Source organism: Neoarius graeffei, chromosome 2 (genome assembly GCF_027579695.1).
Source record: "Neoarius graeffei isolate fNeoGra1 chromosome 2, fNeoGra1.pri, whole genome shotgun sequence".
In the NCBI taxonomy this organism is placed as follows: Eukaryota; Metazoa; Chordata; class Actinopteri; order Siluriformes; family Ariidae; genus Neoarius; species Neoarius graeffei.
In genome coordinates, this window is record NC_083570.1 from 210,001 (window position 1) to 325,000 (window position 115,000).

General features: G+C 45.0%; 3 protein-coding genes across 3 annotated transcripts in view; 2 read left to right on the forward strand and 1 right to left on the reverse strand.

Annotated features, from left to right (window-relative positions):
- Positions 1-28,314: 28,314 nt before the first annotated feature.
- On the reverse strand, positions 28,315-96,724 carry nt5dc1 (5'-nucleotidase domain containing 1). The gene is made up of 12 exons (XM_060913492.1): positions 96,416-96,724; positions 92,953-93,044; positions 92,636-92,707; positions 90,979-91,088; positions 90,648-90,727; positions 90,477-90,558; positions 49,224-49,398; positions 48,777-48,874; positions 48,524-48,645; positions 29,264-29,458; positions 28,982-29,144; positions 28,315-28,837 (listed from the first exon to the last, which is right to left on the reverse strand). The coding sequence occupies exons 1-12, from the start codon at positions 96,506-96,508 to the stop codon at positions 28,731-28,733; spliced, it is 1,389 nt and encodes a 462-aa protein (XP_060769475.1). The 5' UTR covers positions 96,509-96,724; the 3' UTR covers positions 28,315-28,730.
- On the forward strand, positions 84,501-90,320 carry col10a1b (collagen, type X, alpha 1b). The gene is made up of 3 exons (XM_060913485.1): positions 84,501-84,585; positions 85,177-85,301; positions 88,043-90,320. The coding sequence occupies exons 2-3, from the start codon at positions 85,193-85,195 to the stop codon at positions 89,896-89,898; spliced, it is 1,965 nt and encodes a 654-aa protein (XP_060769468.1). The 5' UTR covers positions 84,501-84,585; positions 85,177-85,192; the 3' UTR covers positions 89,899-90,320.
- A 1,724-nt stretch (positions 96,725-98,448) lies between the features above and the next one.
- frk (fyn-related Src family tyrosine kinase) overlaps positions 98,449-115,000 on the forward strand; it is a 17,617-nt gene continuing 1,065 nt past the window's right edge. Inside the window, exons 1-7 of the mRNA XM_060913490.1 lie at positions 98,449-99,033; positions 107,626-107,747; positions 109,264-109,427; positions 109,654-109,822; positions 109,972-110,130; positions 110,220-110,401; positions 114,947-115,000. The exon at positions 114,947-115,000 is cut by the window's right edge and continues 145 nt beyond it. Coding sequence (XP_060769473.1) covers positions 98,654-99,033; positions 107,626-107,747; positions 109,264-109,427; positions 109,654-109,822; positions 109,972-110,130; positions 110,220-110,401; positions 114,947-115,000 — 1,230 coding nt within the window. The 5' untranslated portion in view covers positions 98,449-98,653. The remainder of the gene's footprint in view (positions 99,034-107,625; positions 107,748-109,263; positions 109,428-109,653; positions 109,823-109,971; positions 110,131-110,219; positions 110,402-114,946) is intronic.

A 115,000-nucleotide genomic window follows, 5' to 3' on the forward strand; every position in this document is an offset into this window, starting at 1 on the left:
AACTAAGAAAAGAAAAAAGGGGGAAAGCTCCTCTCCATAGAAGAAAATAAAATGGGTAAAGCACTGAGGGTGTCTTTTCTCCTACTAGTGTGTTTTTCTGTGGTTCTTTCTTTCTCTTCACCTCTCCTCATGGGAAGTTTAAGGATTAGCTCCTTAAATATAAATGGAGGTAGAGATAAGAATAAGAGAGCTATGATCACTGAGCTTAGCAGGACAAAAAACATCAATGTTCTGTTTCTGCAGGAAACACCGCTCTAGTGATGATGAGGTGGACTGGGGGATGAGCTGGAGGGGGCAGGTTTTCTTTAGCCATGTGTGGCAATGGGGGCGTGGCCGAGCGGCAGTCTGTGAATGGAGGGCGGAGTCGGGGAAGGTGAGTGGTCATATCACTACACCTGTTGTCAGTTAACGTGTGTTTGTGTGTCCCTTACAGTGACAGCGCCCTATAAAAGGAGTGAGAGGAATAGAGGAGGAGAGATTGGGGACCAGAACACGATAGTACTCAGAGTGTGTATGAATGTGTCCCCAACGAACAGAGTTGTGCTGAAAAACAAAATAAAGCAAACTCACAAACAAATAACAGCTTGCCGTACTTCTGTGCTCCACCCACATCCAGGCCATTTCTACAGTGGTGCCAAAATCCGGGAGTGCAGAAGGGAACAGCCCCATGGAGTCCTCGCCGTTTAAAGATCTCATCCATGCCCTTGCCACAGCACAGCAGAACCAGCATCAAGCGCTGATCACCCTCCGGAAGGAGCAAGAACAACAGTTCGAAGCCTTGATGCTGGCCCAACAAGAAGACCGCCAGGCGTTCCGGCACCTGCTGGCGTCGGCGAGGTCCACAACCGCCAACAGAGCAGACCCTCCCCACCTCACCCTAACAAAGATGGGTCCGCACGACGATTCAGAAGCCTTCCTTGCGCTCTTTGAGCAAGCAGCGGAGGCGTGGGGTTGGCCAGTCAAACAGCGCGCAGTGCACCTCCTTCCCTTGCTGATGGGTGAGGCGCAGCTTGCCGCACTGCAGCTCCCCACCGACAGCCGGCTCATGTATGCGGACCTCCGAAGAGCCATCCTCCAGCTTGTTGGCCGCTCCCCAGAGCAACAGCAGCAGCGCTTCCGCTCGCTGCGCTTGGAGGAGGTCGGCCAACCTTTCGTGTTCAGGCAACAACTCCGGGACGCCTGCTGGCGGTGACTGAGGGCAGACGACCATGACGCCGAGGGAATTATTGACCTGGTGACACTGGAACAGTTCATCACACGACTTCTGGAAGGAACGGCAGAATGGGTCCAGTGTCATTGCCCGGCATTGCTGGATCAAGCTATCGAGCTGGCAGAGGACCATATGGCGGCAGTTCCTATGGCAGGAAGACGTGCTTCTCCTTCTCCTCTTTCCTCTCTCCCTCTCCCTCTGCTTTCCGTCCTCACCCCATTCCCCCACCGCGGAGGTGGGGGCCGACTCCCCCCCCAGCCAACCTGGCGGACCCGTAGTGTCCTCCCATTTTCCCCTTCCTTGTCTGTGTCTTCTCCCCCCCAGGTGAGTGATGTCCGTAACACTGGTGCAGAGGGAGAGCCTGGGCTGGTGTGCTGGTGCTGCGGGGAGCCGGGACATCTCCAAAATCAGTGCGCCGCGATAGAGATTGTTGTGGACTTCAGGAGAGCACACACCCAGCATGCTCCACTAACTATCAATGGTGCTGCAGTGGAGAGGGTGAGCAGCACCAAGTTTCTGGGTGTACACAACTCTGAAGACCTGTCCTGGAGCAACAACATTGCATCACTGGCCAAAAAAGCCCAACAGCGTCTGTACTTCCTCCGCAAACTGAGGAGAGCAAGAGCCCTGGCCCCCATCATGCACACATTCTACAGAGGCACCATTGAGAACATCCTGACAAGCTGCATCACCATGTGGTACGGCGCCTGCACCGTGTCCTGCTGCAAGACTCTGCAGCGCATCGTGAGAGCAGCTGAGAGGATCACTGGTGTCTCTCTCCCTTCTCTTATGGAAATCTATAACTCCCGCCTCACTTGCAAAGCCATCAGGATTGCAGGTGACCCCACCCACCCATCTCACAGCCTCTTCAGCCCGCTGCCATCGGGGAGGAGACTGCAGAGTCTCCGGGCCAAAACCAGCAGGCTCAAGAACAGTTTCTTTCACCAAGCAGTCAGGAAGCTCCACTCCCTCCCTGTTCTGCCCCTCCTCCCCCCTCTGCCCCCTGCCACAGATTCTGCCTGCACACCCCCCTGCCCCCCCTTCAGCATCTGACATCATGTCACCCTCACAGTCCCCCCCCAACACACACACACACACACACACACACACACACACACACACACACACACACACACACACACACACTCAACATTCATTCGCACACTGAACTCAGGGACTGCACATTTCACTTTACCTCACTCATTTGCACTATTCCGCACTACCTCACCTTAACAGCTATTAGTTTATTGTTAATACTGGTTATTTCATGTTTACCTGCTATACCTCAAGTGCCCTTGACTGTTTATTTTATGTCCTTTTGCTCCAATTTATATATGTGTGTGTGTGTGTGTGTGTGTGTATATATGAGTGTTTAGTCTATGTCTATTTCTTATCTAGAGTGTTTATACTGTTTATATTGTTTATTTCAATTATTCTATTTTTTATTTATTGCATTGCCTGTTTGCACCGTGGGTCAGAGAGGACTGAAATTTCATCTGTGCTATATGTCGAGCATGTATAGCATATTTGACAAAAAAGTTGACTTGACTAGAGGTGGGCGCGGTGGTCTGGGTCCCCGACGCTCCAGAAACCGCCCTCCGGGCCGGAGCGTATCGTATACCAGTAAGTGTCCAAGGGGATACGTACGTACCAGGCTTTGGTGGATTCCGGCTGTAACCAGACCTCAAGCCACCAAAGCCTGGTGTAAGGTGAGGCACTGGGGAGAGCACGAGTGGTGAAGATGTTGTGTGTGCATGGGCATGTTCACAACTACCCTTTAGTGTCCATCCACATTCTATTTTGGGGAGAAAAGCATAGTCTAAAGGCGGCGGTTAACCCTCATCTCACCCACTCACTGATTTTTTTTTTTATAATTTATATTTCCCACTCACTGATTTTGGGGACTGATTGGCTGGGTTTTAAGGAGTTAATGACACACATAGTAAGGAGTGGGTCCTGCAGTAATCCGTCTGGGGAAGACCCTGGACTAGCATTGGCGGGAGAAGCTGTCACAGAGCCATCTACGTCAGCACCGCGTCAGGGCGATACGCAGAGTGAGGTGCACCCCGCCCCTCCTCCCTCTTTCGGGGATTCCCTTGGAGATTTCCCGTTAGAGCAGTCATGAGACGGGACTCTGTGGCATGCATTTGACCAAGTGAGAGTAATTGATGGTCAAATTCTCTAGCCAAATGCAACGCCGGCCTTCCCCTGCTTTTCTATTATTAAGGATAGGTTATACCGAGTGACGCAGGACACTCAAACTGGCGAAAAGATAACACAGTTATTAATCCCAAAGAGCCGTCGGGAACTCATATTCCAGGCGGCTCATTTTAATCCCATGGCCAGACACTTAGGGCAGGATAAAACACTAGCCCGAATAATGGCTCGGTTCTATTGGCCAGGGATTCGCGGGGATATCCATCGGTGGTGTGTGGTGTGCCGCAAATGCCAATTAGTAAATCCCGCGGGCACTCCAAAAGCCCCTTTGCACCCTCTCCCTTTAATCGAGACCCCTTTTGAAAGAATTGGGATGGCTCTCATGAGGCCATTAGATCGGTCAGCACGGGGATATCGCTTTATTTTAGTTCTGGTGGACTATGCAACGTGATATCCGGAAGCAGTGCCTCTCCGCAATATCTCAGCATGCAGTATTGCGGAAGCGCTCTTCCGCTTTATCTCCCGGGTCGGGATTCCAAAAGAAATCCTGACAGACCAAGGCACTACATTTATGTCACACACACTGCGCGAACCGTATGGGTTACTGGGGATTAAGCCTATCCACACCAGTGTCTATAACCCACAAACTGATGGCTTAGTAGAACGTTTTAATCGAACTCTCAAAAACATAATTCGGAAGTTCGTAAGCGAAGATGCACGTAATTGGGATAAGTGGCTTGAGCCCCTGTTTTTTGCAGTATGAGAGGTCCCGCCAGCCTCCACAGGTTTTTCACCATTTGAATTATTATATGGGCATAAGCTGTGCACTCTATCTCGGCACTCTATCGTATGCCTTCTCCAGGTCTACAAACACACAATATCCGGTCCCTTGTGGAGACCACCTCTCCCCGGCCCAACTCACGGAGGTAGCCCAGTTGCAGAAGGAATTTTCCGACATGTTTTCGCCCCTGCCCGGCCGCACCCACCTCACATCTTACCTTTCACTTTTGCTGGGACTTTCCTATCACAAATGACTCCCCAAATCCTTCTCCAACTGCTTCACCCTGTCTGCACTCTCTTTCTCACCTCAGCATCACAGCCCCCATTTTCCTGCACAGTTGACCCCAGGTACTTGAATTCACCAACTTTCTTTATGTCTACTCCTTGCATCTTCACTACACTCTCATTCCCATTCTCATTGATGCACATGTATTCTGTTTTGCTACTGCTCACCTTCATTCCTCTTTGTTCCAATGCATACCTCCATCTCTCCAAACCCAACTCAACCTCCTTTCTACTTTCACCACATATCACAATATCATCCGCAAACATTGTTCCATGGTGACTCTTGCCTCACTTCGTCCGTCAAGCTATCCATCACTATGGCAAACAAGAAAGGACTCAAAGCAGATCCTTGATGGAGTCCCACCTTCACCTTGAACCATTCAGTCGTTCCAACTGCACACCTCACTGCTGTTTCACTGTTCTCATACATGTCTTGCACCACTCTAATATACTTCTCATTCATTCCACTCTTTCTCATACAATACCATAACTCATCTCTCGGCACTCTATCATATGCCTTCTCCAGGTCTACAAACACACAATGTAGCTTTCTCTGGCCTTCTCTGTACTTCTCCATTAACATTCTTAAAGCAAAAATTGCATCTGACGTGCTCTTCCTTGGCATAAACCCGTACTGCTGTTCACAGATTGCTACCTCTCTTCTCAATCTCACCTCCAATACCCTTTCCCATAGCTTCATGGTGTGGCTCATCAGTTTTATCCCTCTGTAATTACTGCAGCTCTGTACATCTCCCTTATTCTTGTATATTGGGACGAGCACACTCTTTCTCCATTCATTTGGCATTTTCTCATTCTCTAGGATCTTATTAAACAATCTCATTAGGAACTCCACAACCGTCTCACCCAAACATCTCCAAGCCTCAATCGGGATACCATCTGGTCCGACTGCTTTCCCAGTCTTCATTCTTTTCATGGCTACCCTCACCTCATCCTTACTAACCAACTCTGCTTCCTGATTTGCTGTCTCCAATGAATCTGACCTTTTCTCTCTTGGATTCTCCTCATTTAATAAATCCTCAAAGTACTCTTTCCACCTTCTTAATACACTCTCTTTGTTTGTCAGCACATTTCCATCTTTCATCACTCTTACCTGCTGTACATCCCTCGCTTCCTTGTTTCTCTGCCTAGCTAGTCTGTACAGGTCTTTCTCTCCTTCTTTGGTCTCCAGTCTTTCGTACAACTCCTGGTATGCATCTGCTTTCACCTTCGCTACCGCTCTTTTTGCCTTCTGTCTCGTCTCTCTGTATAACCGCCCGCTTTCCTCGTCTCTCTGATTGTCCCAATTCTTCTTTGCTAGCCTCTTCTCTTTTATAATTTCCTGCAGTTCTTTGTTCCACCACCATGTCTCCTTGTCTTCCTTCCTCCTTCCTGATGACCACTCTAGCACCTTCCTTGCTGCCCCTCTTACTAGTACAGCAGTAGTATTCCAATCTTCTGGCAGACTTCCATGACCACTCAATGCTCATCTCATTTCTTCCCTAAACTCCTTCTGATGTTCAACCTCTTTTAGTTTCTACCACTTAATCTTTGGCTCCACTATTTCATGCTTCCTCTTTTTCACTTTCAAGCTCATCCTGCACACGACCACTTGATGTTGTCTAGCTACAATCTCCCCTGCCATCACTTTACAGTCTCCAATCTCCTTCAGGTTACCCCTTCTGCAGAGTATGTAGTCCACCTGTGTAGATCTTCCTCCACTCTTAAATGTCACCCTGTGCTGCTCTTTCTTCTCGAAGTATGTATTGACTATTGCCAAATTCACCCTCTTTGAAAAATCAACTACCATTTGCCCTTCCCCATTTCTCTCTCTTACACCATATCTGCCCATCACGTCCTCATCTCCTCTGTTTCCCTCACCAACATGTCCGTTGAAATCTGCTCCTATCAGCACGTGCTCCTCCCTCGGTATACTTTCTACCACTTCATCCATCTTTTCCCAGAAAGACTCTTTCTCTTCATTCTCACATCCAACCTGTGGGGCTTATGCACACACAACATTGATTACCACTCCTTGAATCTCCAACTTCATGCCTATCACTCTATCTGACACCCTCTTCACATCAATCACACTGTTGACCAACTCTCCCCTCCAAACAATACTGTAACACTTTCAACTAAGGGTGGAGCACAGAGGACGGCAGGACAGAGATCAGGTTTGTCAATTACGGCTTTTATTGCCACACTTTTCAGTCTAACAACACATTCACACAGATGCACACACACAACCGGCATCTGGTTTCAGGATCAGCCCCTCTGCTCTCGCTCTCCCTCCTTAAATAGGGCGCGGTCACTGGGAAGACACACACAAACACAGGTTAATTGCAGTCAGGTGTAGCGATTCTGCCACTTACCTTCCCTGACTCCGTCCTCCTGTCACAGACTGGCGCTTGACCACGCCCCCGCTGCCACATACTCCCACCGCCCGACTCAGGCCGGGCGGCCATCCGGCCCGCAGCCGACTCCCCCCCCCCCTTGACAGGAGAGGAATTCCGCCACGACCATCTGCGCCCCCAGCCTGTGGACCACCTTAAAATTGAAGGGTTGGAGCACCAGATACCAACGGGTGATCCGCGCGTTGGCATCTTTCATGCGGTGGAGCCACTGGAGGGGCATGTGGTCCGAACAGAGGGTGAAAGGGCACCCCAGCAGGTAGTAATGGAGGGCGAGGACCGCCCACTTGATCGCCAGACACTCCTTTTCAATGGTGCTGTAGTGCCCCTCACGCACTGACAGCTTCCTACTGATGTAGAGGACGGGGCGGTCCTCCCCCTCCACCTCCTGGGACAAAACTGCCCCCAGCCCTCTGTCCGATGCATCGGTCTGCAACACAAAGGGGAGAGAAAAGTCAGGGGAGTGTAGAAGTGGCCCCCCACACAGTGCAGCCTTTACCTCTGAAAAAGCCCGCTGGCATTGCTCTGTCCACTGGACCGGATCTGGGGCCCCCTTTTTAGTGAGATCAGTCAGCGGGCTGGTGACATCCGAATAATTAGGTATAAACCTACGGTAATAGCCAGCCAGCCCCAGGAACTGTCTCACCCCCTTTTTGGTCTTGGGCCTCGGGCAGGCCGCAATCGCTGCCGTCTTATTAATTTGGGGACGCACCTGCCCGTTGCCCAAGTGGAAGCCCAGATACCGTACTTCCACCCGCCCAATCGCACACTTCTTTGGGTTGGCTGTGAGCCCCACTCGCCTCAGCGACCTAAGGACGGCCCTCAGATGTTCAAGGTGCCTCGGCCAGTCATTACTATAGATGACGATATCATCTAGATACGCGGCCGCATAAGTGGCGTGGGGGCGGAGGACCCTATCCATCAGCCGCTGAAACATAGCGGGCGCCCCAAACAGCCCAAACGGAAGGGTGACGAATTGGTGTAAACCAAACGGTATGGAAAAGGCCGTTTTTTCTCGGGATAGGGGAGTCAAGGGGATCTGCCAATATCCCTTCGTCAAATCCAGTGTCGAATAAAAGCGAGCAGTACCGAGTCGATCGAGCAACTCATCAATGCAAGGCATTGGGTACGCATCGAATTTAGACACCACATTGACTTTTCTGTAGTCCACACAGAACTGGACCGACCCGTCGGCCTTGGGTACCAAGACCACCGGGCTGCTCCAGTCACTGTGGGACTCCTCGACGATGCTCATTTCGAGCATGGTCTCAAGTTCTTCCCAAACCACCTTTTTTTTTGTGTTCGGGTAGTCTGTAAGGGCGGCTACGCACTACTACCCCCGGGGGTGTCTCTATGTGGTGCTCTATGAGGTTAGTGCAACCAGGCAGGGGTGAGAACACATCCGAAAACTCGGTCTGCAACTGGGCGACCTCCATGAGCTGGGTCGGGGAGAGGTGGTCTCCACAGGGGACCGGAGGGGTACGTGATGTCAATGCCCCTTTTTGAACCTCCGGCCCCAGCTCCGCCTTCTCCGGAACCACCGACACCAACACCACGGGGACCTCCTCCTTCCAGAGTTTAAGCAGATTGAGGTGGTAAATTTGTAGCGCCCCACCCCTGTCCGTTCGCCTCACCTCGTAGTCGATGTTCCCGACTCGCCGTGTGACCTCAAAGGGACCTTGCCACTTGGCGATCAATTTGGAACTCGAAGTGGGCAACAGTACGAGTACTTTAACTCCCTGGGTGAACTCCCTAAGGCGCATACCCTTGTTGTACAGGTGGGCTTGCCGTTCCTGGGCCTGCCGCAAATTCTCCTGGGTTAGGTGGGTGAGCGTGTGGAGTTTTGCGCGCAGGTCCATAACGTATTGAATTTCGTTCTTGCTTTGTGAAGGTCCCCTTGGATACTCACTGGTATGCGATACGCTTCGGCCCGATTGAGGGCGGCCTCTGGCGCGTCGGGGATCCAAACCACCACTTCCATCACCATGCACTGCTGTTGAAAGTGGCCCGGTTCCCCGCAGCGCCAGCAAACCGGCTCCGGGCTTTCCCTCTGCACCGGTGTTCTGGGGCTCACTCACCTGAGGTGGGGGAGAGACAGACACAGAAGGGAGAAACAGGAGGGCACCGCGGGGGCAGCGGGCCGGCTGGGGTGGTGCCGGCCCCCGCCTCCGCGGTGGGGGAATGGGACGAGGACGGGACACAGGAGGAGGGAGAGAGAGAGAAGAGAAGATGCCATCTGCTGTCCTGCCACCGGGACAGCCGCCAAATGGTTGTCCGTCAGCTCGACTGCCTGACCCAGCGACGCCGGGCGGTGGCACTGGATCCACTCTGCGGTTCCTGCTGGCAAGCGAGCGATGAACTGTTCCAGCATCACCTGGTCGATGATTCCCTCGGCGTCGCGGTTGTCGGCCCTCAACCACCGCCAGCAGGCGTCCCGGAGCTGCTGGCCAAACGCGAACGGCCGTCCGACTTCCTCCAAGCGCAACGTGCGGAAGCGCTGGCGCTGCTGTTCTGGGGTGCGCCCCATGCGCTGGAGGACGGCCCGGCAGAGGTCCGCGTAGGCCAGCCGGCGGTCGGCGGGGAGCTGTAGCGCGGCCAGCTGTGCCTCTCCCGTTAACAGGGGGAGGAGGCGCGCCGCGCGCTGCTCCATCGGCCACCCTGAGGCTTCGGCGATTTGCTCGAAGAGCGTGATGAACGCCTCGGGGTCATCCTGCGGGCCCATCTTGGTGACAGTGAGGGGAGACGGGCCCGCGGTAGGGGCGCTGGTGGACCCCGCTGACGCGAGGAGGTGCCGGAACGCCTCTCGGTCTTCTTGTTGGGCCAGCACCAGGGCCTCGAAGCGTCGCTCCTGTTCCTTCCGGAGGGTGACGAGCGCCTGGTGCTGGCTTTGCTGGGCCGTGGCGAGGGCGTGGACCAGGTCGGCAAACGGGGAGGACTCCATGGGGCTGCTCGGCTGGTGCTCCACTTTCCCGGGTTTCGGCACCACTGTAACACTTTCAACTAAGGGTGGAGCACAGAGGATGGCAGGACAGAGATCAGGTTTGTCAATTACGGCTTTTATTGCCACACTTTTCAGTCTAACAACACATTCACACAGATGCACACACACAACCGGCATCTGGTTTCGGGATCAGCCCCTCTGCTCTCGCTCTCCCTCCTTAAATAGGGCGCGGTCACTGGGAAGACACACACAAACAGGTTAATTGCAGTCAGGTGTAGCGATTCTGCCACTTACTTTCTCTGACTCCGCCCTCCTGTCACAGACCAGCGCTTGACCACGCCCCCGCTGCCACAAATACCAACACCATTTCTCTTTCCATCGACTCCATAATAAAACAACTTGCATCCACCTCCAATGTTCTTGGCCTTGCTTCCTTTCCACCTCGTCTCCTGCACACACAAAATGTCCAACTTCCTTCTTTCCATCATACCTACTAACTCTCTCGCTCTGCCAGTCAATGTTCTCACATTCAGTGTTCCTACCTTCAATTCTAAGCTCCTTCCCTTCCATCTTTCACGCTCTCTCCTAACACGCCTCCCCCCTCTCTCCTTTTCGGCGCAACAGTAGCACACTTTCCACCGGCACCCTGTTGACCAACAGTACCAGAGGTGGTCGTTGTTAACCCAGGCCCCGACCGATCCGGTATGGTATTTCTCTTTTCATTCCACATGTTAGATTTGGCACAGTTTTACGCCGGATGCCCTTCCTGACTCAACCCTCTCCAATTTATCCGGGCTTGGGACCGGCACCAAGAGTACGCTTATGCACCCCCAGTGGCTGGATTGGACTATAGAAAAGTCAACGTGGTGTCTAAATTTGACACATACCCAATGCCTCGCATTGACAAGCTGCTCGATCGATTAGGCACTGCTCATTTTTATTCAACACTGGATTTAACGAAGGGATATTGGCAGATCCCCTTGACTCCTCTATCCCGAGAGATAATAATAATAATAATAATACATTTTATTTATAAGTGCCTTTCAAGGTACCCAAGGACACTGAACAGTAAAAAACAAACAATAAAAAGCAAAACAATAGGATAAGAACAACAATAATAAGATCATGAGAAATCAATAATAATAATAACGTTATTAAAAATCAGAGAGAAAAGGCCAAGCTAAAGAGATGTGTTTTTAGCTGTTTTTTGAAAGTGGACAGTGTTGAGCATTGGCGCAACGCTAGTGGCAGGGCATTCCACAGCTTAGGGCCATTAACACTGAACGCCCTGTCACCCATAGAGCAGAGCCGAGAGTAAGGGACTGTTAATAGGTGGACATCTGTGGAGCGAAGATTTAGAGGTAGCTGATATGGAGTTAGGAGATTTGATAAATAGGGAGGGGCCAGGTTATTTAGGGATTTGTAGACAAGCAGGATAATTTTGTACTGGATGCGGCCTTTTCCACACCATTTGGCTTACACCAATTCATCACACTTCCTTTTGGGTTATTTGGGGCTCCAGCGACGTTCCAGCGGCTCATGGACAGGATTCTCTGCCCCCACACCACCTACGCAGTTGCGTATCTCGATGATATTATCATCTATAGCAATGACTGGCCGCGGCACCTCTAACACCTTAGGGCCATCCTAAAGTCGCTGAGGCATGTGGGTCTCACAGTTTACCCAAAGAAGTGTGCAATTGGGCAGGTGGAAGTACGGTATCTGGGTTTCCACTTGGGCCATGGGTAGGTGCGTCCCCAAATCAATAAGACTGCAGTGATTGCAGCCTGTCCAAGGCCCAAGACCAAAAAGGGGGTGAGACAGTTCCTGGGTCTGGCTGGCTACTATTGTAGGTTCATACCTAATTATTCAGACTTCACCAGCCCGCTGACTGATCTCACTAAAAAGGGAGCACCAGATCTGGTCCAGTGGACGGAGCAATGCCAACAGGCTTTCTCTAGGGTAAAGGCTGCACTGTGTGGGGGGCCACTGTTACACTCCCCTGACTTTTCTCTCCCCTTTATTTTACAGATGGACGCATCAGACAGAGGGCTGGGGGCCATTCTGTCCCAGAAGATGGAGGGGAAGGAACATCCTGTGCTGTACATTAGCCGGAAGCTGTCAATGCGGGAAGGCAGATACAGCACGATAGAGAAAGAGTGTGGGCGCCATCAAGTGGGTGGTCCTCGCCCTCCGATACTACCTACTGGGATGCTCTTTCACCCTCTGTTCAGACCACGTGCCCCTCCAGTGGCTCCACCACATGAAGGATGCCAACGCACGGATCACCCTTTGGTATCTTGCCCTCCAGCCATTCAAATTCGAGGTGGTCCACAGGCCGGGGGTGCAGATAGTGGTGGCGGACTTCCTGTCCTGTTGGGGGGGGGGGGGGGTCCGCTGCAGGCCGGACGGCTCCCTGGCCTGAGTCGGGCGGTGGGAGTATGTGGCAGCGGGGGCATGGCTGAGCGGCAGTCTGTGAATGGAAAACGGAATTGGGGAAGGTGAGTGGTCATATCGCTACACCTGTTGTCAATTAAAACGTGTGTTTGTGTGTCCCTTACAGTGACGGCGCCCTATAAAAGGAATGAGAGGAATAGAGGAGGAGAGATCGGGGACCAGAACACGATAGTACTCAGAGTGTGTATGAGTGTGTGTGTATGAGTGTGTCCCCAATGAACAGAGTTGTGCTGAAAAGCAAAATAAAGCAAACTCACAAGCAAATAACAGCCTGACGTACTTCTGTGCTCCACCCACATCCGGACCGTTTCTAAACCATGGTACTAACACAAGTGCAGGAGTAGCAATACTCTTCTCACAGAGCGTGAGTCCTTCACACATTTCCTTCAGTGAAGTAAAGCAGGGTCGAGCTGTTATAGTGCAGGCCACAATTAAAAATACACCTTTTATATTCATAAATGTTTATGCTTTCAATGTTGGCTCAGATCGGGTCAAACTATTCCAAAAAATTAGTAATACTCTCAAACAGTATAATAACAACTCCGTGATGGTGCTCGGAGGGGACTGGAACTGCACAACACACTTTACAATAGACAGGAACGGAGAGGAACCACATTTACAATCAGCTTTGTTATTATCTGGTTTATTGAAGGAACACGGATTGACAGATACATGGAGGGAATTTCACCCAACAGGACGGCAATACACACGGGTCAAAGTGACAGAAGGTCAAATAAGTGCAACCAGACTAGACAGGATTTATCTTAGTAAACACTGTAGGAATCAAACAAAAACAGCAACAATATCATCTGTTGGCTTCTCAGATCATCACATGATAACAGCAGATCTATCATTATCTGGTTGTTCAACACAAAGCTCATACTGGCAGTTCAATATCAGGCTAATCCAGGACAATTCTTTCTGTAAACATTTTTCAGCTTTTTGGGAGCAATGGAGATTAAAAAAGAATTAATTTGATGATTTAATCTCATGGTGGGAGGTGGGGAAAGTCCAAATCAGGATCTACTGTCAACAATATTTAGCGCACACATCAGCTGCAGAGAGGAACACGATAAAACAATTAGAAGAAGAAATCAAACTGGTTGAGGGGAAATAGTTAATAGAAATAATCATAACATTACAAAGCTAGCAGATAAGAGGAGAGCTTTAGGCTCTTTTCTGCAGGAGAAAGCAAAAGGAGCCCTGGTAAAAGCACGGATCTCTACACTCAAAGACATGGACGCCCCTACGTCATTCTTTTTCAAACTAGAAAAGAAAGTGAGAGAACAAAATCTCATGCTCCACCTCAAGTGGCCCAATGGGGAAATCACAGAAGACCCTGTGGAAATGAGAAAACTGGCCATGGATTTTTACAAGGACCTCTTTAGCGCTGGAACTTGTGACCCTTCCTCAGTAGAAGAGCTGCACAAAGGACTACCAACGCTGAGGCCAGACCAAGCAGCTGCTCTCGAAACTCACATTACAATGGAGGAAATGTCAAAGGCAGTGCAGGACGCCATATGGACGCTCCTCCGGTATCGACGGCCTCCCGTCAGAATTCTACAGACATTTTTGGAGATTACTTGGAAAAGATTTACAAGAAGTCTTTATGGACTGCTTCAACTCAGGGAGGTTACCTACAAGCTGTACACGAGCAGTTCGCTCACTGCTACCAAAAAAGGGAGACCTTGGACAAAAGAAATTGGAGACCTGTTTCATTACTGTGTACTGATTATAAAATACTATCTAAATGCCTCTCAAATAGATTAAAAAATCACATCAACACTATAGTACACACAAATCAATCATATTGCATTCCTGGACGTACAATAATGGACAATCTATTCTTAATATGTGATATCATTGACTTATCAACTACTCAAGAACTTAATCTTGGTTTTTTATCCCTAGATCAGGAAAAAGCCTTTGATAGGTTGATCACAAATACTTGTTTAAAACGTTGAGAGTTTTTGGTTTCGGAAACATTTTTATCTCTTGGGTTAAACTTCTATACGCCAAGGCTTCTGTTATCTTAAAGGTCGGTGGTGGACTTAGTCGTTCAGTTAAAGTTTTTAGAGGGATCAGACAAGGATGTCCTTTATCAGGACAGTTGTACTCATTAGCAATAGAACCCTTACTACATAAACTTAGACAGGATCTAATGGGGCTTCCATTACAGGAAGTGGATGAACAAGATAAAGTAGCTCTGTCCGCTTATGCAGATTATGTGACTGTCTTTATAAGAGGACAGGAAGATATAGGTAGTGTTATGTGCAATTTAGCCCTATATGAAAGAGCATCGTCAGCCAAAATAAACTTGGGAAAATGTACAGCATACATAATGGGTCAGTGGCAAAGGAAAGGGTTGCCAACTCTGCCAGCAGGACTGGAGTGGCGCAGGGAGGGAATGAAATGTCTAGGTGTCTTCCGTGGTAGTGCAGGTTTTAAAAAGAAAAACTGGGAAGGTATTATAGAGAAGGTAGGTGCCAGGTTGTCTAGATGGACTTGGGTCCTGTCCCAGTTGTCATACCAGGGGAGAGCTCTGGTTGTGAACAACCTGATTGCTTCGATGCTGTGGCATCATTTCACTGTCCTAGATCCACCGGAAACACTCATTAAGGAGATCCAGAAGAAGCTGGTAAACTTTTTCTGGTGGCATTATCATTGGACCAGACCTGCTGTGCTGTTTTTACCCCTGAATGAAGGAGGTCAAGGACTAATTGATCTGCAGAGTTGCATCACAGCCTTCTGTTTACAGTCAGCACAGCATCTTCTATACAGGGGAGAGCTGGCATGGACAAAAACAGCCTGTCTACTCTTACGTAAAGCTGGGAATCTGGGCTATGACAAACATCTCTTTTTGATGAGGCTGGAAGGGATGGACTTATCCGGGGCTACAGATTTTTATCAAACCATGCTAAAGGCCTGGAACAAGGTCATAAAGGCTCAGAGACTTACCACACAGTTTTACAGTGATGTAGGACAGGAACCAATGTTTCATAATGACTTCATACAGAGCAGGACATTGAACTCTGCAGGTGTGAAGAGAGCATTCGTAAGGGCTGGACTGGTGAAGTTGGCTAACCTAAAGAGCGGAAGGACATGGAAAACTGCTGAGAGACTGAGCAAGGAGTCAGGAATAAAATCAATCCGCCTGCTACAAAGACTGTTGGATGAAGTCTTGTCCTCACTCCCCGGTAACTTCAGAAGGGCACTTGGAACAGAACCTGTCCCGGAGGTTCACGGAGGGGAACTGCTCTTCCCATCTCTGGCTATTGCTGCTAAGGTAGAAAACCAGGATGAGGAGGAACAGACACTCCTATCCTTTAAAACACCCCAACTATCAGACTTTTCAGCAACATCAAAAAAGGCCTTATACTATCTGAGTGTCAAGGTCATATAGAAGACAATATTGGACGGACTCCAGGCTCATCCCCCAGAGGATGCTGGAGGTCCCTGTACAAAACTCCTAAAGAGAAACGCACTGCGGATCTCCAGTGGAGAATAGTACATGGGGCCATGGCCACAAAGAGACATATAGCACATATAGATTCCAGGGTAGACAGGAGGTGTCCTTTTTGCCAGGAAGAGGAAACACGACAACGTTTATGGCTAAAGTGCAGAAGGTTAAGAAGCTTATTTGGTTTATTGACGGAATGGTTCAGGAAACTTGAAGAGGAGCTGAGTGAGGTCATTTTCATCTGCAGTCTACAATGCATCAAAACGAAGGAAAATTAGTCTTCTTAATATTCTGATAGGTCAGGCTAAAATGAGCATTTGGCTCACAAGGAGAAATAAAATGCTGGGATCAGGGTCGGTCGACCTGTTTTTCATGACTAAGGGCCTAGTGGCAGCTCGGCTGAAAATAGAATTTGCTTATTATAAAATGAAGAGTTTGTTGAAATGTGAGGCGAGGAGACGTGTTATGTTGTGTGTCTGATGAATCTTTGCTTCTGTCTTTTTAAATGATGATACAAGAATATTAGTATGTGTAAATACATATACTGTTAACTTAGTTTTACCACATTGTGATTCAATTGTTCTTTTTAGTTGTTTTTATTTGTTTTGTTTATTGTTTTGTTTATATATTTGTCAGATGAATCAAAATTGTATCAACTAAAATTGTTGTTAATAAAGACTAATGGAAGGTCTCTCTCTCTCTCTCTCTCTCTCTCTCTCTCTCTCTCTCTCACACACACACACACACACACACTCATCATCATCATCACTCTCTCTCTCTCACACACACACACACACACACACACACACACACACACACACCATTATCATCATCATCACTCTCTCTCTCACACAAAGACACACACACACACCATCCTCTCTCTCTCTCTCTCTCTCTCTCTCTCTCACACACACACACACACACACACACACACACACACACACACACACACACACACACACACACACCATCCTCTCTCACACACACACACACACACACACACACACACACACACACACACCATCCTCTCTCTCTCTCTCTCTCTCTCTCTCTCACACACACACACACACACACACACACACACACACACACACACCATCCTCTCTCTCACACACACACACACACACACACACACACACCATTATCATCATCATCACTCTCTCACACACAGACACACACACACACACACACCATCCTCTCTCTCTCTCTCTCTCTCTCTCTCTCTCTCACACACACACACACACACACACACACACACACACACACACACCATCCTCTCTCTCTCTCTCTCTCACACACACACACACACACACACACACACACACACACACACACACACACACACACACACCTCTCTCTCTCTCTCTCTCTCTCTCTCACACACACACACACACACACACACACACACACACACCTCTGTCTCTCTCACACACACACACACACACACACACACACACACACACACACACACACACACACACCTCTCTCTCTCTCTCTCTCTCTCTCTGCACTGCATGCTGGGAGTTTGCTGGTGGAGGGTGTGGTGAGCATTAGCTGAGAGCTTGTGATTTTTCCTAACTAAACTTTTCTCTTGTTTTTTCTTCTCGTCTTCATCCGCTTATCCGGGGCCGGGTCGCAGAGGCAGCAGTCTGAACATGGAAGCCCAAACTTCCCTTTCCCCAGACACCTTGGCCAGCTCCTCGGGAAGAACACTGAGGTGTTCCCAGGCCAGCCGAGAGACATAGTCCCTCCAGTGTGTCCTGGGTCTTCCCCGGGGCCTCCTCCCAGGGGGACATGCCTGGAACACCCCCCCAGGGAGGCGTCCAGGAGGCATCCGAAAGAGATGCCCGAACCACCTCAGCTGATTCCTCTCGATGTGGAGGAGCAGCGGCTCTACTCCGAGCTCCTCCCGAGTGACTGTGCTTCTCACCCTATCTCTAAGGGAGCACCCAGCCACCCTGTGAAGGAAACTCATTTCGGCCGCTTGTATCTGCGATCTTGTTCTTTTGGTCATTACCCAAAGCTCATGACCATAGGTGAGAGTCGGAACGTAGATCGACCGATAAATCGAGAGCTTTGCCTTTTGGCTCAGCTCCTTCTTCACCATGATGGGCCAGTAAAGTGACCGCATCACTGCGGAGGCTGCACCAATCCGCCTGTCGATCTCACGCTCTATCCTTCCCTCACTCGTGAACAAGATCACGAGATACTTAAACTCCTCCACTTGAGGCAGGACTTCTCCACCAACCTGGAGAGGGCAAGCCACCCTTTTCTGGTCGAGAACCATGGCCTCGGACTTGGAGGTGCTGATTCTCATCCCAGCTGCTTCACGCTTGACTGCAAACCACCCCAGTGCATGCTGAAGGTCCTGGTTTGAAGAAGCCAACAGGACAACATCATCCGCAAAAAGCAGAGATGAAATCCTGTGGTTCCCAAACAGGACTCCCTCCGGCCCCTGGCTGCACCTAGAAATTTTGTCCATAAAAATTATGAACAGAACTGGTGACAAAGGGCAGCCCTGCCGGAGTCCAACATGCACTGGGAACAGGTCTGACTTACTGCCGGCAATGCGAACCAGACTCCTGCTCCGTTCGTACAGGGACCAGACAGCCCTTAGCAAAGAGCCCTGAACCCCATACTCCCGAAGCACCCCCCACAGAATACCACAAGGGACACGGTCGAATGCCTTCGCCAGATCCACAAAGCACATGTGGACTGGTTGGGCAAACTCCCATGAACCCTCGAGCACCCTATGAAGGGTATAGAGCTGGTCCAGTGCTCCATGACCAGGACGAAAACCGCATTGTTCCTCCTGGATCCGAGGTTCGACTATTGGCCGAATTCTCCTCTCCAGTACCCTGAAGTAAACCTTCCCTGGGAGGCTGAGAAGTGTGATTCCCCTATAATTGGAGCACACTCTCCGGGCTCCTTTCTTAAAAAGAGGGACCACCACCCCAGTCTGCCACTCCAGAGGCACTGTCCCCAACTGTCACGCGATGTTGCAGAGGCATGTCAGCCAAGACAGCCCCACAAGATCCAGAGACTTGAGATACTCAGGGCGGATCTCATCCACCCCCGGTGCCTTGCCACCAAGGAGCTTGCAAACCACCTCAGTGACTTCGGCTTGGGTAATGGACGAGTCCACCTCTGAGTCATCAGCCTCTGCTTCCTCAATGGAAGACGTGACGGTGGGATTGAGGAGATCCTCGAAGTATTCCTTCCATCGCCCGACAATATCCCCAGTGGAGGTCAACAGCTCCCCACCCGCAATGTAAGCAGTGTTGGCAGAGTACTGCTTCCCCCTCCTGAGGTGCCGGACAGTTTGCCAGAATTTCTTCGAGGCCGATCGATAGTCCTCCTCCATGGCCTCACCAAACTCCTCCCAGTTCCAAGTTTTTGCCTCCGCAACTGCCCAAGCTGCAGCACGCCTGGCCTGCCAATACCCATCAGCTGCCTCAGGAGTCCCGAAGGCCAACATGGCACGATAGGACTCCTTCTTCAGCTCGATGGCATCCCTTACTTCCGGTGTCCACCACCGGGTTTGGGGATTGCCGCCATGACAGACACCAGAGACCTTGCGGCCACAGCTCTGAACAGCCGTGTCTACAATGGAGGTAGAGAACATGGTCCACTCAGACTCAATGTCCCCCGCCTCCCTCGGAAGCTGGGAGAAGCTCTCCCGGAGGTGGGAGTTAAAGACCTCCCTGACAGAGTGCTCGGCCAGACGTTCCCAGCAGACCCTCACCATATGTTTGGGCCTGCCAGGTCTGTCCGGCTTCCTCCTCCGCTAGTGGATCCAACTCACCACCAGGTGGTGATCAGTTGACAGCTCAGCCCCTCTCTTCACCCGAGTGTCCAAGACATAGGGCCGGAGATCAGATGAAATGACAACAAAGTTGATCATCGACCTCCGACTTAAGGTGTCCTGGTGCCATGTGCACTTTTGGACACCCCTATGCTCGAACATGGTGTTTGTTATGGACAAATCATGACTAGCACAGAAGTCCAATAACAAAACACCACTCGGGTTCAGATCGGGGAGGCCGTTCCTCCTAATCACACCCCTCCAGGTGTCACTGTCATTGCCCACGTGAGCGTTGAAGTCCCCCAGTAGAACAATAGAGTCCCCAGTCTGAGCACCTCTCAGTACCTCTCCCAGGGACTCCAAGAAGGCCGGATACTCTATACTGCTATTTGGCCCATAGGCACAAACAACAGCAAGAGCCCTCTCCCCGACCCGAAGGCGCAGAGAGGCGACCCTCTTGTCCACTGGGGTAAACTCCAACACATGACGGCTGAGCTGGGGAGCTATAAGCAAGCCCACACCAGCCCGCCACTGTTCACCATCGGTGACTCCAGAGAAGTGGAGAGTCCAGCCCCTCTCGAGGAGCTGGGTTCCAGAGCCCAAGCTGTGCGTGGAGGTGAGCCTGACTATCTCTAGCCGGTACCTCTCAACCTCCCGCACAAGCTCAGTCTCTTTCCCCCCCAGTGAAGTGACATTCCATGTCCCAACAGCTAGCTGCTGTGTTTGGGGATCAGGTTGTCGAGGCCCCTGCCTTCAACTGCCGCCCAATCCACACTGCACCGGCCCCCTATGGCTACCTCTGTGGGTGGTGAACCCACAGGAGGTCGGGCCCACGTCACCGCTTCGGGCTGAGCCTGGCTGGGCCCCATGGGCAAAGGCCCAGCCACCAAGCGCTCGCATACAAGCCCCAACCCCAGGCCTGGCTCCAGGGTGGGGCCCCGGCTACACCATACCGGGCAACATCACGGTCCTTGATCTTTTATTATCCATAAGGGTTTTGGTGAACCCTTGTTGTTTTTTCTTGTGTTATTTAATTTCTAAGTATTTTGTAGTTGTTGGTAGTGTGGTTTAGTGTTTTGTGTGTGTTTGTTTGTTGGCTGTTTGGCGGGGATGGTGTCCTCCAGGATGCCACCCCTGTCCTTGTAGCATGGAGTAAGGGTGGTGCCACAACCTATGGTTCTGGTAGAGCAGGTGTTGCTAGTGGTTGGAGTGCAGGTGGGTTATGGAAACATCGTGTGCATCTCCCACATGAATAAAGCGGTGGTGGTGTTTTTGAAGCATCAGGAACTTGTCAGTCAGCTCATAGAGAGTAATATATACATCAACAATGAGTTTGTACAAGTTTCCCTGCTGGCGCTGCCCTCTGTCCGGGTCACCATGTCCAGAGTCCCTCTGTTTATTCCCAATGAAGCGTTAGAGCGAGAACTGAAGTGCTTCGGGAAATTTGCGAGCGGATTCTGAACAGTAAATTTGGGCTGTCAGAGCAATAAATTAAAACACATTCAGTCTCTACAGAGACAAGTGTTCATGTTTCTGGACTCCCCGACTCAAACACTGGAAGTTTCCTTCCGTGTTAAACACGAGGAAGGGTTTTACATGGTTTATGCGAGTTCGGGGAGCATGAAATGTTTTGAGTGCGGGGATGTGGGTCACAAGCAGATCACTTGTCCTCACAGACAGCATGTAGCAGAGCCAGCTGCTGTCGCTGGGACTGTCAGTGAGGAAAGGGGAAGGAACATGACTGATAGCGGTGTGACTGCGGAGACTGACAGTGGGGAGGGGGGCAGCGGGGTGGTTGATGTGACTGACAGTGGGGAGGGGGCAGCGGGGTGGTTGGTGTGACTGACAGTGGGGAGGGGGGGCAGTGGGGTGGTTGATGTGACTGACGGTGGGGAGGGGGGCAGTAGAGTGACTGATGTGACTGACAGCGGGGAGGTGAACAGTGGTTGGCCAATGTCATCTGAATCTGCTCCACCCACTCAGGTTGAGTCCGGAAGCTCCATGCCTGGAGCTACAGATACCAGAAGTAGTATTTCAGCAGAGTTGATGGAGACTGAACAGAGCAGGGTGGAGCCGGGAGAGATCAGTGTAGGGGGGTCTGAGCAGGACGCGGAGTCTCTGGTTTTACAGGAAGCTGTCAGACCCGACAGTGAGACAGAAGAGGTGATGAAGACGGACCGCTGTTATGGTGACATTGTGACTGACATGGAACGTGACTCGGATTCTGACTCTGTTTCTATAACAGACAGCATTTCCCAAAGCGAGGACCTTTATTCACTCGAGGAAATAAATAATTTTTTGGATGAAACTTTTGGGAAAAAAGTGAATGTTAAAGATTATGTTCCCAACGTTGAAAAGTTTATCAGATCAGTTACCACACTTCAAAGAGTTGTTGGAATGGATTTACTAGATGGAAAGAAACATTATTGGTTAAAAAAACGTTACTGGTCTGAGGAAAGGGTTAAAAGAGTCTAAAAGTAGAATGATTAAGAAAATGAAACTTTAAAAATAAAAGTTTTTAATGACTGCACAGCACTGGATGTTTTATCTCTACTGGTTCTTTCCATCTGTCTCTTTACATTTCTAAGGCAGGAACTTAACTCACTTCTGCAGGACAGAGCTAAAGGAGCACTAGTCCAAGCACGTTTTACTAGACTCCAAGACATGGATGCACCAACTTCTTTCTTTTTTAATTTGGAGAAATCTGCTGTTCAGAGGAAACAAATGGTCTGTCTTCGTCATTCTGATGGAAACATCACTACAGACCCAGCCGAGATGAGGAAGCTCGCAGTGGAGTTTTATACAGATCTGTTCAGCGCCGGCAGCTGTGACATGGACTGTGCTGCAGAGCTTCTGCAGGGACTTCCTCAACTGAGCTTAGAAGACCAGGACACTCTGAACGCAGAAATCGTTTTAGATGAGCTGACTGCTGCGGTGTCCCAGATGGCACCAGGCAAGGCTCCGGGACTAGATGGTCTTCCTTCTGACTTTTTTAAACACTTCTGGAAGATACTGGGACGGGACCTTTTGGCCATTTTTAAAGAGTGTTTTAAAAAAGGGAGCCTTCCGGCTTCCTGTAGGCGAGCAGTTCTCTCACTGCTGCCCAAGAAGGGAGACCTAGCTCTTCTAAAGAACTGGAGACCTGTAGCTCTTTTATGTACGGACTATAAGATCCTCTCCAAGGTTTTATCAAATAGATTAAAACATTTTATTGAATTATTTATTGGTGCAGATCAGTCTTATTGTATTCCAGACAGGTCGACGTATGATAATTTATTTTTAATAAGAGAAATATTTGATGTTTGTAAATTGTATAATATTAATGTTGGTATTTTATCCATTGATCAAGAAAAGGTGTTTGATCGTGTGGATCATGGTTTTTTCTTTTCCACCCTGCAGGCTTTTGGAATTGGGGGTAGCTTTTTATCCTGGGTCAAACTATTCTACAATGAAGCCTGCTGTTTAGTAAAGGTGGGGGGAGGGTTGAGCTGCCCTGTGGCAGTTAAAAGAGGAATCAGACAGGGCTGCCCCATCTCAGGCCAGCTCTACAGTATTATCATTGAACCTCTCCTGTGTAGGCTGAGGAGCAGGTTACAGGGCCTGGGTCTCCCTGAGCTGACTCAGAACCCCTCTGTGGCCGTCTCAGCTTATGCAGATGATGTTAATGTTTTTATACAAGATCAGAGAGATATACAAGAACTTAAAGAAAGCCTGACTGTGTATGAAAAGGCCTCCTCCACTAAAGTTAACTGGGACAAATGTGAAGCTTGTCTAATAGGTCAGTGGAGTTTAGGAGATGTCCCTGAGCTACCTGGGAAACTTAAGTGGGAAAAAAGAGACATCAAAGTTCTGGGAGTGTACTTGGGGTGCGAGGACTTCCAAAAACAGAACTGGGAGGGAGTGCTGGAGAAGGTGAGCACTAAGTTGTCTAAATGGAAATGGTTGCTTCCCCAGCTGTCCTACAGGGGTAGAGTTCTGATAGCCAATAACCTGGTCACCTCTTCTCTTTGGCATAGACTGATCGTCTTAGTGCCACCACCAGGCCTCGTGAGGGACATACAGGGGCTCCTGGTGAACTTCTTCTGGTCAGGTCAGCATTGGCTGAGGGCACCAGTTCTTTATCTCCCTGTGGCTGAGGGAGGACATGGCCTCATGGACATTTCATTGAGAATTGCTGCCTTCAGACTGCAGACGGCGCAGAGGCTACTCTATGGCTGCGGTTATTGCTGGCTGGCGTCTGCTCAGCTGCTCCTGAGGAAGTCTGGCCGGGTGAGACTGGATAAACAGCTGTTTCTTCTAAGGACCTCTGAATTTGGCCTGGCTGGAATAACACCTTTCTACAACTCAGTGCTTGATGCATGGAGGACTTTCAAGACCACACGGACTGAGGACCTCAGACCTGGTTTATGGATCTTTGAGGAGCCGCTATTATACAATGACTTCTTTACATCTAGCATACTTTCCTCCACATCACTTCACACCAAGTTTGTTGAGGCTGGCATTATCAAACTGGGCCACCTCATAAGAACATCTCTGGAGAGGCTTGGTGGAGTCATCGGAGTCAGGTCTTCCAGGGTGCTGAAGAAGATAGTGGATGAGGTCTGGCAGTCCCTGTCTGTACCACTCAGGGTGTACGCCCAGGACCGTACCCTGGTTGACCTATGGCACGAGGACCATGAGTACATCTTTCCTGTACTAAGCGTCAGACCTGCGACTGCAGAGTGGTGAGAAGAAAGAGGGCTGCTTCTGTCCCTGAAAACACCAGTGTTAGGTAACTTCAGCTCATGTGGGAAGAAGCGGCTCTATTACAGATGTGTAAAGGTACTGAACTTCCGCTGTTTGGTCGAAGTCAGGGAGTTGAGGTGGACCCAGGCTTTTGCTCCAGAATGCACCCCTAAAGGCTGCTGGAGGACTCTGTACAAGCCGCCCATCGAGAAACGGACGGCTGACCTCCAGTGGAGGATCACACATGGAGCGATAGCCACAAACAGACACAGGGCTCACCTGGATCCCAGAACTGGGGAGGACTGTCCGTTCTGTTGCCAACAGGAAACCCTTGAACACTCGGTGTCTCTTTGTCCTTGGCTAGTGGGCCTATTTAAGACACTGCAAGAGTGGGTGGAACATCTAGGGGAGAAGTTTTCCGTCCCTTTGTTTGTCTTTGGGCCAAAATACACAGTCAGGAAAAGACAGACTCAGGTTTTAATTAATTTTTTAATTGGAACTGCAAAACTAGCAATCTGGAAGACCAGAAAGAATCCGATGCTGGGCCTGGGATGGACTGATGCGGTTCAGAGCCTGAAAGGTTTGGTTGCATCTCGTCTTCAGGTACAGCATGCTTTTTACAGACTAACCAATAACCTGGACACTTTTATAGATCTGTGGGGTTTTAGACAGGTTTTATGTTCACTTGAAGAGGATGGTGCACTAACTCTCAACTTTTAATGTACAACCCCGATTCCAAAAATGTTGGGACAAAGTACAAATTGTAAATAAAAACGGAATGCAATAATGTGGAAGTTTCAAAATTCCATATTTTATTCAGAATAGAACATAGATGACATATCAAATGTTTAAACTGAGAAAATGTATCATTTAAAGAGAAAAATTAAGTGATTTTAAATTTCATGACAACAACACATCTCAAAAAAGTTGGGACAAGGCCATGTTTCCCACTGTGAGACATCCCCTTTTCTCTTTACAACAGTCTGTAAGCGTCTGGGGACTGAGGAGACAAGTTGCTCAAGTTTAGGGATAGGAATGTTAACCCATTCTTGTCTAATGTAGGATTCTAGTTGCTCAACTGTCTTAGGTCTTTTTTGTCGTATCTTCCATTTTATGATGCGCCAAATGTTTTCTATGGGTGAAAGATCTGGACTGCAGGCTGGCCAGTTCAGTACCCGGACCCTTCTTCTATGCAGCCATGATGCTGTAATTGATGCAGTATGTGGTTTGGCATTGTCATGTTGGAAAATGCAAGGTCTTCCCTGAAAGAGACGTCGTCTGGATGGGAGCATATGTTGCTCTAGAACCTGGATATACCTTTCAGCATTGATGGTGTCTTTCCAGATGTGTAAACTGCTCATGCCACACAACTCTTTGCAATTTTACACTGTGGAACTCCTTTCTGATATTGCTCCACTATTTGTCAGCGCAGAATTAGGGGGATTGGTGATCCTCTTCCCATCTTTACTTCTGAGAGCCGCTGCCACTCCAAGATGCTCTTTTTATACCCAGTCATGTTAATGACCTATTGCCAATTGACCTAATGAGTTGCAATTTGGTCCTCCAGCTGTTCCTTTTTTGTACCTTTAACTTTTCCAGCCTCTTATTGTCCCTGTCCCAACTTTTCTGAGATGTGTTGCTGTCATGAAATTTCAAATGAGCCAATATTTGGCATGAAATTTCAAAATGTCTCACTTTCGACATTTGATATGTTGTCTATGTTCCATTGTGAATACAATATCAGTTTTTGAGATTTCTAAATTATTGCATTCCGTTTTTATTTACAATTTGTACTTTGTCCCAACTTTTTTGGAATCGGGGTTGTACAATTGTGTGTGTGTGTGTGTGTGTATGTGTGTGTGTGTGTGAGAGAGAGAGAGAGAGAGAGAGAGACAGAGATTAATAGAGAAGGGGTTTTATGGACTGAATTTGATGATTTTCTAGCAATGACTTTTTATGTACCTTTTATTTTCTCAATTATTTATTGCTTTATTTCTTGTGAAAGAAAACATACACATGGAACAATGGTGTAATTAAAGGCATTTTAAAAAGTAAAAAAAAAAGTCTCTCTCTCTCTCTCTCTCTCTCTCTCTCTCACACACACACACACCATCTCTCTCTCTCTCTCACACACACAGGATTTTTGTGATGTCTTTAATTATGTGTCAGTCCATCCATATGATCCAATAAATATATCAATAATTGAATACATCAATAAATATTTCAATTTTTTTTATTACAAAACTTATTTAAATTTATGCTTCATGATTTGTTAATGTATGTGCAGTTGTTTTGTAATGCAGATTATACTAAAACTCAATAAAAAGAAGTTTAAAAAATACTTTATGATTTATTGACACATTTAATGAAGGATATACTGAAAGACTGACTGAAGGACAGAGTGAAGAGTTGAAGGATTCTAATATGCAAATTATGGCTGTTCTGATTGGTCTGTAAAAGCGCAGTGGCGTGGCCAAACCTGCGATCACAGACAAAATGGTGAAGAGCAGCTGAAATGCTCCATGAAGCAGCAGATAGACTTGAAAGAGCAGCACAAACCGGATACTAAGTGAATTAACATTAGATGTGTTAAACAACTTAGGAAATGCACCTTTTGTTTAAACCCACTCATTTTTCAAGTGATCATAAATATTAGAACATGTAACTGAGAGGTGTTTCTAGTTGTCCAGATGTGCCCTGTTAGATTGATTGTTTAAACTATCAATAGCTCTGAATTTCTGTTTGGTTTGAGCCCTGGGGTTTGCCTGTGAAGACGGCATTTGCTGTTAAAAAGATAAACCAACATGAAGAACAGAGAGCTGTCTTGAGGAGAAAAGTAATTTTAAAGCTGAGAAAAGATGGAAAATGCATCAGTGCCACTGCACAATCTTTGAGCATAGCCAATAAAACAATTTGAAATGTCCTGAAAAAGAAAGCGACCACTGGGCTACTAACAACCAGATGTGGAACAGGACAGCCAAGGAAGCAACAGCAGGTGGTGAAAGAAACATTGTGAAAGCTGTGAAGAAAACCCCAAAAACAATTCAGTGACATCACCAACCTGTAATTTTGTAAATCTGTTACATCCTAAATCTGTAACACTGTAAATCTGTAACAGAGTGATGGGTTTTGATCTGTCTGTACTGAAGGAGGTCGAATTGACAAAGTATAATCGAGGAATGTAGACTTCTGCCACCTAGGAGAGTCTACCTCATGGATCGATCTGGGAGCAGTCAGTCAGTCACTGTTGCAGACAGCTGTTCACAGATGTTTCTCAGTTTATTGTCAGACAAACATGAGTATATATATATATATATATATATATATATATATATATATATATATATATATATTCACATTCAAGAGTGTGTTGTAGCTCTGTGACTGGAAGGTAGGATTTACGTAGCCAAGTTATCAGTGTATGACAGGGTAACGACACTGGGTGATGAAGCATTACATCATTGATCAGGATAACCTTCTCAAAACAGAGATGTGCGGATGTGTGAGTGAAGATAACTTTCAAGGATTTAATTCAGACTCACCAAAACAAGAAGCAATCAAACAAGCCCGTACCAGTTGCAAGCATGCCAAATCAGATATATCGATCACAAAGTAAATCTGTAGCGCTGTCAATCTGTAACACACAGTTCAGTCATGGTATCTTCTGTCTACTTTTTTTTTAAACCTACTTTTCCTCACAGAAAATGTGTGCGCGCATACGCGCACGCTTACACCACATTTATCTCCTCTGACTGAGTCAGTAAATTGTTCTTGGTCATTAATCTTGAATCACTGAAACTGAATCAGATTTAGAAAATCCGATGTAAATTTTTAAAATACTGACTTGTCCAGGGTGTAACCCCGCCTCTCGCCCAGAGTCAGCTGGGATAGGCTCCAGCTCACCTGGGACCCTGTACAGGATAAGCGGTTATGGATAATGGATGAATGGATGGATATTGTGATTCAGACTGCCCAGAGGAGGGATGCGTTAACAGAAAAGTACAGAAGTTAAATGTTTTGAATCATTTAACCCTTCATGTTCAGATCAATAGTGAATCTTTATTGAGTAAAAAAAAACCACAATAAATGCACACAAATGAACACAAGGACAAGTGTGTTTGAGAAAACCTTTTTTCACCTGCATTTCTGTACAAACTGCTGACCAAACTAACACACACCACTGAAGACCACAACACTGCACAACACACACACACACACACACACACACACACACACACACACACACACACACACACACAGAGCTTCATTTAGAAAATAAACACCAACAATTTAAAACACTTTTGACAATAGAACACCTAATGATTTTAATGAAAAACACACTTTTCACAGAATAACAGAATAAATCTCTCTCACAGACACACAGTGTGTCTACAGTATAGTGGTTTACTGGTGCTGTGAATGAAACATGACAATTATACTGTATTGTTACACTCAACGTTTACATTATGTATACACACAGACACATGTCATTGGACAGCTCAGGACTCCGCCCTCTTCAGTAAGGAGTGGGGGGGTGATGGGTAATAACCAGTCGTGTAGGACTGAGACTCGGAGAAACGCTTAAACTGGAAATTCAGAGGAAGAGCTGAGGACACACACACACACACCAACGTGTTTATATTTAATACACAATGTTAGCGTGAATTTACCAAAAGGTATATTAATATCGACCCTGACATCACAAACTCTCATTCCTAACGTGTGTGTGTTTGTGTGTGTGTACCCATACCTGCTATACTCTCCACACTGGGTATAGCCACAGTGCTGTATTTGTGAATGGAGCTGCAGCACCATGTCAGTGTGTGATGTTCCTGTCCAGCTTCATTCGTCTGTATGTCCACAAAATACGACCCCCACTGCTGAGACACAGCTGAAGGGGCCTTCATACACTCCTGTACACACACACACACACAAAATAGTGAATACTACAGGAGGCGTATTATTTTTACACACAATAGTGTCATAGAATAGTGATTTGGTGTGCAGCCAATGACTAGCTAAGGTGACTTACCGGTACTTCAAACTTTCCCTTCTTCTCTGCAGGACCCTGACTGTAGGTGGAGCTCTGATTGGAAGTGGAGCTCTGGTGGTTCTCTGTGCCCATACCCTCCCCCTCCATCTCCTCAAGTATCATAACAGTCTCCCACTTTGCAAAAGTGAATGCTGGAAACATGTCAGAGCGCATACTGTCTCCGAAGTACACCACCTACACACACACACACACAATGATTAGACTGATACAGGGAAGAATTTGTGTGTGTGTGTAGGTAAGCACCCTGTGTCCTCAATGGGAACCCTGTAACGGTGCTACTGGACTCGGGGAGCATCATCACCCTGGTCCAGCCCTCTATCCTCCCCAAGACCCTCCAGCCCTACAGTAACTTAGTGGTGACCTTTGTACATGTAGACGTCCCAAGATGTTCCTGCAGGATAGTGCTACCAATGCCAAGGTGGCGCGCCTAGAGCGTAATTCTAGTTCTCTGTTCTGTCTCAGTAGGTTGCCAGGGAAGAGAACTTCTAGAGGGAGCAGAAGGCTGATGACCACCTCAAACACTGCTGGAGGCAGGTGCTAAAGGTCTACAGAGTTAAGCAACAACCAAAGCGTGTGCATCCAGCAGCCTACTTCCTGGTGAAGAAAGGGCTGCTGTTATTACTGCTGCATCAGGTGGGGAAAGACCCTCAACCTCCTAATTCTTCCCCAGTCAAAGGCTGATGCCGTCATGCACCTGGCCCACACCCACTTGCTCAGGGGCCAGCTGGGGACCTGCAACTACCTTGGAAAAGCTGTAAGACCACTTCCACTGGCTGGGCATGGTACCAGAGGTGACAAACTGCATCCAGCAGTGACCACAATGCCAGAGGACATCCCTACAAAAGCCAGCCCTGGCCCCCCTCATCTCTCTATCCATCATAGATGTTCCATTTGAGTGTGTGGGCATGGACCTGTTTGGGCCACTACCCAAGTCTGCCCAAGGTCACAAATATGTGCTGGTGCTCATGGACTATGTGACAAGGTACCCCAAGGCTGTCTCCCTTCAGAAACCCACCTCTTGGAATATCACACGAGAACTGGTCCTCCTCTTCAGTCATGTGGGCATCCCTAAGGACCTGCTCAGCGATGAGGGAACACCATTCATCTCCAAATCAATGGCTGACCTGTGCCAGGTGCTGCAGATCAAACATCTGCAGACATCAGTCTACCACCCACAGACAGACAGCCTGGTTGAATGCTTTAACCAGTCCATGAAGAGGATACTACATAGGGTGGTAAAGAGGGGTGAGACTGAAAACTACTCTTACCCTGCGTCCTGTTCACTGTTTGGGACTCTTCTCCACTTCATGTGTCGAACAGGTTTGCCCTCCTCAGTGATGCACTCACTGAGAAACCTGAAAGAGCTCTGGTTATAGGGGACTCCATTATACGGCACATGAAATTAGCCAGGCCTTTAGGGGCACCAGCAGCTTTAGTCAGGTGTATACCGGGAGCCAGGGTGCCGGACATAGCAGGTAATCTTAGGGTCCTAGGCAAGCACAGGTTCTCAAAGATAGTTATCCATGTAGGAACTAATGATATACGCCTTCGTCAGTCTGAGGTTACTAAGAGTAACTTTGTAGAGGTGTTTAAATTAGCAAAGGCGATGTCCAATGCAGTAGTATGCTCTGGCCCCATCCCAACGCGGTGTGGTGATGTAGCTTACAGCAGGTTATGGTCACTGAACTGCTGGTTGTCCAGGTGGTGCTCTGAAAACAGTGTGGGCTTTATAGATAATTGGGCTAATTTTGAGGGCACTGCTGGCCTCTTAGGGCGGGATGGTATCCATCCCACTCGGAAAGGTGTTGCTGTCATTTCTTGCAGCATAACTGATAATCTCAGAACAAGTCTAGTTAAATTCTGACAATCCAGAGCCAAGGCCAGGGAGCAGACGAACAGGCTAAACCGACTGTCTGCTAGCTGCACAGAGTCGTCACTCAGGGTCCACTACATCGAGACTGTGTAGGCCTAGAAATTCATATATTTTTTCACCAGCCAGCCGGACGAGTTCCCTTCCAAAGTAACTCGCCAAACAGAAAATCAACTAGCCAAAATTTGTTCATGTATGAATTTTACTTCTGCCAAAAATAACACAAAAGAGAGTCGTTACCATTGTTCATGACTAATGTGCATTTATTTCAAGACCCGAGTATTTTGATACTGTTGTTAAATACATAAATGAGAACAACACAGAGCACCATAATATAATATCAACAAATAATAATATATTGGAAAACTTGGCAACTTGGTGTATGAGTATTGAAAACAAATATATTTACTATCATGACTATAGCACCCAAAATATGTCCAACATGCTTTCTGTATTTCACCATTTATGAGAGAGAAAGCATTCGGAGCTTCATATTGACTAGGAATCAACTTGAAAAAAATTAATTATTCCATAAAAATCGTATCGCAGCCAAGGCCTACCCTGCTCCCACGTTTGCTTATAAGTCCTTTGTCGTTTCTCCTTCTCGTACGCTTTATCGGCGGCCTTTTTCTCCTCTTCAGACCGAGGTCGCTTTGTCCCCGTCTCTGGTGGTTTCTGTACACCTTTCAGAAAATTCCACATCGCAACGTAGCTTTGGCAGATGTAGATGTAAACAACAAAAAAACACGCATGTTTAAATGGGCGATAATGTGGCCACATCTACTGAATTTGATAAAGTGATGTGGCAGCGGGGGCGTGGCCAAGCGTCGGTCTGTGAATGGAGGGCGGAGTTAGGGAAGGTAAGTGGTGGAATCATTGCACCTGATAGGGATTAACCTGTGTTTGTGTGTCTTCTCCAGTGACCGCGCCCTTTAAAAGGAGAGGAGAGCAGAGAAAGGGAGCTCTCTCTCCCCAACCAGAACACGTGTGTGTGCGCACGCGTGCGGCTGGGAAGCGATAAAAGGCTGAAAAGCTAGCAATAAATAGTTCATTGAGAACTCAGTTCTGGCCTGCCGTGCTTCTGTGCTCCACCCACCTGGTCCAATGCTACACATGATTACTGCGATATTCAACGAGATGTGTTATATGCATGCGCAGTAGTGAAAAAACCGACAGCCTGACTCGTACACGATATGATTCAGAATTCTTCGGTATTTTCCATCCTGACGATAAACACATCGATTAACACAGACACGGCACACACTTAATATGTGGCGGCTTTAGTTGACGGTGTGTCTGAATCTTCGCTTCATGTATATTTATTTTCAACTAGCCAGCCGGGCTGGCTAGTGACAGGAATTACCCGCCAAATGACAAATTAAGTCGCCTCGGGGGACCGGACCACCGCGAATTTCGAGCCCTGCTGTGTCTGTTCCCCGAGCTCAACAAAAAAGTAGAACTACTCAGAGTTTGTTCCAGTAACCTAATCAATATAAAATTAGATCATATTGACTGTACAGCCGCCGCCAGCACCTTTGATCTAAAAGTGGGGCTATTAAATATTAGATCTCTTACATCTAAAGCACTAATTGTTAATGAACTCATTACTGATTGGGAGTTTAATGTACTGTGTTTAATTGAAGCATGGATTAAGCCAAATGAATATATAGCATTAAATGAAGCGAGTCCTCCTGGATACAGTTATATACACCAGCCTCGTCTAACTGGCAGAGGAGGAGGCGTCGCGGTTATTTATAACGATTATCTAGGTGTAACACACAAACCTGGATATAAATTTAATACATTTGAAGTTCTTCATACTCATATAATGTATGTAGCTTCAAAAAATAAGTCTACCCAGTTAATTCCGTTACTTATTATTTACAGGCCCCCGGGGCCATATTCTGAGTTTCTTTCTGAATTTGCAGATTTTATCTCAGATCTGGTTATTTCCTTAGACAAAGCTTTAGTTGTCAGAGATTTTAATATTCACTTCGATAACCCAGAAGACCCTTTGAAAACAGCGTTTGTGTCCATTTTAGATTCAGTAGGGATTAATCAGAATGTCATAGGACCGACCCATAATGGTGGTCACACTCTCAATCTAATACTAACATTCAGGTTAAACGGAGACAATATAGTCACACTTCCACAGTCTGAAGTTATCTCAGATCATTGTCTCATCTCATTCAAACTATGTCTGAGTAATAATATATGCACCTCACCACGCTACTGTATTAAACGTACATTCATGTCAACTACTGCACAGAGCTTTATAAATGATCTCCCAGAGTTATCAACTTTGATTGGGTCACTGTCAGCCCCTGCAGAACTTGATCAGGCAACTGAATGCTTAGAGTCAACATTCTGCCACGCCTTAGATAATGTAGCTCCTCTAAAAAGGAAAATGATCAGAAAGAAAAAATTAGCACCCTGGTATAATGATGACACTCGCACTTTAAAACAGATCACTCGAAAACTGGAATGTAAATGGCGTCAAACAAAATTGGTAGTGTTCAAATTAGCGTGGAAGGAGAGCTTCCTGAAGTATAGAAAAGCTCTTAGTGCTGCGAGATCAACATATCTCTCCTCCCTAATAGAAGATAACAAAAATAATCCTAGATTCCTATTTAATACTGTAGCAAAATTAACCAGGAATAAGTCCACTATAGACACATGCACACCTGCAGTATGGAGTAGCAACGACTTCATGAATTTTTTAATGACAAAATTGAAAATATCCGACAAAAAATTCAAACTACTAATTTAAGGTCAAACAATGTAAGTGACCCTGTAGTTAACAATATAACTGTATCAGATCATCAATTAGAATGTTTTACTCCCCTTAGAGAAACTGAATTACTTTCATTAATCTCGGCATCAAAAGCCTCAACTTGCGTACTAGATCCCTTACCTACACGTCTATTCAAACAGATAATACCTGAAGTAATTGAACCGCTTCTAAAAATTATAAATTCTTCTCTTACGATTGGCTATGTACCCAAATCCTTTAAACTAGCAGTTATCAAACCCCTGATTAAAAAACCTGACCTTGATCCCTGTCAGCTGTCCAATTATCGGCTGATATCAAACCTCCCCTTTATCTCCAAGATCCTTGAAAAAGCTGTGGCACAGCAGTTATGCTCATATTTACATAGGAATAACATCCATGAAATGTATCAGTCAGGATTTAGACCTCATCATAGCACAGAGACAGCACTGGTTAAAGTAGTAAACGACCTACTGTTGGCGTCTGATCAGGGCTGTGTCTCGCTACTTGTGTTGCTTGACCTTAGTGCAGCATTTGATACCATTGATCATTCCATTCTTCTGGATAGACTAGAAAATGTTGTGGGAGTTAAGGGAACGGCCCTCTCCTGGCTCAGCTCTTATTTAACTGATCGCTATCAGTATGTTGATATAAATGGTGATATTTCTAGACATACTGAGGTAAAGTTTGGTGTTCCACAAGGTTCTGTCTTGGGTCCACTGCTTTTTTCTTTATATATGTTCCCTCTGGGTGATATTATTCGTAAACATTGTATTAGTTTCCACTGTTATGCTGATGACACACAGTTGTATGTTTCTGCAAAACCTGATGAGAGACACCAGCTTAATAGAATTGAGGAATGTGTGAAGGACATTAGACACTGAATGATTATTAACTTCCTTCTGCTTAACTCTGACAAGACTGAAGTACTTGTACTCGGACCACATGCAGCTAGAAGTAAGTTTTCTGATTCCACAGTAACTCTGGATGGCCTTTCTGTTTCTTCACGTGCAGCAGTAAAAGACCTCGGAGTGATTATTGACCCCAGTCTTTCATTTGAAACTCACATCGATAACATTACCTGGATAGCTTTCTTTCATCTCAGAAATATTGCTAAGATAAGAAATTTAATGTCACTACACAATGCAGAAAAACTAGTTCATGCTTTCGTTCCCTCCAGGTTGGATTATTGTAATGCCTTACTGTCTGGATGTTCCAATAAGTGCATAAACAAGCTCCAGTTAGTTCAAAATGCCGCAGCAAGAGTCCTTACTAGAACTAGAAAATATGACCCCATCACCCCTGTCTTATCCACACTGCATTGGCTCCCAATCACATTTCGTATTGATTATAAAATACTACTATTGACATTTAAAGCACTGAATGGTCTCGCATCACAGTATCTGAGCAAACTTCTGCTCCTCTATGACCCGCCATGCCTACTTAGATCAAAAGGTGCAGGCTATCTGCTGGTACCTCGTATAGTGAAGGCTACATCAGGGGGCAGAGCCTTTTCTTACAAAGCCCCACAGTTATGGAACAGCCTTCCAAGTAATGTTCGGGAATCAGACACAGTCTCAGTGTTTAAGTCTCGGCTGAAAACAGATCTGTTTAGTCAAGCCTTTTGTTAATAGTATTTATGAGGTAAAGGAGTAGATCTGGAGGATCCTCAGACAGAGTGTTTTGGTAAACTGGGATGTATGGATGCTGTCAGTCTGGTAAACTGGGATGTATGGATGCTGTCAGTCCCCACTCGCTTGCTCACTCAAGTTTGTTAATGGTGTAATGGCTGCTGCTTTATGTCCCGGGGCTTCCTCATGCCTGTTTTACCTTCTGGCTCTCCCCTTTTAGTTATGCTGTCATAGTTAGTTTTGCTAGAGTCCCTGCTTGCGCTCAGCACAAAATGTATACTGTTCTTACTCATCAGGTGACACTGGGCATACCTAACAACCTGTGTTTTCTCTCTCTTTCTCTCCTCCCCTGTCTGTCCCTCTGAGTTACAGGTCAATCCTAAGATCAAGATGCTGAACCTCTTCTTCTCCTCAGACCTGCCTGATCCATCCTGATGCCCTACGTCTGGTTGGAGTCTCATCACATCACTCCTGTGGAGGACGGCCCCATGAGGACAGTTGAAAGTCGCACTTGGAAGACACTCTAGACACTTACAGCAATACTTTTATGGCTGAGGACTACAGTTGACTTGCTAACTTTAGGACTGCAGTTGTCATGAACAGTTTTTCACTCAAGTTTCCATCAATGAAGAGTTATAATGTCAACAAAACTGACTTCATGTTAAAACTGTTAAAAATGTTATAATCACATTGTATGTTATCACCCAAATGAGGATGGGTTCCCTTTTGAGTCTGGTTCCTCTTGAGGTTTCTTTCTCATGTCACCTGAGGGAGTTTTTCCTTGCCACCGTCGCCACAGGCTTCATCATTGGGGATAGATTAGGGATAAAATTAGCTCATGTTTAAAGTCATTAAAATTCTGTAAAGCTGCTTTGCGACAATATTGTTAAAAGCGCTATGAAAATAAACTTGACTTGATAGTCTGTAACTCTAGCTGCTCTTGGTAATGATCTGGCTGAGGGGGTTCAGTCCTATGCAGAACAGCAGCAGGGACAGGGAATCTCCTTGGTATATACCGCACTTGATGGTGATCTGTGTTATTGGCTTGAAGTTGGCCTCTCGGGTTGTTTTCCATAGCCTCATTGAGTTCTTGATGAAGGTTCTGAGAGTCCTGTTGATGTTGTACAGTTTCAAGAATTCCAGGATCCATGTGCGTGGCATTGAGTCATAGGCTTTCTTGTAGCCAATCCAGGTGGTGCACAGATTGGTATGTCTACTGCCGCAGTCTCGAGCTACTGCACTATCTACCAGTAGCTGAGGTTTTGCTCCTCTGGTGTTCCTAGCAATTCCTTTCTAGGCTTCACTTATGTATTGAGTCATGTGGCTACTCATCTTATCCGCTACGATGCCCGACAGGAGCTTCCATGTTATGCAGAGGCAGGTTATCGGCCAGTAGTTGGATGGGACTGCACCCTTCTGTGGGTCCTTCAGGATCAGGACTGTCCCGACTTTCAGTCAGCCATTCCGGGTGAGTCCCCTCCATTAGCAGCTGGTTCATCTGTGCTGCCAAGTACTCATGTAGCGGTTAGCTTCTTTAGCCAGTAGGCGTGAACCATATCCGGGCCTGGTGCTGTCCAGTTCTTCATTTTTGAGACTCTTACTTGGATGTCTGCCACAGTGATGATTATTGGGTCTTGCTCAGGGAGATTGCTGTATTTGGCTCTCAGGTCTATTAGCCACTGAGCACTGTCATTATGTGATTTTTCCTTTTCCCATACCCCTTTCCAGTGTTGTTCAGTCTCCAGCCTTGGTGGATCTGGAACCATGTTGTTATTACCCTGCCACTGGGTGTACACCTTTGATGGTTGAGTGGAGAACATCCTATTTATTCTCCTAACTTCAGCTTTGCTTGTGTACCTCCTTAGGCAAGGCAAGGCAAGGCAAGTTTATTTATATAGCACATTTCATACACAATGGCAGTTCAATGTGCTTTACAGAAGTAAAAACAAAAACAGTAAACAATAGAGAAATAAAATTACATAAAATAATTTTATCTTTATTCTAAAATAATTAATTAAAAGAATTAAAAGAAAATAATAAGAATTAAACAATAGTAGAAATAAAATATTAAAATGTCAAAAAGAAAAAAGAGAAAGGAAAAAAAAAAACCTAGCAGAATAAAATAGAATAAAGTTAAAATAAATTTAAAACATGCAGAGAAAAAGATTATAAAAAATGTAAAATATTAATTATTTAACAGAAAGCATCTGAAAACAGCTTGGTCTTTAACCTAGATTTGAAGCTGCCAACAGCAGGAGCATTTTTAATGTCCTCTGGCAGTTGGTTCCATAGCTGCACTGCATAGTAGCTAAAAGCTGCTTCACCATACTTTGTTTTAACAACTGGTTTTAAAAGTAAATTTTTCTGCTGCGATCTGGTAGATCTGATTGGGTTAGGCCGCTGCAACATATCAGAGAGGTAATTGGGCCCTGGACCATTTAGAGATTTGTACACCAGCAGCAATGCTTTAAAGTCAATTCTGTAGCTTACTGGAAGCCAGTGAAGGGACCTTAGAATTGGAGTAATGTGCTCTGTTCTTTTTGTTCGTGTGAGAACCCTCGCCGCTGCATTTTGAACCAGCTGAAGTCGTTTAATGGTCTTTTTTGGCAGGCCTGTGAAAAGGCCATTGCAGTAATCAACCCTACTAGAGATGAAGGCATGTATTAGTTTTTCCAGATCATTTTTTGAGATAAGTCCTCTTAGTTTGGAAATGTTTTTTAGGTGATAAAATGCCGTTTTAGTGATTGCTTTCATGTGACTGTCAAAGTTTAGCTCGCTGTCAATGAAAACACCAAGATTTTTAACCATTTCTTTAGTTTTAATCCATTTTGTGTCAAGAATAGTGGTAATCCTGAGTCTTTCATCTTTTTTTCCAAATAGAATTACTTCTGTTTTATCTGTGTTCAGCTGAAGAAAATTTTGTGACATCCAGCTATTGATTTGATCGATACACTGGTAGAGACATTCAAGGGGGGCATAATCATTTGGTGATAGAGCAAAATAAATTTGGGTATCATCTGCATAGCAGTGATACAAAATTGAATTTTTATTGATAATTTGCCCAAGTGGGAGCATATAAAGGTTGAAAAGTAATGGTCCAAGAATCGACCCCTGGGGGACACCACAGGTCAAGGGCATTGACGTTGAGGAACAATTTCCCAGGGTAACAAAGAAGCTTCTATCTTTTAAGTATGATTTTAACCAATTGATAACTTTACCAGTCAATCCAACCCAGTGTTCAAGTCGATATAGCAGTATGTTGTGATCAACAGTATCAAAAGCTGCACTGAGGTCCAGTAATACCAGGACCGATGTTTTGCCTGCATCAGTATTAAGACGTATGTCATTTATAACTTTAATCAGCGCTGTTTCAGTGCTATGATTGGCACGAAATCCTGACTGAAAATTATCAAAATGGCTGTTTGATATCAAGAAGGCAGTTAATTGATTGAAGACAATTTTTTCCAGGATTTTCCCGATAAATGGTAGATTTGATATTGGCCTGTAGTTATTTAACACTGAAGGATCCAGATTTTTTTTTTTTTTTTTTTAGATGGGTAGCCAGGGCTGAGTGTATTTGTTTGGCAGTCTACAGGGCCTCAAGTACGGATAGCTTGCTGTATTTCTTAGGTAGCCCTTTCCTTTAACTTCTCTCCAGGTCTGAGCTTAGCTTCTAACATTCTCTTCCATGGTGGATATTGCACCTTATGGTTAGTGTCCATCTTATAACCAAGAATTTCCAGGATCACTATCGATGTGATGTATATCAGCTTGTTGGTCTCAGTAATGGTCATAGTAGAGATCGTTCATAGTGCTGCATTCACATCTTCTAGGAGATTTTCAGGAGGTATTTCACACAGTTGTGGTAGTCGGGCATGGTGGTTCACGGTGTTCAGCTTTGTTACTATCTTCAATTTCAGGTCAGCTGCTCATGCATTAAGCTCTTGCTTGCAAGGGTGTGTTGCTGGGGGGTTCCCAGTCTCAATCTCCAAGTGTGGGGATAGTGATAAACCCCCCATGACCTGGCATCCTGACTCCTCCTTGCCATAGCATTTGTGATGTATCTCATCAATCTCTAGTTGTGACAGCAGTTGCTGTTTGTGGATATTGGAACATTGAGTTACTAGTTGTTTTGGTGTTACTGTAGATGTTGGGTATCGAAGCATCCATTGGTCTCACATCCTTTGCATGTAACCCCTCTCTCTAAGATTACTCGCATAGTAGTATTCCAACAGTCGAATGTTCTCAGCTCTTGTCTATGAATGTATTGCTCTTGTTCCAGTAGCCGATTTCTCATCAGTTTGCCCTGGTTCCTCAACATCTGATGCGGACCTTGTTAGAGTGGGTGACATCCGAGCCAATATGACTCTGGTTTTTCTGTCTCTCATTTATTAGGTAGGCAGGTATCATTAAGGGCCTTGCCAACAAGTCCTCACCATTGCCTCAACCAGGGCACGAACCCATGTCAGTGATGTTATCAACTGAGCCACTATATATATATATATATATATATATATATATATATATATATATATATATATATAAATAAATAAGGCAATTCTTCAGCAGAGAGGCCAAAATTATGAAATTGTTAAGACTGCGTTAAACTGTCAGCTCAGTGATGCTGCTAAAGTATAGAATCCAAGTCAAAATATGCTGAAAACCACATTTAAAAATTATCACCCCAATTATAGCAATGTCGCTTCAGAGAAATGTTGGTTTGAATTTTAAGAAATGAAAGTTCAGGGTTTTTTTTTGACATAATTATCCACTGTGCTGCTGCAACCAGGAAATTTTCCCATTGTGGGATAATAAAGGTCTTCCTATCTTATCTTATCTTATCTTATCTTATCTTATCTTATCTTATCTTATCTTATCTTCGTTACTGCCTTTTTACTAAGTCAAGTTTATTTGTATAGCGCTTTTAACAATAGACATTGTCGCAAAGCAGCTTTACAGAATTTGAACGACTTAAAACATGAGCTAATTTTATCCCTAATCTATCCCCAATGATGAAGCCTGTGGCGACGGTGGCAAGGAAAAACTCCCTCAGATAGCACGAGGAAGAAACCTCGAGAGGAACCAGACTCAAAAGGGAACCCATCCTCATTTGGGCAACAACAGACAACATGACTATAACATTAACAGCCTTAACATGAAGTCAGTTTCGTTGATGTTATAAACTCTTCACTGATGGAAACTTGAGTGCAAAACTGTTCATGACAACTGCAGTCCTAAAGTTAGCAAGTCAACTGTAGTCCTCAGCCATAAAAGCATTACTGTAAGAATCCAGAGCGTCCTCCAGGTGTGACTTTCAACTGTCCATATGGGACCGTCCTCCACAGGAGCGATGTGATGAGACTCCAACCAGACACAGGGCACCAGGATGGATCAGGCAGGTCCGAGGAGCAGAAGAGGTCAGCATCTCGATCCCAGGACCGACTAAAAAGATAATTTATTTTCAGAGTTAAACATAGCCAGAGCGGGTAATCGGGAGATTCGGGAGGATTCCCGATGGGCCGGCTCATGTCAATCTCAAATTTGGGCCGGTTGGATGGAAAAAATAATTTTGACACTTATCTAACCTTCTTCTTGCATTCATTCTCCATTCAACTATGCATTCATTCTCTATTCATCTGACAGCGCAGCCCCTACAGCACAGTAGATTAGATGGGTTCTACCATCTGATGAATTCTTCCCTCCCAAATGTTTAAGTTGGTTAGGCCCATGAGTCGTCTTTTTTGGAGCGGTAAAATTAAATATAGCAACAGAATAGCGCGAAGCGTCAGTCAGTGGTGATGGAGGGCAGGAAGAGGCCAGGTGGAGCCGAAAAGGCCAGGACAAAAAGAAGAAAGGCGCTGGAAGAAGATGCTGCCAAATGTGTGAAATTAACAGACCTGTTTTCCAGAGGACAGACCTCAGTTGCAGCCGGTAAAGAGAGATATGGAAATAATTTTGTAGCCTCCTGTCAGTGTAAGGCTATTGTGCAACGTATGCAATGTCAATTTAGCATAGTTTATTTTGTAGAGCCCAATACACACCATTAATCACAAATATCCAGTTTCAAGCTGACAATAATAAACATAACTTAGAGGTATAATTTAGTGTGTACTTCACCTCACTGTGTGTTCACTGTGTGCATTTCACTAATTCACGATTGGAATAAATGCAGAGACCAAATTTCCCATTAAATAGCATCTCATTAATGGAATGTTTTTGTAGCATCGGAGCAGCAAATGGTGATGATCTGATGATCCTGAGGAGGCCATGACTACTGAAGGGACAGGTAGAGGATGGTCTAACAGTTATTTATTTAAACTAAGATAGTTATTTGTAATGTAAAAGATAACAGAGATATATGATAAATATATGTTAAAAAAGAAAAAAAAAGAAAGAAACCTTTATTTGTCACATGCACACTTCAAGCACAGTGAAATTCATCCTCTGCATTTAACCCATCTGAAGCAGTGAACACACACACACACACACACACACACACACACACACACACACACACACACACTCTCAGAGCAGTGGGCAGCCACACCAGAGCGCCCGGGGAGCAGTCAGGGGTTTGGTACCTCGCTCAAGGGCACCTCAGCCCAAGGCCGCCCCACGCCCCAGTTGTTCAGACTTTCAGAAAGATGTCAGCATGATAGCCTAATTTATTTTAACAAATGGAGACAAATAGCCTAAATCATTATCAATTTTACACAATCACAATATAGGCTAAATTGTGTGTGTGTGGGGGGGGGGGGGGGGGGGAACTTCAAGCATGTTACGTTATTCAGCAAAATAGGCTAACCCTTAGTGAAATGTTTTTGTAGCCTCAGAGCAGCAGATAAACCAGTCTGATCCTGCTGGTGAACCAAGTAGGCACGGAGAGGCCAGGACTACAGAGGCAACAGGTAGAGAGAATAAAAATCAACTAAAAAAAAACTATTTTACGTAAGAAAATGCACACAGAACAGATGTGATAGATAGATTCTAAATGGTACCCAGATATTCAGAATGCTGAAAATGCTTTAGGGCGTATTCACACCTACGTTGTTTGGTCCGGACCAAACGACCAAATGAACCAAATTTCCCTTGGTCCGGACCTTTTGGGTTGGTCTGAATACAAACCACCGAACTCTGGTCCGGACCAAACAAGCGGACCGAGACCGAGCTGCAAGGTCGGACTCGGTCCGGACCAAAGGAACCCTGGTGCGGATCTTTTGGAGGTGTGAAAGCAGACCGGACCTAATCCGACAGTTTTGCTTTTTTGTACCTCGGGAGCTTCCGTCGTTTGTCGAGCATTATGGGAAACAGTCTTGACACTCCACCGCAAAGTGCAAACACTGTTTCGGTTGTCAAGGGTCGTTCAGTCACCAGTGGTAGGCGAGTGCAAAAAATGAGTAGGGGGCAAACGTGGGCCGAGGAAGAAACGTGTACCCTTGTGGATATCTGGGCAGATGTCCACATATCTGAGCTTTTGGACAGAACACACAAAAATGCTGACGTGTTTGCTGTATTCAGTGAGAAAATGAAGGAGAAGGGGTTCACGCGCTCCCCAGAACAATGTCGGCTAAAAGTGAAGAAACTCCGTCAGACCTACATTAAAATCAGGGACATTGTTGTCCTCCGTAGCCACCTTGCCCTTTGTCGTCGTCGTCGATAAATTACTTGTACAACAGCATAGTAATCGCACAATTGTGAAAACAGTAAAAACTGGAAAAAACATATAGCTTTGATGACATTAAAAAGAATAACAGCACGGAAAGCCTCCATGACTACTTTTGAACTTAACGCTTTGTGCGTGTGTCGTCTCTGACCAATAGCTGAACGACCTCAGGGCGCGTGGCTTTGTTGACAGATTTTGGTCCGCTTACTAAAATGTACAGTGTGAAAGCGAACCGCACCAAAATGAAAAAATAAAAAAAACATTTGGTTCGGACCAAAGCAAGTGAACTATCGAACTATCCTGGTCTGAATACACCCTTAAAATCAGCCCAATTGAAATAGGTAAACATTGTTTAATCAATAATTATCTCTGTCCATGATCACAGTGTATATGCCCTATATGCTATATAATACAGGTGAGTCAGATGCCAAGAGGGAAGAGTCCAGTGAGACAGCAGCAGTGCAGCAGGAGGTCCCACAGGTTCAGGCAGCTGCTAGTGTAGCTGAGGAGACTGATTTTGATTATTTTGCTCATCCTCAAAGACAGGATCTACAAATGTTTTTCAGTTACCATCCACAGCAGCCCACAAAACTCCCTACAGTGGCTAAAGTGTTTTATAACAAGCAAGGTACCAACCGCAAATGGTTGACGTATAGTGAAAAAACACAATCACTGTATTGTTCTGTCTGTTTGGCATTTGCACCCGCTGCAACTGATAATCCATTCATAAAGGGTGGTATGAAAGCATGGAAACTTATTCATCAGCGCATTGGAGAGCATGAGAAAAGTAAGATCCACAGGGATAGTGCTGATGCTTACTTTCTGATGGCTAAAGGGGCGGATGTAAAAAGCCTTCTGGCAGGCAAACAAATGTCTTTACATCATGAGCAGGTGAAAAAGAGGCGTCAGGTAATGGAACGCATAGTAGATGTGGCTAAAGTCGTAGGAAAATATGGCCTCAGTTCCAGAGGGGATAAAGCAGAGAGTGCTTATACTCTAGAAAACACTGCAGTAAATCATGGCAACTTTTTAGAGTTGTTAATTCTTTTGAGCCGGTATGATACGTGCCTTCAGCAGCACATTAGCAGTTGTATTGAGCAAAGCAAGACACATCATGACAGTGGGGCTGGGGCAAAAGGTAGGGGTTCTCTTGTGACTCTTATATCGAAGGACATAGTCAACAAAGTTGTGGATGTTCTCAAAAAGTTGATAAAGAGCACGATTGCAGACGAGGTTAGAGAGGCAGGCATGTTTTCGGTTCAAATTGATACTACTCAAGGTGTTTCTTCAACAGACCAGTGTGCTATCATCTTAAGATATGTTTCAGATGTCATTCATGAGAGGCTGGTTGCTGTGGTGGACTGTGAAAAGTCCACAGGAAAGTACTTCACAGAGGCACTGGAACAGACCTTAGATGAGTTCAGCGTTGATATTGGCACATGTGTCGGCAATTCCACTGATGGCGCTGCCAATATGCAGGGACAGTATCAGGAGTTCTCTGCATTTCTCTCTGAGCAGTCTCCTACACAGGTCCATGTCTGGTGTTATGGCCATATTTTAAATCTAGTCCTGGCAGACACAACAAGCAGTGTGGTCGAAAGTGCATCACTTTTTTCAATACTTAACAATGTGGCAGTGTTTCTGAGGGAGTCGTGGAAACGCATGCAGAAGTGGGAGGAGATGAGTGATGATATAAGACACAGAAAACTGGCTCCAATAGGGGCAACCAGGTGGTGGGCTAAGGATCAGGCCCTAACAAAAGTGTTTGGGTGCTTTGGTGATCCTAGGGATGCCCTCTATGTTGACCTCCTGTTGACCCTAGTCACAATCGAAGGGGATGACACTATGAAGTCAGCGGTTAGGGCAAAAGTGAAGGGACACATGGAAACCCTTTTGAAATATGAGGTTATCCTCACTGGTCAGACTTTCCTCTGCATTTTCAAACACACCTCCCCTCTATCCAAGTATCTACAGACGCATGGGATGGATATTTTGTCAGCTCAGTGTTTGGTTGAGGGGACAGAGGATAGCCTCAATAAATATGTCAGGGACTTTGAGGGAGTTAAAGGAGCAGCTGATGTGTTTGTGAGTTGAGCCAATGACAAACTGGAGGAGGTAGACAGTGAGCTTGTTGTGGAGACTGCACTTCCACAAAAACGTGTTCGAAAAAAGAAAAGAATGCCAGGAGAGCTCCTGGAAGATGATCCAGTAGCCTCACCTGATACTGCATTTGAGGTCAAGGTCCATTCTGGACACTGTTGTTGGCAGCATAGATAGGCAGTTTTCAGCCAGTGCAAAGCTTGCCTCAGATTTTGCTTGCCTTGACCCTAAAAATTTTCCAGACATAAGGGCAAATGGACTCCCCAATACAGCACTCCAAGAGATTAGCAATTGTCTATTGAGGTTTGATGACAGAGCAACTGTTAGTACATTGCATGGAGAGCTGTATAGCCTGGCATCCCAGTGGGAGAGATTGAAAAAGTCTCCTCTGGAGGATTACATTGTCAGGACAGGAAGAGAGGTGACACAGACAATTGAGGAGGACAGTGGGCTGTCATATGTGGAGCCAGTGTTTGAACTCGAGAGTAGGACCTGCTCTTCTTGCAAAAACTGTGCCATCTGCGTTTATCCGATCCTCTCACAGTAGAACCTCCTTACAGATGCTTACCATGTAATTGGGCTGGCATATAAGTTTCTGTTGACCCTTCAAGCACTCAGGTTGCATGCGAGCAGAGCTTCTCTGCATTAAAATGCGTGAAAAATAGGCTACGAAGCTCACTGTCTCAGGAATTCTTGGAGGCCTTCATGATAACGTACACAGAGAAGGAAATTCTCATGTCTATAGACAATGACACCGTTATTAATAAAGTTGCAGAAACCAGTGCACTGCTTAGGAGGCTTTTGATGCTGTAGGTAGCCTACTAAACATGCATGTAGTCAAGCTACTTAAGAGTTTAGTGTAAATCTAAACAATAACAATAGAGCATTGGGGAGAAAAATGCAATTTTAACTTCAAATTATTTTAATTACAAATTATTGCTCCTGTACAAAGGTAAATACGTTTTCATCTTTATCACATTTTTTACCTTTTAAATATTTATCTGATTTAAATTTGAATTAAACATATTGTTTAAGTGAAGTGCTTTCTATTAACTTACCAATGTATGCCTGAACTATAATCAATAAAAAGGCATTGTTCTTACAGCAGCTAGCTGCTGTTTCATTTATTCAGAGTCCTCCTCCAAGGAAAAAGTGGGCCGGGTTTGGGCATGAAACTCCCGGGCTGAAAAAGGGGCCCACTTCGGCCCTGAACATAGCCAATTTTTCTATGCTTTTTTAGGGTCAAAAGATACCCCATACAGTGTGAAATTATTATTTAATACCATTATCTTGAGTACTGCAACTAAAAAAGTTACCACACTTTGCTATGAATGTAATTCTGTTACCAAAGAACTACCCCCCCCACACACACACGCATATCAAATTAAAATCCTTCCCATGCCATGTGGCGCCGCTGATCTCCATTTCCGTAGCCCTCGGCCTCTCGCCTATTACATAGCTAGGGTTACAGTGGGGGGCTAGTCCTCTGGTAACCGCGAGAGTTTGACTCCCCACTCGCATCTGTATTGTAGTGTGCCTTGCCAGATGGCAGTAGGTACCTTTTTTTATTTTACACACACACACACACACACACACACACATTTTATATATATATATATATATATATATATATATATATATATATATATATATATATACACACACACACACACACACACACACACACACACTAGTGCATCTCAAAAAATTAGAATACCATGAAAAAGTTCCATTTTTCATAATTTAATTCAAAAAGGTAAACTTTCATATATTCTATATTCATTACATGCAAAGTGAAATATTTAAAGCCTTTTTTGTTTTAATTTTGATGATTATAGCTCATGAAAATCAGAAATCCAGTATCTCAAATTATTAGAATATTCCCTAAGATCAATCAAAAAAAGGATTTACAATACAGAAATGTCCAACTTCTGAAAAGTATATTCATTTATACACTCAATACTTGGTTGGGGCTCCTTTACCATGAATTACTGTATCAATGCGGTGTGGCATGGAGGTGATCAGTCTGTGGCACTGCTGAGGTGTTATTGAAGCCCAGGTTGCTTTGATAGTGGCCTTCAGCGTATCTGTATTTTTGGGTCGGGTGTTTCTCATCTTCCTCTTGACAGATTCTCTATGGGGTTCAGGTCAGGCAAGTTGGCTGGCCAATCAAACACAGTACTATCATGGTCAGCAAACCATTTGGTAGTAGTTTTGGCACTGTGGGTAGGTGCTAAGTCCTGCTGGAAAAGGAAATCAGCATCTCCAAAAAGCTCGTCAGCAGATGGAAGCATGAAGTGCTCTAAAATCTGGTAGATGGCTGTGTTGACTTTGGACTTGATAAAATACAGTGGACCAACACCAGCAGATGACATGGCAACCCAAATCATCACAGACTGTGGAAACTTCACACTGGGCTTCAAACACCTTGGATTCTGTGCCTCTCCACTCTTCCTCCAGACTCTAGAACCGTGATTTCCAAATTAAATGCAAAATGTACTTTCATCTGAAAAGAGGACTTTGGACCACTGAGCAACAGTCCATTTCTTTCTCTCCTTAGCCCACTTCTGACATTGTCTCTGGCTCAGGAGTAGCTTGATATTAGGAATGCGAAAGTTGTATCCCCTTTCTGGAAGATGTCTGTTCGTGATGGGTCTTGATACACTGATACCAGCCTCAGTCCAATCCTTGTGAAGCTCTCCCAAGTTCTTGCATCAACTTTTCTTCACAATCCTCTCAAGACTGCGGCCATCCCTGTTGCTTGTGCACCTTTTCCAGCCACCCTTTTCAGCAATGACCTTTTGTGGCTTACCCTCCTTGTGGAGGACATCAGAATCATCTTCTGGACAACAGTCAAGTCAGCAGTGATTGTGGTTGTGTGTACTGAACTAGACCGAGAGATACACTGTGTTCATACTGTTTTACTCAAACTCGAAATGAAATATTCTAATATTTTGAGATGTTTTTTTATGTTTTTGTACTGTATGCCATACTGATTAAAATTAAAATAGAAAAATGCTTGAAACATTTTAGTTTATGTGTAATGAGTCTATAATATATAACATTTTCACTTTCTTAAATAACTGATGGAAAATATTGAACTTTTTCTCAATATTCTAATTTTTTGAGATGCACTAGTGTGTATATATATATATATATATATATATATATATATATATATATATATATATATAAAAACACACACCTTGGGCTGCTGTTTGCCGGTCAGGGATCTGAGCAGGTAATGTAGGTGTGGCCAGTTTCCCTGAGAGAACCAACCACGCTTCTCCAAACACGACAGCCCTGTCCCACTCTCCACATCACTCACTATACAAAAAGAGAGAGAGAGAGAGAGAGAGAGAGAGAGACAGAGTGAGAGAGAGACAGTATAAATATATACTGTGTGTGTGTGTGTGTGTGTGTGTGTGTGTGTGTGTGTGTATGCACACGCGCATCACCGAGGGTCCTGAAAGGTCTCTGGTGTGGTATGAGAGAGAAGAAGCCTGGCTTCAGTGCATTGGTGATGATCACATCAAAAAGATCCTCAAAATCCTTCCTGCACACACACACACACACACACACACACACACACACACACACACACACACTTAAACACTAAGAAACTTCCTTTTTTCAGAATTTTTGCTTCCTGAAAAAAAAAAAAAAAAGAGAGATGATAGCCAATGCCAAGCTGAACACATAAATAATATCAGGTTTGTGGTATCAAATTTGGAGAAACATTTGGATAAATTGTGTGTGTGTGTGTAAAAAAATCTGATGTGTTCTTGAATTTGTTTATTTGTTCTAAAATATTTTCACATTTTATATTCAGTTATTTCACGTTATGTTATACAACTGATACTGGTAGTGAAAGATTAAAGTGTGTGTGAAAATGACAGACTCACCCTAGGATGTGTTCACAAACCAGTCTGCAGTAGTCAGAGTGTGAGCTGGTGATGAGCAGCAGGACTTTCCCACTCTCTTTCAGGTTCCTCAGCCACTGACACACTGATTCAGGACATGAACGTAGATATCGCTCAGGATCACGCTTCACACTTGGGAAGTACCATCCAGAGTCCTCTACACACACACACACACACACACACTTGAGTGATATTTGTTAATCCAGAATGCAGCAGTGAGAGTCCTTACTAGAACTAGAAGATACAGTGTCTTGCAAAAGTATTCATCCCCTTTGGTGTTCATCCAGTTTTGTTGCATTACAAGCTGGAATTAAAATGGATTTGGCGGGGGGGTTTGCACCATTTGATTTAAACAACATGTCTACAACTTTAAAGGTGAAAATTGTTGTTTTATTGTGACGCAAACAATAATTAAGATGAAAAAAACAGAAATCTGGAGTGTGCATAGGTATTCACCCCTATGATGGGTTGTGTTGGTGTACAGCAATCTTCAAGTTATGCCACGGATTCTCAATTGGATTGAGGTCTGGGCTTTGACTCGGCCATTCCAAGATATTTAAATGCTTCCCTTTAAACCATTCCAGTGTAGCTTTAGCAGTATGTTTAGGATCATTGTCCTCTGGCTGACTCAAACAGGTTTTCCTCCAGAATTGCCCTGTATTTAGTGCCATCCATCTTTCCTTCAGTCCTGACCAGCTTTCCTGTCCCTGCAGATGAAAAACATCCCCACAGCATGATGCTGCCACCACCATGCTTCACTGTAGGAATGGTGTTTCAGGGTGTTGGGTTTGAGCCACACATGACGTTTCCCATGATGGCCAAAAGGATCAATTTAGTCTCATTTGACCAGAGAATCTTCTTCCATGTGTTTGGGGAGTCTGCCGCATGCTGTTGGGCAAACTCCAAACGTGTTTTCTTAAGCAATGGCTTTTTTTTTGTCCACTCTTCCATAAAGCCCTGCCCAGTCTGTGGAGTGTACGGCTTAAAGTGGTCCTATGGACAGATACTCCCATCTCTGCTGTGGATCTTTGCAGCTCCTTCAGTGTTATCTTTGGTGTCTTTGTTGCATCTCTGATTGATGCCCTCCTTGCCCGGTCTGTGAGTTTTGGTGGGCGGGGCCTTCTCTTGTCAGGTTTGTAGTGGTGCCATATTCGTTCCATTTTGCTATAATGGATTTAATGGAGCTCCGTGGGATATTCAAAGTTTGGGATATTTTTTATAACCCAACCCTGATCTATACTTCTCCACAACTTTGTCTCTGACCTGTTTGGAGGCTCCTCGGTTTTCATGTTGCTTGCTTAGTTGGGTAGCAGAGTCAGGGTCCTTCCAGAACAGGTTGATTTTTACATACATGACCAATCATGTGACACTTTGATTGCACACAGATGGATCTTAATCAACTAATTATGTGACTTATGAAGTGAATTGGTTGGAGCAGCTCTTATTCATATGAAAGGGGGTGAATACTTATGCACAAATCCAGATTTCTGTTTTTTCATCTTAAGTATTGTTTGTGTCACAATAAGACAACAACTTGCACCTTTAAAGTGGTCGGCATGTTGTGTAAATCAAATGGTGCTAACCCTCCAAAAATCCATTTTAATTCCGGCTTGTAATGCAACAAAACAGGACAAACACCAAGGGGGTGAATACTTTTGCAAGACACTTTATGACCACATCACCCCTGTCTTATTCACACTGCACTGGCTCCCAATCAAATTTCACTTTGATTACAAAATACTACTATTGACCTTTAAAGCATGGTCTCGTGCCACAGTACCTGAGTGAACTTCTGAGGTTTTTTTTTTTAAATGACCTGCCACACCTACACAGACCAAAAGGCGCAGGCTCTTTGTTGGCACCTCAAATAGTGAAGGCTACAGCAGGGGGTGGAGCCTTTTCTTACAAAGCCCCACAGTTAAGGCCCAAGTATACTTCTGTGGACATGGCTTGGCACAACATGGATACAGACGTGCAAATGGGTGTCTCTAAAAAGTGTATTCGATTTTCTGCTGAACACATATGAATATCTGAACATATGCACACTACGCCTTTGTGCAGGTCCACAGAGTGGCAAAGAGCATGGTCTGCAACAACCCCCCAAACAAGGAAAAAGACGAACACAAAAGGCATGCATGGCAGTTTGCAACTCAAGAGGAGAAGAGTTCTTTAATGTTTAATGTTGGAAGAAGAAGAATGAGACAAGTGGAAGAAAAACATCTTAAAATCATTTGAAAAAGTTCTTTATTTTGCACTTAAACTACTCTAACCTATTGGGCAGCATATACGTGCTCAGTTTCGCACACAATCCACATGGACACAAAATCTGGGTGGTGTGGACTGTCCGTGCAGACTCTCTACATGATGAAATTTTCATCATGCACACCGTGAACGCACAGTGTGCAGATTGCATCCACTGAAATATACTTGGCCCCCACAGTTATGGAACAGCCTTCCAAGTAGTGTTCGGGAATCAGACACAGCCTCAGTGTTTAAGTCTCAGCTGAAAACAGATCTGTTTAGTTAAGCCTTGTGTTAATGGTGTTTATGAGGTAAAGGAGTAGATCTGGAGGATCCTCAGACAGAGTGTTTGGTAAACTGGGATGTATGGATGCTGTCAGTCCCCACTCGCTTGCTCACTCGAGTTTGTTGACGGTGTAGTGGCTGCTGCTTTATGTCCCGGGGCCCCTCATGCCTGTGTTACCTTCTGGCTCTCCCCTTTTAATTATGCCACCATAGCTGCTTGCTGAAACCATTACAGCACAGGAGCACACCTAATAATCTGTGTTCTCTCCCCGTCTCTCTCTCTCTCTCTCTCTCTCTCTCTGTTGAGCTACACATGTAACTTCTGCTGCCTGATGAGCTGCCAATGACCCTGACTCTATCTGCCCTCTGGTTCTGGAGCTTTTTTCACCTGAGAATCACTCACTGCTGTTGTGGATGGTAACACATGAATATCTGAAGGATGGCTGTGGATATTCTTACATGGATAATGAGTGCACTTACTGAAAGTCACATCCACCACATTAGATATGCAAGACATGAAGTGGTGGTCAGCCAAGTTTACTGTTCACAAAGCATTACTATCACTGGGACTCCTTACCAGTCATTAAAATGCCCTACATTTGCGTTGTTTTGGGCTGTTTGAATCGAACAAACTGTGAAACTGAAAAGTTTCTTCCGGGTTCCCCGTGAAGTGATAAAAGGATGAAAGAGTAAAGGATTTTACCAAAAGACAACAAGAAAGGTGGCTTTTGAACCTTTTGCTGCGATGGAAGGGGGCAAAGTCGAAGAACGCTTGAGTTTGCAGTGATCATTTTGTGAAAGGTTTGTGAATTCCTTCGATTTATTTCATTTGGATACGCAAAGGACTTTTCTTGCCATTTTCTGTTATTTTGTGATGTTTTGAAGTTCAGGAGACACTTCAGTCCTCAGATGCACTTTTGTTTATCGTTTGATTGTGGTCACCAGAGTGGGAAGAATGAGCAAAATTGTGAGAAGAAAAGTGCAAATGTTCTGAGGGTACTGAGGCCTCGCTTGAGTTTCATAAACTAATGAGAATCAAGACACCAGAATCACAAGGAATCCAGGAGGAGCCTGACAGTGCAGGACACAATGTAGAATGCCAGACAGATCTTACATGCGAGAATGTTGTTTATATGGAAGAGGCGCTCAAGAGACTGAACAGAGAACTGTATGATGGATAATTTTCCAACTTGTAGGAAAAATCTATCTTTGTGAATGTGTAAGGATCTATCCCATTGCAAAGAGCAACGTTCTGAAGGTATCGTGACCGTGCATTGGCCTCTACACTGTGAAAATAGTTGGAGACAGTTTCACTCACTCTTAACATAACAGCAGCCAAATCGGTCTGCCTGACCACCACTTCATTCACTGGAAGTAAACTCGCAAGCAAAAGTCACGTGACTGAATACAACAAATTGACAATAGACTGGACTGGACTAAGAACACAGAGGCCATATAGAAGAAAGGCCAAAGCTCTCTCTACTTTCTGAGAAGGCTGACGTCCTTCAACATCAGTAGGATTATGCTGAAGACGTTGTATGAGTCTGTGGTGGACAGTGCTCTCCTGTATGCTGTGGTGTGCTGGGGAGCAGACTGAGAGCAGCAGATGCCAACAGACTCCATAAACTGATCCGCAAGGCCCGTGACATTGTCGGAGTGGAGCTGGACTCTCTGGAGACAGTGTCTGAGCAGAGGATGCTGGCTAAACTGCGTATCGTCCTGGACAATGTCCCCCACCCACTCCATTATGTGCTGGCCAATCAAAGGAGTACTCTCAGTGAGGGACTCATTCCCCCAAAATGCACCTCAGAGCACCACAGGAGGTCAGTTCTGCTCGTGGCCATCAAACTTTACAGCCTCTGCCTCAGAGGCTCAGATACTCAACAGACAATGGACTATTCAATACAGCACCTGCGTAATAATTCCATTGTACTACATCCATCCACACTGTACCGAGGTCCAGTAATTACATAATATAATTATTCAACACCTCACTTGATGTGCAATACTAGTGTAATAACTTCTATGTACCACAGACACTATTTACTGCTTTATGTGCAATAACTGAGTAAAAACTTTCTTTATTCCATCCACACAGCTATTTTTCCTTTCCCGCGGCTATTTGTGTGCAATGGTTTACATTTTACATATGTATCATACGTTTTACATATCTGTTTAATTTTAAAATTTCTTTTCTCTACTTGAATGTGAGCAACTGCAGATGTACTCAACTTCCCCTCAGGCTTATTCAAGTATTTCTGATTCTGATTTTGATTCTGAAGAATTTCCTGCTACGCTGTCTGACTCCTTCTCCAGATGTCTTGAAGTGTGGAGTATGGAGTCCAAAAACAGCATACTCCTGTACTCTTTTCTCTCTCTCTCTCTCTCTCTCTCTCTCTCACACACACACACACACACACACACACACACCTCCAAAGAGCAGAAGATTGTAAACCCTTAATAGAGTATAATAGCTGGTTGTGTGTTGCCCTCATGTGGTAGTGAGATAGAACTGCAGCCAAGCCAGCAAAATGTAAAATAAAATAAAATAATTATTTTTATAAATAGCAGTCTAATGATATCACTGATGCATAAAATCAAGCACATAGTCATACAATCTCCATAGACAAACAATGGATCTTCCTGAAGAGCTCAGTGACTTTAAATGCTATCATAGGACGCAAACTTTGCCTCAGGTCAGATTGTGAAATTTCTGCCCTGCTAGGTCTGCCCTGGCCAACTGTAAGTGCTATTCTTGTGAAATGGAAGCATCGATGAGCAACAACAGCTCAGCTAAGCAGTAGATCACACAAACTCACAGAGAAGGCTGCCGAGTGCTGAAGCATGTGAAAGCCACCCCTCCTCTATTACACTGGTCACTACAGAGCTTCAAACTGCCTCTGGAGGCAACATCAACACAAGAACTGTGCATCACTGTGAACACCACTCTCTGTAATTGGATCCTGGACTTCCTGACTGACAGGCCCCAGTCAGTCTCTATAAAATATACATGATAACACCTCTGGGGTCCTCAGACTGAGCAGAGGTGTCCCTCAGGGCTGTGTGCTCAACCCGCTGCTGTTTATTCTGCTGACACACGACTGTGCTGTCCATCACAGCTCAAATCACATCATCAAGTTTACAGATGATACAACAGTCGTGGGTCTCATCCGTAACAATGATGAGTCTGCATACAGAGCAGAGGTCCAACACCTGGGGGAATGATGTCAGGACAACAACCTGACTCTTAATGTCCAGAAGACTAAAGAGATGATTATTGACTTCAGGAAGAATCCCACTGCTCGCTTCCCACTACACATCAACGGCTCTACTGTCGAAACAGTCAGCAGTGTGAAGTTCCTGGGCGTGCACATGGAAGAAAACCTCTCCTGAACACCACCGCAATCACCCAGAAAGCTCAACAGTGTCTACACTTTCTGCTAAGGCTGAAGAAGGCCAACCTCCCTCCTCCCATCCTTCTACTGAGGGACCACTGAGAGTGTTCTCTGCTGTTACATCACTGTCTGGTTCGGGAACTGCAATGTCGCTGAGCAAAAGTCCCTGCAGCAGATAGTGAGATTAGATTAGATAGAACTTTATTGATCCCTTTGGGAGGGTTCCCTCAGGAGGGAGGGCACAGAGGATCATTGGGGTCTCTTTCCCACCCATCTCTCGACTCTATAAGAAGCACGTCATCTGCCGTGCCAACAGCATCACTAATTAACCATTCATCCATCACTGTACACCCCGAGTAAAACACCTAGGAGTGGATATTGATGGAAATTTGAAATTTGATAAGCAAGTAAGCCAGGTCATAAAAAGTTATTTTTATCAACTCAGGGTTTTAGCAAAAGTCAAGCCCTTTTTAAGTAGAGAGGACTTAATTAGAGCGACACACGCCTTCTTTTTCTCAAGACTTGATTACTGTAACTCTTTATATGCGGGGATCAGCCCAACTCTTTTATCGAGGTTACAGCTTGTTCAAAATGCAGCAGGCAGGTGTGTGACAGGTGTTCGCAAATATGAGTCTTTTACTCTAGGACTCGCATTGATACACTGGCTGCCAGTTAAATTCAGAGCTGATTTTAAGATTTTACTTTTGGTTTTTAAATCCCTTTACGATTAAGCACCTAGTTACGTGTCAGAACTGCTCATCCCTACACTCATGCACGTGACCTACGTTCTGTCGATGAGCCACTCTGAGTTGCGTTGCGCACCAGGAAGCAGAAAATGTGGCAGGATTGAACTTTTAGTGTCATCACTCCTCGGCTCTGGAATAATCTCCCTTTGAATGTCAGAACAGCTCCTCCTCTTCCTGTGTTTAAAAGCAGATAAAAACTTATTTTTTCCATTACTTTTAACTGCTCTTAATTATTATTAATCTTTAATTTATTTTCTTTCTTTTATTGTGCCTTGAGTTGCTGCTTGATTTTTATATGCACAGTGCTGTCTAGGCTGGTCTGATTGTGTTTTATTTTGTGTTATGTGTGTTTTGTTCAGCACTGTGGTATGGCATTAGATTAGATTAGATTAGATTAGATTAGATTAGATTAGATTAGATTAGATTAGATTAGATTAGAACTTTATTGATCCCTTTGGGAGGGTTCCCTCAGGGAAATAAAAAAAAATTGACTTGTCATTTAAATGTGCTATACAAATAAATTTATTTGATTGATTGATTGATTGATTGATTGATTGATTGATTGATTGATTGATTGATTGATTGATCGAGCGAGCATAGGGCAGCACAAGCCCCACCCATCACATGCACTGTTCTCCCTCCTGCTGTCTGGCAGAAGGAACCGCAGCAGCCGAACCGTCACTGCAACAGCTTTTCCCCCAGGCACTCAGAGTCCTCCACTCACCGTTACCCTGAAGAACTGACAGTTCCAACTGAAAGGACAACTTCTCATCCACCTCTCACCCATTTGCACACACATGCACAATGCTCACTCTGCACTCATCTTGTCTCGTTGTAAAATCCTGCTAAAACCTGAACTCTTCAAACTGAACTGCATTCTTCTGTACTTGCACTAAAATTAACATTTGCACACAAATGCACAATATCACTCTGCACCTGCCTTCCTCTGGTCATCTGTGTTATTTATTGTACTTGGACAGCTAGATGTTTACTTCAATAGCTATAGATGACTTGCAACCATGTGATCAAAATGTGCTATGTCATGAGCGTCCGCCATGATGGTGGAGATACAAAGCAACTTGGATGGCAGCCGCTGAAAGCGTGTCTGTAAACAATGCTGAATTTTCTCCGTATTACCACGATTTGAATAGTTGAACAAAGATTTGATACAAAGAGAAGATAGATATGTGTGGGTTTTGACCCATATTATTTAAAAAAGTCAGACTTTTCTGAAGATAAGACGCTTCTATTGACCATTGAGTACCCAGATATCGTGTTCTATCTGGTTCAGCTGCCAAAGAATCAACTCCAACCTTGGATGAAACATAGCCCATTTTCTGAGTGGGTGCGCAGTCTGGATTGTTTCTACTGTATAATTTTGCCAGCGCTCCGAGAAGCGAAATGGTAATACACGTGTTAAAATTATAACAACTGAGTGAACCACGACAAGAGAACGCTCATTTTATAGCAAAATTCTAGCAACACGAAATAAAATTATTCCATGATATTATTGAGAAAACTTTTGAATCTCACCTGAGATAAAATGATTACTGCAAACACTAGCTGTTTTGGTTTTAGCCTCTGTTAGGTCAGCCCTGCCGATGTTGTTCAGCTGTGCTCGTCTCCTCTCCGTACTAAGCCTCAGAGTTTCCTCGCCCTCCTTCCGAATCACGGACGGAATTCTAAAATATTGGAATGTGCCACGGTCACGAGTACCATTGTGACCACAACCATATACAGCACAAAGATATGGCAGAGCTAAAAGAACGCTTACAGCAGCGGAAAACAAAGAGAGTTGCGCACGTGTGACTATGTTTTGTATGGACGGTCTCTTGACCCCGCAGCTGTATCTCCACCAACATGGCTGACATCCGGGTTTCTATTTTGCTTTGACATCACTTGCAAGTCAAAGGATAGATAGAGTTCTTTATATGCCTTGCCTTGTAATATTTCTATTTCTCTATAAATACACCATGAGGAGCCTGACGGAAACGCTATTTCAAATGCACTGTATACGTGTATGTGGAGGTATCCTCAATAACCTGTCTCACTCACTAGCCTGTCCCACTCACACGGTCTCACTCACAGTAGCTTGTGTCATCACACTGTGCCTCCACTTCACTCTAGTCCTGCAAAGTGTGCAGCAGGGGGCGCTCCAGTTATAACACTGATTCTATCACAGCCGAGCCCGTGCCTGGTGTGTGTGTGGATATGTGTGTGTTTGTTGAGGTCAGTACAGAGTGAACACGTTCCAAAATAATGAGTGTAATGAGACTCAGTGTAATTTCCTCAGTTTTAGCTGGAATCATATTGGAATCTGTAGCGTATGGAGATTTAAATAGTCATGACCGCCATCTGAACCACACCATCTCCATGTCTACACCACCTACACACATCCATGACCAAGAGAAAGAGAGAGAGAGAGAGAGAGAGAGAGAGAGAGAGAGAGAGAGACAGAAAGTGTGAGAAGAGCATGTCTGGAGCAGTGGGACAGTCAGATCCAAACCCAGTCCAGATTACGCTGCTGTCGGACCCGAAAAGTACGAATTGGCAGAGTATCTCTCAACCATCAGAGATATAAAGCAGAGACAAATCCTGACCCAGTACAGGTTGAGAGGGTCTATCTGTGTGGAGTTTCCATGTTCTCCCCGTGTCTGTGTGGGTTTCCTCTGGGTGCCCCGGTTTCCCCCACAGTCCAAAGACATGCAGTAGGTTAAGTGGCTGCTCTAAATCCCCCAGACGTGTGAATGGTTGAGAGGAGAAAACTATAATAATCAAGTAGAAGGCAACGGGAAACCACTACTGTAATCCTTCCTTAGAACCTGATGGCTGGAGCGTCAGAGCAACGTCACTGCAGTGATATGCAACATACAGAAATCTTTATGGATAAATGCAGATATATGTGTATTATTTGTATAACTTTTAGTTTAATTTACCTGCACTGTTTGCTTTGGTTACAATGTGATTTATATATAGAAAGAAAGAGAGACTGTTACAGAGAGAGACAGAGAGACAGACAGACAGAGAGAGAGAGAGACAGACACACAGAGAGAGGAGAGAGAGAGAGAGAGAGGTCAGTAGTGTTGCATGCCACAGAAACATTGAGCTTGTAGGGAAATAAACAGATACCAAATAACCCACCCTACAAAAACACACACGCACGCAACATTCAAGTTTCAAAGGCCATGTAAGAGATCTGCGAAAATTATGTAAAGCGTTCCTCCAAACAAGTTCAAAGAAAACAGTATTTACATTAACATGCGACACTTAGGTTTACACACACACACACGACAATAAACACATTCAAGCATACACATAAACAGGCTCACAAACGGACACACAAACAATTCAATTCCTTGCCATTTAATTGGATGACATTTTTAACAGGGGATATAGTCACAAAACAGCTTGACAGAAATATATAAATTCTGGATATACATTTTAAGCACATTTAAAATTTTATAAAATCTTCCCAAAAACACAGGTCAGCGTTCCATCATTTAATACTTTAACCAGCAGCACAGACACACGGCACCGAGAACAGGTCAGCATTCCGTCATTTATTACTTTAATCAGCAGCACAGACACACGGCACCAATAACAGGTCAGCGTTCCATCATTTGCTACTTTAACCTGCAGCACAGAGACACACAGCACCGATGACAGGTCAGCGTTTCATCATTTACTACTTTAAACAGCAGCACAGACACACAGCACCGAGAACAGGTCAGCGTTCCATCATTTACTACTTTAATCAGCAGCACAGACACACAGCACCGAGAACAGGTCAGCGTTCCATCATTTACTACTTTAACCAGCAGCACAGACACACAGCACCGAGAACAGGTCAGCGTTCCATCATTTACTACTTTAACCAGCAGCACAGACACACAGCACCGATAACAGGTCAGCGTTCCGTCATTTACTACTTTAACCAGCAGCACAGAGACACAGCACCAATAACAGGACAGCGTTCCATCATTTACTACTTTAATCATTAGCACAGACACACAGCACCGATAACAGGTCAGCGTTCCGTCATTTACTACTTTAATCAGTAGCACAGACAAACAGCACCGAGAACAGGTCAGCATTCCGTCATTTACCACTTTAACCAGCAGCACAAAGATACACAGCACCGATAACAGGTCAGCATTCCGTCATTTACTACTTTAACCAGCAGCACAGAGACACAGCACCAATAACAGGACAGCGTTCCATCATTTACTACTTTAATCAGCAGCACAGACACACAGCACCGATAACAGGTCAGCGTTCCGTCATTTACTACTTTAATCAGTAGCACAGACAAACAGCACCGAGAACAGGTCAGCATTCCGTCATTTACCACTTTAACCAGCAGCACAAAGATACACAGCACCGATAACAGGTCAGCATTCCGTCATTTACTACTTTAACCAGCAGCACAAAGATACACAGCACCGATAACAGGTCAGCGTTCCATCATTTACTACTTTAATCAGCAGCACAGACAAACAGCACCGAGAACAGGTCAGCGTTCCGTCATTTACTACTTTAACCATCAGCACAGACACACAGCACCGATAACAGGTCAGCGTTCCGTCATTTACTACTTTAACCAGCAGCACACAGACACACAGCACCGATAACAGGTCAGCGTTCCGTCATTTACTACTTTAACCAGCAGCACAGAGACACACGGCACTGATAACAGGTCAGCGTTCCATCATTTACTACTTTAACCAGCTGCACAGACACACAGCACCGATAACAGGTCAGCGTTCCATCATTTACTATTTTAACCAGCAGCACAGAGACACACGGCACCGATAACAGGTCAGCGTTCCGTCATTTACTACTTTAACCAGCAGCACAGAGACACACGGCACCGATAACAGGTCAGCGTTCCATCATTTACTATTTTAACCAGCAGCACAGAGACACACAGCACCGATAACAGGTCAGCGTTCCATCATTTACTACTTTAACCAGCAGCACAGACACACGGCACCGATAACAGGTCAGCGTTACGTCATTTACTACTTTAACCATCAGCACAGACACACAGCACCGATAACAGGTCAGCGTTCCATCATTTACTACTTTAACCAGCAGCACACAGACACACGGCACCGATAACAGGTCAGCGTTACGTCATTTACTACTTTAACCATCAGCACAGACACACGGCACCGATAACAGGTCAGCGTTCCATCATTTACTACTTTAACCAGCAGCACACAGACACACGGCACCGATAACAGGTCAGCGTTACGTCATTTACTACTTTAACCATCAGCACAGACACACAGCACCGATAACAGGTCAGCGTTACGTCATTTACTACTTTAACCATCAGCACAGACACACAGCACCGATAACAGGTCAGTGTTCCATCATTTACTACTTTAACCAGCAGCACACAGACACACAGCACCGATAACAGGTCAGCGTTACGTCATTTACTACTTTAACCATCAGCACAGACACACGGCACCGATAACAGGTCAGTGTTCCATCATTTACTACTTTAACCAGCAGCACACAGACACACAGCACCGATAACAGGTCAGCGTTATGTCATTTACTACTTTAAACATCAGCACAGACACACGGCACCGATAACAGGTCAGTGTTCCATCATTTACTACTTTAACCAGCAGCACAGAGACACAGCACCGATACCAGGTGTAGGTACAGTCCCTTTTAAAAAACATATTTCCCATCACCAGCTTCCACGTTGAGCTGCATCACGCCGGGGCAGGATCACTAACGTCACATCCACCATGAAGGCATAAGTAACGGAACACGTTTCCGCTTCCTCCTCTTTCCGTCTGGACTCCAAGCCATCTGGATACAAGGAGGATCGCTTGCTCTGCCAAGCACCCAAAATAAGACGTCTTTTCTTCTCTTTCTTGCAAGAGCCACGATTTAACGCGATTTCTTTGTTTACCTTTGGCCACGGTAGACTCTAAGATCGCGCGATTTTTAAACTCAGATAGAATTACAACCGGTTTTGTTTGCCTATCAGTAATGTTACCAAACTGCCACTCAAAGCAGTTTTAATTTATAGTTAGGAGCGATCAAATTCCTCCTAATTAATTCTCTGTGCACATTATTCTGATCAGAGACTCTCTTTTCATCATGAGCGACCATGCGTCGGACCAAGAGATCCTCTGTTTCTACAGAAGCAACTCACCTGCTCCACAACGGTGAAACTCCAAAAGTCTCAGAACATCTCTTCATAATTTTGCTTAGAGGCAAAATACTGAGTAAGACTGGCAATTTTGGGCAAAACCTAGTCTTAGGAATTAGCTTTTATGAAGAAGTGTGAATTTAAACTCAGGAACAGTTTAAATGTGTACACTGTAAACACGCAGCGTGTTGAATTAATTATTGTTTTGATCTCTCAGTTTTGTTTAATAGATAAGTTTTGCATGCTTTCCTCTTTCCCCTTTCTAACATTTTAATTTCATTCTTACACATCTTTTGACCTTATCAAGATTTCAGTGAATGTAATACTGTTATAAGCTAGTGAAATTAGCCTACGGCTAATTCTTTTGTCCCATTAGCATCCAGGGCTAATTGCATTGTCTCAAAGGAGAACACATGGCGGCCCTCCTCCACAGGCCTCACAAACACACCTTAGCTAGCATTCCTTTGTCTTAGCTAGCGACACAAGGCTAATCTGTGTCTCCACGTGGTCAAACACACCTCAGTTAGCATCCTACGCTAACCTTTCTTTTGCTAGGCAATAGGCCTTACCAAGTGGTCACCAGGCCTTTCACACACAAACACATGCTAGTTAGCATCCCTTTGTCTTAGCTAGCGACACAAGGCTAATCTGTGTCTCCACACGTGGCCAACACATCTTAGCTAACAACCAGAACTAAATCCTTTGTTCTCAAACCCCACGTGGTGACACACCCTCCTTAGCTAGCAACACAAAGCTAATTCTTTTGTCTTAGCAACCAAAGCTAACTCCCTTGTTTTCACTTAGAAACACGTGGCCAGTACATCTCAATTAGCAACCAAAGCTAACTCTCTTGCTGTACTTAGAAACACATGGTCACCAGGCCCCACACACACAAACACATCTTAATTAGCACACAAAGCTAATCTTTTGTCTTCACCACAACACACACACACACCTCACTGTTTGTATATATTTCAACTGACATTATTCATTTTTTATCTTTGTTATAATAAATTCATTTATTATTGAAACTGTGTGTTTATTTGTGTTCCAATATCTTTGAAGTCCCCAATCTCCAAGAATTCAAAGGTGCATATGATTTATGTAATATGGTAAGTGATCATAATAATTTGGAATATACCATAATTTAGCTGTTTGGTAATTTATTATTGTGGCAGCAGGGGCGTGGTCAAGCGCCGGTCTGTGACAGGAGGGCGGAGTCAGGGAAGGTAAGTGGCAGAATCACTACACCTGATGGCAATTAACCCGTGTTTGTGTGTCTTCCCAGTGACCGCGCCCTACTTAAGGAGGGAGAGCGAGAGCAGAGGAGCTCGTCTCCGGACTAGACGCTGACTGTGTGTGTGTCTAGCCCATATAGAATTGTTCACTGAAAAGTGTGGCAACAAAGCCTTTTGAAAACCTGATCTCTGTCCTGCCGTCCTCTGTGCTCCACCCACGCCTCGTGAACCGTTACAGTGGTGCTGAAACCCGGGACCAGAGTGGAGCACCAGCAGATCAGCCCCATGGAGTCCTCCCTGTTCGCCGACCTGGTCCACGCCCTCGCCACGGCCCAGCAAAGCCAGCACCAGGCGCTCGTCACCCTCCGGAAGGAACAGGAGCGACGCTTCGAAGCCCTGGTGCTGGCCCAGCAGGAAGACCGCGAGGCATTCCGGCACCTCCTCGCGTCAGCGGGGTCCACCAGCGCTCCGGCCGCGGGCCTGTCTCCCCTCACCGTTACCAAGATGGGTCCGCAGGACGACCCCGAGGCTTTCATCACGTTATTCGAACAAGTCACAGAAGCCTCGGGGTGGCCGATGGAGCAGCGCGCGGCGCGCCTTCTCCCCCTCCTAACGGGAGAGGCGCAGCTGGCCGCGCTACAGCTCCCCGCCGACTGCCGGCTGGCCTACACGGACCTCCGCCGGGCCATCCTCCAGCGCGTGGGGTGCATACCAGAGCAACAGCGCCAGCGCTTCCGCGCTTTGCGCTTGGAGGAAGTTGGCCGGCCGTTCGTGTTTGGTCAGCAGCTCCAGGACGCCTGCTGGCGGTGGTTGAGGGCCGACAACCGCGACGCCGAGGGGATCATTGACCAGGTGGTGCTGGAACAATTCATTGCTCGCCTACCAGCAGGAACCGCGGAGTGGGTCCAGTGCCACCGCCCGGCGTCGCTGGATCAGGCAGTCAAGCTGGCGGAGGATCATTTGGCGGCTGTTCCAGCGGCAGGACAGCAGACGGCGTCTTCTCTTCTCTCCTCTTCTCTCTCTCTCCCCCTCCTTCTGTGTCCCGTCCTCACCCCATTCCCCCACTGCGGAGACGGGGGCCGGCGCCACCCCAGCCGGCCCGCTGCACCCGCGGTGCCCTCCCGTTTCTCCCTTCTGTGTCTGTCTCTCCCCCACCTCAGGTGAGTGAGCCCCAGAACACCGGTGCAGAGGGAAAGCCCGGGCCGGTTTGCTGGCGCTGCCGGGAGCCGGGTCATCTTCAACAGCAGTGCATGGCAATGGAAGTGGGCACAGTGGTTCGGATCCCCGATGCGCCAGAGGCCACCCTCGATCGGGCCGGAGCGTATCGCATACCGGTGAGTATCCAAGGGGCTACATATCAGGCGTTGGTGGATTCTGGTTATAATCAGACCTCTATTCGCCAAAGCCTGGTTCAAAACGAGGCATTGGGGGGAGCACAGGGGGTGAAGGTGTTGTGTGTGCACGGGGATGTTCACTGCTACCCTTTGGTGTCGGTCCACATTTTTTTCAGAGGGGAAAAAGCCATAGTGAAGGCGGCGGTTAATCCTTGCCTTACCCACTCTTTAATTTTGGGGACTGATTGGCCGGGATTTCGGGATTTAATGACACATTTAGTGAGGAGTGGGTCCTGCCATTTAACAGGGGGAGGTCCCGGTGTCGCTTTGGCGGGAGCAGCTGTCACAGAGCCGTCTACGTCATCTCCGCGTCAGAGTGAGGAGCCGCCGGCTCCTCCTCTCTCTATTGGGGAATCCCTCGCGGATTTCCCGTTAGAGCAGTCGCGAGACGAGACTCTGAGGCATGCGTTTGACCAAGTGAGAGTAATCGATGGTCAAACACTCCCGCCGTACGCCACCCTGTCCTTCCCTTACTTCGCGATTATGAAGGATAGGTTATACTGAGTGACGCAGGACACTCAAACTAAAGAGCGAGTCACGAAGCTTTTGATTCCAAAGAGCCGCCGGGAATTGGTATTCCAGGCGGCTCACTTTAATCCCATGGCTGGACACTTAGGGCAGGATAAAACACTAGCCCGAATAATGGCCCGATTCTATTGGCCGGGGATTCGCGGCGATGTCCGTAGGTGGTGTACGGCATGCCGCAAATGCCAGTTAGTAAATCCAGCGGCCATTCCAAAAGCGCCTTTGCGCCCTCTACCATTAATCGAGACCCCGTTCGAAAGAATTGGGATGGATCTCGTCGGGCCATTAGATCGGTCAGCACGAGGGTACCGCTTTATATTAGTTCTAGTGGACTATGCAACGCGATACCCGGAAGCAGTGCCTCTTCGCAATATCTCAGCTCGCAGTATTGCGGAGGCACTCTTCCGCGTTATCTCCCGAGTTGGAATCCCGAAAGAGATTATGACTGACCAAGGCACCTCGTTTATGTCACGTACACTGAACGAACTGTATGGGTTGTTGGGTATTAAGCCGATCCGCACCAGCGTGTATCACCCACAAACGGACGGTTTAGTTGAACGGTTCAACCGCATCCTCAAGAACATAATTAAAAAATTCGTAAGTGAGGACGCACATAATTGGGATAGATGGCTCGAACCCTTGCTCTTTGCAGTGCGAGAGGTCCCCCAAGCCTCCACGGGGTTTTCCCCGTTCGAATTGTTATACGGGCGTAAGCCGCACGGCATCCTAGACGTGCTGCGGGAAAATTGGGAGGAGGGACCTTCACCAAGTAAAAACGAAATCCAATACGTTATTGACCTGCGCGCAAAACTCCACACGCTGACGCACCTAACTCAGGAGAATTTGCGGCAGGCCCAAGAACGACAAGCCCGCCTGTACGACAAGGGTACGCGCCTTATGGAGTTCGCACCGGGAGAGAAAGTACTCATACTGTTGCCCACATCGAGCTCCAAATTAGTTGCCAAGTGGCAAGGACCCTTTGAGGTCACACGGCGAGTCAGGGACGTTGACTATGAGGTGAGGCGGACGGATAGGGGCGGGGCGCTACAGATTTACCACCTCAACCTACTCAAACTCTGGAACGAGGAGGTCCCCGTGGCATTGGTGTCGGTGGTTCCGGAGAAGGCGGAGCTGGGGCCGGAGGTGCAAAAGGGAACATTGGCATCGCGTACCTCTCTGGTCCCCTGTGGAGACCACCTCTCTCCGACCCAACTCGCGGAGGTTGCCCAGTTGCAGACTGAGTTTTCGGACGTGTTCTCGCCCCTGCCCGGCCGCACCAACCTCATAGAGCACCACATTGAGACGCCCCCGGGGGTGGTAGTGCGTAGCCGCCCTTACAGGTTACCCGAGCATAAAAAAAAAAGTGGTTCGGGAAAAACTCGAGGCCATGCTTGAAATGGGCATCGTCGAGGAGTCCCACAGTGACTGGAGCAGCCCGGTGGTCTTGGTACCCAAGGCCGACGGGTCGGTCCGGTTCTGTGTGGACTATAGAAAAGTCAACGCGGTGTCTAAATTTGATGCGTACCCAATGCCTCGTATTGATGAGTTGCTCGATCGGCTAGGCACAGCTCGTTTTTACTCGACGCTGGATTTAACAAAGGGTTATTGGCAGATCCCCTTGACTCCATTATCCCGGGAAAAAACGGCTTTTTCCACACCGTTCGGCTTGCACCAATTCATCACACTTCCGTTTGGGCTGTTTGGGGCACCTGCTACATTTCAGCGGCTGATGGACAGGGTCCTCCGCCCCCACGCCATCTATGCGGCCGCATACCTCGATGATATCATCATTTATAGTAATGACTGGCAGCGGCACTTACAACACCTGAGGGCCGTCCTTAAGTCGCTGAGGCAAGCGGGTCTCACAGCCAACCCAAAGAAGTGTGCGATTGGGCGGGTGGAAGTACGGTATCTGGGCTTCCACTTGGGCAACGGACAGGTGCGTCCCCAAATTAACAAGACAGCAGCAATTGTGGCCTGCCCGAGGCCCAAGACCAAAAAGGGGGTGAGACAGTTCCTGGGGCTGGCTGGCTGGCTACTATCGTAGGTTTATACCTAATTATTCGGACATCACCAGCCCGCTGACTGATCTGACTAAAAAGGGGGCACCAGATCCGGTCCAGTGGACGGAGCAATGCCAGCGGGCTTTCTCTGAGGTAAAGGCTGCACTGTGTGAGGGGCCACTATTACACTCCCCTGACTTTTCTCTCCCTTTTATGTTGCAGACCGATGCGTCGGACAGAGGGCTGGGGGTGGTTTTGTCCCCGGAGGTGGAGGGGGAGGACCGCCCCGTCCTGTACATTAGCAGGAAGCTGTCAGTGCGTGAGGGGCGCTACAGCACTATCGAGAAGGAGTGTCTGGCGATCAAGTGGGTGGTCCTTGCCCTCTGCTACTACCTGCTGGGGCGCCCTTTCACTATCTGTTCGGACCATGCGCCCCTCCAGTGGCTCCACCGCATGAAGGATGCCAACGCGCGGATCACCCGTTGGTATCTGGCACTCCAACCCTTCAATTTTAAGGTGGTCCACAGGCCGGGGGCGCAGATGTTCGTGGCGGACTTCCTCTCCCGTAAAGGGGGGGGGAGTCGGCTGCAGGCTGGACGGCCGCCCGGCCTGAGTCGGGCGGTGGGGGTATGTGGCAGCAGGGGCGTGGTCAAGCGCCGGTCTGTGACAGGAGGGCGGAGTCAGGGAAGGTAAGTGGCAGAATCACTACACCTGATGGCAATTAACCTGTGTTTGTGTGTCTTCCCAGTGACCGCGCCCTACTTAAGGAGGGAGAGCGAGAGAAGGGGAACTCATCTCCGGACTAGACGCTGACTGTGTGTGTGTCTAGCCCATATAGAATTGTTCACTGAAAAGTGTGGCAATAAAGCCTTTTGAAAACCTGATCTCTGTCTTGCCATCCTCTGTGCTCCACCCACGCCTCGTGAACCGTTACAATTATTAAGCACCAAAATTAATGGTATTAATAAATGAGACTGATTTAATGATAATATGAGACTGATTCAATGATAATATGAGACTGATTCAATGAAAACGATTCAATGAGACTGATTCAATTTAATGATTTAATTATTAACCTTCAGATTTAATGAGATTGATCACTCAATTACCAAATGCACCTACACAGGTCAGCGTTCCATCATTTACTACTTTAACCAGCAGCACAGAGACACACAGCACCGATAACAGGTCAGCGTTCCATCATTTACTACTTTAACCAGCAGCACAGAGACACAGCACAGAGAACAGGTCAGCGTTCCGTCATTTACTATTTTAACCAGCAGCACAGAGACACAGCACCGATAACAGGTCAGCGTTCTGTCATTTACTACTTTAACCAGCAGCACAAAGATACACAGCACCGATAACAGGTCACCGTTCCATCATTTACTACTTTAACCAGCAGCACACAAACACACAGCACTGATAACAGGTCAGCGTTCCGTCATTTACTACTTTAACCAGCAGCACAGAGACACATGGCACCAATAACAGGTCAGTGTTCTGTCATTTACTACTTTAACCAGCAGCACACAGACACACATGGCGTTAATCTCAGTGTCTGTTAAGCCTAGGTCACAACCGGACGTACGATTTTTTGGCCATGCGATTTTTGGCGTTTCCCAAATCGCTGCGTTTTTTTTGTTCGTGGAGAAAGACGCACGTTGGCCATAAGTTTGTCTTGGAACCTGAAAAAAATGTAAGCGCCCGTAGAGTTTGTTTGACATGACAAAGAACCTCTGCGGCTGATCTGCGGCCAGTCTACGGCTTGAAAATCAGCACGTCACACGCGCGCCCTCCGTGCGTTTCTTGCGTTTTTTGCACGTAGACCGGCCGTAGGAGCACGTACGGCCGGTTGTGACCGAGGCTTTAGAGAGTATGTTTTCAGAGATTCTGTATCAAGATTCATGGATGTTTAAGTATTTTGTGTGTGTGTGTGTGTGTGTGTGTGTGTGTGTGTGTGTGTGTGTGTGTGTGTGGTTTTCAGTTGCTAGAGTTTCCAGTGTAAAATTCACACAGCTTATAAAGCCCAAATTGACTGAGTGATGACATCAACACTCATGTTAAATATATTGACATGAGCACACATGAATGAAAAGACACTGAAGCAAAAATTAAGTATTATAATGGCAACACACACACAGACACACACTTGGAAAAGTTACTACCAGCTCACAAAAAAGAAACATACTGTAAAAAACATTCATGAAACAGTATTTTCACTCCAGTGTTGGCCAGTTTACTCACAATGCACTCTGTGTGTGTGTGTGTGTGTGTGTGTGTGTGTGTGTGTGTGTGTGTGTAAATTTAAAGCTGTATTATCAGGAACATAGAGCTGGAGTTCACACAGTTTAAGTGCTAATATCCTATGCTACGTCCTAATTGTCTTGTTAGCTAGCAGGACAGTGCATATGAAGTCTTGTGTTTGCTGGAGTTTGTCGGTCAGACTTTACTTTAATAACTCAGTGGTGTTTGGGACATGGCGTACTGCTATAAACAGCAGTGCATTGTGGGTAATGCTGACTTGTAAACTCTGATGGGAAAGGCGTGCTCAGAACATAATTAACAATCTGCAACATCAAAGAACAGACAGTAAACACTGACTTGCACAACGCAGATGGAGATAACGCTGTGTACACTATTATTTTACACACACACACTTTTTCCTAGATGAACACAGAACATGAGGATAACATAAAGGAGTCAAAGTCACCTGTACTTACTATTATTTAAATACAAATTGACCGCTTCTTAGGAACACCTGTCCGACACTAGAACATGACTCTGACAGAACTTTTTCTTTGGTTCTCCTGGTATACCTCAGTGCATGATACTCAATGGACAGCCTCCAGCACAAAAACACACCATAACACAAAGATCTCAGTCCAGTGGAACAGCTTCAGGACATGGTGGGGTTTCAGGAGCAATGTTCCAGCATTACACCATGAAGACATGTTTTGGGAACAAAAGAAGGTTGAACCCTTGACAACCATGCGGTGGTCAGGAGTATTTATTCACATGTTTAAATGGAACTGGTTTATTTGAGAGTTGGACATTGGAAGTCCAAGCACATTCGGCACACAACTGGTTAGTCTGGGCAACATTATTGCTAGACAAGTGGGAAATATGGACGCTGAAGATGGAAGCTAGCGAAATATAGATGCTAACAATTTAGCAAGCTAGCACGTAGTAGTTAAGTGTTTTATAAAGGCAAATTAAAAGATACAGTGAGCATTGAAAAGAGACAGAACCATCTGGAACATAAACATTTCCCTCAGGCATGTCAGTAAAACACTGATTAAACACTCCATATGAATAACACCACTGAAATTACACTTAGCGTTAACTGCTAACACAGTTAAAATGAGGACTGCTATACTGAGGCTCATCATGACCTATGAAAACCGACAGTGAGTGTGTGACAGTGGGGGCGTGGTCGAGCACCGGTTTGTGAATGAAGGGCGGTGTCAGGGCAAATGAGTGGTAATGATTGAACGCTGCACCTGTGTGTTATTAACGGGACTCAATTTATTACCTGCATGTAGAACCAGAGCAGGTGGGTGGAGCACAGAAGCACGGCAGGCCAGAACTGAGTTCTCAGAAACTTTTATTTTCTGTGGTATATGTGGCTTTTTAGCGCTGTCGCCTCACAGCAAGAAGGTCCTGGGTTCGAGCCCCGGGGCCGGCGAGGGCCTTTCTGTGTGGAGTTTGCATGTTCTCCCCGTGTCCGCGTGGGTTTCCTCCGGGTGCTCCGGTTTCCCCCACAGTCCAAAGACATGCAGGTTAGGTTAACTGGTGACTCTAAATTGACCGTAGGTGTGAGTGTGAATGGTTGTCTGTGTCTATGTGTCAGCCCTGTGATGACCTGGCGACTTGTCCAGGGTGTACCCCGCCTTTCGCCCGTAGTCAGCTGGGATAGGCTCCAGCTTGCCTGCGACCCTGTAGAAGGATAAAGCGGCTAGAGATAATGAGATGAGATGAGATGAGATATGTGGCTTTTCAGCTCATTCACTCTCTCACACACGCACACACATGCATTCTGGTCGGGAGAGAGCTCCCTTTCTCTGCTCTCTCTCTCTCCTTTTATAGGGCGCGGTCACTGGGGAAGACACACAAACAGGTTAATTCACGTCAGGTGCAGTGATTCTGCCACTTACCTTCCCTGACTCCGCCCTCCATTCACAGACCGATGCTTGACCACGCCCCCGCTGCCACATACACCCACCGCCCGACTCAGGCCGGGGAGCCGTCCGACCTGCAGCTGACATCCACCCCCCCGACAGGAGAGGAAATCCGCCACGACCATCTGCACCCCTGGCCTGTGGACCACCTCGAACTTAAACAGCTGGAGTGCCAGATACCAACGGGTGATCCGCTCGTTGGCATCCTTCATGCCGTGGAGCCACTGGAGGGGCGCGTGGTCCGATCAGAGGGTGAAAGGGCGTCCCAGTAGGTAGGAGCGGAGGGCAAGGAGCGCCCACTTGATGGCGAGGCACTCCTTTTCTATGGTGCTGTACTGGCCCTCATGCACCGACAGCTTCCGGCTGATGTACAGCACTGGACAGTCCTCCCCCTCCACCTCCTGGGACAGAACAGCCCCCAGCCCTCTGTCCGACGCATCCGTCTGCAAAACAAAGGGGAGAGAAAAGTCAGGGGAGTGTAACAGTGGCCCCCCACACAGTGCAGCCTTTTCCTCAGAGAAAGCCCGCTGGCATTGCTCCGTCCACTGGACCAGATCTGGTGCCCCCTTTTTAGTCAGATCAGTCAGTGGGCTGGTGAAGTCCGAATAATTAGGTATAAACCTACGATAGTAGCCAGCCAGCCAGCCCCAGGAACTCTCTCACCCCCTTTTTGGTCTTGGGCCTCGGGCAGGCCGTAATCGCTGCTGTCTTATTGATTTGGGGACGCACCTGCCCATTACCCAAGTGGAAGCCCAGATACCGTACTTCCACCCACCCAATTGCACACTTCTTTGGGTCGACTGTGAGACCCACTCGCCTCAGCAACCTAAGGACGGCCCTTAGGTGTTTTAGGTGTCGCGGCCAGTCATTACTATAAATAATGATGTCGTCCAAGTATGCGGCCACGTAGGTGGCGGAGGACCCTATCCATAAGCCGCTGGAATGTAGTGGGCACCCCAAACAGCCCAAAAGGAAGTGTGACGAACTGGTGTAAGCCAAACAGTGTGGAAAAGGCCATTTTCTCTCAGGATAACGGAGTCAAGGGGATCTGCCAATATCCCTTGGTCAAATCCAGTGTCGAATAAAAACGAGCCGTGCCTAGTCAATCGAGCTATTCGTCAATACGAGGCATTGGGCACGCATCAAATTTAGACATCATGTTGACTTTTCTATAGTCCACACAGAACCGGACCGACCCGTCGGCCTTGGGAACCAAGACCACCGGGCTGCTCCAGTCACTGTGGGACTCCTCGACGATGCCCATTTCGAGCATGTCCTCGAACCACCTTTTTTTTGTGTTCGGGCAGTCTGTAAGGGTGGCTGTGCACTACCACCCCCGGGGGCATCTTAATGTGGTGTTCTATGAGGTGGGTGCGGCCGGGCAGGGGAGAGAATACGTCAGAAAATTCTGTCTGCAACTGGGCGACCTCCGTGAGTTGGGTCGGGGAGAGGTGTTCTCCACAGGGCACTGGAGCGGTGGGCGATGTCAATTTTCCTTTTTGAACCTCCGGCCCCAGCTCCACCTTCTCTGGAACCATCGACACCAATGCCACGAGGACCTCCTCGTTCCAAAGTTTTAACACATTGAGGTGGTAAATCTGTAACGCCCCAACCCTGTCCGTTTGCCGCAACTCATAGACGACGTCCCTGACTCGCCATGTGACCGCAAAGGGTCCTTGCCACCTGGCAATCAATTTGGAGCTCAACGTGGGCAACAACACGAGTACTTTATCTCCCGGTGTGAATTCCCTAAGGCGCGGGCCCCTGTCGTACAGACAGACTTGGCATTCTTGGGCCTGCCGCAAATTCTCCTAGGTTAGGTGCGTGAGTGTGTGGAGTTTGGCGCGCAGGTCGATAACGTATTGAATTTCATTTTTACTTGTTGAAGGTCCCTCCTCCCAATTTTCATGCAGCACATCTAGAATTCCACACGGCTTACGCCCGTATAATAATTAGAACGGGGAGAACCCCATGGAGGCTTGTGGGACCTCTAGCACTGCGAATAGCAGGGTCTCGAGCCATTTATCCCAGTTGCGTGCATCCTCGCTTACAAATTTCTGAATTATGTTCTTGATAGTGCGATTGAACCGTTCAACTAAGCCATCCGTTTGTGGGTGATACACGCTGATGCGGATAGGCTTAATTCCCAGAAACCCATACAGTTCGCGCAGTGTGCGTGACATAAATGTAGTGCCTTGATCAGTCAGAATCTCTTTGGGGATTCCAACCTGGGAGATGACGCGGAAGAGCACTTCTGCAATACTACGTGCTGAGATATTGCGAAGAGGCACTGCTTCCAGATATCGCGTTGCATAGTCCACCAGGACTAAAATAAAGCGATATTCTCGTGTTGACCGATCTAATGGCCCAACGAGATCCATCCCAATTCTTTCGAACGGGGTCTCGATTAATGGCAGAGGGCGCAAAGGCACTTTTGGAATGGCCGCGGGATTTACTAACTGGCATTTGCGGCACGCCGTACACCACCTACGGACATCACCGCGAATCCCTCACCAATAGAACCGGGCCATTATTCGGGCTAGTGTCTTATCCTGCCCCACGTGTCCGGCCATGGGATTAAAGTGAGCCACCTGGAATATAAATTCCCAGAGGCTCTTTGGGATTCAAAGCTGCATTATTGGTTCCTTAGTCTGAGTGTCCTGCGTCACTCGGTATAATCTATCCTTAATAATGGAAAAATAGGGGAAGGATGAGGTGGTGTTTGGCTGGAGTGTTTGACCATCGATTACTCTCACTTGGTCAAATGCATGCCGCAGAATCTCGTCTCGTGACTGCTCTAACAGGAAATCTGCGAGGGATTCCCAGAGAGAGGGAGGAGGAGCATGCTGCTCCTCACTCTGACGCAGTGATGACGTAGACGGCTCTGTGACAGCTGCTCCCACCAATGCCACACCGGGACCTTCCCCCGCTAAATTATTGCAGGCCCCACTCTTCACTAAATGTGACATTAATTCCCTAAATCCCGGCCAATCAGTCCCCAAAATTATCGGGTGGGTAAGGTGAGGATTAACCGCCGCCTTTACTCCAAATTTCTCCCCTTGAAATAGAATGTGGACCGACACTAAAGGGTAGTTGTGAACATCCCCATGCACACACAACACCTTCACCAATTGTGCTCTCCCCAATGCCTCATCTTGCACCAGGCTTTGGTGGATTGAGATCTGATTACAGCCGGAGTCCACCAAAGCCTGATTCGTATCCCCTTGGATACTCACCGGTATGCGATACACTCTGGCCCAATCGAGGGCGGTCCCTGGCGCGTCGGGGATCCGGACCACCGCGCCCACCTCCATCGCTGAGCACTGATGCTGGAGGTGCCCCGGCTCCCTGCAGCGCCAGCATACCAGCCCAGGCTCTCCCTCTGCACCAGTGTTTCGGAGCTCACTCATCTGAGAGGGGGAAGACACAGACATGGAAGTAGGAAATGGTAGGGCACAGCAGGTGCAGTGGGCCGGCTGGGGTGGAGCCAGCCCCTGCCTCTGCGGTGGGGGAATGGGGTGAGGACGAGAAACAGAAGGGGAGAGCAAAAGAGAAGAGAGGGGAGAAGCTGTCCTGCTGTCGGAACAGCCGCCATATGGTCCTCCGCCAGCTCGATGGCTTGATCCAGCGACGCCGGGCGATGGCACTGGACCCACTCCGCTGTTCCTTCCGGAAGTCGTGCGATGAATTGTTCCAGCGCCACCAGGTCGATGATTCCCTCGGCGTCGCGGTTGTCGGCCCTCAGCCACTGCTGGCAGGCGTCCCGGAGTTGCTGGCCAAACGCGAATGGCCAGCCGACCTCCTCCAGGCACAGTGCACGGAAGCGCTGCCGTTGCTGCTCTGGGGTGCGCCCCACATGTTGGAGGACGGCCCTGCGGAGGTCGGCATAGACCAGCCGGCTGTCGGCGGGGAGCTGTCGCGTGGCCAGCTGAGCCTCACCCTTTAGCAGGGGGAGGAGGCGCACTGTGCACTGTTCCACCAGCCAACCTCATGCCTCTGCTGCCTGCTCAAAAAGAGTGAGGAAGGCTTTGGGGTCGTCGTGCGGACCCATCTTCATTAGGGTGAGGTGGGGAGGGTCCGTGGCAGTGGTGATGGTGGACCCCGCCGACGCGAGCAGGTGCCGGAACGCCTGGTGATCTTCCTGCTGTGCCAGCACCAGGGCTTCGAACCATTGTTCCTGCTCCTTCCGGAGGGCGACCAGCGCCTGGTGCTGGGTCTGTTGGGCCGAGGCGAGGGCAGGGACCAGGTCCTTGAAGGGGGAGGACTCCATGGGGCTGTCTCCTTCTGCGCTCCGTCCCGGGTTTCGGCACCACTGTAGAACCAGAGCGGGTGGGTGGAGCACAGAAGCACGGCAGGCCAGAACTGAGTTCTCAGAAACTTTTATTTTCTGTGGTATATGTGGCTTTTCAGCTCATTCACTCTCTCACACACGCACACACATGCATTCTGGTCGGGAGAGAGCTCCCTTTCTCTGCTCTCTCTCTCTCCTTTTATAGGGCGTGGTCACTGGGGAAGACACACAAACACAGGTTAATTCACGTCAGGTGCAGTGATTCTGCCACTTACCTTCCCTGACTCCGCCCTCCATTCACAGACCAATGCTTGACCACGCCCCCGCTGCCACATTGCAGTTTTCTACAGCGAGTCCTCAATAGTCAGAATGAAGAAGCCTGTGATGAGCTACTGAAAACATATCCAAAAGCATCCTGCTGAGCCTGTGTGTGTGAAAGTTGAACGAGGGTATCACATTCATGTGGAAAGCTCTGAAACCCAGTGACACCAGACTTTAAATATGTGCAGTGCATTGTGGGTAAACGGACTCATATGGACCCTAAAGTTGAGTAGATAGCATGCAGTGCATTGTGGGATTTCATGAGAACGTTGGACATTCTCCAATCGGCGTTGAGGCACGAATACAAGCCAACAGATGTCTAAAATAGTGCACTACACAGTGAGGGTACTGTGGATTAGGACGCAGTGTAATTAAACCCACACTGAGGTGTGGCTTGTATAAAAAAGGAAGTGTATTTTGCTAAACGGTTTTAGAGCTGACTGCAGAACGATGTAATGATATAATGATATGATAATTAAAGCGTGAAGATTCAGCACTGACTATTATAAAAGCATTAGAGTGCTTTCCACAGACGAAACACACCTCACGTTGCACCACTGACAAGTGTGTTTAAAGCTCCTTCCTTAGTGATGTGTGTATTTATGGAATAAAATCCAACAAAACTCTCCATGAAACACATAATGACTTCATAATGACACTTTGGCAGCACTGTGTCTGCTGTGTGCTTTATGTGATATTCTCCTCTGCTGAACAGAATGATGGGACTGGGTTCTCCGAGGAGGACGTGACCTGCACACACTGATACGGACCGTCAGAATTCTGTATGGGACCGGCGTTAAGGCCCCTAACGTAGGCAGCCTCCACTTAATGAGAGGACAGTGGCAGTGGGAGAGAATATGATGCATCCATAAAAATAAACTATAAATCATCATACTACAGTCGAGTCTCTGAGCTTCACATCATTTCTTTCCACCACAGGAATGTTGGTAACTTTTATTTATATTACCTACAAATCTTTAAAATGTGTGTGTATTGTGAAGTTGTTTGACTTCAGAACCCACATGTGCATCTCTTAATTACTGCTCTTCTTCCTGACATTAATATTATTACTATGAAAAAAGATTTATTAGAGGAGTTGTGTTCATGTTACGATGTACTTAAATAAAAACTCTGTCTACTTGGTGACGCCCACAAAACTGCACGAAAAGCCCAAGTTTAAAGCAGAAAGTTGCTTCTAAATGGTCATAAAAAGAAGAATTTCTCTGACACAGAAGCTCAAGTATTTTTTAACTCATACCTAGGAGAATAATAATATTATGTAGCATATGAAAAGGACAAAATATGGAGAGAAATTATGGTGGTGAATTCAGTGTTGTCCCTCCAGTGCAGTGACAAAAAACGAATTTAAAAAAGTATTAATGCTCGTCAGGTCCACCATCTGCACCGCCTCGGCTTACAGCTGCCCTCTGCACAGACCCCGGGCCACGCCCTCCTTTTATACACTCGCATTTCATTTTAACTGAACCACTTGTCATAAAAATAGCCTTAATAATAATAATAATAATAATAATAATAATAATAATAATAAAAGTAGCCTTATTTGTGCTAAAATGCATTTGGGTTGACTTGCTGTCCATCTAAAATATATTTAATTTATGTGTATTTGAAATACATTTGCTATTTGAAGTTGACAGAGTAATCTAGATATAAAAGTGCAGTACATTACCATAAAAATGATAAGAGGTGAAGTCGATCAGTCAATATTTACACTAGTTAGCCTTCTTAATGCATGAATTTACACACACTCAGGAGGAGTAGGATATGAAAGTTATATCAAATTTATGTGACTTTTCTGAATACCAAATTTTTGTGTAAATATTCCTATGAATGATTTAAACTCATCTGTATTCAGCTCAATAAAAAAAAAAAAAGTCCCAGTGTGAACTCAATACCAGACAGAGCTCTGGTAATTAAATACAAAAATAAATCTGTCATAAAGTGAACCTGGATAATGAGCAGAATGTTGAGCTTTCAGCTGCGAACTAAACCTGCAGTGGAGAACGTGTTGAGTGACACCTTTCATATTAACATTTCCAGCATTATACAACAGAACTTTCAGCCCAAATCCAGAACGGTTGATTTGTCCATCTTCTGGAGATAAAAAAAAAAAAAGATTTTGGTGTCTGAAATTTTACTGCAGTTTTACTCTTCTAAACATCAGTCACATGGAGAAAACACTATCAATATAGCAGTTTTAATTTTAAACACACACACAAAAGATACTGTGTTTGGAATTCTGGGTAATATATTTAAACTTGTGTCCCAATAACCCGTGTAAGTGCACACACACCCAGCGTTTATGAAACTTGGGCAGCTGTTAGTGGTGCAGTGGCTTTATTAAAGCACAAAATCTGCACTAAAACACACACACACACACACACACACACACACACACACACCACTGCTAACTTTAGTCTCTCCGCTAAATTGCACACACTTCATCAACCTGCAATTATTTTCTCCATTCAGCTTGCACGGTTCACGCGTGTTTTTGTGTGTGTGTGTGTGTGTGTGTGTGTGTGTGTGTGTGTGTGTGTGTGTGTGTGAGTTCTGCTGACCTGAAGTGAAAACACATGCACGCACCATGGGATCAAACAAGATTGGTAGTTTTCCAATTAGCATGGAAACAGAGCCTCCTGAAGTACAGAAAAGCTCCGAGTCAGTATCGGAATCTCGCTGGCAGCGCTGTGAGAATTATCCATGCAGACGCTCATCTGAGTTCCCAAATCTGTCACTGCTTAACTCTTGAATATTTTCTATTGTGAATACGATCATTAAAAAGATTATAATCTCTGCTTTCCAGAGAAATGTATCTGGTTAAGATCTGTTCAGTACTTTGGGAGTAACGACAGGTTGAAGTCGGTACAACAGAGTAAAAACTCTGCTCGCGGGACGTCGGGAAACTGCCAGTGCTTTTCTTTTTGAGTCACGGGAAAGCGGTCTCTCTCTCTCTTTCCTGATCGGTTTCCCACTGGATTACTCATCAATATCAATCAGATCACTTTTATAGCGATGTTCTCTCGCTCTCACTGTTTCTGATGAAGAATTCAGAAAAATTTTCCCTCTGCTAGTTTTGATGTTCTGATTCATGGGAGACTTTGAAGTGAGTTTTCATAGCTTTACCTACTTATTTTTTCAAATCAAACTGATTCCTGTAAATAAATTACTAGTTTAGAATATAACTGGAGTTGTTTTGATGAAAAATATTGAGATCTTAGTGGTCGGAATGAGATTTTAAAAAACCAGAAGTCAGAAACGCGAGTGTCGATTTCAATTCAATTAATGTGAATTGTGGATCAGACAGTTTTTTTGAGGTTCGCCTTGAAAGCTGTGAATATTAATCAAAATAATCATTTATATTCTTTCACATAAACACTAGTCGGCCCTACTGAGAAATACAAAGGCCTACAGAGTACAAAGAGGGGATTAGAAATAATCTTTTATTACGTGTTTATACTTTTTTATTTTAATAGAGAATGGTAGATGTGAGACATTCAGTGTTTATTTATACAGATTTTATAATTAACATTGATTTCTCCTTCTTTGTGATGCATAAACGAGAGTTAAAATCAGCTTTATATTGCACAAATAAAGCCATTTGGTGAAACTTTGAAGAAGAGAGTGTACCAATGTAATGTTTTTACATAATTAGCATAATCAGTAGTAATTAAATACTAATTTGCATAATTTGGTTTTTACTAATTTTTTAAACTTTGTATTCAGTATACAACCATCTATGTGCTGCCAATTTCCATGTAAATATCTTGAAAAATAAAAAGTTATTAAGAAAAACATTTGATCACATTGGTTAATGAGGCCCATTTTGGACCGTGTGATCCTCATACAGAATTTTATGGCAGTTTTCTAAAAATTAAGCCGTTTTTTCAATCTTTGATTTGTAATATCTCAAGAATGGATAAACATATTTTAATTCTGTAAAAAGTCTGTTGTTCTGTATTCAATTCTGAATTCAGTGACAGCATTTCCAGGCAATTTGAATTGAATTTTCATCTGATATGCTGACTAATAGTGCTGCTAGATCGATGTATCTCTCCACCCTGATAGAGGAGGACAAATATAATCCTAGATTCCTATTTAATACTGTAGCAAAATTAACTAGAAATAGGACCACTGCAGAAACCTACACACCTTCAACCTGTAGAAGCAATGACTTCATTATAACTGTATCAGATCTGCAATTAGAATGTTTTACTCCCCTTAGAGAAACTGAACTAACGTCACTAATTTCCACATCAAAATCTTCAACCTTACTTGTCTTAACCTTAACGCCTTACTGTCTGGATGTTCCAGTCAGAGCATAAACAAGCTCCAGTTAGTTCAAAATGCAGCAGCAAGAGTCCTTACTAGAACTAGAAAATATGACCCCATCACCCCTGTCTTATCCACACTGCATTGGCTCCCAATCACATTTCGTATTGATTATAAAATACTACTATTGACCTTTAAAGCACTGAATGCTCTCGCACCACAGTACCTGAGTGAACTTCTGCTCCTCTATGACCCACCACGCCTACTTAGATCAAAAGGTGCAGGCTATCTGCTGGTACCTCGTATAGTGAAGGCTACATCAGGGGGCGGAGCCTTTTCTTACAAAGCCCCACAGTTATGGAACAGCCTTCCAAGTAGTGTTCGGGAATCAGACACAGTCTCAGCGTTTAAGTCTCGGCTGAAAACAGATCTGTTTAGTCAAGCCTTGTGTTAATGGTGTTTATGAGGTAAAGGAGGAGATCTGGAGGATCCTCAGACAGAGTGTTTGGTAAACTGGGATGTATGGATGCTGTCAGTCCCCACTCGCTTGCTCACTCGAGTTTGTTGACGGTGTAGTGGCTGCTGCTTTATGTCCCGGGGCTCCCTCATGCCTGTGTTACCTTCTGGCTCTCCCCTTTTAATTATGATGTCATAGTTAGAAGAGAAGAATAAGAAGAAACCATTATTCGTCACATGCACACTTCAAGCACAGCGAAATGCATCCTCTGCATTTAACCCATCTGAAGCAGTGAACACACGCACACACTCGGAGCAGTGGGCAGCCACACCAGAGCGCCCGGGGAGCAGTCAGGGGTTCGGTACCTCGCTCAAGGGCACCTCAGCCCAAGGCCGCCCCACGTTAACCTAACTGCATGTCTTTGGACTGTGGGGGAAACCGGAGCACCCAGAGGAAACCCACGCAGACACGGGGAGAACATGCAAACTCCGCACAGAAAGGCCCTTGCCGGCCGCTGGGTTCAAACAAACCCGGAACCTTCTTGCTGTGAGGCGACAGCGCTAACCACTACACCACCATGCCACCCTTAGTTTGTCTCACCGGAGTCCCTGAGTGTACTCAGCACAAAATGTACACTGTTCTTAACCATTAGGTGACACTGGGCAAACACAACAACCTGTCTCTGTCTCTCTCTCATTACATGTCGATCCTGAGACCCCAGTGATGCTGAACCTCTTCTGCTACTCAGACCTGCCTGATCCATCCTGATGCCCTACTTCTGGCTGGAGTCTGATCACATCGCTCCTGTGGAGGACGGCGTCCATATGGACAGACTAAAGTCACACTTAGAAGACGCTCTGGACTCTTACAGTTCTGCTTCGATGGTTTCAGACTCCAATCCACATGATAACTTTAGGACTGCAGGTGTCATGGACAGTTTTACACTCAAGTCTCCATCAATGAACAGTTTATAACTTCAACAAAACAGACTTCCTGTTAAACTATAATGCATTTCCTGGTTACACAGTTGTACTTTGTGACTCTATAGGACACAGTTATAGAAGTGAGTTATTATAAATCACGCTGTCTGTTATCACCCAGATGGGGACGGGTTCCCTGAGTTTCTCCTCACCACCTCAGCCTTCATCGTTAGGGATAAATGAATTAGTTCACATGTTTAAAATCTTTAAATTTTCTGTAAAGCTGCTTTGTGACCTTGTCGATTGTTAAAAGCATGATACAAATAAACTGACTTGGCCTGACGGATGAAAAGCCTTTGTGGGATTAGTCCCTAACCCTGAGAGATTCAGTGAGTGGGAGTATTGGAGCTGAGCTCATCAGGATGAGACCAGGCCTACACACCTCCAACACCAGAACACAGACTGGCGGAGGCATACACATCCAGGACACTGGACCCGGAATGACATGCTACCTGCCCTGGGCCAGACCGCTGGTACACACCTGAATTCACACATTATAGTGGTGTAGGTTACAAACCATGCTCCCTCCAGGCCGAGCATGAACACTAACTAGTGAGGAACTGAAGTATTTAGGAATGAAGCCTGTGATTTAAGACAGAAGTTAAATTTGCTTACAAACAAAAAGAAATTAATGCTGCAATCAGAGAGAATGAGGGTGAGAACGTAATGTCTGGAAAGTGAGAGCAGGAGAGTCGACTTTAACCAACCCCTTGATTTAGCAGATTAAACACACACACACACACACACACACAGCCACATCAAAGGGAAAGAAGATGAGTTCACCAGAAGAATGAGTCTGAAAGAGAACTCTCTCTGTGTGTGTGTGTGTGTGTGTGTGTGTGTGTGTGTGTGTGTGTGTGTGTGTGTGTGTGTGTGTTTATAAGGACTAAACACCCTCACGATAAAAGGAATATGTGGCAATTTTATCCCTGTGGTCATGAGTATTATTTTTATTTCCCCAACAGCAGTTCAGAGTTAAAGTCAGGATTATTTTTCTAACACACAAGTGCAAACAGTGACTCAGTGTTTCAGTGTTAGCATCAGGCTAATAACCCGACTAAAAAACAACATCTGTGATCTCCGATGGTCTCGGACACGTAAAGCTTTTTGGCTAAAGCTTTCCATTAAACTCTATTAAGAACCACGAGAACTCTCGAAGGGTAGCTCAGGATTATTTGCTGTTTTTTCTTGTTGTATCCGAGCGCAGGTGTGAAATGCTAACCCACTGAAATCAGAACACACAGCTGGGATGAAGAACTGCATGTTGTTTTGTCTTCACACGTTGATAAATCACACAGCTCAGAGACAACACACGGCTGTGCGCACTAAACCCCTGAAAATAATTTATTGTAATTGCTAGCGTGAAGCTAAATCAGGGTCTCTGCAGTCTCACTGACAGTTCGGTGCACCACAGGATCTGAAAATACCCGAGTGTCCGACCACACGCCTGCAGTTCCCACATTCAGCCAAAATGACCCCAAACTCCGCCCCCTGGTGGTACAGACTCCAATCACATGTAAACAAATAATGAAATAAATATAAACAGTGTCAGATTTTACAGCTCGTTCTGTATAGCGTCGCCCAGATTAACCCGAGGATTAAACGAACCGGTTTCATTTAACTTCCGCAGAGTAAAGAGCAGATGGAAAACGAGACGATTCTCCAGATGGCTGTTTATTTTTCTTCTCAGTCATCAAACACTCATCTCATTCTTTATTCCCTTTGTACATTAATGCTACCCATCACACTGAGACACACCCACTTTACTGAGACACGCCCATTTTACAAAGAACTAAAACATAATGGAAATATAAATTAATAGTTTAATAAAAACAGCTGTGAACTGGAGAAGAAAAAAATCGAAATGTTTATGCTGAGAATAATCTGATATCTAATAATCAAATCACTACTTTGAAGCTGGTTTGTTTATTTATTTATGGTTTCTCGTGGCTGTTCAGAGTTCAGCTCCTCATTAACCCTCTTCTGCTGAGCACATAACCAGATGTATAATCCTCGGATTATTGGCGTATATGCATGAATAATCTGATCTCACAGCGTTTCCATGAGCGCAGGATCAGATCAGATAATAATCAGATTATTAGTGTGAATGTAAACACACTCAGGGAGGAATAAATCCAGGGACTGTTTCCTTCTGAAAAAATGAATTCAAATCATTTTGTTTTTTAAACTTTCTAAATTTCCTATCATTTTGAAACATAACTGTGAGAAAATGACTTTCCACTTCATCACACCTGAAAACGAGTGCACAAGAAACAAACGGGAATGATTCGTTTTAATTATTATGATTGTTTTGTTTATGGGGAAGAAGCCTGTATATACAATTTTATATGATCTGTTGATATAAAAACACATTTTATTGGACTTATCTGTGTGAAAAATAAACCCCTGATAGATATCAAATCGAAAAACAGATATTAGTCTTGGATGAAAAAAAAACAGATTTGGAAAGCTGGCTGTTTGACGCGAGCACAGTGAATAAAGACAGAAATAGCCACGATGTGTTTTTATCCTGAATTTCCCTTTCTCGGTGTAATGATAGTGTTTCCGTGGTTACGGTGAGGGAGAGGATAAGTACAGGTCTGAGGCAGGGGGAAACACCACACCATCCTGTTCTCGCCCTCATCACTGACGCTACACCCTTCATTATGTGTGACATCACAGGGGGAGGAAGAGGCGGAGTCAGAGATGCTGAAGAGTATAAAGACCCCTAAATCACATCAACACATGCACACACACTCTAATACTCTCACACACACACACACGAGCTGGACGTGAGGTACTGAGTGTCAAGTTTGAGGGTGAGTACACACACACACACACACACACAGAGTTTGTGCATGTATTAGGGTTAGCTGTGAAGCGACTGCACGAAACACTGCTGTATTTGACCTGAACCTCACTTGCATGTTGGGAATGTCGCTGTGCTCGCGTCAGGAGAAGGGAGCCTGGCTAGGGCACAGGGATAAAGTCTGTTCCTCAGGACCCCTGTGTTCTTCTGGCCAGATTTAGATGAGTGGAAATGTTCCTTGGTATCTTTTATAATCGTGTGATAAAATGTTGTGCGAGATATCAGTGCATGCTGAGGCCATCATCACCACTCTGAGAGGCAGCTCATCTCGAAATTAGTGCATGACCCTCTGCAGCGAGTGTGCCACAGGGAAAGGTCAAAACCTGAACACCTGAGAATTAGGGACACTAGAAAGTAGGGAAGAAGAAAAGAATATTTGGGATTAGAGCTGAAGTACACACTCAAACTAGGGACTGAGAAACCAGGATCACTGGGACTGTGTGTTCAGCGCCTGATTATGCTAATGTGAACACTAATGCTCATGCGTGTGTGTGTGTGTGTGTGTGTGTGTGTGTGTTGTGTGTGTGTGTGTGTTAATCAGGTGCAGAGTGAGAGACATGGAGCTGCACACGGTGTGTGTTCTCCTCCTGCTGGCAGTGTTTGTGGGAGCCACACCTGATCGCTACTACATCAAAAAACACAAGTCATATCCTGTCAAAGGCCAGGGTGAGTGTGTACACACACACACACACACACAGTATCTAAAAGTGATAGTGTGATTATAGTGAGTGTGAAATGAAGCAGTTGATACTCCAACATTCTATCAGTGTATAATTCTGGAAACAGCGTGTGGAAGTAGAAGTGTGTTTTAACTGCATTCAGGTGCGTGGACGGTAGTTAGTTTCTTTATCGCTCAGGTTAAGGGAGAACTGAAATCAGCAGCTGATGAAACACATGAAGCCGAAGGTCTCAGAGCTCCATAACACACACCGTGAGACTCACAGGGGGCGTGGCTTACTGACACAACCAGGGGGTGATCTCTAATGTGATCTTTTAATGCTAATTGTCAACTTTGCTGCAGTGTTTGTCAAGGATATACATGTGTGTGTGTGTGTGTGTGTGTGTGTGTGTGTGTGTGTGTGTGTGTGTGTAGATAAACAGGTGTATCTTTTACACTCCACTTTTGCTGAAGTATCTGTAAATGTTCAAACTGCGATAAACTCATTTAGAAAAGGACCTGCAGCCTTCAGATGTTTGTGTAAATCATGGAGTTGAGCTTTTTCTGGATCTGGAGCAGTCACACTCTAAACACACACTTCACACACAAAACCACAGCACAACACACTCAAGGTGACGGGCAGCCCGTGCAACACGCGCTCGGGGTGATACGCCTCGCTTAAGCCAACAAGCTCCATCAACATCTCTGTAGGGAAAGTTCCTGGTATTCAGAGTCGGCTTGTGCAGCAGCTTCAGTGTGTTTTCTGAGCTCCACATTGAGATTATTAAAATCACCTGTGTGTAGGCTAGTTCACACCTCTGAGGTTGCCAGATTTTTCTGAAGTATGTTATAAGAGAGTTTTTAACAAGCATCCAGACCAACACCTGTAAAAACAAGCGCTCAACTTTAAACCTGGGGAAAAAATCAGGGATAGATAATGCGGCCTGAGGAATGAAGTATTGTGTGTTTTCTTTGCTGTTAAATGCAATACCATGGAACATAAAGGCGAGAGACGATTTAAAAATGAAAAATAAAATCTAATATGATGGTATATGAATGGGAAGATGGTGATTGTTGAACTAAATCTAACAGCAGTCTTGTATATTACCAGTGTATCACTGCATGAACAGAGCGAGCTGTAATTTCTCACATTAATCTCTGGGTTAATTTAACAAAATACCGTCCCACTTTCATTATTCAGCAGCACAGAGAACAGCACCTGATGTTTATATTGTGCTCTGACAGTTAGGCGGGTTTGTAGGAGATTTTATCACACATTTAATTCACTATTTTCATTTTATCCACAAAAACAAATGACGAAGATGCACCTCCCTCTGATGTCCTCTGTGTGTGTGTGTGTGTGTGTGTGTGGGGGGGGGGGGGGGGGGGGGGGCTTTCAAGGGAAGATGGATGGATGGATGGATGGATGGATGGATGGATGGATGGAGTCATATTTATGCATCTAATGTTGTCCTTGAATTCCATGGTGTGTGTGTGTGTGTGTGTGTGTGTGTGTGTGTATTTACAGCCAAAACATAAATTACAGCCTAAAATATTGTGGTTCTATCAAACTGTTCAGACAGTGGCACTGGCCGTAACACTGCTCCTCACTCGAGCCAAAATCAAATGAGAAACCCGCACTGAAGTTGAAGGACAGAATCGACTGTAACTGACTGACACACACACACACACACACACACACACACACACACACACACACACACCCCTCTGGCTTAGACAAACTCTGCCGCTGTGCACCAATCTCACGTAACTTCTGAAGAGCACTGAAGGCTGTCGTTATGACTCAGCTCTGAATACTGATATGTGCTCCAAATGTTAAATCCTTACTGAGCATCTAACTCTACTCATTTACACACCGCACAACACACACCCAGTGTGAAATTATCCCAGAACAGAGTCCACACAAACAATACCTGTAAGCCCTGCACCGTTTACTCTGGAAAACTGTCTTAAATTAAGGGGTGGTCAGGAGAAATTATACAGGAACGCCAAAAATGAAATGTTTGCGTGAAAATTTTCAACAAATCTGAAAAACTCCATCACACACACACACGGATTCCCATGAGGTTCAGATCCAATAAAAGAGGTGATCTAAACACCAGTGTGTCTTTCTGTGTACAAGTGTGTAAGGTGTAATTTAGAGTTTAGCGATACAGGATGTTAGCAAACACACTCCAAACACGTCTATAAATCGAGCTGCTTCACCACAGGAGCTGAGAAGCTTAACTGTGTCCAGAGAGAAGTGAGAGAAGCATGATCATCTGACTCTCATCCCATGTCTGAAACCCCATGAGATATAAAATAAACAGCACGTGGTCATCTACTGAATAAATAAACCTCCGATTATATCATAAATTTAGCTCATTTACATACGTCACATTATCATATCAGACCATTCCTGACTCTGTAATGAAACCATTCTTCTTTATTTATTAGCAGTTCATATGCGGACATACAGAGGTTCAATTCCCTGAGCTCACACTACCAGCAAAGCTCCTAATTAAAAAGCAAGTGAGGTTATAAGATCGATCACTACAATCACTGAGGTGTGATGATATTGTTACCAGTGCTAACGCTCAAATAGACAGCATAAAGAATCTTCATGAGGTGAATCTGATTCATTTAAAATATTCAGATTCTGTTATTTATGAGACATACAGCATGTGAAATATGTAAGATGTCCTGGTGTCCTATCATCTTTTCTAATCATAATTTACTTTTTTTCTAGAACTTTCAGGTGCCCCAGGAATCCCAGGGGAACCTGGCCCCCCAGGTCCACCTGGTCCCCCTGGTACCCCAGGAGTGAGTATGATGGGTCACCCAGGACCAAGAGGACCTCCTGGGCCAGCTGGACCAGCAGGATATTCTGCACCTGGAAAGCCTGGAAGCCCAGGTGCACCAGGAAAACCAGGCGATAATGGAATGCCTGGAGAAAGAGGACACCCTGGATCTGTAGGACCTCAGGGAGCAAGAGGACCTCCGGGAACCCCTGGCAGCCCAGGTCCTGCTGGTTTCTCTGCTCCTGGAAAGCCAGGACCTCATGGCCTACCTGGGGCAGTGGGGCCTAAAGGAGAACCTGGTGCAAGAGGACTTCCAGGTATTCCTGGCCTACCTGGACATAAAGGTGAACCAGGTCACGGTGTGCAAGGACATCCTGGTGGACCTGGCCCAAGGGGTCCAGTGGGTCCTCCAGGTCAGCGTGGTGAACCAGGAGTTGGAAAGCCTGGTGCAACTGGATATGCTGGGGAACCTGGAAAACCAGGTATGCCAGGTAGAGATGGGGCTCCAGGACCCATGGGTGCACAAGGCCCAAAAGGACAGACAGGAGCTCCAGGCATCGGTGCACCAGGTAAACCAGGTCAAAACGGTGCTCCAGGATTGCCTGGACCAATGGGACAGAAAGGTTTTCAGGGATCAGCTGGACAACCTGGAGCTCCTGGTCTTCCAGGTGTTGGCAAATCTGGAGCACCTGGAATTCCAGGAAGCAGAGGTGTGCCTGGTATTACAGGTGCACCAGGACAGAAGGGAGAGCAAGGTCCAGTTGGTTTTAGAGGTCAGCCAGGTGCTCCTGGGTCTGTGGGTCCATCAGGTCCACAGGGTGCTAGGGGATTTACAGGTGAGACAGGTCCACAGGGACCTAAAGGTGATGCTGGTATTATTGGGGCACCTGGTGCAAAAGGTCAAAAGGGAGATATGGGACCACAGGGTTTTACAGGTAAGCCAGGTATTCCAGGGGCATCAGGTCCGCAAGGTCCTCCTGGTGCTACAGGATATCAGGGTCCCAAAGGTGAGCGAGGTTACACAGGGACACCAGGCAGCCCCGGACCAATGGGTCCAGCAGGCATGAAAGGCCATACTGGTCCACAAGGTATGACTGGTAGCAGGGGTGAAAATGGCCAACCTGGAGCAAGGGGAACAATGGGACCACCAGGACCAACTGGAGCCATGGGACCCAAAGGTAATCCTGGTCCCCCTGGAGTCCCTGGCCCATCAGGACTTGTAACCAAAGGGCATACTGGCCCACAGGGTGCTCCAGGAATCCCTGGTGCCAGAGGTCAGGATGGTCGCCCAGGTCCAGCTGGACCCCCTGGCCCACCTGGTCCACCAGGTGAAATTGTTTATTATAACGAGAAGGCCATGCCCATCAAATCCGAGGTGATCCCTGTCAGTCACGAGCTGATAAAGCAACCCATGTCAGCCTTTACTGCTCTTTTGACTAGAGCTTACCCTAGCGCAGGAACACCAGTCGTATTCAACCAGATTGTGTACAATGGAGAGAACCACTATGATCCTAGCACTGGGGTGTTTACTTGTCAGGTTCCAGGATTTTATTACTTTGTTTTCCACATGCATGTCAATGGGGCTAATGCCCTGGTTGCACTTTACAAAAACAATGAGCCAGTGGTGTTCTCCTACGATGAGTATAACAAGGGTTTTCTGGATCAGATGTCAGGTAGTACTGTACTCATGCTGCATGTGGGTGATAGCGTCTATGTCCAGGTTCCAGATGACCAGTCCAATGGCATCTATGCTGACGATAATGTTCACTGTTCTTTCTCTGGATTCTTGATTGCCTCAACGTGATCAACATGCCAAATAAATAAAACCTCAATTTTTTAAAGTAAACTTTTGGTTTTCTTTAAAAAGTGAACTTCAGAGTGTTTCAATATTTAGTAATAAATGTTTTTTGTCAACCAAATGTCTGTCCATGTGAAAGAAAAGATGTAATCCATTTTTATTTCAAGAAAAAAAAACACTGAATTCACTTAGTGCTGAATCATACAGGAACATGATGCTCTGTAGTTGCTTTTAAAGGTCTTAGAATATGATTGCTTGTGTCTACAAAACTTGATTTTTATATGAAATTTCCAGAACACCAAATTATACATGTATAAAATTTATTGAAATAAAAACTGTATGCATTTATTAGCGAGATTAATAATGCACAAGGTGTCTCACGTTATGTACATCAATGTGATCAAGCAAAAATAAAAGTTACAGAGTCATGTGCGTGTGAGTGTTCTTCCTCAAGATTCCTCTGTCTGTCCTGTTTCACAGCTGAGGCAGTGATAACAAACATCTCCTGAACTTTTCAGCCTAGAAAGAAATCCTAATTTTTCCTTCTTAAACTAAACGTAAGTGAGATGAAATTATCTGCATACCTCTGAAAGCAGATGTATTGTAGTTGTGATCGATGGCAGCCACCATGTCTTTCCAAAAGTCTGGTGTAACTTCCTTTCCTTTCTGTTGAGAAAAAAGAAGTGTATGTGTCGAATAAACCAATTCAGAATAAACCAATGACAGAAATGTGCCACGCATGTCCTTGTCCTTACCTTGTTCATCATGTCCACCACCCGAGCACAGAGCAGAGCTCCCGGAAGGTCAAAGTAGTTATCATAAAAATAGTATTTAGCTGCAGAAATATGACACATGTAGAAATTCAAATAAGTTTTATGCCATCATGGTTACTGTGTTGCATCACTATCAGCGAACTGTGACTCCAACTCAAACTTACTGTAATGACGACAAGCAGAACAGTGTAACTCACACGACTGCCACTTAAAACGCACCACTTCACTGAAATGGGACGTGTACTGCTAGTGCTAATGCTAATGCAAACACTAACAATTAACTAACTTCCTGTGTGTGTGTGTGTGTGGGTACCAGATCGTGTGAATGTGGTGTTGAGGTTGTTGAAATGTTTCCATTCTTTTTTTGGGCCGTAGTACTTTACGATCTCCTCTGTGGTGAGGTTCTGTGTTCCGTGAGTCGCCCTGAAGTCACACAAACAGTCACATCAGCTCAGCTGTTATTGCTGTATTAATGCTGTACCAGAGAATTCCTACAGCTTCTGCAAACACAACAGTGAGTCTAAAAACGTGTTCATGGCGCACTGCCTGAGGGACTGCGGGGGAAATGAGGTGTGTCCTTACCTGCATCAGTACGGTAGTGCAATGTGAAGGGCGGCCGCGTACACACCAAGCGCTTCGGCCCACTCGTGGACAGCATGTACAGCTCCGTGTACACCCGGGGCTCCCCGATAGCGACAGAAAAACTGAACCCCACTTTCGCACTCAGGACCAAACTGTAGTCTATCTTTTACCTGGGAAGCTGAATTTTAAGCTTTAAGAGTAAAAGCTTCACAGGTTTGTCAGCAGTACCTAAGGCCTGATTATGTACAAAAGGTGTACCATTAATTATATCACTGCAGAAAAAAGATAACGTACAGTTTGGTGGTTTATTTGTGGGTGCAGAAAGGTTCAAGTGCTTTTAAAAAAAGAGTGAGACTTAAACCCAGTGTTTAAGTCTTGGCTGAAAACAGATCTGTTTAGTCAAGCCTTGTGTTAATGGTGTTTATGAGGTAAAGGAGGAGATCTGGAGGATCCTCAGACAGAGTGTTTGGTAAACTGGGATGTATGGACACCAAAGTCCCTGCTTTCACTCAGCACAAAATGTACACTGTTCTTAACCATTAGGTGACACTGGGCAAACCCAACAACCTGTCTCTCTCTCTCTCTCGTTGCATGTCAGTCCTGAGACACCAGTAAGATGCTGAACCTCTCCTGCTCCTCAGACCTGCCTGATCCATCCTGATGCCCTACTTCTGGCTGGAGTCTGATCACATCGCTCCTGTGGAGGACGGCGTCCATATGGACAGACTAAAGTCACACTTAGAAGACGCTCTGGACTCTTACAGTTCTGCTCTGATGGTTCAGGACGACAATCCACATGATAACTTTAGGACTGCAGGTGTCATGAACACTTTTACACTCAAGTCTCCATCAATGAACAGTTTATAACTTCAACAAAATAGGCTTCCTGTTAAACTATAATGCATTTCCTGGTTCCACAGTTGTACTTTGTGACTCTATAGGACACAGTTATAGAAATGAGTTATTATAATCACACTGTCTGTTATCACCCAGATGGGGACGGGTTCTGTTTAGAGTCTGGTTCCTCTCGAGGTTTCTTCCTCGTGTCGTCTGAAGGAGTTTTTCCTCACCATCATCACCTCAGGGTTGATCATCAGGGATAACAGGTGAAGTCAGATAATTAACTTATTTAGTTTATATAGAAAGGTCATGTAGTTTTTATAGCAAAACACAACTAATAATGCCTTTATTAGTCATTTTCACACAACTGATCCCCATTTATGAACGAAGAGATTCGTGTATAAAGAAAGTCAATAAATTCAGAGTGAATAAGCTGTTTAAAATGTCCAATTTCTGCTTTATTAAATAAAGATCAAGACCCTAATGTCTGTTCTTTAAATAAAGTGTTCCCTAAACACTGCAAAATAAACACAATGTTCTCATTTTACCGTAACACTGTTCCATCCTCGGCGAGTTTGATCAGGTTTCCCTCCTCTAAATCCACCACCAGGCCTTTAAAACTAAACACACACACACACACACACACACACACACACACACACACACACTGTGTGTATCATCTGTGAGTGTGTTCATCTCATACAAAAAGACCACAAAATATAAACCCAAATGTTCTGACGTTAAACAGTTTATAACACTTTACCTTGAGATGAACTGCATAATAACAATATAGTAACACACACACACACACACACACACACACACACACACACACACACACACACAAAAAAAAAAAACAACTCACCAGAAGTCCCAGGCATCTGGAGGCACATTCAGCAGATCTTTATGGTAGCCTTTATGCTCCACCAGATATCGAGCAAAACTCTCATATATTAGCTGCCAACACACACACACACACACACACACACACACACACACACACACACACACACACACAAAGGGTGTGGTTAAATGCTTGGTGTGTACTCTCAGTATTTACTTTTGACCAATCAGGAAGCAGCTCTTACATATGAATATTAAGTGGACATTAGCACCAGACTGGAGTTCTAATGGTTCTAGTGGTTTGAATACGGATAAATAAATTTATTAAGAATAAAACTGTTTGTTCATATGTTTGAAGTCTTTATTTTTCTGTAAAGCTGCTTTGGAACAATGTTTACTGTGAACAGCATGATATAAATAAACTGACTTTACTTGGAATTGACTTAACGTTCTCATGGTCTAACGTATAATGGTATAATTTTGGTCTAATGGTCTAATATTACAGTTGTGGAATGCTGAGCACCACATGCTGATTTTTCCTTTCGTTAGTGTTTGAGGTGAATGTATTTTTTAACTTTGGATTCAAGATAACGGGAAACCGTTCAACTAAATCTCTTATCAGGATCTAACGGGTCTAATGGTTCCCATGAGTACCTTTATTCTGTTTAGTTCAGAAATCTACAGAGAGGTCTGTGTGTTTGGACTTAGGCGAATGGATCACATGAATATTTTCCACCCGTACACGGACATGAATGTTCTGCATCAATGCGTTCCTGAACTGAAGGATCATAATCACAGAAGCCAAAGAGAACACGCGCCGTGTCCGGAGTCACTCACTCTATAGTGGACTATGCAGTGAGTTCATCATTCTGCAGTGCTGTCCGAATGTATAGTGAGAATTATTACACCCTATATAGTGCACTCATAGTATCCCACAATGCACTGTGAACAGTAGTGTACAGTACAACCGATGGTCACTAACCAAGCAATATATCCCATCATGCATTGCGGTCGCGCTGAAAGAAAAAAAGTGTGTTGGGGTGAACGGACGGAGGAAGAAACACGTTATAAACAGACATTCGAGTACAATTAAAAATAGTAAGAGAACAGAAAATAAGCTAAAATAGAATAAGACAGATAAAAAATACAAGAATAAAAGTTCCAGTGCAGAGCGAGGAATTAATCAAAAGCCTCAAATGTCATTTAATAAAAGGTAGCGGCGAAGAAGAAAGAAAGGATTCAGCCTTGATTTAAAAGAACTGAAAGATGCAGCAGACACAAAGTGCTCTGTATTGATTAATGTGGGAAACGCGCTCAGTATAATATGGATTTATTATTTTGAAAACCTTTTAATTGTGCGACAATAATGGCGTAAATAACAGTGCGGTGGAGTAGTGTCCGAAAGGGTTTTTACATTTTACCAATGAGCTCACTGTATAATCCTCTGGATAGAATTCCCTAGATAGTGAGTAGGGAGTAGTGAATGAGGCTACATCCACACGACAACGAGATTTTATTTTAAAAAATATCGTGTCCACATGGGCAACGGATCAGTAAAATATCAGGTACATATGGCAACGCAACGCTTGCTGAAAACGATGCAATACACATGCCTAGGGTTGCAAAGGGGCGGAAAATTTCCGGTATATTTCCGGTAAATTTTCAGAAACTTTCCATGGAAACTTTAGTTAGGGAATTTTGGGAATTTTGCTTCCACACACTGGATGGCATATGTTGCATTTTTCTGTTAAAGAAGATAACAAAAAATGCAAATATGTAGATAGCAAGCTGAACTAATGGAAAGGTCTTCAAAACATTTAAAATTGATGAAATCTTGTGTCGTTACATAAAACCGTCTAGCAGGAGGCAGAAGAAACAGCATCACATTTTGCGGTAGCTAGCACCATGATAAGCTAACTTCTTTAATTAAATGGTGCTAGCTAGCTTACATTTAGCATATCTGGTTTACCAGTAAGCAATAGATTTTGATTTTGCTAGTTAAACTTTAACACCATAGATCAAATATCATCTACCTCATATCATCATCATCATCATCAAAACGTACTTGACTGTATGTAGTCCTTTGGCTCAAATGCTTCAATAATCTGTATCTGTGTTGTGGGCTCAAAAAAGTTGCTTTAGTAGTTCAGAATTCTAGAAATCATTGTGCATGTGATGGAGGAATGCACAATGCATGTAGGGGGTGTGGCCTCAATAGCTCTACAGGAAGTAGCGTGCTATGTCCCTGTGATTGAGGAATAGCAAATTATACTCAACTGTACTCACATCAAATCTGATAGTTTTAGCCAAGATTATGCTACAATATTTTTTTTCTACCAACTATATGTTCCCAACCTTCAACTTTTGATAATTCCCAGTTTATTCCCAATAATTCCTGTTAATTCCCATGGAAAGTTTCCAACTTTGAAAATTCCCGGAATTTTGCAACCCTACACATGCCACACCTCCATGTGCGCTGTAAGACGGTCCCATCGGAGACACCAGAACAATAGAAGAAGTAGGACGCATGCGCATAAACCCCTTCTTCTACCCGGCGTGAAGCACTCACAGGAACAAACACACAACAACAACAAGAAGATGGCTATGACTACGCGTTGTTCTAGTCATGTGGTTGTGACATCATCGTGAACAAATCCGTTCTACTCATCCAGACGACTTTGCAACGGCGTCGTTGCCAGATTTTTCCACTCTGGAAACCGTTCTCAAAAAATATCGTTTTGGGGCACCCAAAACGCCGGCGCTGTGTGGACGCCAGGCCGAAACGATAAAAAATTTTATCGGATTCACCTGAATCCGTTGCCGTGTGGACAGGGCCTGAGTGAGTGATTTCAGACACAGGGACAATCATTATCAGGGACCATCAGACGGTCAGAGCCCTGTGGAGCACTGCTCTATCTATCTACAGGTCACACTTATGTTCAAATGACATCACAGTGCAGATCTCTCACATTTATCCCTTACAAAGCATCATTAGCCTCGAACTGCAACGAGCCGGAACTTCCCAGCACACTGGCCTGCACACACGCACACACACTCTTGTACTTCTATCTTTGTGGAGACTCCCATTAACATAACACATTCCCATAATACACTCCCATAACACACTCCCATAATACACTCCCATAACACACTCCCATAACACACTCCCCCCTTACTCAGGTTCATTCCAGCCGGATCCCTAACCCTGAGTCTTCACCCTCAAACAGCACTCTGGAGAGCTGAGGCTCACACAAAAATGTCCTCACTTCACAAAAATGCCCAAACTGTTCATTAAAAATGTATTCTGGTCCTCAATATGTAGCAACACACACACACACACACACACAGAGAGAGAGAGAGGACTGGGTTAGAGCTCCGCACTGCTGCATTCCAGCACCATGATGATGATGATGATGAAGCTTGTAGCTCTGACCCGACTGTAACCTCATCCATTCTGCAGCAGGTGTGTGTGTGTGTGTGCTCACCATGCAGGTCTCCTTCAGATGGTACCGGCACAGTGTGTGATCCAGATCGAAGCCGATCACATCGCAGTCCGCCAGAGAGAAAAACTCACTCATAGCTGATTAGTTCTGAAGTGAATAAACCCGGACTGAGGAAACCCGACACTGGACCGCACACACACACACACACACCCCGGCTCGGACAGTATTTACCGCAGTAATGTGAGGGTTTGGTTTTATTTAGCCTCGTAATGTTGTTGTACATCATCACTGTATTGCATTTGTTTTATAGCGTTTGTTTATTCATTCGACAGATGTTTGTGTTCACGCACTTCCGGGTTCAGGCAGGACTCATGTAGTACGCATGCGCGCCGCCGGCCACGTCATCCCGCCCGACCCTTACGTCATGTGTTTTCGTTTTTTTAACGCTTCAGATTTTTTTCTGTTATTTTTGATACTTTTATTTGCATTTTTCATGTAGTGTAATAAATTATTCACATTAATTGAATAATGTTGCAGTAGAAGTGACATTTAGACAGACATTCTCATTTCCCTGTAGTGTTTAATTCAATACTTTAATAATAATAATAATAATAATAATAATAATAATAATAATAATAATGAACATTGGGCACGGTGGTGTAGTGGTTAGCGCTGTCGCCTCACAGCAAGAAGGTCCTGGGTTCGAGCCCCGTGGCCGGCGAGGGCCTTTCTGTGCGGAGTTTGCATGTTCTCCCCGTGTCCGCGTGGGTTTCCTCCGGGTGCTCCGGTTTCCCCCACAGTCCAAAGACATGCAGGTTAGGTTAACTGGTGACTCTAAATTGAGCGTAGGTGTGAATGTGAGTGTGAATGGTTGTCTGTGTCTATGTGTCAGCCCTGTGATGACCTGGCGACTTGTCCAGGGTGTACCCCGCCTTTCGCCCGTAGTCAGCTGGGATAGGCTCCAGCTCACCTGCAACCCTGTAGAAGGATAAAGCGGCTAGAGATAATGAGATGAGATGAGATGAGTTTAAACCTGTGAGGCCCCCCCAGTTAATGAAATTACTGGAAGCTAAATTACAGCAGCAATAAACATGAAAAATTCCCCTCAGCAGCCTCACTTTATTCTCTCTTGATGTTGATAAGATAAAAATCAGCTTGTCATGTTCCTGAGAAACTGTAAAGGATCATAAACTCATCTGTCCTGAAGAACCCTGAACAGATCCACAGCACTCACACTGGAGACTCCTTCCACACATCTTCTTCTTCACTCTTCTGCCCGACGGCAGGTCCGAGTTTCTAGGGAAGAATTACAGTAGTGGTTTCTAACACACACACACGGGGATTTAGAGTTGCCATGAACCTAACCCGCATGTCTTTGGGAGAAACCGGAGGAAACCCACACAGACACGGGGAGAACATGCAAACTCCACACAGAAAGACCCGTGTCGGCCGTGAGATTCGAACCCGGAGCCTTTTTACTGTGAAGAGACAGTGATAACTACTGCACCACCATGCTGCCCTTCCACACGTGTTACACAAACATTTCTGAAACTCTAAAAATTGTTGTTACATTTTTTAAACCCTTTCTTATTAGTGGAGCATCCACTGTACTTATCCCTGCTGTTACCATGGAAACGATCATGTATAAGAACGAGTGCGATAATATAAACTTGCAGGTTCAGCTGTCCGAGCCGCGCTGTCACTCAAAACCAACCAATCCCATTCAAGAAGATTTTATAAATAAATATCAATAATTGTAATATCCATGATACAGTTCCATCATAAATATCAGATGAATGAGTTATTTACAGATCTGAGAGTGAATCTTATGGATGATTAATACATGATTGATTTTATAAGATTCCTCTTTCTTTAATCCACTGAAACAGTTTATTAAAATAAAACACAAGAACAACAGCTCATGATCACGTGACATTTAGATTTAAGCGACATGACGTTTGAGTGGAATGTGGTGACAGTCCTCATCTGTGACGTCACATGCGAGTTTTCTGTGTGTGTGTGAGAGACCTGAACAGGTACAGCCTGTTTTTGGAGTTTGGAGTTTCACCTTTCTGTTCTGTGACTCATCAGGAAACTCGAGCACTTTAACGGGAAGCAGCCGGAGCCGCGCGCGCACTGCATTCATCCCGGAGGATGTGAGGACACGCAGCGCGCGCTCCCCAGCCGGCTCCGTTTCAGACCCTGTTTGTTTGTTTGTTTGTTTGTTTGTGTTTTTTAATGAATGAGTGTATCATCACACTGCCGTGATTTCCGGTAAAGATGTCGATGCAGCTGACGGAGCTGAAGGAGCGGATAGTCGCGTGCTGCCAGAGGACGTGTCCGTGTTTCCGGGAGAAGCCCGAACCGGTCCGGGACGTGAAGGTGATCGGAACCCAGCCGACTCTTCAGGTGAGTCCGGTGTCGCCCCCTCTGCCCGCCGCGCCCCCTCCGCCCGCCGCGCGCGTCTACACGGCTCTGTGGGACTACACCGCGCGCACCACCGAGGACCTGAGCTTCCGCGCGGGGGACCAGCTGGAGGTTCTGGACCAGAGCAGTCCGGACTGGTGGATCGCGCGATTGCTGACCGGAACTTCCGCCCACAGTCAGGGCTACATACCGTCCAATTACGTGGCACCGCTCGAGAGCCTGCACGCGGAGAGGTATTATTATTATTATTATTATTATTATTATTATTATTATTCACAAGTAGAAGGCTGAAGTTCTGTAAAGTTTTCTGTGATGATGTTCTTCTCAGTATTGTCGTGGTCAGAACCCAGGAACGTATCAGTGAGCTGTAATGAGTTCTGCACCGTAATGCTGTGCTCTAGAACATGTTCTTCACTCCACACACTTTCAGAAATAAAGGGACCAAACTGTCCCTGAGGTGGAACCGTGATGAGGATGTGCTGGAATTAATTTAAACATCATTTAATGTTCAGAACCCGAGCGCTGACCAATCCAACTTCGAGCTCCTGTCAGAAACCTAAAGTACATTTTCAACACAAACAGCCAGTTTATTTCACATAAATAACTTAAAACACTACATTGATCTAAATCATCAGTATTGAGGCCTGTCCCAGCCTGAGAAACCTCACCTCACCACAACCCTAAACCCTAACCCTAAACCCTAACCCTAAACCCTGTCCCAGCCCATGAAACCTCACCTCACCACAACCCTAACCCTAAACCCTAATCATAAACCCTAAAGCCTAACCTAAACCTAACCATTAACCATAAACCCTAACCCTAAACCCTGTCCCAGCCCACAAAACCTCACCTCACCCCTAACCCTAAACCCTAACCCTAAACCCTAATCATAAACCCTAAAGCCTAACCCTAAACCCAACCATAAACCCTAACCCTAAACCCTATCCCAGCCCATGAAACCTCACCTCACCCCTAACCCTAATCCCCAATCCTAAACCCTAAAGCCTAACCCTAAACCCTGTCCCAGCCCATGAAACCTCACCTCAACCCTAACCCTAAACCCTAATCCTAAAGCCTAAACCTAACCATTAACCCTAAACCCTAACCCTAAACCCTGTCCCAGCCCACAAAACCTCACCTCACCTCACTGCAACCCTACACCATAAACCCTAACCATAAACCCTAATCCTCAGTAAATTAGTGCAGATTGGAATCGTATTATTTATTTCCAGAATATGTACAACCCCAGTTCCAGAAAAGTTGGGACACTGTATAAAACATAAATAAAAAGAGAATGCGATGATTTGCAAATCATGGAAACCCTATATTTCATTGAAAATAGTATGAAGACAGCATGTCAAATATTGAAACTGAGAAATGTTATTGTTTTACGAAAAATATATGCTCATTTTGAATTTGATGTCAGCAACATATTTCAAAAAAATTGGGACGGGGTGTGTTTACCACGGTGTTGCATCACCTCTACTTTTCACAACACTCTGTAAACGTTTGGGAACTGAGGAGACCAGTTGTTGTAGTTTTGAAAGAGAAATGTCATCCCATTATTGCCTGATATACAATTTCAGTTGCTCAACAGTTTGGGGTCTCCTTTGTCGTATTTTGCACTTCATAATGTGATAAGTGTTTTCAATGGCAGACAGGTCTGGACTGCAGGCAAGCCAGTTTAGCACCCAGACTCTTTTACTATGGAGCCATGCAGCTTTAATATGTGCAGAAAGTGGTTTGGCGTTGCCTTGCTGAAAGAAGGAAGATCTTCCCTGAAAAAGATTTAGTCTGGATGGCAGCATATTGCTCTGAAACGTGTTTATATCATTCAGCATTAATGATGCCTTCCCAGATGTACAAGCTACCCATGTCATGTGCACTAACGCCCCCTCATACCATCACAGATGCTGAATGCTTTTGAACTGTGCACTGATAACAAGCCGGATGGTCCCTCTCCTTTTTAGCCTGGAGGACGTGGGGTCCATGATTTCTAAAAAGAATTTCTACTTTTGATTCGTCAGACCTCAGGACAGTTTTTCACTACGCCTCAGTCCATCATAAAAGAGCTCGGGCCCAGAGAAGGGGGCGGGGTTTCTGGATATTGTTTATGTCTGGTTTTAACTTGCATTTGTGGATGCAGTAATGAAGTGTTTTCACAGACGATGGTTTTCTGAAGTGTCCCTGAGCCTATACAGTGATTTCCACTACAGACACGTGTCTGCTTTTAATGCAGTGTCTCCTGAGGGCCTGAAGATCACAGGCATCCAATGTCAGTTTTCAGCCTTGTCTCTCGCATACAGAGATTTCTCCAGATTCTCTGAATCTTTTAATGATATTATGGACCACAGATGATGTGATCCACAAATTCTTTGCAGTTTTACATTCAGGAACATTATTCTTAAATTGTTGCACTGTTTGCCCATGCAGTCTTTCACAGAGCGGTGAACCCCGCCCCATTTTTACTTCTGAGAGACTCCGCCTCTCGGCAATGCTCTTTTTTTTTAATCCAGTCAAGTTACTGACCTGTTGCCAATTAACCAAATATTTTTTTAGCATTACACAATTTTTTCAGTCTTTTGTTGCCCTGTCCCAACTTTTGAAACATGTTGCTGACATCAAATTCAAAATGAGTATATATATATTTTTAAAAACAATAAAATTTCTGTTTCAACATTTGATATGTTGTCTTTGTACTATTTTCAATGAAATATAGGGTTTCCATGATTTGCAAATTATCCCATTCTGTTTTTATTTACAGTTTGCACAGCGTCCCAACTTTTTTGGAATTGGGGTTGTAAATCCATTTCACATCTCATGCTCATGAAACATCCTTTTCCATGAGTCCTCCATTACAGGGCATGAAAAATCCACATTCAATCCACTCTGTTATCTCATTCAGCCCTGTGAAATATCCAGAACATTCCACAAATTGCATGGAATATTTTGATCATCCAAATTTCCTGAAGATTTTAGGAAGAAAAAGAAATGTAAGCTCTCAGAAATTTTCTTTACTTTATTTTCAGTAATTGTGTGATTCTGACTGTCAGTGGGACTTCAAACGTACAACCTGTTACCCAAATTATAGCTTTATGGTAGACTGTTAATAAAAAAATAAATAAGTTGTTAGAATGTCCTTCATGTCCTTGTGCCATCAGCAGAAATGATATTTAACAACATTTGTTGTATTTTATAATTCTACACTAAAACTCTACACCATCACCCATTAAGGAGCAAAAACACAGAACCAAAGAACCTGATCAACTCAGATAGTGTGGCTTGAGATTAAAGTGCACACACACACACACACACACACACACACACACACACACACACACACACACACAGGTCTGATCTGATGTCATGTTGGAACTCAGCGAATGAATTTATTTCTTATGAAACTCTGCAGTTTTCAGCTGAAAATCTCACACAGTGAAATGATTGTTGGGGCGTGAGCTGCGATCTGTGGTCTTTGAACTCAGAACACATCTGATTTAATAGCACTGTGATCAGAAATGCAGGAAGACACTGTATATCAGGGGTGCTGGAATTTGAACCCATGTACATGTGGTGTGGGTTCTGACATCACACTTATCTTATTGTCTAATCATTACTCAGTGAACAGGGAATGTGTGCTGATTACACTGATAATTTACCCATGCTGTAGAATATATCAAATCAGAAGGGGTTGATTAATTTCCTATAATTAACATAAATCACCAGTATAATAATGAGCTTGTTCTAACCTTACTGTTTCTATAGTAACAGATCATTAACATAATCGGAGTCTAATAATAAACTAATTAAACATATTGTTTAATAAAGGAAAGTGTGTAATCAGTGTCGATATGAGGGTTTCTGTTAGTTTATGAATATTTGTGGGAGGAGTCTCCAGTGTGAGTTTGGTGATATGGAGCTCAGCTCCTGCTGGTGACGGTGGTGTAGCAGCAATAAACGCCATTCCCTCACCTCCATCCCTTTATTCTCTCACCGGTAACTCACGAGACAAAAAAATGCAGTTTATCATGTTGCTGAGAAACCAGTGAGCTTAAACTGCTCTGTAGGAGGAGGGTTTTTTATTGATTTATTTATTTTCACGCACATCAAAAGGAATCTTACAAACATATTAACATTACTACAGTGACTCGGTGTGTGAAAAAGGGGGCGTCCCAAGGAAGCTACTTAAAGCTCATAGTAGGGGCCCAATTTCTCTCACTCGCACTAACACAACAGACATTAAATACAACAACACACTATAAGACAGACACACAACAGACATTCCCAGCATCCAACGCAACTTTGTGTGTGAGGAAAAAAAAACAAGTCAGGACACAATAGTTTAGGGGCAGGATACAACTGTTAAAGGCAGCATTGCCAACAATTTTCAGGGCAACAGCAATGAGAGGAAACACCACTGGTTCAAGTCTCACGAGCGTTCTGTAATTAATATAAAGATGACTCACGAGCGTTCTGTAATTAATATAAAGATGAATCGTGAATGTTCTGTAATTAATATAAAGATGAATCGTGAGCGTTCTGTAATTAATATAAAGATGACTCGTGAGCGTTTTGTAATTAATATAAAGATGAATCGTGAGCGTTCTGTAATTAATATAAAGATGAATCGTGAGCGTTCTGTAATTAATATAAAGATGAATCGTGAGCGTTCTGTAATTAATATAAAGATGAATCGTGAATGTTCTGTAATTAATATAAAGATGAATCGTGAGCGTTCTGTAATTAATATAAAGATGAATCGTGAGCGTTCTGTAATTAATATAAAGATGAATCGTGAGCGTTCTGTAATTAATATAAAGATGAATCGTGAGCGTTCTGTAATTAATATAAAGATGAATCGTGAATGTTCTGTAATTAATATAAAGATGAATCGTGAGCGTTCTGTAATTAATATAAAGATGAATCGTGAGCGTTCTGTAATTAATATAAAGATGAATCGTGAATGTTCTGTAATTAATATAAAGATGAATCGTGAGCGTTCTGTAATTAATATAAAGATGAATCGTGAGCATTCTGTAATTAATATAAAGATGAATCGTGAGCGTTCTGTAATTAATATAAAGATGAATCGTGAGCGTTCTGTAATTAATATAAAGATGAATCGTGAGCATTCTGTAATTAATATAAAGATGAATCGTGAGCGTTCTGTAATTAATATAAAGATGAATCGTGAGTGTTCTGTAATTAATATAAAGATGAATCGTGAGCGTTCTGTAATTAATATAAAGATGAATCGTGAATGTTCTGTAATTAATATAAAGATGAATCGTGAATGTTCTGTAATTAATATAAAGATGACTCGTGAATGTTCTGTAATTAATATAAAGATGAACCGTGAATGTTCTGTAATTAATATAAAGATGAATTGTGAGTGTTCTGTAATTAATATAAAGATGAATCGTGAATGTTCTGTAATTAATATAAAGATGAATCGTGAGTGTTCTGTAATTAATATAAAGATGAATCGTGAGCGTTCTGTAATTAATATAAAGATGAATCGTGAATGTTCTGTAATTAATATAAAGATGAAGCGTGAGCGTTCTGTAATTAATATAAAGATGACTCACGAGCGTTCTGTAATTAATATAAAGATGACTCACGAGCGTTCTGTAATTAATATAAAGATGAATCGTGAATGTTCTGTAATTAATATAAAGATGACTCGTGAGCATTCTGTAATTAATATAAAGATGAATCGTGAGCGTTCTGTAATTAATATAAAGAATTGTGAACATTCTGTAATTAATATAAAGATGAATCGTGAGCGTTCTGTAATTAATATAAAGATGACTCACGAGCGTTCTGTAATTAATATAAAGATGACTCACGAGTGTTCTGTAATTAATATAAAGATGAATCGTGAGCGTTCTGTAATTAATATAAAGATGACTCACGAGCGTTCTGTAATTAATATAAAGATGACTCGTGAGCATTCTGTAATTAATATAAAGATGAATCGTGAATGTTCTGTAATTAATATAAAGATGAATCGTGAATGTTCTGTAATTAATATAAAGATGAATCGTGAATGTTCTGTAATTAATATAAAGATGAATCGTGAATGTTCTGTAATTAATATAAAGATGAATCGTGAGCGTTCTGTAATTAATATAAAGATGAATCGTGAGCGTTTTGTAATTAATATAAAGATGAATCGTGAGCGTTCTGTAATTAATATAAAGATGAATCGTGAGCGTTCTGTAATTAATATAAAGATGAATCGTGAGCGTTCTGTAATTAATATAAAGATGAATCGTGAGCGTTCTGTAATTAATATAAAGATGAATCGTGAGCGTTCTGTAATTAATATAAAGATGACTCGTGAGCGTTCTGTCATTAATATAAAGATGAATCGTGAGCGTTCTGTAATTAATATAAAGATGACTCACGAGCGTTCTGTAATTAATATAAAGATGAATCGTGAGCGTTCTGTAATTAATATAAAGATGAATCGTGAGCGTTCTGTAATTAATATAAAGATGAATCGTGAATGTTCTGTAATTAATATAAAGATGAATCGTGAGCGTTCTGTAATTAATATAAAGATGAATCGTGAGCGTTCTGTAATTAATATAAAGATGAATCGTGAGTGTTCTGTAATTGATATAAAGAAAAATTGTGAGCGTTCTGTAATTAATATAAAGATGAATCGTGAGCGTTCTGTAATTAATATAAAGATGAATCGTGAGCGTTCTGTAATTAATATAAAGATGAATCGTGAGCGTTCTGTAATTAATATAAAGAATTGTGAATGCTCTGTAATTAATATAAAGATGAATCGTGAGCGTTCTGTAATTAATATAAAGATGACTCGTGAGCGTTCTGTAATTAATATAAAGATGACTCGTGAGTGTTCTGTAATTAATATAAAGATGACTCGTGAATGTTCTGTAATTAATATAAAGATGAATTGTGAGCTTTCTGTAATTAATATAAAGATGAATCGTGAGCGGGCGGCACGGTGGTGTAGTGGTTAGTGCTGTCGCCTCACAGCAAGAAGGTCCTGGGTTCGAGCCCCGTGGCCGGCGAGGGCCTTTCTGTGCGGAGTTTGCATGTTCTCCCCGTGTCCGCGTGGGTTTCCTCCGGGTGCTCCGGTTTCCCCCACAGTCCAAAGACATGCAGGTTAGGTTAACTGGTGACTCTAAATTGAGCGTAGGTGTGAATGTGAGTGTGAATGGTTGTCTGTGTCTATGTGTCAGCCCTGTGATGACCTGGCGACTTGTCCAGGGTGAACCCCGCCTTTCGCCCGTAGTCATCTGGGATAGGCTCCAGCTTGCCTGTGACCCTGTAGAACAGGATAAAGCGGCTACAGATAATGAGATGAGATGAATCGTGAGTGTTCTGTTATTAATATAAAGATAGCTCGTGAACATTCCCTCAGCACACACACACTTTCATGATGAGCTGTGCATGTGTGAGAAATGTGTGATTAAAATGTGAAATCCACCAATAGGAGGGCAGCTACAGATATGCCAACAAGACACACACACACACACACACACATACATTTTATAAATGTGCAGATTTTATAAGGAATTAAAAATGACCACCACAAAACTGCACTTAAGGTAGTGTGGGTTCAAGGTTCAAGGTTCAAAATCACTTTATTGTCCTCAGTGGGGCAATTTGTTGTGCAGTAGATAGTACACAGCTCACACACAATCACACACACACACACACATACACTAAAATCACTAAACAATCAATAAATAATGATCAATAATTATAAAAACAAAAGAATCCAAAAGTATGAGTGGGGGGAGGGGGCATGTGTTATCTATAGTTCTTTGTGGAATTTAAGAGTAAAGTGGCTATAGGTACAAAAGTGTTTATATCTGTTGGTTTTGAATTGTGGAAGTTTGAAGCGTGATCCAGATGGCAACATCTGGAATTCGGCCTGTAAGGGATGAGAATTATTTGACAAAATAGATTCAATCCTTTTTAGCATCTGCTTCTGATGAAGTTCCTCGAGGCCTTTCTGCTCAGAACCTATAATACGCCTACTCACATTAATTATCTTAGAAAGAGAATTTTTTAGTTTTACAGTGATAGACCCATACCAACAGACTAAGGAGAAGGTGACCACTGACTCAACGCTCTCTGTGTGTGTGTGTGTGTGTGAGAGAGAGAATTCCACTTTCATGTTTAAGACAGAGCAGCTTTGAATTGGAGTCATTACAGTGTGTGAACTTTGATCTCTATCATAAATCATTACAAGAAGTAATTGTGGTTTCTTATCATCCTTTGGTTTATGTTACACACACACACACACACACACACACACACACACACACACACACATTTCCCTGAATAAATAAATGATCAATTATAATATTTTGGTCTCATTAACTTTGTAAAAGGTTCACAAACTTTCACATGCTAGTTAATGTGAGAGAGAGAGTGTGTGTGTGTGTGTAGGCTGAAGTGTGTACATGATCTGCACTGAATCAGGAAGTAACTTTTCTCTCTGTTAAACATTCATGTGTGTGTTTGACCTGCATGTGTCATAAATCAATTCACACACCCAGTTTATCTCCATCATGCGCACACACACACACACACACACACACACACACTTCACCACATTCACCACACACTGCATGTGTTCTTCACATGCTGCAGTGCATTATGGGATATGGTTTAATGTGCTTCACTCCAAACCAGTGTGAGATGAGCAGTGTGTGATTTCATACAAACAGTCTGTCAGGAGGATTGTGTGCTCTGGATAATTTGAGCCTGTGTGTGTGTGTGTGTGTGTGTGTGTGTGTGTGTGTGTGTGTGTGTGTGTGTGTGTGTGTGTGTAGGTGGTATTTTCCCAATACGAAGCGTCTGGATGCGGAGAAGCTCCTTCAGGCTGAGGGAAATGAACATGGCTCATTTCTCATCCGGGAGTGTGAGAGTCAGCAGGGGGACCTGTCACTTTCAGGTGCACACACACACACACACACACACACACACATACACACACACACACACACACACACACACACACAGCAGCTCCAGAGGTGTGTAAGAATCTGGTTCTGCAGCACGTCTGAATTTCGACTTAATTATTCTCTTCCACTGAAGGAACCTTTTCTGGAACCCTGGACTTCCTTTAAAACCTCAAGGAACTTTTTCAAGAGCCTTTATCTCGTACTCACTGAAAGCACTTCCTCATTCTCAGCTCCTGTAATTGCATCAAACTAATCCGGTTCCTGTGAAAGGTCTGGAACTTCATCAGCGCTGATGTGTGGTTTGCAAATGTAGATTGTTGGATGTGAACATTTACTCACAGCTCGTTTGTGCCTCTGGTGAGTGGACGCAGCTAGTACAGTTAGCTTGCTTTGCTAATCTGAGAATAAAATTACACAAACCCTGACACGTCATCCATGCCCCTCGAATGCACTCGAGTTTGAGGACCATAAATGCTCAGTACTGAATGATTCTGTTCTATAATATTTCTGCTGTTAAAGCGTGTGAGGTCAGTACCAGGGGCTCCTGAGGGGTGCAACAGAAACCTGATTGCCTGGGCGGGGCATACTGTCCCTCTCCTGTCAATCACAGCAGCCCTGGTCAGTCGTGGGTGTCTGTGAGCTGATGTATGTGGAAGAGGGCAGACAGCACTTTCCTGTGAGTGTTCCACACTCTGTAGGGTGAGAAGATGACTTGTGTGATGTTCATCACTGTACATCAGAGAAGCACCGGTCCATCAGTGGATGATTTAAAGTTTAACATTACTGATGATAATCATCGTAGCTGGTGTTGTGGGATTTCCTTTAAAAAAAGAAGAGGTCACAAGTCTCTTCATTAACGGACGTTGGGTTGATAGTGTTTCTCCTCCTTTCACAGTGGTCGAGTTTTACAGTCCAAGCAGCTCACTCAGAGCTGTACGAATATTTCCACAGTGCCATCTCGCAAGCAGGAGAAAGCTGTACACTTTGCCTCACACACAACGCTGAAGTTAGAGAATAGCTGCTGTAAATATGACTCTGATGAGTGGTGTATAAATACAGGAATAATAGTGAGAGAAACCTGAAGGGTGAGCTGCTCTCACTGTACACAGGAATGTAAACAATGCTGCCAGACGATTAACACTGATTCAGGATATGGAACTGTTGGCTGTCGCGTCTGTAAAGAAGTAAAATTCTCTCAGTGTCTGACTGATGTCTCGTGTTGCTGAATAAATGCAGATTTTTTTTTAATACTTCTTATTACAACTTGTTGCTGTCAGGCAGCAGAGACGTTACAAGTGCAGGAAGACGATAGAGAGGGGCGTCGATCCAAAAGGATAATTAAAAGCTGGATTAAAAACCAGGCGTGGTTCAGTCAACAAACAGACAAACCCAGAATAAAGAACAGAAGATCGCGTGCACAAAATACAAAGGCCGAGTGTCATGTGAGTTCACTCAGGGTTCGACATCAGTGTGTGTGTGTGTGTGTGTGTGTGTGTGTGTGGGCAGTGTTGGATCAGGAGAAGGTGAAGCACTATAAGATAAAGCGAACAGACAATGGGAGGTACTTTGTGTCGAAGAAGCGGAGCTTCATCACCCTAAAGGAGCTGGTAGAACATTACAGCGGGACGGAGGACGGACTGTGTGTCCGACTCACACAACCCTGCAGGAAGGTACACGCCTCCATCTACTTCCTGTTTACACCTACTTCCTCTTTATTTCCTTTCAACGTTTGTTTCTTGTCTCTATTTCCTGTCTCACGCTGTTAGCAAACAAACATGAAATCTGGAATCTTTTTTTTTTCTCTCTGTTTCCATCAGCTTCCTCTTTTTATTAATTATATATCAGGACTGGGCAATACAATTAAAAAAAAATTTGATGTGTGTGTGTGTGTGTTAGGCTATAGCTCCACAGACTCATGGTCTATCCTATAACACGGCGGATCAGTGGGAAATTCCACGCAGCTCCATCCGCCTGCTGCATAAACTCGGATCCGGACAGTTTGGAGAAGTTTATGAAGGAGTGTGGAACAACACGACCGCTGTTGCTGTGAAAACACTCCGGCCAGGTACACACACACACACACACACACACACACACACACTACCTTAAGCGCAGTCATTTATTGGGTTTTGTGCTGGTTATTTTCAATTCCTTATAAGATCTGCACATTTATAAAAAGTGTGTGTGTGTGTGTGTGTGTGTGTGTTTTCGCAGGCAATATGGATTCCCAGGATTTCCTCCGTGAAGCTCAGCTCATGAAGAAGCTGCGTCACCCAAAGCTGATTCAGCTGTATGCAGTGTGTACTGTTGGAGAACCGATCTACATCATCACGGAACTCATGAACAATGGCAGCCTGTTAGAGTACCTACAGAGTAAGACACACACACACACACACACACACACACACACACACAGTCTAATCATCATCTTACCTGTGTGTGTGTGTGTGTGTGTGTGTTAGAGGACAGAGGAGAGTTTGTGAAACTGTGTGATCAGATAGAGATGGGTGCTCAGGTGGCAGCAGGGATGGCATATCTGGAGCTGCAGAACTACATCCACAGAGATCTCGCAGCTCGAAATGTGCTGGTGGGAGACAACAACATCTGTAAAGTGGCAGACTTCGGCTTGGCCAGAGTGTTCAAAGTAACACACACACACACACACACACACATTATTCCTTTAAGTCCTTGTTGGTTTGAAGTCAGTCAGTAACTCGGTTATTCAGACAGCCAAGGTAGCCATAGGGGGAAGTGGGAGGGGGGTGGGAGAATTGGAGAGGTTGAAGAGAAGACTTGCAGCTGCATTCCAGATTAGTTGCAGTGGTCAGATGGCATGCAGAGACCGACCTGCTCGGCGCAGGTGGCAGTGGCCCGGTCTCGAAATGCCAAGGAACTGAACACACACCTGTGTTCCCTCTGTGGATGGAAAGGGTGACTCCGCTTTAATTTGGAAAAACCAAACCTGCAGGACCGAGTCAGGTTCGCGATGTGAGGTGACAAGGACAGCTCAGAAATCCACCAAGACTGTATGCAGATGGAAAGATCTGAATGTTGTCCAGGGAGATGACATGATCCTGACATAGCGACCCATCTCCAAGGATTTCCAGCAGCCCAGTGGAGTTAAGTTTCAACTGATGATCTGCCAACCATGGTGAGGTGTCTCCCAGACATGCTGAGATGAAAGCCGAAACATGAATGTCTGAAGGAGGAAAGGAGCAGATGAGTTGAGGAGTCATCAGCATGAGGATAAAGGATACAACCTCACCAAGAATAAGAATAGAGAACATGACCTCATTGAGAGACCAGTGGAGAGACCACATGGAGCAGATGTGGATACATGTCTGTGAAGATTCTCAGTCATCCAGGTCATAGTAACTGTGGGTGGTAAAAGAGAGCAACTGGACTTGCTTGAAGATTCTTGAAGACGTTTCACCTCTCATCCGAAAGGCTTCTTCAGTTCTGTCTGACTAGTAGGGAGTATCAGGTATTTATCCTCTCATGGATGAAAAGCTCATCTAAGGTGTCGATGAGTCATCCTGTTGGTGTGGGTCACTGGGGACTGGATGTGAACGGCCTCGAGAGTCGTTAGGGTGATCAATGGAATGCTGAGTCTCTCTGTCCTCCTGTGAGTCACTGAAAACAGCTGGGTTTTGGTGTGCATTCAGTTGTCTGGGAAGTGTGCCAAGGACTGCATTGTAGGTGGCTGATAAATGATGTCTTAGACCCCCACCTCTGTTCAGTGATGGCCGTTCCAGGTTGACAAAAATGGCTTCTTTAACTCCTCGCTCATACCAACGATCCTCGCTGGCTAAAATGCGTACGTTGCAATCCTGAAATGAGTGTCCTTTGTTGTCAAGATGAAGGTAGACAGCAGAGTCCTGGCCTGAGGAACTGGCTCTCCTGTGTTGAGCCATGTGCCTGTGAAGCGGTTGTTTAGTTTCCCCAATATACGAGTCCGTGCATTCCTCACTGCACTGAATTGCATACACTACGTTGTCCTGTTTGTGTCTGGCTATTCTGTCCTTAGGGTGGACCAGTTTCTGCTTCAGGGTGTTACTGGGTCTGAAATGTACCGGAATGTTGTGTTTGTAGAAGATCCTCCTGAGTTCCTCAGATAGACCAGAAATGTAGGGAATGACAATGTTCTTGCGTTTGTTCCTGTTATGTTCCTTTTTCTGCTCTTGAAGAAAGACCAGTTGGGATACCCGCAGTTCTGAAGTGCTTTCTTGATGTGATTCTGCTCCTTCTCTTTTCCCTCTACCGTTGTAGGGATGTTCTGAGCCCTGTGTTGCAAGGTCCTAATGATCCCCAATTTGTGTTCCAGTGGGTGGTGAGAGTCAAAGAGTAGGGCTCCAGGACTAGATGGTCTTCCTTCAGACTTTTTTAAACACTTCTGGACAATACTGGGACGGGACCTTTTAGATGTTTTTAAAGAGTGTTTTTAAAAAGGAAGAGGAGTTTTTTTTTATCCTGGGTAAAACTGCTCTATAATAAGGCTTGCTGTTTAGTGAAGGTGGGGGGAGGGTTGAGTCCCTGTGCCAGTTCGGAGAGGGATCAGACAGGGCTGCCCCATCTCAGGCCAGCTCTACAGCATTGCTATTGAACCTCTCCTGTGTTGGCTGAGGAGCAGGTTACAGGGTTTATGTCTCCCAGAGCTGGCTCAGAGTCGCTCTGTAGTCATATCAGCTTATGCAGATAATGTCAGTGTTTTTATCCAAGATCAGAGAGATACCCAGGAACTCAAAGAAATCCTGGTGGTGTATGAAAACGCTTCCACAGCCAAAGTAAATTGGGATAAATGTGAAGCCTGCTTGATAGGTCAGTGGGGCAGAAGAGACAGCCCTGATTTTCCTGGGAACTTAAGGTGGGGGAAAAGAGGCATTAAAGTTTTAGGAGTGTACCTAAGGTGTGAGGACTTCCAAAAGCAGAACTGGGAGGGAGTGCTGGAGAAAGTGAATGCCAGGTTGTCTAAATGGAAATGGTTGCTTCCCCAGCTGTCCTCCAGGGGAAGAGTTCTGATAGCTAATAACCTGGTCGCCTCCTCTCTTTGGCATAGACTGATCATCTTAGTGCCACCACCAGGCCTCATGAAGGACGTACAGCAGCTCTTGGTGAACTTTTTCTGGTCGGGTCAACATTGGCTGAAGGCACCAGTTCTCTATCTCCCTGTGTCAGAGGGAGGACACGGTCTTATGGACATCCTATCCAGAATTGCTGCCTTCAGACTGCAGACGGCACGGAGGCTACTACGGTATATGGCTGTGGTTACTGCTGGCTGACCTCTGCTCAGCTGCTTCTGAGGAAGGCTGGCCGGCTGGGACTGGGCAAACAGCTGTTTCTCCTAAGATCGTCTAAAATTGACCTTACTGGAATAACGTCTTTTTATAACTCAGTGCTTGACACATAGAGGACATTCATGACCACAAGGACCGCTAACCCCAGACTTGGTATGTGGATCTTTGAAGAGCCACTGTTCCATAATGACTTCTTTGCATCTACTACGCTTTCCTCCACATCACTAAGAACCAAGTTTGTTGAGGCTGGCATTGTTAAACTTGGCCATCTTATAAGAACATCTACAGAAAGGCTTGGTGGAGTCATTAGCATCAGGTCTTCCAGGGTGCTGAGGAAGATAGTGGAGGGGGTCTGGGAGTCCCTGACTGTACCGCTGACGGTATACGCCCAAAACCGTACCCTATTTGACCAATGGCATGAGGCTCAGGACTACATCTTTCCCGCACTAAGCATCAGGTCTGCTGTTGAGGAGTGGCAAGAGGAGAGCGGGCTGCTTCTGTCCCTGAAAACACCAGCACTGGGCAACTTCAGCTCTTGCAGGAAGAAGTAGCTCTACCACAGCTGCGTGAAGGTACTGCTGTCTGGCTGAAGTCAGGGAGTCGAGGTGGACTCAGGTTTTTACTTCAGACTGCACCCCCAAAGGCTGCTGGCAGATTTTATACAAGCTGCATCTTGAAAAACGGACGACTGACCTCCAGTGGACGATCATCCATGGAGCGATAGCTACAAACAGACACAGGGCTCACCTGGATCCAAGCACTGGGGAAGGATGTCCTTTTTGTAACCAATCAGAAACATTAGAACATTTAGTGTCTCTTTGTCCTCGCTTAGTGGGTCTGTTTAGGATACTGAAAGAGTGGGTGGAAAAGCTGGGGGAGAAATTTTCTGTTCCTTTGTTTATTTTTGGGCCAAAATATACAATACAAAAGACAGACTCTGGTTTTAATTAACTTTCTGCTTGGAAGTTCAAAATTAGCAATATGGAAGACCAGAAAAAAAAAAAACAGATACAAGGCTGAGGTTGGACTGATGTGGTGCAGAGCTTGAAAGGGTTTGTTAAGCCAGTATCTCACTGGGCTGTGACAGCCTGCCACTAGTTGGAGACACAACAATTGCGATAAAATATGCAAATTAGCGACAATTTTCACTTGGAATCACACTGAATTGATATTCGCATATTTTACCGCAATTGTTGTGTCTCCAACTAGTCGCAGGCTGTCGCAGCCCAGTGAGATACTGGCTCGCACTTCCTGTCTCACGGAAACTGACTTGAGAAGGGTTTGTGACGGCTTTGCGACACCGGCGATGCACTTGTGGCTATTTTGAGAGAAATTTTGTTGCACGAATTTTTTGAACATGTTCAAAATTTCAGTGACGAAGGAGCAACACTGTGCAACTCATGCGAGGAAATTGAGAAGCCCCGCAAATGTTTCAAGACACTTTTGAAACTCTCTCGCGAATGGCATTCGCAATTTGTCGCAAGCTGTCGCAGCCCAGTGAGATACTACCCTTACAGCTCGTCTCAGAGTACAACATGCTTTTTACAAACTGACCAACAACCTGGACACTTTTATAAATTCATGGGGTTTTAGACAGGTTTTATGTTCACTTGAAGAGCATGGTTCACTGGCTCTTAATATTTAATGTACAATTACATATAGTGTGTGTGTGTGTGTGTGTGTGTGTGTGTGTGTGTGTGTGAGACAGTGTTTTATAGAGAAAGGGCCTTGTGTAATGGATTTGATGAGTTGTAGTAATGAATGTTTACAAATGCACTTTTTCTTCTCTATGTTTATTAAGTTTTATTTCCAGTAGATAAAAACATAAATGGAACACTGAAGTAATTAAAGATGTTTTTTAAAAGTCTCTCTCTCTCTCTCTCTCTCTCTCTCAGGCAGAGGATGATGTTGTTTATGACTATGAAAATGATGATGAAGAGTGTGTGTAT

Excerpts from the sequence above, each read along its gene's own strand:
- col10a1b (XM_060913485.1), top strand. The coding sequence starts at position 85,193 with ATGGAGCTGCACACGGTGTGTGTTCTCCTCCTGCTGGCAGTGTTTGTG. Across the intron at positions 85,302-88,042 it reads ATATCCTGTCAAAGGCCAGG|AACTTTCAGGTGCCCCAGGA; the intron begins GTGAGTGTGTAC and ends CTTTTTTTCTAG.
- nt5dc1 (XM_060913492.1), bottom strand. The coding sequence starts at position 96,508 with ATGAGTGAGTTTTTCTCTCTGGCGGACTGCGATGTGATCGGCTTCGAT. Across the intron at positions 90,559-90,647 it reads TGGTGGACATGATGAACAAG|AAAGGAAAGGAAGTTACACC; the intron begins GTAAGGACAAGG and ends TTTTCTCAACAG. Across the intron at positions 48,875-49,223 it reads GTTTGTGAACACATCCTAGG|GAAGGATTTTGAGGATCTTT; the intron begins GTGAGTCTGTCA and ends GTGTGTGTGCAG.